Consider the following 127,447-nt stretch of genomic DNA (forward strand, 5'->3'; position numbering starts at 1 on the left):
CAGCTGTTTAGGAAGTTGTATTCCCTCTTAAATTGCCTCTTCTCATAAGAAAAACGGGGTCTCTCTTACTCAGAGCTGTGCCCGCAGAAGGGGCCTGAGAGAGCAGCTCATCCTGAGAAGGGGAAGCCTTTCCCGCTGCCGGTGTCTCACATAAGCACTGAAATCTCTTGCCTCCGCTCTTCATAAGCGATGGTAACGAGGCAGATTATTTCTCCTTTAGGCAAACAATAGCCGGAGAGAAGGCTTATGACCGGTGGTTTACTTAGCAGGGAGAGAGTGTTTCCCCTAATCGGTGATTTAATCCCGCTCTAGCCTCTGCTGCTGTCCTTGATAACTTGGAAGAGGGCAGCAAGGTAGGGGCTGATTCTTGGCTAATTCACCCCCCCCCCCAGAAACCAAATATACTCTATCCTTTGTTTTGTTTAAGGAATAAGAGAAGGAAGGAGACAAGCCCCCCCCCTCCTTATAAGGTTATTTGATTTATGAAAAGATTTTTATAACCACACAACCCACCATCTCTATTCTCTTTTTGTTAGAGAGGAAAAGTGAGTGCTGTTTTATAGCAGGGATGGCTGGTAAGAATATAATTCTATCCCTGCCGTCCTTTATTTAATTGGTTTTGATATGGAAATTGAATTCCAGTTTGAGCTATGTCCTGGCACCAAGGACATGCCCTGCAAAACCGTGGCCGATTTTCTCAGCTGGACTTTCTCAGAGTTCCTTGATGCACACGCCGGGAGCGGGCGGAGCTCTAGCTGGCAAGAAGGGAGTAGGTACCACCTTCTGTAGCGGGACAGATATGCAAATTATGTTGCATTGCTTCTTCCTCTATAATTGGACGGGATTCGTTGAGTCCATACCGTCCGCTCAATGCTGCGGCCAATCATGAGGCCTGCCTAGAACTGGGGCCTTCAGTTCCAAATTTGGGCCTTCTTGGAGCTCCTCTTGAAGCAGCGAAGCTGTCGCTCAAGGTATGGCCGACCGAGAAGCCGCCGGCACCAGTGTTGCCAGATGGCAAATGTTGAATTATCGTACCAGAGGGTCAAAATTATCGTTTTTGGAGTGAAATTATCCCCCCCCCCCTCGCTTCCCAGCGCGGCGCGCCTATGACTGCGGCTGCCACAGGCTACTTTTTGGACTTGGCATGATTTTTCAACACTGTGATCTCAGCCTGCGTTGCAACGACAAAAATCTTTAGAGTCACACCCTGCAACAGCTTTGAGCCAGCCAGTGAATAAAGTGTCACTTTCCCATTCAGTCAGGGTACATTTGTTTTCTGTGCTTACTTTTTGGCTGTCCAGGCGGCTCCCCTCCCGGCTCTCCCCTGTCGTCACGTTCCTCCTGGTCGGCACTAGGGGTGTCACAATATATCGTCCCACGAAATTTCGCGATAGTAAAACGTCACGATATGTATCGTTGAGATGAAATCTCATATCGTGATTTTTTTTTTTTTTTTTTTTTTTTTTTTTCAAAAATAGACAAAGAAACGTCTTTGTTTGTTGAAGTTCAATGTGTGGAAAGTAGTTCAGTTGAACAAGTCTCTGAAGAGACACATGAGAAGTTATACAGGAGAGAAACCATTCAATTGAGTTTCTGGCAAAACTGTTTACTTGACAGGAAAAACTGAAGATGCATAAAAAATAGACTAAGAAAAGTCTTGTTGTTTGAGTTTGAAGAAAAACTGAAGATGCATAATGAGAATTTATACTGCTGAGAAACCTTTTAGTTCAAAGTAAATCTAAGTGACGGTGTAACTCATTCTATTTCAAGATAAACCTTATCTCCAATCTCATGTTTTTTCTAGTTGTTATTGTAATAACAATTTCCCACAACAGCATGTTTTGTATTTGTGCATTTCAAATAAAATACTACTTTTCCAGTCATATATTGTCATTATTCAAGTTTAAAAAAATATTGTTAAAATCGTATCGTATCGTTATCGTGAACCCAGTATCGTGATACGTATCGTATCGTGAACTGAGTGTATCGTGACACCCCTAGTCGGCACCACTCATTTTCTTTGTTTTATTTGATAGTTTCCAAGACTCGCCCCGTATCTTCCCGCATTCTGCTCTGTGACGCGCACCTACTGTCTGTGTTTATGGTTTTCAGGTTGTGCCGGGTTCTATTGCCTTCTCCCTCCCAACCAATCATGACTCACGTTCACATCACGTGCCTCACGTTCAAGCACGTATTGGCTGCAAAGACGTTGTGTGAAGAGATGTATAAACAGATAGAGCGATAGACGTAGGATTCGACTGAGTGTGACAAAATGATGAAATTATCGTACATTTGGGGGATTTTGGGATTATTGATCTTACAAATACGATAATTATCGTACGTCTGGCAACGCTGGCTGGCACGGGCTTCGACGGGTTAAGTGTAAGCCTTTTGACTGTGTCCTGGAAGTCTCTTTGAGCGCACTTTTTGTGACACTATTAATGGCGCGAGCCTCTTGTATAGTTTTATTCTAAATAAAACTTGTGAAATCCGCGGGAAACCTATTTTTCAAGAGATGAGGTATATATAGTGTAGAAACAAACAGATTCTTCTATTTGCAATTCCCCTCAGGAAAGAGGGTTTTTGTAAATTGCAGAGAAAAAGATGATATACGGTAATCTTTCTACTGATGCCGTCAAGTTTTATACACTATCTCAGCAAAACATATTCATACTTTATCCCCAGTATCCTAGTATAGGAGGGAGAGGGGTAAAAATACATGTTTGTTTCTTTTTCTTTCTTTTATCGTTTTTTATTTACCTCAGTCCGGGGTGGGTACAGCACAAACAAGTTTCGGCACTAGGCCTTCATCAGTGTAGTCACTACACTGATGAAGGCCTAGTGCTGAAACTTGTTTGTGCTGTACCCACCCCGGACTGAGGTAAATAAAAAACGATAAAAGAAAGGACATCTCGTGTGCTGGCTTGTTCTACGTTTTGACATTGTGCTCGTGCCTTGCACCGGACCCTTATGTTTGACTCTCTGAGTGTGCTCGTTTTTCCACTTTTTTGTTTCTTTTTCTGACACAAAACGGAAGATATTGCCTTTTTAATATCCATTCCTTTGTTTGTTTCAACAAAACGTGTGGGTTCTGTTAGTGCAGAAGTAGGCTAGTTGTCCTACAGCGAAAACCCCCAGGATTTTCGCCCCCCCTTTGGTTAAAGCCTGTACACTATACCAAGCACTTTTTGTTGATGTTATGTCAGGGACGTGAGCCTCCCTTATAGCTTTATTTATTAATAAAAAAGCTACGGTCCTGTGGAAAAACGTTTTATTGAACGTTTCCAGGGAAGAGGCTTTAATAGTGTAGAAGACAAGCTGGTTTTCTGAACGGTATAACCCTGGTAGAGTGGGTTCTCTCTTGACGCCAAAAACCCTTTGGAAAATGTTTTTTTCTGTTTGACGGCGAAATCTCTCTAGTCAAGTCAAGTCAAGTCAAGTTTATTTGTATAGCACATTTCATACACAGAGGCAATTCAAAGTGCTTCACATAAAATGGTTGACAGGAAAAGAAAAGAAAAGAAGAGGGTAAAACGGACATTTAAAAGCATCACAACAAAACTTTAAAAAAAAGAGTATAAAAAGTGCATTAAGTAACTTCATTAAGCACACAGGAAAATAAACGAAAAGAAGAAATAAAATGGACATTTAAAAGCATCACAACAAAACTTAAAAAAAAAAAAAAAAAGTATAAAAAGTGCAATAAGCAACAGGTGCGGCAGTTGCAGAAAGAGCTAAAACTTATAGAGGACTCATTGGGTTTGCATAGTAGCTGTCAGCAGTTAAAAGCGACGGTAAACATAAAAGGCTTTAGTCTATTTTTAAAAGTAAGTAAGGTTGGGGCAGATCTGAGGTCTTCAGGCAATTTGTTCCAGCTAGCAGAAGCATAGTGGGTAAATGCAGCCTTCCCGTGATTTGATTTGATCCTAGGGACAGTTAATAAGCTGGACCCTGTTGACCTAAGAGTTCTAGACGGTTCGTAGCGTGGGAGCAATTCAGCTATGTATTTTGGGCCTAGGCCATTAAGTGATTTATAGACTAATAACAGTATTTTAAAATCTATTCTCTGACACACTCTAGAAGAGGATTCTTTATGACTGCAAACTCCTTCAGGAAAATGGATTTTCGTGCCACACCGTTAAAGCTTGTACACTATTTAGAAAACGCATATTACTCTATCCCCAATATTTTAATGTAAAGAGGGGTAAAGGCATGTGTTTTGTCTTTTTTATTTATCAAGCAAGTGATAATTTTAGGCCTTTAAATCAAACCTCACTGATTTATCCCCACCTCCACGCGGCTCAGCCGGTGGTTAAAACCGGGAAGGGGGAAGGAGGGGAACAAAGGAACACTTGGCTGTTTTAACCATTCTATGTAAAAGGTATACAGCTGAGAGGCGTTTTGTGCAATAGGACCACACTCTGTGTTTCTTTACCTACACAAAACCGGGGGTCTTTGAACCTGGGCATTTGTTAGGGCACCTGTTTAGACTAGTAAAGAGTAGACAACCCCCGGGCACTAACTGGTGTTTCTTAAATCACTAATAAATTGGCCGGTATGTCTTAAATCACCACATCCTTTAGTTTTGGGCAGAATAACCCGACTGGGGAGATAGGGCCGTCAAACAGAGTTTTACGCACGTTAGGTGGGATGTGTGAGTTGTGCAGCCAGATGTTTCGTTGTATCTGTGTCTGCCAGGCTAGGATTCGGGAGGAGTTGATGGTGGATGCCTGGGCCAGCTGGAGAATTGCCGTCATATATTTCCCCACCTTGATAGCCATTCCGGGGGAAACGCCGCTCTTGTTATCCAAGAGGAGAGCGGAGACGACTGAGGCCAAAAGCACCACATTGTTCTGTGCCGCCATGCTCTGGGCAGCGCACCGATGAGTCTTGTTTGACAGCTGGGAGTAGGTGACATGTCTATCGGCGGAGGGCGTTGTACGGTGCCCAAAGAGCGCTGACCTGGGATGAAGGATGGCCACCATGCTGGTCTCCAGCAGTGTGACGGTGGGAAAGCCGGAGTCTGTTTCGCCAGCTACCCTCGTAATGTCCGCCCACCTTGTTGCTGGAGCTTTTTCTTTGCTTGGCTCAGCAAAGGCACACTCTTTCAGGTGTTTCAGCTCTGGAATGCTGGGCCAGATGAGAAGGCGGGCTTTGGCGGCGGGCTCGGTGTAGACATCTCCTGAGAGCAGGCTGCGGTCAGGGACCGGGGCTGCTGGGGGAAGATCAATCCCCTTTATGATAGCCGCTTTGGCAATCATGTCCGAAAGGTCGGTAAGGAGAGCCGTAGTGCTTGAGATTGTTGTTTCTGGAGCAACAGAGGGAGCTGGAGAGAGGGAAGGCAACAGACTTGAAAGCCTCTTCTCCAGCATACATTACCACAGACCCCAAGCTGCCGATGGGGAAGGGGGGTAATGGGAAGAGAGTGAGCCCCCAGAGGAGGCATCCTCATCGTCCTCTGCTGCTGCCGTAGCGGGAGAAAGAGCTTGTGGTGTAGCATCAATTCGCGGGATTGCCACGGTGGCGACTGCTGCTTCAGCCTCGTCCATGTCGATTGAGGTGAAATACTCCACGCGCCAGTGGAGCTCCTTGTATGGCAGCTCTCTGCAGTAGGGACACGCAGCCTGAAGGGGATGGAGGGCATGTTCCGCGTGGAGCGGTCCCAGACACACAAAGTATTTATGGCGCATGTCATCTGCATTGATATAGCCGGTCAGACATTCTGAACAGGGACGCCAGGAAGAAGACGGCCGTGGGTCAGCTTAGGACGGGGTTCATTTGGGGGAGCTCCGCTGCCTGCTGGACCGCGGCGCTCATCTCGCTGGTTGTCGCCACTCATCTTGCTTGAAGCTTCTTCGAGTCGTGTTCGAGTTGTTGTGAAGGAGAAGGGAGGTGAACAATAGTCACGCCGTAGGTTATACCTGCCTTGCGGACCTGAATGAGCAAGGACAGCAAGGGGGTGTGACAGTGGTTGGCAACACCAAGTATAAAAAATCTTCAGTCCGTACACTGTCACGTGGGGATATATCCAGTAGGCACAACCTAAAAAGGGCGAAGCTAATAGAATTAACAATAAACAATTCAAACAGCCAAAAAAAAGAAACAATAGAGAGCCAAAGTGAAACGTAATTTCCTGCTTTCTCCCTGTACCAGCGCTGCAAAAAATATGAATGACGGAGAATAAGGTTACTTTATCACAGCGTTTGAATTTATTTTGTCAATTTAACTCATTGAGTGCCAGCCACTTTTGGAGAACGGACGCTCCCAGTGCCAGAGTTTCAGAGCGTTTTCAGTGATTTCTCGAGGCCCACAGAATATTGTGTGATATTACTATGTAAACACTGAACACGCACAAAGAACGATGAGACTCTATTCTATCATCTGCAAAAAAAAGTTTATTGATCCCATTTTCCGTTCTTTAGTTATGAGCCGGAGAAGATAGCTTGATTCATCCAAAAACAGCAATTTTTTTCTAGAAGCTGAGATAATGGGCCTTTTGTGAAATTAAACATTTCAAGCACATCACTGACTCTGAAGCTAATCTTTTCTAATGTAGTCACACCTCAAAAATAATTTCCTTCAATAAAAGAGTGAAGGCCAGGGAATTTTGTTTGGCAGAATAATATTTTTTAGCTACAACCAGCAGCGCTGGCCCCTGCGTGCGCTGCTGGTTGCAGCTTCTTGCTGGTCTACATTTGCTGCTGGTGGGCATCGGATATTCTGGCTTGCGTTTGTCAATCCTGTCCTGCTGCCTGGGTCTGTCTGGGGGTTGTGTGCTGCTCTGCGTGCCGCCCCCCCCCCCCCCCCCCCCCCCCCCCCGCCCCGCCCCGCCCCGCCTCACCTCAACTGCACACTCCTCCTCCTGTCTGTGGTGGCTCTCTGCTGAGTTTGCTGTGCGCACAGTGAAGGGTGCGCGACATCAAGCTTTTTTACAGCGTTCCGCGTGTGTTTGTCACCGGCAACCATGCTTCCAGTTGAGAATAATAACAACTCCACGGCTGATCATGCCGATGTGCTGTCGCAACCGACACGGAGCGGCTCAATTGTGGGAGCAGATTGGCTGCTGCAGGCACAGCTGCAGTAACGTTATGCTTCCTGCATATCGATGCATACGGATGCGATGCGATTTCCGTTTCCATAACGACTTCTTCTTTGTTTTTTCCTTGCCTTTCTGTTATGTGGAGAGCACTGTCGCCACCTAAGGGTTCTGTAAAATAGGTTAGACACATTCAATAGCAACCATATTGTAAGAGGCGATGTAAGAGGCTTAGATCGACACTCCCCCGTCAAAAAACGCAATTGACGAACATGTCCGTCCTTGGCACTCTACGTTACTATTTGAAATGACGAACATGTTCGTCCATGGCACTCAATGAGTTAAAACATAACTTTGCATGTCAATAAATTCACAGTTTGCCGTCAAACTGAAACGTAGGGGTTAGTTTCGTATAAAAACTACATAGCTTGTGGAAGCTCGTGTCATGTCGCTGGTCTTCAGCTTTGCCGGTAGAGAAAGTGACGTCACTTAGGCGCAGTGCTGTAATATAATTAAGTAAAAGTACTGTACTTCAGTATTTTTTCTGAGTATCTGTACTTTACTTGAGTATTTATAGTTCTGTCAACTTTCACTTTTACTCCACTACATTTCCCAAATAAAATGGATACTTTTACTCCACTACATTTCCCCCAAGTATCTTAGTTACAAAGTAAAATCAGAAGAAATTGCGTAGCCTGCAAGCAATCAGGTTTGGCAAATCAGTGCTCCTAGTTTGCAAGTTACGTTAATCACGATCCACACGCCATTCCATTTGGTGGCTGTAATGCAACATAACGTTGTTTGCCACCGGCTATAAAAGTCAAGAAGAAGAAATAGACTTCCACTCAAGCCCAGGCATGTCTTTTGCTTGAGTTTTTTTAACAGCATTTCCTTGTACTTTTTACTTTCAATACTTAAAGGCCGGCTTTACCGTGGGGAATATGAATATATATTAAATCTTAAAAAATCTTAAATTTCGAATCCGTTGAAATTTTTGAAATTGCTTGTTCACAGCCAGAGAAAAAAAAAAAAAAAAAAAAAAAAATTGGGCCAGGTGACGCGTTTCGCGTCATCTGGGCCAAGTCCGCCTTGCAATTTGGAGGCATTTTTTTTTTTTTTTTTTTTTTTTTATCTCTGGCTGTGAACAAGCAATTTCAAAAATTTCAACGGATTCGAAATTTAAGATTTTTTAAGATTTAATATATATTCATATTCCCCACGGTAAAGCCGGCCTTTAAGTACATTTTATATCAGAAAATTACTTTTGATACTTAAGTACAGAAAATATCAAGTACTTTAAGACTTTTACTCAAGTAATATTCTAATGAGTGACTTTGACTTTTACCAAAGTCTTTTTCTGGGAAGATATCTTTACTTTTACTTAAGTATGGTTTTCGAGTACTTTATACACCACTTAGGCGACAGTGTATGTAGTCTTTCTGATTTATAACTTATAGTGCAACAAACTGTGACTTTCTTGATATGCAAAGTTATGTTTTAAATTGACAAAATTAGCGTGGGCACCCCGTGGCACAATTCAAACGGAATCAAAAAAGTAACCTTATTCTCCGTCCACCGCCATTAATATTTTTCGCAGCGCTGGTACAGGGAGAAAGCAGGAAGTAACGTTTCACTTTGGCTCTCTATTTAACTACGTAGCCTAGTTGCCCATGGTAGAACCACACAAATCAAGGAAAAATGACCAAATCTATTTTTTCAATCTCCCCCCGCCCCCCCAAAAACTCTTTTGTGTGTCCCCCTCCCCCCTCCCATTTTAATTTAAATATAGGTGCAAGGTTCACTGTTTTCTTCTCTCTTTTTTTATGACTTGGCTCTCTCAGACACCCTCTTTGACATGTTTCTCACAGTGAAAGCCAAGTTGTGAGGTGGCGTAAGTGTCCCACGCAAGACCAACGCCCTCTCAAAACACCCCAATCCAAAACTGAATTATTTCTCTATTTTACAATTATGAAATAATTTAGGTTACTACAATAATTAGGCCTACTCTTGATTTTGATAGGTAGGCCTACTTTTGATCAATTTCAGCAAGATTATGGGAAATTCTGCAATATTCCATCTTTTACAGGTTATTCCATTTTATTACCAAATTCCGTGATTCCGTCCGTTTTTTACGTTTTGCTGAAATCATATGGCTCTACAAATCAATAAAATGGGTATTAACTCATTCTCTGCCAAAGACGTACCCGGACGTACTTTTAACAATGGCGTTCTGTGCCAAAGACGTACTCGGACGTACTTTCATGTTTTGGCTGTTTACATTACATCAGACACTTTCCCAGCCTGTGACATTGTTTCAGGTCAAACTGATAAAAGGAACCCGCTAGTTTAGTATTTATGGGTGGAGCCTGTGGTCGAAACAGAGTCCGACCCAGAGTTCTCGGATGTCGATGATGGCGAGGAAGACGCCGGCGTTTTTGTTGTTGCTCCACGACGGAGCGCCATGGCGACGAAGGCTCCCCTTCACAGCGTTCTGATCCGTCTGACACAGATGAATCGGAGGAGGAGAAATGGGTGCCACTTGGAGAGAGCGATGACGATGGTAAAAAGTAGCCTATTTTTTGTATCGCGTTTGAGATGAAATGATCACACACACAACATTCGAGTATAATTGTCACGCATTGTTTATAACTTATGCCGCCGGCATGACTCGCTTCACGTTTCCGATTTCCAGCTCTCCCTCTCAAGGGAGAGCTCTGTCACACTCAAGGGAGGGGGAATCACATGAATACGTCAAACGCGTCAAACCGCGTCACACACCCGTCCCCAGCAACCAAGGTGAAACATGTGTCACATAAACATTTCAAAGTTTACAGCACTAACGTAGCTATTGTGTGATCTTCTGTGCTAACGTTAGTTATGAGAGGTAACGTGACAGCAGGTAATGTTACAGCACTCGTTATTCCTGTGTGTGTGTGTGTGTGTGTGTGTGTGTGTGTGTGAGAGAGAGAGAGAGTGTGTGAGTGTGACCACATAAGGGTTCGTTCCATTTGTTTATGCTTTTATCAAGCTATGCTAAAAATCCACATGGCAACTGTAAAAGTAAATTATTTATTTGATTTTGTGCACATATTTATCATACTTTGATAAATACTGCAGCCAAGCCTCATCTGTCAAGAAACCCCAGGGGCCAGACTCTCTCTCTCTCTCTCTCTCTCTCTCTGTAGCCGCTCACTGGGCGGGATGGACCGACACAGCTCCCTCAAATACATTCTCTTATTTTTTATTTTTTATTTATTTATTTGGGAAAACAAATACTGTATAATGTGTCTGATGTGTCACTGAGGCAAAAAATAAAAGGCTCAAAAGAGAGTTCTGCTTGAAACGGTGTCCTTCACTAAAAACCTCTTTTTCTGCTATTTCTGTTCCAAGGAGGGCATTTTTAGTGAAAACAAGCTAACTTCCACTGCTTGTAACTAAACAAGGAAACATGGTAGAGTTTCAGTTTTTTACAAGGGGTAAGAAGAGAGTCTCTGCTTTATTGTGAGATATGTTGTGTAATTTTATTCCTAGCACAGAATATTCTGTGGGTCCTGGAAGATCAGGAAATATGCGCAAAATCCTGGCACTGGGAGCACACAGACCGAAATGACCCTGGCAGAGAATGAGTTAAGGTAAATATTTATGGGAAATATTCTGTTAAATAGTAAATATGGGGTCAGTGCAGATGGAAGACATGGTTGTATGGATTGATGTAGGCATTTAAATGTTTGGCCACATTTACTAAAATGTTTCAAGCCCCAGACACAGCAGGCTGACAGTCAGCTGCTTGGCCATTGGTGAGCGTCTGTGGCACTAGTTTTTGTGGTGTGTCCCACGCGTTGGCTCTCATCGGCCTTGCCAGCGGCTTTTCTGGACGATTCTACATGTTGGATCGGCGTTGTGCCGTCACTGAGAGAAATCACTCTGATTGGCTGGTGGTCAGCTTAAAGGGATACTTTTTGGGAGTTTTGCCCATTTGCCATATCGCCCATACATAACGAAGATACACAATGCCTTTACCGTCACTCTCTGTACAGTATACAGTGAGCTACAGTCGGCCAGTTAGTTAGTATCGCCAATGAATTGGAGGAAACGGTACAGCCGTTCAAAGTCACCAAAACGCACAGTTCTAACAGTGCCAAAAAGCTCTATGTACATGTTGTGACTTGGATACAAAACAAAATGCATTGACCAACCACGGACCTCCTTATTTGTGTGACACAACTCGTGGGCGGTACATTTTGAATGATGCACCAATGCACGCAGAGAGCCGGACTTGCGCCATGATAGGCCTACTATTGGACCCAAAACCCAGAAATTCTGACTTGTGATTCAGACCCTCCGTCGTTGAAAGTGTGCTGACATAAGACGTTGGGTCTGACCATGTGAGACAGTGACTACATGATGGGCCACTAAAGATCCAGTTTCCATGAAGTAAAAGTAATGAGATTTTGATATAAAAATACAATCAACTTCAAATATATAATTTTTTAAATTTAATTGTGACTTCATTCCATCCCATGGTTTATGGGTAATGAAGTCCTACATAGTTTTAAAAATTCAGTTACGCTCACTGCCACATGGGGCCGCCAAAGTGCAAAGTATTTGTTGTGTGTGCAATGTGTATATAATTTCTATCACTGTCCTCTCTGTCAATCTATGTGTATATTAGGGCTGGGTGATAAATCAATAACAATATATATCGGTGATGGACAATTCATCAATACAATAAGAAAATAGTTCAATATATATCGACATGTCCCTTGATAATAGAACGTGTTATAATGACACTCAAACAGCCAATCAAACTGTTCCCAGCCGAGCATAATTAATACACAGCTGCAACGCTCAATTTGTGTTTTTAATTGTTGTGTTAATATTTAAATGTTTACCTGTGTGCTTTGATAAATAAGCTGGTTCAAAATAAAGTGGTTAAATTCATAATTTTTTTCTCGTCTTCATTAAAAATAGGTAATTGAAAATTATCAATAATTATCGATATCGACTGATATTAAATATTTTATATCGATACATTTTTTGGCTATAGACCTTATTCGATTGACGTCACTCACGTACTGGCACGCCCACCGCCGCCATATTGTCGACATAGTGCTGCAGCTCTCAATTGACAGCCTATGTGGAGCAGCATTTATAGGAAGCTAGCCGCTGTTAGCGTTACCTGTATCGTTCCAATTGTGTTTGGATGGTGACCTGCGTTAGGCATGGCTGTAGTAATGACAGCAATAAAGTCCCCGTGGTTTGTTTCTATCTCTACCGTCCTCCGACATGAAGGGAGTGAGACTGGGGATACGTCAGCAGCACAGGAGAGGTGTGTGGATAGTTAGGAGAGACAGGTGAAACTTTCTGACAGCTCCTCACAGCAAAGTCTGTTCACCTCGTTCTTTTGTTTATTACAGGCATTAACGGCAGCATACAAATAACAACTGTGGGGTTTTTATTGCTGTCATTACCATCGCTATTTTGTAATGGAACAGAAACGACAATAAGGCTGTTACTAGTTGTCAGCTGCAGGACGGTATGTCAACAATATGGTGTGTCCAGGGTTAGCGAATAAGGTCTATATCGCTCAGCCCTAGTGTATAGTGTAATCTGTCATGAACGCAGGGGTGTGCTTGGTCCAGGGCCTCGTGGTGTGTCTGACCTCAGGTATCGCTCCAACGACTCCACGGCTGTCTGGGTTCCGGGCACCGGGCTGCAGGCGGCTGTGTCCTTCCTGTACGAGCTGTCCCTGGAGAATGGCACGTGGGTGCGTAGCAGCAGGCTGAGCCAGCCGGTGCTCAGGCTGCCGGGTCTGAAGGACGGGGCCACCTACGTGCTGGACGTATGGGAGGAGTGTGACGGGGTGTGGCAGTCGGACCCTGCGCTGCTGTGTTTCCATGGGGTTCATGTGCCGCTCCAGGACCCGGTGCCGCTGGCCGGACCTGATGACCACGACCACGACGACCTGGGTCAGTCGAACTTCAAATTCAACTGTATTATTATCCTGGTTTGCAGCAGGCATCAGAAACGCATCAGGACAATAAGACATTGAGAATAACGAGCATCGTAATACAGAACACAGTGATTGCGGGAGTAGTCAGCTCAAGTAAAACAACGAGAACATTGCTACCACACTGAACCAACAACCTCAGAAATGGCAAACAATACGAGATCCTGACAAATACTGTGCAGGAGCAATATGTTAAAAACAAATCACACTAGGTGTGCGTGCGTCCGTGCATGTGTCCATCCGTGCAGGGGCATCATGCAAGCCAAAAATTTAAATTGGCAACACTGCCGAAAAATTTGGGCCGTTTGAAGAAGCGATTTAGAGGAATATCTAATTTTAAATTAGCATTAGGATTAGACTGTTGTGATGTCATTATTCAATTTTAACCATCAATAATGCTTCCTTTTCTCATTAGAGTAAATACTGTATATTTATCTAGAGATTTTTGTCAATTATTTGTGCTGTTATGGTTATTAGCTTAGTCACTCACTTCTACACTAGCTTCTACACTGCTCCCACTTTTCTTGAAAAATAGCTAAATCTTGCTTTACCTAAAATGTTATTCACATAAAAAGACTATCCACAATGCTAATTATTTTTAGAGAACTGCATCCTGACCTGGAGACATCAAATGGAATTCAGTGTTTTGCTAACTACAGTATAACCTTTGATAGTGGTGGCATGGCCGTAACTAGCTATGAGGACGGGGAGGTCCGGACCTCCCCTAATATTTCAGCCTGCAAAAAAAATAAAAAAATAAATAAAATAAATATATATATATATTTTTTTTTTGCAGGCCAGGCCAGGCCAGGCCACTCACTGAACAGCAGGCCAGGCGCCGCCTACTGGTTTACTAGTGGTTTTATTACTTTATTCAGGTTTAAAGTGGGTGCATCTCATTGTAATCATGCATGATGCCAATTGCCAAGCTCCCGAAGTCAGGTATGCAGGTGGCTATATGCATGGTTTCAGTTTCATGACCCAATAAGTAACAAAAAGAGGTGGTGTAAAGTTAAAAACAACATAATATATTTTATTTTATTTTTCAATCGTTCCTATCAGGAATAAATAAATGTCCCTCTGTATGTTTTTTTTATTATCGATGATGACTTTGTGTGTTGTGTACGGCTTGGGTTGTGTACCTGTGTTTGTAGGTGTCATTTTGATATGAATTTGGCTAAAACAGTTTGTGTTTGTTAGTTACAATTATGTTGACAGGAGAGCTGAGCAGGTGGTGACATGAAAGAGAATATACTGAATAATGACATCACAACAGTATAATCCTAATGTTGATTTAAAATGATATATTACTCTAAATATGGCTAAAAAAGGGGGGGGGGAAAACTCAAATTTTTTTCATCCGCCTCCCCTTGCTGGACCTCCCCTATTTCGGAACCCTGGTTACGGCCCTGAGTGGTGGTAAAAACTAACAGCTCAATGCCATAACCGCTCTACATGACATGTAGCTCTACATAAACATGATTGAGGGATGGCTAACATTACAATGCCAACTTTTGCTGCCTGGCACAAGTAGCCAACTAAACTATAATATGCCAAACTATGCCTATAATAACTAACAGCATTTAATTTTATGTTTGAAAAGGAGATTGATGCTCTACTACTAATGACCGCCATGCCATGAATTTTGCACACACACCAAAAAAAATCTCAATGGGCATGACGCTTCTGCATGCACACGTCTGTCCATGTGTACGTGGCCTGTGTGTGTGCCTTCTGTCTCCAAGTAAAACATTGACAGACACAGGAGTGATACCCTGCTGTTCTCTGTAAATAAGGTTAGCCTCACTCGTGCCGTTAGCTTGTCACTATGTCCAACTGGACTACTGATGATACTTGTTAGTTACCTGTTTGATATTAACACTCCATACCAGAGGACACTGCAATTCGGCAACCATTGGGACACACTACATGCATAAGATTAAGCTCATAATTAGTCAAATCAAGCCACATAATTTTAAGACCATTTGTTTAAAGCAGATCAAAAGGATCCAGCTAAATTATTTCACACCATTTATTTAGGGGATAAAGCACAACACACTATAGGCTTTAGGATATTATTTTGGGTAAAGTTAGCACCTTGGGGGGCCCACGGGCAGTAAGGGCTATAATGTTATTACAGTGCACTCTTATAGTGATCACCTTGGGGCGGGTCAAATTTATCACTATAAGCGGATGATCATTATAACAGATTTTTTTCTTTTTATTTCTCATGGAGATTACCAACTAATTGACATTTGTATATTTATTACATGAATACAGTACATACAGTATGAATGAGGCCATTTACACCTGGCGTTAACATGCGTTTTCTGCCATCAGATTGCAATCAGATTGTATTTTATCACTTCAGCCTGATTCCATTTACACCTGGCGTTAACATGCATTTTCTGCAATCTGATTGCAATATGATTGCAGAAATGGTTGTCCTCTCAATCCGCATACAGTTGCTGTATCCAGATTGAGAGGACACATTGCATTTACACTTGTGTTCAATGTGTACACAATGCATCCCTGACCACCTCCGGAGGTGGTTTGGCCGATCAGATTGCAATCCTTCTTCAATGCGTTTTGGATACTTTCAAGTGATAAAACACAATCTGATTGCAATCTGATCACAGAAAACGCATGTTAAAGCCAGGTGTAAATGGCCACTATTGACTTTAAAAATACAGTGAGTTAGGCCTCCAGCTGTTTCAAACACAGCAAGAGACAGAGACCTCTACCACCGGTCATCTCTAGACAGACAGACGGAGATGCCGTGATCTCTCCATATACAGACAGACATGCTCCAGTGGGGGGGCGGCTGTGGCTCAGGAGGTAGAGCGTGTCATCCTCCAACCAGAAGGTCGGTGGTTCGATCCCCGGCTCCTCCAAATCCACATGTCGAAGTGTCCTTGGGCAAGACACTGAACCCCAAATTGCTCCCGATGGCTGTGGCAGCTGGCCACCCTCGATGTGTGAATGGGTGAATGTAGGCACATTGTAAACGCTATATAAATGCAGTCCATTTACCATCCATGCTCCTAGTATCACTGCTGTATCTCATTGGCTCATTTTTTGTAAGTAAAAAATAATACAATGTATATAGTTTTAAACATTTCTTCCACTGTTCTCAGGTGTGACAAGGCCCAAAATGATCACTGTAAGCGGAGTATTGATCAGTAAATCAAATTATTTAAACGGCATGTGTATAGGAATGATTCGGGACCAAGCTTTTTGATCAATATAAGCGCTTGATCACTATAACCGTGATCACTATTCACCTTATTCACCACGCCCACTTTTTCTCTCTTCCGCGTTCAACGCAAACGTATTTGTTCTTCCGGTTCAGCGCTAGTTGCCTTCTGTGGCTAATATTAGCCACTAGTTAGTTATGTTATATGGCAGTAAAATGCCACTGAATGACCAAATTGATATAACTTTTAACCATTTCGAGTAACACTGTTTCCATACGGATCACCAGCGTTAGTTTGTTGTTTATAACGTGGCTATATTCATAACGTTTCTATCTCGGATGCGTTATTTCGAATCGCACATAGGTTACGCCAAACCACACATAGGTTACGCTAAAACGCACATAGGTTACGCCTCGAATCGCACGCAACCTATGTGGGTTTCAGGACGCGACAGCCTCGACTCCACTAACGTCATCTTTAGAGCACAATATTCCTGGAATGCAAGTTTAACTAAACAGTTACAGTACATGTCCTCTGCATTCTACATAAAATTAAGATATTACGGGTTGTTTTATTTTGTATGTTACATACGTATTGGCCAAGATATGTTAGTTTATGGGGGAGTAATTTTGCCACTTTAGGAGCGTAGTGTGCGTGGCCATTTTGCCTGCAGGGTTTTTGGCAAGTCAAAACGGAAATACTATTACGAAATGACGTAATGCGGAAGCGTCCATGTGTGGGCAAAGAATAAGGTGAATAGGACGAATCAGCGTGACGTCACTTGCCACCCAGAAATGCGGAACCCCGCGGCAGTTAATAGTATGAGTTGTGCCAAACAAACGTTAATATCTCAAAAACTATACATCACATCGCTCATATTTTGACATTTTGAGTGACAGCAGAATTAGCTCAACAGTTTGATGTATAATATATGCATGTTGTGTTAAAGTTGTGTGAACTGTCGCAGTTTTTAAAATGTAAACAGAATTAGCCGGGCTAGAGTCAGACACAAGCCTCGCGCCACTTGGGCTCCATAGGGTTCCATTGCCGTTGCCACCCAGTGACGCGGTTTGTTCACCAAAATGCTGCTCGGCTGATCCCTCGTATTAGCGGATTCCACTATATAATTATTACAGAAAATAGGGGCCACAACTACAGACAGGACAAAACATGAAAGAAATGAAAAGAGTAAAAATTCCCATTTGGCCGGCGCTGTACTGGCCCAAATTGGAATAAAACACTAAAATTAGTCCCGTACTCCGGCCTCTTCTTGGTGCCTAATAGGGGGATGAATTTAGGCTGTTAAGTCTCTCCAATGCCTCCAGCACTGCTTACCGGCCCCAGAGGCAGAGCTGTTGCGCTGCTTGTGCAAACGGCCGACAGTTTTACTCAAGGAGAAGGTTGATAGCCCACAGCGATAAGCCTCCGTCCCAGTCCAGCCAGTTGAGTGCGTGCGGGCGCTGCCTCGGTCTCTGCCGGCCCAGCAGTGTTGCCAGATGGCAAATGTTGAATTATCGTACCGGAGGGTCAAAATTATCGTTTTTGGAGTGAAATTATCGTACGCCCCCTCCCCCCCTTCGGCGCGCCTCTGTCGGGGGGGCTGCGGCTGATCACAGGCTACTTTTTGGACTTGGCATGATTTTTCAACACTGTGACAGCCTGCGTTGCAACAACAACAAAACACCCTGCACGTATTGGCTGCAAATATGTTGTTTGAAGAGATTATTGTATAAACAGATAGAGTGATAGACGTAGGATTCGTCTAAGTGTCACAAAATGATGAAATTATCGTACATTTGGGGGATTTTGGGATTATTGATCGTACATCGTACAGAGGTCGAAATTATCGTACAAATACGATAATTATCGTACGTCTGGCAACGCTGCAGCCCAGGGGGTTTGGACTTGGAGGAGGCGGGGTCAATGCGTCCTGGTGAAGTGCCGTTGGTTTCTCCGGTTCCAGCTATGAGGGAACACAGAGCATCGGGGGATGATAACTCGAGTTTACTATGAAGACAATTAACCTTAAAGTCGAGCTGAACCCAAAGATGATTTTTTTCCATTTTAGTTTAAATACGTGGGTATTCAATGCACTTATTTACTAATGTGTGCAAAAAAATATCACAAAAATCAAATTTCTTTAGTTTTTCCACACTTTTTCACATCAAAAGTTCATTTTTCAAGATTTCATTCATAACAGTAATCTACAGTTTGCTGACATCACATTGCACTATCAAATTTCTACCCCATTTCAACCAATCATATCACGACCGGCAGCTGTCAATCAATCTTTATTTCAGGAGAATTTTCTCCTCCAAATGAAGGAGAAAATGACGCCTAGTGTCTGTAACCTTGCAGAATTTCTAGCCCATAAACTAACTAATAACTTGGCCAATTGTATGTAACATACAAAGTAAAGCAAACGGTAATGTCTAAGAATGCAAAGAAATGTAACTGGCTCGTTAAAATCGCATTCCAGGATAAGTTAGTTAAGTAGTTAAGGCCGAATTCAGACCCTGGCCCCTCGGAGATTCCAGGCTGACAGGCTGCACTCTCCACTCTGCTCCATACAAAGGCAGCTGGCTGCCTCGCGTAGCGCCACAACATGCTGTATCCCACTCGATTTGGGGGCGGAACACACCAGGATTGGCCAAAGCCAAATCCAGTCCCCAGAATTGTCAAATCAAATCATCGACATGCTACTATGGCCTGCCTCTCAACCTGTCATCTCAGACAAGTTTTGTTTTTCAGTCTGACGCTGCAGCCACACTTGCGCGACATTTCACGCACGTCGCTGCTGCCCATTCACGATCCCGTAGCCAGGTATCCCACCATGCTTTGCAAGGCGATGAGCAACGTGACCAATACAAAGTGAATGGGGAGCAGCGACAGCCTGCGTCAAACGTCGCGCAAGTGTGTGTTGCACCATGAAATGTAACTCTGACCCACGCACCACTTGGGCTCCGTTGGATTCATCTCATCTTTAAGCCTTTGTTCACACCGCACTTAACATAAGCAGAACTGAAGTTGAGCTCACGCTGAAGTTGAGCTCACGTTTAACCGCTCAAACTAGAAGGCCTCTTTTCCTCCGTGCCTCGCTCGGTGCGCCTTGAACGCGCCCACAACTTGAATTGAATTCACGCCTGGCACGGCTGGCAGCTTCACCCTTCACGCTTGGAAAATAGGACTGAATCCTGAACGATCGTTTGAGCGTGGTGTGAGCGCGCCTTGAGCAAGGCACGCACGCGGCTGGTGTAAATGGCTTTGCCTGTTAACAAGGACGCCGAAATGAATCTTGTGGGTTCAGCGTAGGTTGAGCGCTGCTTCGCCGTGTAGTGTGAACGTGCATGTCATGCATGTAGTGTAAATACATATACGAGGGATCAGCCGAGCAGCATTTTGGTAAACAAACCGCGTCACTGGGTGGCAAGTAACGGCAATGGAACCCTATGGAGCCTGAGCTTTGGGAGGCTTGAGTGTCTGACTCTAACTGGCTGACCCCGTTTACATTTTAAAAACTGCGACAGTTCACACAACTTTAACACGACATGTATATTATACATCAAACTCTTGAGCTAATTCTGCTCTCGCTCAGATTGTCAAAATATAAGCGATGTGATGAGATATTAACATTTGTTTGGCACAACTCATAGTAGTTAACTGCCGCGGGGTTCCGCATTTCTGGGTGGCAAATGACGTCATGCTGATTCGTCCTATATCACTTTATATTGATAACTTTGTGGACAAATTGAGTCAAAACTACTGAGTGTTGAGTGTGTTACTGAATGATAAAAGTATTCTCATTGTGTCACTGAACACACAGCTGTACAAAAAAATTATATGGCGATATATCACGATATTCTTCTGAAATATAGATACAGTATTGCGGGGCGAAATATCGCGATATATTGCCAATTAATTTTATTGCATAGCCCTACTTTTTAGACTTCAAAATGACAATCATTTGATACAAAATATTGATTTCAAATTATTTTATTACAAGGTAAAGAAACAAGCTTCCACCAATATCAGTCCGTAATATTTAGAAGTTACAAACCTGAACAAATGTATGCAGGATCTAAGGACTACAGAGATGTTTTAAACAAAAGCATACCAGTTTAGCCTAGCTTTCCGTAATTTATTTTATTTTTTATTTCATCTTACAATTTAGTTTATTTTTATTAAAAATGTTAATGGTCTGATTTTATTTGAGATACGTTGTCTTATTTTATTTTTATTTGATTTGATTTCATTTACTTTCCTTTGTCCATTTTTATCTGCATTATGAAGTGCTTTGAGCTGCATAAATGAGGATTGATTGATTGATGGATTGATTAATTGATTTATTGATTCACTGAATGTCTTTCTGCCATTGTGTTGCTGCTATAGAACTGCAGTTTGACTTCGCCAGCCCGACTCTAGCGATTGTGGTGCCGTGGTCGTTAGACAGGCCGTCGCAGACCGACGTGTTGGAGCCTCGAGCCGACATGGAGAAGAATATCAAAAATAAAGTGAGGGAGAAGACTCATTTTATTCCCTTGCCTAATGATAACTGACCGCCTTACCTTCAACATAGCTGTTTATAATTATGGTCATTTGCCTTCATGACTTAACCTTACTGACTGACCTTAATGACTAGAAGACACAGTTTACCCACGATTTTATTTAAAACGGCTAGCTCACTACTAATAAGCCTGAATGTGGACTATAATTCAATTTAATGAAAATTGCACACACTCCTTGGCCAAAGTCTTTTTACACAACCTGCTGGAGAATGATAACATTGTCATAGGATTTGATCCCCTAGGGCAGTGGTTCACAAACTGGGGCCTGTTGACCTCCATGGGTCCTTGAGGGACTTTGATAGTTGATCTTTCTCTCTCCCTTCATAGTTGAGCTTTCTCTGTGTCCTTTAGCTGGAGGAGATGTTGCACGGGTTCACTCCAACGCCTCACATTGTGCTGCTTGACATGGAACCTTCAAATGAAGAAGGAAAACAAGGCACACAAGTTCTCTTCACGTCGTTTGAGGCCTCCATGACGGACAACGATGTGCCGCTGCCTGAGGAGGACCAGCTGGATTACATTGAGTCCAAGAATCTGCCTCACATAAAGGTCACAGCGGGGAAAATCTACTGGGACGGTACGAGACTGGAAACATGGTTTCAAGTTGTTTAAGATAGTAATGCTTTTAGCGGCCTAGCAGGCCAAACAGTCCTGCTTCTTAAAACAAATTATCCCCTATTATGGGATATATAACCCTAACCCATATATATATATATATATATATATATATATATATATATATATATATATATATATATATATATATAGTATATATATATGCACACACACACACACACACACACACACACACACACACACACACACACACACGCGTTTTATTTATTTATTTGTTTTGACAGATCCAGATGAGTGTGCTTCCAACCAAACTTTGTGTCCCTCCAATTCTGTGTGCATCAACACTCTGGGCTCCTACACCTGTGTCTGTCAGGATGGCTACTATGATGTTGGCTCTCTCATCGTGCCTCCAGTGACTTCACAGCCACTCTGCCACGGTATGTCACATCCACTCTGCCACGACATGTCACATCCACTCTGCCATGGTATGTCCAGGGCGCGAAATTAACTTTTTGACTCACCGGCCAGGTGAAGGGTAGATGGAAAAAAACAATGCAGCTAAAAGTAATAACTGCGCAGCTAAAAGTAATAACTGCGACAGTGTCAGTGCAGACAGCGCACAACTTGAATCTCCAGCAATAGGCTACGCACCTTAATCTCCCCCACTCCACACCTGGCACCTGCGTCAGCTCTCCTGCACTCGCTCTCGACTCCCATTTGGGTTTATTTGTGGTAAGCATTTTGATTAATCTCCTAATATCATATGAGCGTCGGCAACAAGCGCGAGCGATTGATTCATTGATTGATTCGCAGACGTAGGCTGTCAAGAGGTAAAAAGCCGCTTTTTACCTCCGCTAAATTGACAGGGATAAATTGACGGCTCAGTTGACCGCAGTGCCCATGTGGTGGTGAGGCTCTCTTCCAGGGGCGTTTCTAGGTCCTCAAGACATTGGGGACTTAGCCCGTTAAGCCGACGGGGAGGGGGGGGTCAGACATTTTTTGGTTTTTCCAATCCGTAAATGCCCATGTTGTGAATCATTTGAGATGAAGAAGAACAAGATTAGTGGGTCTCAAAGTGAGGTCCAGGGACCACCAGAGGTCGTTGATAGGGTTCTGGCGGGAGTCCACTTAGCAAATTCATGAATTGATAAATGTCAGCATTGGCCTATTTCACTTAGAAGAAGTTAACACAATTAGAGAATGTAGAAGAATTATTATATTTATATAGTTTCACTGTCCACTTCACCCCCAGCACCCAACACCCACTGCCCAGAGACAGCGCACCTTTTTCAGCGTGACTCCATACTACAGTGCACTGCCTCGGGTCTCTGGCTCTCTCTGGCTCATCTTGAAAATATGGGGTTCGGCTTGCAAAAGTTCCAGTTTCAGAGCCGCATTTAAATGAGAAATAAATACACAATTTAACTTTGAAACAACAGTATTTATTGTGTTTATTGCGTATTTTCGGGGATACGGATGTTTCTGATGCGCTATGGCGCAGGAGGCTATGCCTCATGTTTTCCTGGCACAATGCCACGATAAGAAAGTTTTCCCTAGCAATTTGCAACATTTATACAGAGGCTAGAGAAGCATGTCGGCCACGTAGTGATATAACACTTATTTTGCTTTCTTTTTTCTTCGCCCATTATGCTTGCGAAGTAGGCTGTGGGAAGTAGCCTGTTGCAGAGGAAAGCGAAATTAAACAATTTATTTGAATGGCTTTACAGAACTTGTGCATGTCTGTGGGTTATATAGGCAGAGGCGATTTGTGCTGCGTGAATGTTGCAAATATTGATCTCTCTCTCTCTCTCTCTGTCTCTCTCTCTCTCTCTCTGAAAAATGTAATATTATGGATAGCATGTTGCTGCTCCTGCTGCTGAATGTGTGCATATATCTGAGCCTATAGACTCGAGCTTTCCCTCATGCAGTCTGTCAATGAAGTCTCACAACCTCGAGATATTGTGGTTTGCACTCGCCGACTTTACGCATACGAGCGGGGAACATAGGACCCTTTTTCCGGAGCGGGGAACATAGGACCCGGGAAACATAGGACCCTTTTTCGGGAGCGGGGAACATAGGACCCGGGGAACATAGAACCCTTTTTAGCAGGAGCGGGGAACATAGAACCCGGGGAACATAGAACCCGGGGAACATAGGCATGACCCCCCTGGTAGATAGATCTTACAAAAGCAAAGTTAGCAAACTACAACAACTATAGTTACATTTGCCAAATGTAGTGTTAATTGCAGTTCATTTTTCTCACGTATGAAAAGGGGATTGCTGTAACGTTACTAACCACTTGTTGAGGACCAGTCGCCGTCACCACCACTCGTGTAGACTGTAGAGCAGGGCTATTCAACTGGCGGCCCGCCAATCAAGTCCGACCAGCCCGCAAATGAGTAAAAAAAAAAAAAAAAATTACAATTAAACCTCATTTACTTATTGCACTCGACTGGTTGTTTTTCAGATGTGATGTGAATCTAAAGTGAACTAAACAAGTCAGATCCACTATAAATATTTTTCAGTAGATGCTGTGATGTAGCCACAAGAAAGGTGCATGTTTGAGGGATGACCTCAGTTAAAAGATGCTGGTTGAGGCGGCTGATTATGAACATAGATTCCGATAAGAGAATCAGGCACTGGAGAGATTTTCTTTGTTTACTCTGTTTATTTTCTTTATGGAACTTGGATGAACTGTGTTCACTTATTTATAGGTCTTTGTGTGTTTGTGTGTGGTATGTCGTCATCAACGCACACAATGCAGAAAAGTATGAAAAAGACCACAATAAAATGACACAGCAGCTGAGCAGTGCTTCTCCCGCGGGTCTTGCCTTTGATGACAAGCCAGGCATGCAGCTAGGCCTTTTATAGGCTCAAGTACTGACTCACACCAGCAGAGGGCGCTGTTAGGGCTTTCTCACAGTGCAATATTAATGTTTTTCAGGAGATGGCGATGTGATGTAGCTAATCAAGAAAGATGCATTATAAATGGTGTTTCAGGAGATGTGTGATGTTGCTAGCTATAGGTTCTAAACAAGAAATATGGTTCAAATGTTTACAGTAGTTTTCCTTTCTTGCTGCACTACAATGTTACAATGCTGTGAGACGGAGCTAAACACAAAAGATGCAATAGTAATAGTTTTTCATGAGATACTCAGTATTTAATACTAATACTAATAATAATAATATAAAAGGAGAAGATACTGAATAATGACATCACAACAGTATAATCCTAATGTTAATTTAAAATTAAATATTCTTCTAAATATGGATAAAAGTCCAAAAAACATAAAATTTTCTTCAACGCTGCCCGCAGCATCGAGATTCCATTCCTTACAGCACCCCCTACTTAATAATAGTTCCAGCGCGGCTGCGAAAATGTGGTGGCGCATTGTGTCAAGTGTACATATAATGGCTCGGGGAACGGTTCGGCCCCCGGTCCCGTAGGTTTCTGACAATGTGGCCCCCTGAACAATTTAGTTGAATAGCCCTGCTGTAGAGTGAGCTGCTAGTACTCCCACACAGCGGCAGCGCAGCATCACCATGAAATAAACCAACTCGGTGGGGAAAGAGGGGGGGTTCGTTGCTAGCACTCTGACTGAGTTGGTTTCTTCCATGATGCGTCGTCATGGGGAAAACCAACTTGACGGGGGAAAGAGGGGGGTTTCGCTGCTAGCACTGACTGAGAGGCTGTTGCAGGGAGGCAGTCAAACAAAAATGAATTGGGACATTTCGTAACCTCCGGGGCTAGGAAAAAAACATCCGGGGCTCTAGCCCCGGAAGCCCAGGGGTGACGACGCCACTGCTCTCTTCCACAGACAGCTCAAGCGGTTGAGGATGAGTGGAGATCGACAACTCCACTTCTGCTCATTAAATACCAACCCGTACATCATTTCCTGAGCCAACCCCTTTATCTCAATGACAGTCATCAAAATAAGAATAGATATATAATACATTTAAATCGACTGACGATATGTTTTCGTCACAAAAACTTTGGAGAAAGCAAGTAAACACAAGGCAAAGCAGCATCATCCACACCTCATGATGCATGCAGCAGCTGTAACACAGTGATGCAGCAGTAACGGATTCCCTCACATGAGGTGAAGCAGCTTGAGGAGGATGCTAGCCTCGCTGGCCTGATTCTGAGCCTTGCTTTCCAACAGAGAAAGGCCTTTTCAGCCAGTGTCTGGACAAGCTGCTGGCTGGCGGGATAGCCAAAGCCTACCTGCTCTCTCTGTTCGGGGGAAAGGTGGAGGTGCGGCTGAACGACGGGCAGTGCGGCGTGGACGAGGACGAGACTTTCTTCTTCTTCCACACTCCGCGGAAAGGCTCTACGTGTGGGACCACGAGGCTGGTGAGCGGCCGTGTCATGAAAAATTGTCCCATACATGCAGTGTAGTGGGCCGATTTTCAATAACATCTAATATTGCGATATTTGCCACCATATACGCTACTATTCATACTCCCCAATCATAATATGTAATGTATGTACCTGAAACATAAAATATAATAATGGAAGCATGGATCAAGTAAAGTTTGTTTATTTAGTCAATTACCAGTATATTATTGCACTTTTAACAAACAGGATTGTCCAAAAGTGCAATTACAAGTACACCAGAAACCTTCTCTTCCTTGTCCAATGTGTGTGTCTGGGTGTCTTCTTCTTGTCATTTTTAATCAAAGCCACCTATGTCCACCACTCTGTCTCTTCCTGACCATTTGTTTTTATTTCTGCTTTTTCTATTCTTTTGGTAAATAGATATTCTGCTAAAGCTGCAATAGGCTTAAGGCCACGCTGATCTGTCGGAAAATGACCAGAATTATTGACAGATATATTCCTCTCCTTTGGGCTGGTTTTGGAACATCGTTTGTCAATTAAAAACAAACGGTAGGAATGTTTCCTATTTGCTAAACGGACCATGATGAATCTGCCCGTCTAGAGAAAAAGTTCAACCGGGCTGACCGTTCTGTCTGTCAAAATGGATGGAAATCTGCCGGAGATGGCTGCGTCATGAGGGCAGCCTGGACAAAAGGACAGCTGTCATGAAAAATGCATTGAAATGAAAAGAGATCGGCAGACACAATGGATGAGTGTCCCCACGGCCTAAGAATGCAGTCAAGATTCACCCGTCTTATCCACCTCAATCACAAATTAAGCCTGCAAAACAAATGAAGGTCCCATTATCTGTAATTGAGTTGCCATAGAATTTTCCAGATAATCATTTTACGTGAATGTGATGAAGTGAAACCTAATGCAAAACTTTATCATGGGAAAGCTTGAGGATGGTTGAACTTCCTGTGAAAATGTGTGGAATGTGTTTTTTTCCACCACCAGCAGTCACAAAGAAGAAGAGATATAGAAAAAGACGAAAGGAAATACCGGGAACTAACTTTGATCACAACGGGCCGTTTACATTAACATGATTTCTGGGTAATGAAGTCTGCCAAACTGTTATCTCCAGCTGCCACTTGGGGCTGCCAAAGTGCAAAGTCACCCTCTGCAGCTTTAAAACCCTGTGTTTTCTCCTCTTTGTGTTGCAGTGTATCTATAACTCTGTGTGTGTGTGTGTGTGTGTGTGTGTGTGTGCATGTGCGTGTGTGCGTGCCCATCCGTCCATCCGTCCCCAGGTGAACAAAACACACATTGAGTTCCAAAACACTGTGAGAGTGACGCTGAGCAGAGAGCACACCATCACTCGCCGGGATCTGCAGGTGGTCTGGAAGTGCGTCTACCCTCGAACCTACGTCCGCAACGCTCAAGTCAGCGTGGATCCAGAGTGGTGAGACGAGACCAATCACACCATTTCCTGTACTACGTTACCATGTTTACTATACCCCTTTCACACCAAGGCTCCAACCAGGGTTATTACCAGGTTGATTTTGGGTATGAAAGGGTTAACCCGGGTTAGACAAATACGTTAGCAACCACTTACTACTACTAGTACAACACCTACAGTACTACTACACTGATTGATGCTCTACACCAGGGGTGGCCAAACTACTTTTTCCGTTTTTCTGTTTTAAAGTTTAAAACGGAAAATGAAAACAAAAAAACCAAAAAACAAAAAATTTCATTTTCTTTTTTTTTTTTCTTTTTTTTTTTTTTCAATTTAGAACCATTGAAATGGGTTATACTTGAGTACCCTGACCTGGTCTATTCATTTTTTTTTTACATTTTTAATACTGAATGAATGTTTAATACTAATGTTATGTTAACTTATCTCTGTCTTAAAGCTAATTTATACTAACTGTGTCCGGTTTTCGCGGAGCGGAGGCTCTGTGCGGCGAGCGCGGCGCTCCGCACAGGCTCTGCGGAGGGACTGCACGGAGCTCCGCGCTCCTCTCAAAAAATGTAACTCCGCGGAGCCCGCCGCGAGCTCGTGCAGTCAATTCCGAGGCTATGATTGGCTAATGTTTGCTATGGTTTGTATAGGGAAGAAGCCTCCACAAACTGACCAAGTGACCGGCGAAATCAGTGCAAAATGAACGGGTTTGAGCATCGCCACATGAGTGAGGGAGCAACATGATCCTTTTCTCACAGTCATGAGGGAGCCCATTTTAGAGTGAATAGCCTACAATTTACTACGTCAATAAAAACGATTTGAGATCGAATTTTTTTTATGCAAAGCACAAAAACAAGAAGACAACAAACTTACTTGCTAAAAACAAACTGAAAATAGCCTACAATTGCACTAGGATTGATTATTCGCCGATATAAATCAGGATCACACACGGAAGAACTGATGTGACATTTGCATCCTCGCTAAAAACACAACGAGAGCCTGAAGGGGGATTCTCCGCTCTCTGCAGACACTGCACTCCTACCGTATTTACCATAAAAGATTGTGCCTCTGCGGAGAGAACGGTCTTGCCGTGAACACCGCGGACACCAGACACTCCGCAGTCAGTATAAATTTGCTTTTAACCTGTTGGCACAGGAAAAGAAAATTTGAAAACCTACAGAAATACCCATTGTAATAGGTGAGCACATCAATAAACTATGTGTCATATTTATTTAGGTAGAAATTAAAATTTTGATGGCACAAGGGTTTTCTGGTCCAATCTTTTTGCCGTGAAAACTGCCGCGCTTAATATTGTTTGACCCGCGACTCCTTATATATTTCTGTATGCGGCCCACAACCAAAAAGGTTTGGCCACCCCTGCTCTACACTCACATTGTCTTTTTCTAGTTTCCTCACTGTGGTAGAAAGGAAAAGGAAGCCTTGTCCGTAAATTAAAAGCAGAATTCCCTTGGGTTCTCATGAAGACAGTATCTAAAGCCACTGTCCCTCTCGCTGTAGGATCACCTCTCTCTCTCCCTGCCTCTCACTGTAGGATCACTTCTCTCTCCCTGCCCCTCTCTGTAAGATCATCTCTCTCTCCCTCTTTCTGTAAGATCATCTCTCTCCCTCTTTCTGTAAGATCATCTCTCTCCCTCTTTCTGTAGGATCACCTCTCTCTCTCCCTGCCTCTCACTGTAGGATCACCTCTCTCTCGCTGTAGGATCACCTCTCTCTCTCTCGCTGTAGGATCACCTCTCTCTCGCTGTAGGATCACCTCTCTCTCTCCCTCTCTCTGTAGGATCACCTCTCTCTCTCCCTCTCTGTAGGATCACCTCTCTCTCTCCCTCTCTCTGTAGGATCACCTCTCTCTCTCTCCCTCTTGCCGTAGGATCAGCTCTCTCTCCCACTCGCTGTAGGATCACCTCTCTCTCTCTCTCTCTCGCTGTAGGATTACCTCTCTCTCCCTGGTGGAGTTCAACTCATCCCTGGAGCTGGGCCTGTCCTTGGCCTTGTACAGCGATGAGGCGTACTCCTACAGCTACCGGGACATCGTGTCTTTTGGGCTGGAGGACACCCTGTTCTTCCAGGTGGCCCTCCAGACCAACGCCTCCTTTGCGCCAGACGTCCTGCTGCAGGTGGAGTCGTGCTGGGCCACAGAGAGCCGCGACCCGCAGGATCAAGTCCAGGGCCTTTTCCTTCAGGACGGGTGGGTGATCGTGTCATTCTATTGGTTCCTGTAGGGCAGCTCTCTGTGCACTTTAGAGGGAGGACAGAGGTCAGCTAGGGCAGTGGTCCCCAACCACCGGGCCGCGGACCGATAACGGGCAGCAACGCATTTGGTACGGGGCCGCGCGCCCGGTCCACAAAAATATATATACCGTAATTCTGCCAATAAGAGCCCGGGCGCTTATTATGCTAAAGCAATTTGGACCAGGCGGTAAAAGGAAGACCAGGCGGCAATTAGAGTCAGGCGGTTATTTCCATTTGGGCATAATTGAGCCAGGCCTTTATTATTTTTTTAACATAAATGCTTGCTCAGTACAAAATAAAGTGTCATTTTTAGACATTCAAAATGCTTTGACAGTGAGGCTATGCTATACACGCAGTAAAAACTGCGGTAGCAGAATAAAGTGTCATTTTTAGACATTCAAAATGCTGTAGGTAGTGAGGCTAGGGTATGCTGCGGTAGTAGTGCAACATACTTAGTGCAACAACAACAAAAAACAACAAATAAAAATAAAATACCTACAGTACCCTACCATCTGAAAATAAAAATACTGTACAATAAAAACTACCGTACAATCACACAACAATAAAAGTACTGGTAAAACAAATACAAAACCTCACAACTACACCAAACACACAAAAGTAAATGGCTCAACTACCCTCCTAACTCCTCCTCCTCCCCATCACCATCATCCTCAATCACCAGTTCATTGTTAAACTGTTCATCTTCATTGCTCTCTCCCTCTACCTCCTCCTCATCTACATTCTGGACAATTGCTTTTTCTCGAGCCCTGCCCAGCTCCAGTCGCCCGGCCGAGCACGGCTCCCCTGCCTTCAAGCAGTGAATCATGTGGTCCTCACTGCCGTCGCTGGGAACTCCCTGCCCACACACCTTGAGGATGAAACAAGCAGCAAATTGGGGCTGGGGGTTTTCACATACCGTAAACAGAAACACGCACACACGCACACACACACACACACACACACACACACACACACACACGTACGTACGTCTTACCTTGAACGACCTTCTGATTGTCTCGGGGTCCAGCTGCTCCCACGCCGTCTTCACCCACCCGACCAAGAGGCGGCGTGAGGGGGCCCTCATGTTTCCTCCCTTGGTGTATTCCTTGTCTTGGTCCCCCGCCAGCCAATCATCCCAGGCCGCTCTCAGGTGCGCCTTGAACGGGCCGTTCCAGACTACGTCGGGCGCCTGGACATACTTCGTACACCCACCGGGTATGACAGCGGGCGTGAGGTTGTATCCACGCTTCAGCTCCGCCTTGGTGGCCACGCTCAGGTGACACCTGGAAGGAGAATTTCCAACACCTTCTGGAGCCACTGCTTGGTCAAGTCATCATTGAGCCATCCATTTTTAGATGACACGATCACAATGCCAGGGATGATTTTGCATGGCTTTTTATGTCCCTGACGGCGGCTTTGAAAACAATGAAGGGCTTCAGTTTAGTCCCGTCCGCTTTTGCTGCGAGCACAACAGTGATGTGGCATTTCTCATGCCCGGTGGATTTGAGTGACACCGTGCGTGCCCCTCTCTCATTCACGGTGGTGGATCCCACCATGTCAAACCACACTGCAGTCTCATCCATAGCGATGATATTCTTTGTTACAATCCTCTTCGTCTCGATCATGCGACTTGTAAAGACAAAAGAATTGACTAGCTTCTCCGTGCTAACACTTGCATCTTTCTGGGCAATGGTGGTGCGTTTCCTCACACTATAGTTATTCCTCCTCAAGAATTTGTCTAGCCAACCGTTGCTGGCAAGGAAGACGTCTCCCTCTTTTTTGTCGGTCACCGAGGCGAACAACTCTGTGACTCTCACTTTGATCATGTTACGAGAAACTCGCAGGTCACGAGCCCTCATCGACTGGATCCAATGGCAGAGGCAGACCTCAAGCTCTTCGCTCTTCTTCTTTCTCCCGGCCCCGCTCAGGCGTGCTCTCTTGCCGTCAGCAGTGCCCTGGGCGACAAGTTCTTTTTTCTGCTTTCGCCACTCACGGATTCGTTTGGCGTCGACCCCAAATTGGCGAGCCGCTGCTTCACCAGAATGCTCCTCTGCATACTTCACCGCCCTCAACTTGAAGGTAATGTCATATTTCTTTAGTTGCTTCCCTGTTTTTCGTGCATCTGCTCTGTCCGCCATTTCGTCTCTCTATTCGTTCACTGTCCCCTCCCACTTTTTCTTGCTCTCTCGTGCTTCGGGTGTGTTCGGTAGCTCGCGGCTTGGTTCGTGACGACAAAAACAACAATAACAACAGTAACCAAAAAAATATTCCATTTCCGGCCCCAGCGGGAAAATGAGTCGGGCGCTTATTATGCTAAATCAATTTGGACCCGGCGGTAAAATGAAGACCCGGCGGCAATTAGAGTAGGCCTACAGGCGCTTATTGGAAGAATTACGGTATATATTTTTTTTTATAAACATAGGCTATAATATTATAGGCTATGTGTGTGGTAATTGCATTGAACTTGTATGTCTCTGTATGTACTTGTCGCTGACCTTTCATGAGCGCAACCAATCAGAGGAGGAAAAGAAGATAGCCGGTGCTCGCGCTGTTGCTGCTCGCCTCTTGTCTTGAAGATTTGCGCTCCGCTCTACCTCCCGTTGAGAAAAGTGCACAACGCTAGGAAGCTCCAGGAAGGCAGCGCGAGGCGGAGCTCCGCAAACCTGGAGCGCACTCCGCACTTGGGCCAAGGTGTTCATACTCAGAGCGCTGCTAAGAGAGAGAATGAAGAGAGGGAGAGACTATTTGTGCACAATTGGCATGCAGCCTGTCTGTGCGTACTGCAGAGCAGCATTGCAGCGCCTGTGTCGGCGCATCTTTGTGCAGCGAGCTTGAGAAACGAGAGAGCGAGAGAGAAAGAAAAAGAAAGAAAGAGAAAGAAAAGCTTTCAACTTGGCATAAACGCTTGCAGATGACGGTGGGCTGAAAAGTAGGCTATGTTCATGCAAGGAAAATACGTGCTGTGTGTCTAATATCACAAACCCCCCCCCCACCCCACAAACATAACACCCTCTGGTGGCCATATTGAAAGTCCTCAGCAGGTCCAGTTGCACAAAACACCTTGAGATAAGATTTTCCTTAAAGGGATACACCACTTTTTTGGAAGTTTAGCTCATTTGCCACATCCCACACGATGAAATGTTAATCCAAAATGCACATAATCTGTCTTTTTGGAAGGAAAAGAGGTCGGCGGTCGTGTTTGGAAAGTAGTGCCGGCTACCTCTTTTCCTTCCAAAAAGTCCAATTATGTGCATTTTGGATTAACATATCATCGTGTGGTGAGTACCCGAAGCACAACGTGTATTTTGGCGCCATGAGATGTGTGTTTTGGCAGATTTTTAACCGCTGTACCATTAGGCCTTGGCCACACTGATCCGTCAGAAAATGGACAGAATTATTGAACGGACAGATGTCTGTCCGATACATGAGAACTGAGTCTACGTCAAACCCCTCGCCGAAAGCACCGGGGCTGCTCCGCGGCCGGCGAGCCTGCCTGCGCAGCCTGCGTGCAGCTCCTTGGAAATGTGACTCGATGCAAATGACATGAACAGCGCGAGTATAATATAATGTAGATCATGTGCAGATAACCGGAGAGAAGTATATGCACTACATTCTCCCCTTGGACTAACTTCTAGTCACTAAAATCCTAGTGAAATCACAGTGACTATCCGACCATCCGATACGTCCATCCAGAAAAAGTTCATCCCTCTTCAACTTTCTGTCCATCAAAACGTATGCAAATTTTCTGGATATGTATGCTTCTGAGTGATCCACGGACAGTCGGACAGCTGTCATTGAAAATGAATGGAAGTGAACAGAGAAATGAACGCACACGGACAGACACCACGGATCAGTGTGGCCAAGGCCTTAGCCTCCATTCTATTGCGATAATTACTAACTTCACGACTGTAGCTCACTGTAAACTGAGCGGACAGTGCCGGTAAGGCATGGTGTATCTTCATTATGTGGAGGGGATGTGGCAAATGAGCTAAACTTCCAAAAAAGTGGTGTATCCCTTTAAAGTCTGATTTTTTTTAAAGATTTCCATAAAATAAAATCGGTTGCACAACACATGCAAGGCCGGACTAAAGTAGCCATGGGCCCCGGGACTACGACTTTTTCAAATGCCCACCCTGATGACTCCTTCGATGGAGAAAAAAAGCTCTGTAACAATAGGATTGTTACTTCCTATAGTGCATGTTGTTCCGGGGGACAATAACAGTGAGACACCAGTCGGATATTCTCATCATGATCACAGCAGCTAGATTAGAGCGAATGTTACGTTATATGTATGTTGATAATAAAAGTTTTAAAGTAAGCAAGAGTCTGCTTTAACCATAGGGTCATGGAGACAAGACGGAGCAAAATTAAACAAACTCCTCCGCTGTCCTCACAGTCCAGATGTAATAATGTTAGCTTGGATGTTCAGTCACAACACTGGCTGCCTCACAACTCATGGCTGCATCTGACTCGAGACAACTTTTCAGACGCCCGTGGAGACAATCTTTCTCAAAGGAAACTAACGTTAGCGACATATCTGGAGACTTTTTCTGACATGGGATTTAACATTACCAGCAAGCAGCAGTAAGGCTGAAGGCTGAAGGCTGGGTAAGTCCTCCCTCCCGCTAGCAATGATGCTAAGTTAGCATAGACTTTTCGCTGTGGTAAAAAAAAAGCACATTTCCAGAGATGGCCCGCAGTGACAACAGAATGCACACACAGGCTTAGCTAAGGGTCTTACCTACATGTGTATGAAGAGGGCATAATTTGTGTTCATAAGATGTATAGTGTTAACTAATGTTAGTTGCTGGTCTAACCAGAACAGTGGAGCCACACACTGCAGCCCAGAGGGAGCGCTTGTAATTTACCCCGGCGCACACTGAAACTTTTTTTTAAAGTTTTCCTTTCATTTATTCCTCCATAAAAACAAAGGTGTTACCGGTGGGCATGTTATGTAATCGGTGTATCCCCCACTACCGTATAACACCGACTACCGCGGCAAGCCTAGCACACACACACACACACACACACGCAACGAGGCATATCTTTTCCCCTGATTTTGTTCCCCCTCTGAGCCTTGGGCCCCGCATGTCCTGGGCCCTGGAGCTTAGCCCCTGTAAGCCCCTGCATTAAACCAGGGCTGCCCTTATTTATTTTTATTTAGCCTTTATTTAAACAGGTAAAATCACATTAGGCTCTTTCACACACAGATCGCGGCAAAAAAGCAGTTTAGGAGTCCCGCAAAGCCCGCAGCCTCGCCACAGAAATTGCTTTCACACAGAGCCAAGCAGCATGGCCACATTCCCGTGCTGCAGTGTACTTTCAGGTGAAATCCCCTGCTCCCGGATTGAAAGGCGAGCACCACTCGCATGGTGGGCGGACTCGCCTTAATATCAAAACGCATGCATCTGCTCCTCAGACCAACTCGCCACAGACAGCTATAGCCCTCTGAAGCTTATTATTATATCCGTTAATTTTACCTACTAATGTCAACATCGTTTGAGCATAAAGCCTAACCGCACGGAGCATTCCTCCTGGCGTCCCTGCAGTCATGATTGTATAGGCTACTTTTTTTACTTTCACTCGTGCACTTTCTTGCTACATGAGGTGATTTCCCCTGTAATTTTTTTATGAATGAGCTGACCATTCGCACCTTTTCTGGCTTGCTGCGACAACGCTTTCAAATGGAGGCGGGTTGCCAGGTAACCCGGCGCTGTTACTACCTACCGTGGCGGGACAAAAGGTGTAAAACAATTATCCACCAACGCGCGTTCACGACTTTCACATCGGAGGCGCGAATCCTATTTAGCTTTCTATTAGCTTTGCCAATAGAAAGAGGGAAATTTGAGTCTATGCCTGGCCTTTTTGCCTTTTCGGTATGTATGGAACTGCATACAGTAGGTATCTGAGAAGAGATGAGGAATTACTCAGATTTACAGTAAATGTCAGGAGTTTGACACAGCTAATTTCCAATATATATACCGTATATAGAATTTCAGCAGAAAAAAAGTGGAAAAAAGAAGGCGAAGATCGTCACCTCTTGTCTCACTATACTCTTTGGCTGTGCTCAGACAGGATTTATTTTTACCGGAAAGCGACGCCATGACAGTTTGCCCACCGAATCAAGAAAAACCTTATATGAGCTACAAAATCTTTATAAATATCAACAACTAGCCAACGCTGGTGACCTGTATGGAAACAGCATTGCTCAAAATGGTTGAAAGTTATATCAATTTGGTCATTCAGTGGCAAACTACTTTATTGCCATTGACTCCCATGTAACTAAGTTAAAAGAGCCTGGTGACGTGAGCCTGGTTATCGCCGGCCGCAGCACAGCACAATAGTCAGGACAAACCCCCCGCTCTGAACACGCTCTAATGTAATCACAATGGGAGATTTCTGCATTGAGGTAAACACGTTAACTTGTCCAACTTGTCCTCTAGAACGCTATGAAGTTAGTTTTTAATTTTCGTATGGGATTTGTTCGTGATTCTTGTCCAAAGGTGCAGTGCACCTCTGCTTTTTCCTCAAGAGTGCGAGAAAAGAGCGCAGCTGCAGCTGGGCCGCAGAGTAGTACAAACACAACATTCTCCCCCCTCCCTCCTCCTCAGGGCTGGCGGCTCACCCTACAGGTGAAACAGCCTCCTGCCTGGGGTGCCAGTTCGGCTAGGGTGCTCTGTAGCCCTCACAAAACAACAACAAACAAACAAACACAAACAAAAATCGCTGGTGTGCACCCAGGCGCCCTCTCCTTTTCTGCACAATCAGTGCCTGAAATTGGGCGCAGGATTGCGGGAATCCCGCATCTGTTTGCGCGAACCGCTGCATACAACTGGACAAGCCGCTTGTCACAGACAGGGGCAGAGCGTCAGTGCAGCTGCAGCAGCTGAGTAGCCTACGTCGGAGGTGAGTGTCACTTCACCTGCCTTCTCCTCCCCGTCAAAAGTGAACCAGGAAAATACATTTTAAAAGGCTGTTGGCTGCTTTAGTTTAGTTTCCCTCTTTTTTTGTTTTGTTTATGTTTGACATCTGTTAGTGTGACCGGTGGACTTCTGCGTTGTGTTGTGTTTTAATGATCGGACCCAACAACCGGGATATCTTGTCAGACAGAGGCTGTTTATTCTGACAGAAACGAAATGAAAACAATTATTCTCCACTCTGCAATTCCTTTCCCCACAATCCTCTTCCACCAGGAAATATAGTAAGAGCGCGCGGACATTGAATTCAAACAGCATTACATGTGCAAAACTTAATGTGAAACAAAACACAGTAAACATACCTGACAGAAACGAAATGAAAACAATTATTCTCCACTCTGCAATTCCTTTCCCCACCACAATCCTGCACATGAAAACAGGGACATACCCGGACATTCAGTGAGTGGGATTCTCTCGTCAAATTACTCACACACAGTGGTCAAAACATGGAAATATATGAACTAACAGGTGCATCCATACTTCACAAAGGTAAGACTAACAAAAATATAAACAGGAATGATCAGAAATTATAGGATGGAATGTGATCTATTACAGAGGATAACAACACCCACCTCTTCCACCAGGAAATATAGTAAGAGGAAGAGGTGAGGGTATCAGGAAGTTTAGAGGCACTGGGAAGGAGGAGCAACACTACAAGAGGCGAGGTGGGACAATTACATGACAACAGAGGTGGAGATAGACGAAACTGACAGGTATATTACTTGAAACAACAAATAAATAACATATATAGTGTAATTATATAATGGGCAAATCACATCTGTTACATTAGCTCATTGAGTGCCAATGATGACTATAGTCGTCAATTCAAATAGTAACGTAGAGTGCCAATGACGACTAAAGTCGTCAATTGCGTTTTTTGACGGTGGGACGTGGATCAAAGCCTGATACATCTCCTGTAAAAATATGGGAGCTATTGAAGGTGTATAACCTATTTTACGGACCCATTAGGTGGCGACAGTGCTCTCCAGATTAGAGAAAGTTGAGGAAAAACAGCAGAAAAATCCGTGATGAAAGAGAAACCGATGCATGAGCCAGAGCGGCACAGATTGCTCTGGCTGGAGCTAACGTTAGCTGCGAACAGCAGCCAATCCGCTCCCACAACTGAGCCCCTCTGTCTCTGCTGCATAGTTTCTCCACACGATTAGCCGCCAGAAAAGAAAACCAAAGCCAAACCATTCTCATGGGAATGGTTTGGCTTTTCGGTGTCGCGCTGGGAGCCGGCGCACAAGGCGGAGCGCTCCGAAAATAGACTCTGGGTGCAGGCACTTTGAAACGCGCAGCAGAAAGCCTAGAATCGGACGCAGCTTCATCCCAGCTCACAACCGAAACCCCAGAAACGCAGACGAACTCAGCGAGCCCGATCCAGACTCCCCCGACGAGCGGCCGCCATCCGAACGTGGATCCGCAGGCAGCAGAGCCTGCCATAGCAGGCAGCAGAGACTCGCCTGACACACGCAGCAGAGCGAGCAGAGCCACCAGAGACACTCCCACGGAGGAGGAGTTTGGAGTTGAGGGGGGTGGGGGTGCTGTTTATTGAAGGAAATTACTGTTCAGATGTTTCAGGTCAGAAAATATTAGCTTCAGAGTCAGTGATTTGCTTGAAATGCTTCATTTCACAAAAGGCTCATTATCTCAGCTTCTAGATGGAAACGTCTGTTTTTGGTGAAATCAACCTATCTTCTCCGGCTGATAACTAAAGAACGGAAAATGATATCAATAAACTTTTTTTTGCTGATGATAGAAGCGAGTCTCATCGTTCTTTGGGCGTGTTCGGTGTTTACATAGTAATATCACACAATATTCTGTGGGCCTCGAGAAATCACTGAAAACGCTCTGAAACTCTGGCACTGGGAGCATCCGTTTTCCAAAAGTGGCTGGCACTCAATGAGCTAATTAGACTAGCGTTTAATCCTGGTCGCTTTCAGTAGTCTAGAGCCATTTTGAAACATTTCTGCTGATTCATATAAGGCGAACTCATTGACAAAGCACCCCGGACAATTTTTATTGTTAAGAACCTACAGATACAGCTGTGATTATTGACAGAGAGAGAGGGAGAGAGGGGGAGGGGGGGACGTGAGTGAAACAGCAGAGCAGATTGTGGGAGAAACCAACATGCAAGTAACGATCTGCTGCTGCCTGCTGCTATCCAGAGACATGGAGGGCCACAGGTGCATAAGTGAAAAAGGGGCACAGAAGAGTCCTCTCTATTCTCTCGGCACATTCGAAGTGGTTGAGTGGTTCTCAATGTGGGGTCCGGGGACCACCAGTGGTCCTTGAGAGGATTCCAGGATTCTCTGTTATCTCTCAACCTAATATATATGGAATTCTGGACAAAAAAATAAATTATTTGCATCTGAGAGACCAAATCTCATCATATGGGGGTCCATTGCCCCAATGTGAACTAAATTAGGGCTCCTCAGTATGAAAAAGGTTGGGAATGATTTACAGCAACACAATCCAATTTCCTTCCTTTTATTTATATTTATGATTATAGTGGCTTTTATTGATAGTATTGTGTTACATCACCACATGGCCACCTTGGTAGGAAAATAACAGGCGATTGTAATCAATTAACAGGTGAAGTGACACAAACAGCCAATGAGCTGTGTGTATTGTAGCGCCATATTGGTAGGAAAATGCTTGTGACATCATGGTAATAGGCTTGGAGTTGTGAGGAGCCGGGAAAGGGTACAGGGGGAGTAGGGAAGTTACTATCTTGAAATACCATAGTCTTTGGTTCATCGTGACGTCAGGTTGGACCACATTTTGTGCATTTTAGGGCAAAAAAAAGCAGGGTTGAACCCATAGAGGGCACTTATGCAGCTGAAAATTATACAAATGGTACAATGGTAACAGTTGGTCTCAAATGTGGAAATTTTGACCAGAATTCTTCACACACCACCCCAAAAGTCATATAATATTGGTTAAAAACTGAAAAAAAAAGTTTGGGGGGGTTAGTTACACTTTAAGGGTGTTTTGAGCAGCCACCAGTCAATTTCATTTTATTGAAGCCTTAACTTGCACTTTAAGGAAAATCTTAAAGACCCCCTATCATGTTTCAAGATGTATATAAAATACTCTACTTTGAATAATAAGCTGTGTCTGATGGTTTTCCCCCACAAAAAAGATTAAATTATCTTGGATTGGATAAAAATTGGCGGCGACCTCAAACTATCCAATCAGAGAAAAGTTGACATTTTCTGGGAAACAGAAGGTCAGATCGCGATGCCTATAAAGGACTATGTATTGTTTCACCCCGAATCCAACGCCGCCATCCGTGAGTCTCTACGAGTTACTGTTGCAGAGGACAGCTGGGGGTGGGGAGTTTCAAGTCACTGACCAAACACACTATTTCAGGGATTACTGTCAGAATATAAAGCCATTTAACACTTATTTGAACACAAAAACATTGCTGAATGCAGCTTTAATATGAATTACCCTCCTGACTTCCCCTGCCTCATTAAAAAAATCAAAAACAACCAATCAGGTTGATCTAGAACGTAACTAGCCAGCCCGATCTCCCAAAAAATTGTAAAATAGCGTGTTTGGACCAACGTTGCTATGTTACAATTTTGGCTCAGAAATTGTAAAATGGTAACGTACATTTATACAGAGATTTTAGGTTTTCTAACCTCTCCCAGACCCTAACCCTAAACCTAACCTCTCCCCAGACGCTAAACCTAACCTCTCTCCAGACCCTAACCATAAACTTAAAATCTCTGGAAACCTCGCCCACCCCTGTATGAACGTTACTATTTTACCATTTTTGAGCCAAAATTGTAACATAGCAACGTTGGTCCAAAACGTTGCTATTTTACAATTGTCTGTGAGACTGTTTTAAACTAGCCAATCACAGTATTCAACACGGTCTTTCAACACATTCTCACTCCCAACTCGTGACAAAGTGACGCCAAGAAGGGTTCCTTCTGAATACTGGACAATGATTGACGAATCTTGCTTGTTGAAAATCGTCTTTTCAGTGAGCTCAGAGAAACGTTCCACTTTCAGCAGACGATTGTGAAAACAGCCTTCTAGTGTCAAACTCGGCACAGACATCATTCTGCACAATACTTTACTTTACTTTATTCCATTTAGCAGACGCTTTTGTCCAAAGCGATCATATATCAAAAACACATTTGGTACAAGAAAATACAAAGAATGAACAGTCAACGCATAAATCATAATCAACCATAAGAGTTAAAAACGAAGACTAATACATAGCAACATACAAAACCGAGTCAAGAGTTAAAATACCAGGCGAGAAATTAACTGCACTTGTCTTTAAGAAGTTATGTAATTTCCAGGGAAGTCCAGGTGCAGTCCAAAAAGGTGAGTTTTGAGTCTCCTGCGAAAGATTGGCAGCGACTCGGCCAATCTAACCGAGGGAGGAAGCTCATTCCACCACCGGGGAGCTAGGGAGGAGAATAGTCTAGAACGGGACACGCGACCCCCAGGGCCACGTAATGATGGAGGGGCGAGTCGGGGTGCACAGGTGGAGGAGCGGAGGGGACGGAGAGATGTTTGGGAGCTGACCAGAGATTGCAAATAGAGTGGGGCTGAACGATGAACTGCCCGGTAGGCCAGTACCAAGGTCTTGAATTTGATCCGGGCCGAGATGGGGAGCCAGTGGAGCTCACGGAAAAGGGGAGTGACATGGGAAAATTTCGGTAGGTTGAAAACCAGACGGGCAGCTGCATTTTGGATGAGTTGAAGGGGTTGAATGGCCGAGGCAAGTAGCCCCGCCAGCAGAACATTACAGTAGTCCAGGCGTGAGAGGACCAGTGCCTGTACAATGATTTGAGCCGCCTCCCTAGTGAGGGAGTCAGGACCCCAAGGTTCCTGACTGTTTCTGACGGACGTACGGTAATGCTGTCAATAGTGATGGAGAGGTCAGTGAGGGGGCAGTCTTTCCCAGGGAGGAAAAGTAGCTCAGTTTTTGCCAGATTTAATTTAAGGTGATGGTCTGTCATCCATGTTATAATATCCTTGAGGCACGCGGCCAGACGTGTCTCAATTTGAGTGGCAGAGGGGGGAAAGGAGAGGAAAAGCTGAGTGTCATCGGCATAACTATGGTAGGAGAACCCGTGAGAAGAGATTATGTGACCAAGGGCCCTAACATAAAGAAGAAAAAGGAAAGGGCCAAGGACAGAACCCTGAGGGACACCAGTGTTCAGAGTGCATGTTTTAGAGAGGGACCCATGCCAGAGAACCTGAAAAGAGCGGTTGGAGAGATAGGAGGTGAACCAGGAGAGTGCAGAACCAGAAATACCGAGGTCAGTGAGAGTGGAGAGAAGGATGTGGTGATTCACCGTGTCAAATGCAGCAGAGAGATCAAGGAGAACCAGGATTGAGGAGAGGGAGGAGGCTTTAGCAGTCTGAAGGGCATGGGTGACAATGAAGCGCAAACAAACATCCAACTGAAGGAACAAGAAGAAAAACTCATTTTTGACTTTAACTCAAGGTGTTTTGTGCAACCGGCCCCTGGAGCAACAGTGGCTGAGAACATCTGTTTCTAAACACACCTTGTCCGTCTCAACAGAATTCAAAACATTTCGTTGATTTCTAAAATGTGAAGAAAAAATTGCTCTAACTTGTGCGCATCAGCTCAGAATACACCAGGGAAATTGAAGGGTTTAGGTCATTTTTACTGCTCTGATTTGCACTTGAAAATATAGGCTATTTTAATGGGTTAAATTGCATTGAAGCATTGCACTCTCTCCTAGGTGCCCTGTTGATGAGACTTTCCAGTGGCTCTCGGCTAACGGCTTGGCACAGAAAAGCAGATTTTCCATCCGGATGTTCACCATGCCCAAAGACTTGGACATCTACTTCCACTGCCTGGCCCAGGTCTGTGGGCATGACGAAGACTGCACCACGGTAAACTGAGGGGCCAATCCTAAGGCTCCCACACACCTGGCAACATTTTGGGGCAGCATATCGGTCAACAAATATTTAAGCGTGACGTATATGGTAAATTATAAAACGGCTCTCTCAAATCAAGCAATCTGATTGGTTCACAGCCATTGTATAAATCCAATAACCCACTCCAATAACCCATGGCCATGGGTTATTGGTTGCCATGGCAACTCTCTTACTAAAAGCCTTTGGTTACCTAAAAAAAAACAAATGGCGGAGACAGCTGTCAGATCCTTGTGAATCGATCTTCGCTTATAACTTTACTAATACTTCGCAGAAAATTATGTTTTGTACAAGAATAAATGCGGGCTAATGTCTTCTTTGCAAAAAAAAGGCTGTTAACCCCGCATTTAACCCCGCATTTAACCCCGTAACGTTAGTTGGTGTCGGGCTTTGCAGAAAGCACTCAGCTTCTCAGCAAGCGCTGAGAATGCAGCGCTGCGCTCGAGCTGCCTGTCGGCTTTCCAGAAAGCTCTCAGCTTCTCAGCAAGCGCCAGGATTGGCCAATGTCAACTTCAGTCTCCAGAACGATCCAATCAAATCACCCGCACGTTCTTGCGGTCCCGCCTTACAGTAGTGTTTCAACTGACTCTATCAGAATACCATGCCAGTCGGACTTATAGTATTATTATTATTATATTATTATACTTGGAAACCGTTTTATAAAAGCAATATAGCACTCGAGCTGCGTGGTGTTGTGGCATATATCCCGCTGATAAGCTGTTATCAGCGGGATATATTCGCCACAACACACTTGCTCTCATGCTATATTGCTTAAATATACAATCGACTTTGATTGAGCGCTCGATCACTTCCAGTACAGGCAAAATAAATAATGATCTCAGTAGTAATCGTAACAATTAAAAAAAAGTACTGCTTACTGCCATTTTTTTTGTTTTTTGTCGACATCAAAATAGAGTATAATGCTGTAAGTATGAGTTTCTGCAGATGTTGTAAACCCAAAGTAACGGAAGTAACTTGTTTAATATCACAGTAAGCAAGGCATCTGAATCAGGTTTCCCATAATCAGAGTATGATTCAACTGTGTTATTCTAAACAGAGTTATTACATTTTACATGCACCAACACAAAACTGGGTTCCATGAATAACTGCATGTGAACGAAGCTAATGTTGCTCAACCACGTTGCCCATAAATGCTCCTGGTGTAACACCTCCTGCATCAATGCTCACCATGCAACACTGAACTGTGTGTGATGTGGATGACGCTACTCGGTGTTTTAATATGACAGCATATTACAAATACCCAAAATAAAAAAATAAAAGTTTGCCATGTGGGTGTGAAGAATCAGTAACGGATGACTGTTCAACTTGTAGAACTGCACCGCCCAGCAGCGCACCAAGAGGTCTGTCAGCAAGAGGGACGTAAACGCCAGGCGAGTCGCTGTGGTGTCCGCTGGACCGCTGCTGGTCAGTGTAAAGTCAGGAGTCCGGCCCCCTAACTGTGAGTTGATGTGTTGGGTTTGTCCACAGGTTTATTCATTTCATTTTTCTTGGATTGAGGGGGTGAAACTGAATAAAACAGCGGGGGAAAGAAAGAGGCGTTTGAAAGATAGAGTGGCGGAAAATACAAATATGCTAAAAGAACAAACAATGATTATTCTTATATGGCATGCCATTTCTATAATTTCCATAATGGCAACGACAGCCTGCTAGGTCTTGACTTTGTGGAGCAGTCTTATTAGAGGTGGTGATCATCTCAGTACATTATTACAAAGACTTACTGGGTTTTCAAAATCAATGATTGTGTGTACCCTGGTCTCAATGAAGAAGAATGAAGATAGATTTAAGATCTTTTCTGTAATTAGTTACTTACAATTTAAGTTACTACCTGTTGTCATTTTGTAGTCTGTAGTCCACCTGGCCGCTAATTGTCTATATAGGAAATCACTGCATCCCACTCGTGATGTACTCTCTTCCCTATCATGCCCTGACAAAGATCCTGCCGCACTTTTAAAGACTTTGATATACCCTAAAAAATGAACTGCAGCAAGCCAAATTGAGGCTTTCCGTCTGCTTCAAGTTTATATAACTACAACACCTGGAAACGTTAGGGTTGTACTACAACCCAGGTTTTACGAGTGAGAACGAGAACTCTCACTCTAGTGCCTAGTTCGCTGCACACGCAGCCCAATGGAAGATTGTCATTTTGCTCCGAAAAATTACTTTACATTAAAACCGTCCACCCACCCGTAGGTGGCGTGGTGCCCCCTGGGGCTGACGTGGTTCCACGTGACTAAGTCACGCCCTGTCAGCCCAGTGATAGCCACTCATTTCTTCCAGCCAGCTGAGATCCGACGCAATCAACGACGCATCGACGCAGCAAGGCTGGGTAGTGAGAGCTCTCGTTCTCACTCGTAAAACCTGGGTTGTAGTACAACCCTAACGTTTTACTTTGTTTCGAACTCAAGCTCTCACTCTAGTGCCAAATTCAACCGCCCTTGCTGCCGGGAGCACCCCACAGGGCGACCCGAAAGGCATCGGTGAACCACGGCCGTATGGCAACGTTCATGCCTGACCGTCTGACATATTAGAGTGGCAACCATACTACTTCCTTGCCACCGACAGTACCGCATGCGCGAACCGCGAACCGGACACGTCGAGACTGTAGTACCTGACAAACGTGTGATGAGAGGACCATGAGGCCGCGGCACACATGTCCTCCACCGAAACACCACGCAACAACGCAGAGGATGTCGCAACACCTCGCGTAGAATGCGCCTTGATACCCTCCGGGGGTATCCACCCATGGCAGAGTATGCCAACGCGATCGCCTCCACTATCCAGTGTGATAAGCGATCCTTGGAAAGGGGCCCACCCTGGGCCTTCTGCCCAAAGCAGACCAACAACTGGTCTGTAGTGCGTAATGAACACGTCCTGGCCACATAGGCCGAGAGCGCCCTTACGGGACACAGCATGTGCAAGCGTCTCTCCTCACCCGAACTGAACGGCGGGGGACAGAATGCTGATAAGTCTATGACCATAGACCTATAGCCGGCATTAATACTCTTGGGTTGGTAAGCCGGGTTAAGTCGCAACGTAACCCTGCGCCCATCATCCCCAAAAACCATACAGGCCTGCTGCACCGAGAGGGCAATCAGGTCACCAACTCTCTTTCCTGACGACAAGGCCAGCAGCAGCGCGGTCTTTAAGGACAGAACCTTTAAATCGGCGGAGTCCAAGGGCTCAAATGGATGACCCGTTAGCCCGTCCAGCACTGTAACCAGGTCCCATTTGGGAAAAACGCCCCACGATGGCGGCCGCCGTTTACGCGCCCCCTTCACGAAGCGCGAGACCAAAGGGCACGCCCCCACGGGGCTCCCTTCAATTCCCATGTGGCACGCAGAAATCGCGGCTACGTACACCTTAAGCGACTGCGGGGACTGACCCACGTCAAGCAAGCTCTGAAGGAAACAGAGAACTGGTCGCACACTGCAGTTCACTGGATCCACACCCTTACTTGTGCACCAACGCGAAAAGACCCGCCACTTGTACGTGTACTGAGTGCGGGTTGAAGCAGCCCTAGCACTCTGAATAGTGCATACCACATTATCGGGCAAGCCCTGGGCTAGCAACTGGTCCCGTTCAGGAGCCAGACTGCTAGCTTCCACCTGCCTGGGGAGGGGTGGAACACCTCCCCCTCCGCCTGGGATAGGAGATCGGCCCGCACCGGCAACGCTCAGGGTGGGCCTTGCGTCAGGGAGACCAGGTCCGCAAACCATGTCTGCCTGGGCCAGAACGGGGCCCCTAGAACAAGCCGAAGGCGTTGTTCCTTCACCCTGTCCAACACCTGACGGATCAGGGGGATCGGTGGAAACGCATAGAGCCCCTCCCGTGGCCACACGTTCGCTAGTGCGTCGTGTCCCAATGGGGGGCTGTCCTCCTGGATCGAGAACCACAATGGGCAGTGCGTCGCGCGCCGCGATGCGAAGAGATCGACGCGGGCACGACCAAACCTGGCCCAAATTTGTTCCACCACCTGGGGGTGGAGGCACCACTCCGTATGACGGGGATAGCCTCGAGACAGCAGGTCGGCCGTAATTCAGCCGTCCCGTCAGATAAACTGCCGAGACTGACAGGAGACGGGGATACGCCCACAGGTGAATCCTCTCGAGAGGTAACGGGGGTCCGCCCATATGGCCAGCGCCTGCCGGGCCTGACCTGTCAGAGGAACCCTGCGATGACGGTCCCCGGCCGGGTCCAGGCGAAGCCTGAGGAACCAGATTTGGACTACGGGCGCATGTGTAGCCCCCCAGTGGGAGCACATGCAGTGCTGAGGCCATCAGGCCCAACATCACTGTGCACTGATGCACTGACACCAAGGGCACAGACCTAACGTCCTTGTCCCGTCGAACGTGGGTGGGGGCCTGGCAACTGTAGAGGGTATCCCTTCTGGAGGGCGCGCCGTTTAATGGGGACGGGGAACATAGATGCTCCCAGGCATCGAGCCTGTTGGCTTACAAGATGGTCTCTTGTGGCCAAGGAGCGGAACCCGTCCTGAGTATATTGTTGGGCACCAGGACCTGATCCGGAACCCTGATGGGGGGGCAGGACGTGAGAGGCTACGCCCCCCTGCCGCATGGTCAGTTCCGTAGAAGCTGTGCATGCTGGGGGAGAATTTCTTACGCAAGCTCCGCCTACTGGCGCGCCCCGTGGGTGTGTTGTATCGAAGTAACCCCCCCGCCATGCGACTTTCGCAGGCTGGGGGGGGGGGGACTGCGGAGGTAACGTTCTCTTTCGAGTCCGGCAGTGCGGTCCCCAGGAGAGCTCCCGACCAGCAATGGGCCCACGGCGCCATTGATGGTGGGCTTGTCCTAGGAGCCTCTAGCCGAGGCCAGGTCGTAGCCATGGACCAACGGCGAGCCTTGATGACGGGTATGAGACCCTGGGGGAGCTCCTGACCGAACTCGGGCCTTCGGCACCGAGGACGGTGGGCCTAAAGCTACAAGCCACAGGCTGGAACTGAGCCCAGCCTTGGTGAGCCAACCGGTGAGCTTGAACTGAGCGCTGCCAACCGAGGCCAGGCCGTGGCCATGGACCAAGGTGCGCTGTGCCCCCTGTCAGGCTCCCTGCACTTGCAGGGGATGCCCCAACAAGGGGAATGCGACCCATGGAGAGCTCCCAACCACCCCGGGCCCTGGGCACCAAGGGCGGTGGGCTTGTCCTTAGAGCTACAAGCCAAAGGCTGGCACTGAGCCCAGACCTTGGCGAGCTGTAACCCCTGCTGGACGCGTAGCGCCAGCAAGGGGCGGTACGTCTATTGTAGCGGAGGTAGCTCGCGCCCAATGTACTTAGCACACAGATACTAACTGCACGGGTGCACGCCAGCTATCTGCAACAATACTATCGTTCTGTGCTAAACAGTACTAATGCTATCTGCACGTATGCCAGCTAGCTTTCACACTCTTTTGAGAGCGGACCTTGGTCCGCTCTCAAGAGCTTTAGCTGCGGCCCTGGGCATCGCCCCACGAACTGTTCCCTTGGAGGGCTCGCTCGTGAAGATAGCCCAGCAGCTGCAAGACTGAGGGTTCAAGCGCCTGTGCAGCGTGCTCATGCCCAAGGCAGAACACGCACTTATCGTGCCGGTTCATACTCGGCCAATGTAGTTTTACACATGGCCCATCCCCTCGCTGACTTTCCCTGCTCAGTAGCAAGAGAAAGCAGGAAGCTAATCACTAAATAGCAAGCTCCCGCAGGCCGCACCCTGTTAGCGGGAGTACCGTTTAAGCAAGCTAGCAAACTAGCAAGAAGCACAGGCTAGACAGTAAGCAACCCGGAGGCTAGCGAACGTGCGCGTGCAACGGTAACGTAAGCGGCAATAGCCCAGCCCGAAGGGAAGGCAACAATACCCACAACCTGTTAACCCGAGAGAACAGGCGTGAACAAGCCACTAGCTAAGCTAGCGTAAGCACTGAGAGACAAGCGTGCGCTAACACAAGCCTGCGCACAAGCCGATGCAGCGAGTCTCTACCCTGAGTAACACGGGGAAGCGAGCGTGACCGCAAGCTGAAGCCAGCGGCCCGCGAAGCTAGTCAATCTCAGAAGAAAACTCCTCAGAGGGAGTTACAATCTAGTAGATGCTATTTGCACGAGGCAAGCAACATTTAGCAGACAAGCAAGCTGGCTAAGATGGCGTAAGTACTGAGAGAAGCGGCCAACACACTCGTGTGGAGCGAGCTCACCTAGCTAGCGTATTCGCTCAGCTAATATCTCAGAGCGCCCCCTTCGGGGACGGCGCCATTAATAGCTACACTACAAGCAGTATGTAGGTCCCAGCAACGCCTGTGCAGCGTGCTCATGCCCTAGGCAGTTGCACACATTAATTTAATTGTGCCGGTCGTAACCGGCCCGCGTAGCCTCACAGCTAACACAGCACCTAGCTGTCCCCCCTCTCTCTGCTAACAGGAATTAACGGGGGTTATACCGTGTAAGCTCACGAACAGTAGTGCAACGGTAAGATAGCTGGAGTGCTACACAACGCCAGAAGCTGGCTTCATTGCGCGAGTTCAGGGAAGCTAACTCGCAACAAACCCTGCCGACCGTACCAGGAAATAGCGGGAGTTATACCGTGTAAGCTAACTTTTAGCAGTAGCTTGCAACGGTGAAGATAGCTGGAGTGCTACAAGCTAGATGCTAGCTGCACTGAGCAACTAGCTAACTATCTATCTAACGTTACTCCAGCCGGAGTAAGGCACTTAAAGTACCTAGCACATGGACGCTAACCGCACGGGTGCACGCTAGCTTATCTGCAACAAACTGGGCTAAATAGCCTATTGTTCTTGTGCTATACAGTACCAAGCTTAAACAGTTTTGAGCGCGGACCTTAGTCAGCCCTCAAGCCGATAAACGCTACCCCAGCCGGGGAACGTTTCACATGCGCTACACGGCGTAGCTATAAAACAGGTGTTAACTGTAAGAAGACACTCTTAGCTTTTAGATGACTTGATCCGCCGCCGCTGGTGAAGAGAACAGATCCGGGTCCCCGGAGCCTGCTTTACCTCGTCCACGTAAACCCCTCAAGGTAGGCAGTTAAGACAGAACGAGCCTTATTACTAGAGCTATGTCAGAGCGCTAACTTTGAGCTAACACCGGAGCTTTAGACAACACAACCTCTCACTGGCTGGAAGAAGCGAAGAGTGGCTATCCCTGGGCTGACAGGGCGTGACATAGTCACGTGGAACCACGTCAGCCCCAGGGGGCACCACGCCACCTACGGGTGGGTGGACGGTTTTAATGTAAAGTAATTTTTCGGAGCAAAATGACAATCTTCCATTGGGCTGCGTGCGCAGCGAACTAGGCACTAGAGTGAGAGCTTGAGTTCGAAACGAAGTAAAACTACTATTATAATAACTACTATACTAACTACTATACTATACTAAACTAATTCTGAATTTAGTAGGTAATGGTATAGGGAAACCTCCCCTCAAAATCGTACCCTGGTTCTAAGTCTGAACTTAAACAAGCAAATAGTATACATGTTGTCCCCCAGTGATGTAGATCTAGCCTGGGTAAACCCAGCCTCCACGTGACGTCTATGTGAAACTTACGGTACAAGCATAGCCTGTGACGCCACGTTGAAGGCTGGGTTTACCCAGGCTAATATAGATCCACCCTTAATTGGGTCAGTCCCATTCATTGTCAATGCCGCCCCCTAGCGGCACAAAGTCAACATTACAGTGTGACGTACGGACAGAGACCGATCCATAGTCCACCCTTTGGGACAATTAGAGAGTGTGTATGGTCTGAGTGCAAGACTAACTGAGTGTCTGCTTGCAGGGATGGAACACATGACAATGATCTTCATTGTGGCTGGATCTATAGGCCTGCTGGGGATAACGGTGCTTGGTGTGAGCGCAACAAAAGCCATCATGAATTACTATGAACGACTACGACTGCAATAAAATGCTTGAAACAACATCTGTGTTTAACACTTTATTAACAACATATGTGTTTAACACTTTATTAGTGGATGGTAAAAAGACATTGTATTAGAATACAACTTACATATACAAATACAATCATACAGCTGATTGCAGAAAGTATTTTTCAATAAAAAAGCTCATATTGTGGAGAATTAAAATCCTCGGTATACAGGCTACACTGCTATAACAGTAATCACCTTTTTAGCTCACCACCTGGGCATGTTACAATGAACGAAACTGCAAAATTGGTAATTTTCACACTCGTGCAATAGTGATTAGATTCAATGTAATTTTATCATCCCTGCGTTTGCCAGTAGTAATACCATACATACAAGAAAAACAGGATATAAAGAAAAATACAGAATTTGCCATATTAACAAGGAGTTTGAGATTTCTTAAAGGAACACGCCAACATTTTTAGGAGATTTGCCTATTTGCCATATTCTCGATAGTAAGATGAGAAGATCGATGCCCTTCTCTTCTCTATGCGTACAGAAAGTGATGTCCCCATCCTGCTAGTTAGTGTAGCACAATGACTAGTCAAGGAAATGGCTAGCAGGGGTGGACAAACTTTTTTGCTTGTGGGCCGCATACAGAAAAATATAAGTCGCGGGCCAAACAATATTTAGCACAGCTTTCAACCTGTTTACACTGAAAGCGGGAAAAAAATTAGACCAGAAAACCCTTGTGCCATCAAAAATGTAATTTCTACCTAAATAAATATGACAGTTTATTGATGTGCTCACCTATTACAATGGGTATTTCTGTATGTTTCAAATTTTCTTTTCCTGTGCCAACAGGTTAAGACAGAGATAATTTCACCAACATTCAGTATTAAAAACAGACAAAAAAATAAATAGACCAGGTCAGGGTACTAAAGTATAACCCATTTTCAATTGTTTTAAATGGAAAAAAATGAAATGGGGGGGGGGGGGGGTCTGGTTTTGGGTTTTGGGTTTTCCGTTTAAATTTTTTTGTTTTTCAGTTTTTTCGTTTTCGTTTTCTCGTTTTTCCGTTTTAAACTTTAAAACGGAAAAATGTTTTTAGCAATTATTTTTGTGTGTGCTAAATTCATGGTGGGCCACTTAAAAATGGGCAGCGGGCCGCAGTTGGCCCACGGGCCGTAGTTTGGCCGCCCCTGGCTAGCCTATACCCCTGTTAAGTCACCAAATACACATTCCAATAACCCTAACCCTTATGTACATGTTGTACCTCGTGCATTCACCACATTATGAAATAATAATGCTAAATTACAAGACATTGTAATTTTCTAAGCAAATATAGCCTACTTTGCTGACAATACCGGAAGTTCCAGCTATGCATTTTGTGTCAAAAATTACAATGTCTAGTAATTTCACATGATTATTTTATAATGTGGTGAATGTGCAAGTCACAACATGTACATAAGAGTGTTTTGGCACAGCTGGAATGTGTATTTGGTGACTTAACGGGGGTAGGCAATCCATTCCCTTGACTTTACAATGTACTAAGCTAACTAGCAGGAGGGGCGCTACAATACTTTCTACTGCACGCACAGAGAAGAGATGTCTTACTATCGGGAATATGGCAAAAGGGGGAAGTGGTATATATAGTCCAACCTGCTGCTAAAAATAGCCTGAAGTAAGCAGCACCACACAGACGATGGGATGATGGAGCTATCGAGAGAGTGGAGTGACAGCAGCATGATTGTTTAAATTAAACCATGAAACGACAGCTAACATTGGACAATTTGTGGGCAAACAAGTAAGTAGACAACGAGCACAAATACCTGAAAGCAGTGGTTCTTAAAGTGGGGTCCGGGGACCCCCAGGGGTCCTTGAGGGGGTTGCAGGGGGTCCCCAGCAAAAGGGGGATCATTTATTTTCACTGTAATTCCATCCAACACAATGAAAGAATGTATGGCTATTTTGCTCATGGGTTTCATACACTGTAATAAAACATCTCAAAGTAAAAACCGTATCAGGTGGGGACCCTGGGACAAAGTCAGTAGCGGAGCGTACGCCGGGGCAGAGGGTGCGGCCGCCACGGGCCCACTCGTCAGGGGGGCCCATCAATTTTTTTTTTTTTTTTTTTTTTTTGCAGGCCAGGCCACCTGGCTGGCAACCTGTGTTTTTATTTTTCTTCTTCAGAACAAGCTTGTCTGTAAAGTGGCTTCACTGTAGTCTTTCTTGGACATAATATTACTTGGCTCAATGAGTGACAAATTGTGTTTTCGGATATAGGGGCTATCAGCTATTTTACAGTTGTGACTTAAAATGACTTTATTTAATAAAGTCAGTGGTGTGAGTCTGAGAGGAATTCAATCAATAGACAATAACATTGGTGTGTTTAAAATGAGATATTCCACTAAATATGGCTAAAACCGATTCAAACATGCAAAAAAGGCACATTTTTCTTCGCGGCCTGGCAGGCCCGGTTCTACGGGGGTGCAAAAGCATGCATTGTACCCTTATTTGTCTGCATGCTCAGTTGAAAAGTAAAAAAAAAAAAAAAAAATTTTTTTTTTATAAATGCTACAGCTGCACACTTACTGTTTAAACTTGAATTATAGTTGTTGTTTTTCTTTGTTCTTTGATGTGATTTTATGGCTTTTTGGCACCTATATGTAACCTTTTAAGGTTGAGATAATTGTATTATCATTATATGGTCCAAATATTTCAGTAAAGCACTTGAAACACTTGAAATATTCTTGCTTGGGTGGTATCATTCTACTTGAAATGATGGTCAAATGCATTATTTTTAGTAAAATAACATGTCAAATTTTGACAGATGCCCGGCCTTCGGCCGGGCATCTGCACCCCTTCCTATCTAGGATGCACCCCTAGTCATCTTGTTCTGGAACCGGCCCTGTGGCCTGGCCTTGTCTTCAAAAAAAAAAAATTTTTTTTTTTTTTTTTTTGATGGGGCCCCCCTAAGAGCTTCGCCCCCTCTGGGCTGATAGGGTCGCTCCGCCCCTGGACAAAGTCTTATCAAATGGGGGTCCGTGGTATAATTTGTGTCAGTTTAGGGGTCCTTGATGTGAAATAGTTTGAGAACCACTGCCTTAAAGACCACGGCGCAGTGGTGTAGCCATTCACCCTTATGGCACTTTAGGCAATGTTGTGGGGGTACCTCTTATGTTACCTCTTATGGGTCTTACCCATAACCCTACCCCCCCCCCCCCACACACACACACACACACACACACACAGACACATCCCCCTAGCTACTCCCCCCACTCCCCCCTCAAATCCCTTTTGCTGAGGGCCGGGGGCCGAACGGGGCCGGCGCGATAAAATGTGGGGCATTTGAAGCCAGGTTTAGAGGAATAACTAATTTTAAATTGACAGTTGTGATGTCATTATTCAGTCTTAACCACCAATATTTGATCCTTTTCTCACTCACTCCTATGTCACCACCTGCTCTCCCTTCAGGGCTTGAAATTAACTTTTTTGACCACCTGCCAATTAGAGAGCTGCAAACCCGAAGGTACCCTCGCGGGGCCCTCGGGCCTGCCAATACGGGCCGAGGCCGGGCTTGTTTTTTATTTTTATTTTTTATTAACTCATTCTCTGCCAGGGTCATTTCGGTCTGTGTGCTCCCAGTGCCAGGATTTTGAGCATATTTCCTGATCTTCCAGGACCCACAGAATATTCTGTGCTAGGAATAAAATTACACAACATATCTCACAATAAAGCAGAGACTCTCTTCTTACCCCTTGTAAAAAACTGAAACTCGACCATGTTTCCTTGTTTAGTTACAAGCAGTGGAAGTTAGCTTGTTTTCACTGAAAATGCCCTCCTTTCGTAACAGAAATAGGAGAAAAAGAGGTTTTTAGTGAACGACACCGTTTCAAGCAGAACTCTCTTTTGAGCCTTTTATTTTTTGCCTCAGTGACACATCAGACATATACAGTATTTGTTTTCCCAAAAAAATAAAAATAAAAATAAAAAAAAGTTTTTACTGACTTTTACTTCCTGGAACTTATTTACCAGATAGTCCAAGACTGGACGGACCAAATGAACCCTTATGCTCGCTCGCTCTCTCTCTCTCTCTCTCTCTCTCTCGCTCTCGCTCTCGCTCTCTCTCTCTCTCTCTCTCTCTCTCTCTCTCTCTCTCGTCTCACGCACACACACACAGGAATCACAGGCAGCTGCTCAATGGCCGCAAATGCTGCTCAATGCACAAATGGCCGCTCATGATCGTCACTCACTAACGGACTCTGTTTACTGCTAAATGGGTGACTATACTATAAATACTAAACGTGATTTAGCGGGTTCCTTTCATCAGTTTGACTTGAAACAATGTCACAGGCTGGGAAAGGGTCTGATCTAATGTAAACAAGCAAAACATGAAAGTACGTCCGAGTACGTCCTTGGCACAGAACGCCATTGTAAAAAGTACGTCCGAGTACGTCTTTGGCAGAGAATGAGTTAATAGGTCCGGGGTTGGGCCGTTTCAGTAATTAAATTAAATAATGTTGGATTACTCGCTTGATTTTACACAGCAGACCACAGTCAAAGAGAAGGAGTGCACAGACACTCCCCAGCCACACAGTCACACACAGACCCTCACGTGACGTTAGTCTGCCAGTCATACTCATGTCATGACATGTAACTTTCCGCTCAGTCAGCGACAGACAGCGTGCTGTGTCAGAAACAAGCCGTGTGTGCCGTGTCCGTCTGTGTACAGCAGACTGCTGCCCAACAGAGAGACTGCTGCCCAACAGAGAGAGAGAGAGAGAGAAACAAGCCGTGTGTGCCATGTCCGTCGGTGTACAGCGGACTGCTGCCGAACAGAGAGAGAGAGAGAAACGAGCCGTGTGTGCCGTGTCCGTCCGTGTACGGCAGCGGACTGCTGAGAGAGAGAGAGGCTGCAGGAGTATGGCCGCAGCAGCTGAGGAACAGAGAGAGAGAGGGAGAGATGTGTCATTATATCGTAATATTGGCTTCGGGCCTCGCAACGGGCTCGGGCCAATTCATTTCATAACTCATCCAGGCCTCATGTCACGGGCCGGGGAGGGCTCGGGCCGATTACAGGCCAGCGCAGCTCTCTACTGCCAGTATGGCTGCTAGATTTTAAAGTTACCAGCCAATTAGAATTTCAACTAGCCAAAATGTTTTTCTTGAAATAAACCAGAATATGAGTGGGTTAATTTAAGCATACAGTAAGTATCAGTAAGTGGCCTGGGATTCTCAAAGCCTGTCTTGAGGGTCACACAAGAACAAAAATGCACTCTTGAAGCTAAATAAATCCAAAACACTCTTCTACTTCAATGTAGAACAGTCATTTCTTACACATGAGATTACTTTTAGTCATAAAGATTATTAAAATATATTCCATATTCCGGACTGAAATGTTATAACAGAAGTGGAGTATTGGCCAGAATGACATGAACATTTGGACACTTATTCAGCGGGTATCTTGCATGTTGCGTTCAGGTGCACTGTAAAAAAAAATGCAATTCCAGTGCCGGCCAGTTGCCCATCCCTGCTCTACAACCTTCCTACCCCCCTTTGTAGCCCTGTACCTTTTCCCTAGCCCCGCCCACCACCACTCACATCCCCCCAGCCACTCCTCCTACCTACTCCTCAAACCCAGGCCCAATTCCAATCCGCCCCCTAAACACTCAAGCCCTGAACCCTCAGTCCCTCTAATGGCCCCCATCTGAAAGTGGTTGAGTCATCAAGTGTGGAAGGGATCCACATTGGCTAAATAAGAGGATTGGGACAGCAGAGCCCTTTGCACCTGACAAGATGATGTTGACTCTGGCAGGTTTTGGGCTCGCTATATATTGTTTATTGTCAAGACGCTTTGAGGAATAGACTCCCTGATGAGTCTGTTCTCATCCAGGCTCTGGCTCCGAGTGGACAACAGGTAATTTAAAAATAAATGTAGCCTACTGCAAAATCTGCAATCTGCAACATGTGTAATTATAATTAAAATAAGCATAATAATGACATGTCACCCAACATTATACACAATGTCAATACTGTACAATACAGATTCGGTAAAACTATTTCTCATTCATCAAAGAAGTTGTGGATTGCAATTGTAGACCTAATAGAAATGATCGATGATTATTCTAGGATTGTGTAAAATAACTACTTGCATTCCTCTGATATAATATTTTTGTCTAATCTGAAATCCCTATTAATGTAATGTTTCATTGTCAATTAAGGCATTCCAGCGCACTCGCAAACACCGCGTTCGTTTCGTGCGTGTTGTTTTATTTTTTTGACAGATATTTGCAGCCTTCCCCGTTTTATACATCACAATGCTATGCATTGTGGGCAATTCCCTTTCCGTAAGTGGCCATAGCTGCTCCCTTACGGTAAGGGGGCAGAAAGGGCTCACTCCGAGCCCTCATTCACTTTGCGATTTCACTGTGGGACATCCCTAAACCCTCACTCCCTTCACGTGAACGCGCCTCTAAGGGCTTGAGGCAGTAAGGGGGCGGATTGGAATTGGGCCCCAGACTCTCTATGACCTGCCTATCCCTAGCTATGGCCCCTTTTCCCTATCCCCGCATGTTTCCTGACCACACCCCCTCCCACCACCCACATACAGCTTCCCCCTACCCACCCCTCGAACCCTGACTCTCTATGACCTACTTATCCCTAGATACGTCCCCTATTCCCTAGCCATTACATTACATTACATTACATTTCGTCATTTGGCAGACGCTTTTATCCAAAGCGACTTACAATAACACAGCCCCGCCCCCTTCACTAAACATCCATGAGTGAGACCCTGTGCAGACCTGTCATTTAAACCGCCCAGTTCTGATCTTTGGCGCTCTGATCTCAGTAAAGTACAGGTCTGAACGCACCCAATGCGCATTGAGATCTGATTGCCTCAAGCCACCTTCAGAGGTGGCCTGGGCCACATGTGGCTGGATTCCCGTGTGTGTGTCTGAACAGCAATGTGACCTAGGAGGCATTAAGGACCACATACTACTCTACTGACCTCCTCTGCATAACAAAGGGAATCCTGGCTCAGTTAATGACATCATTATGCAACTCTCTCCTAACAATGATTAATTATGAGCTCAAATTAAATGGTAATCAGCTCTGGGAGACCTTACTTTTGTAATACACTATACTATAGAATAAAACATGAAAACATGCTTTGCTTTTTTTATTATATTTTTTATTTCAATAGATTTACTTGAATGAAACATCTTATTTCAAAAGAAAGTGAAATATTATTAAAGTGAAATATTATTGCAAAAGCAGTTTAGGCTATATAAGATGTATTCTGCTGGTTTACAAACTGTATTATAATTTCCCCTTTAAATGGTAACATTTTAAATTATTGCAATTAAGAAAATAGATTTTGTTACATGGTCCAACATGATGAGCCCAGCTAAATAAATTTACTCTGTGGTAGAGACAGGAACCGACAGGAAAATTTCCGCAATGTGGCAAGCCTGATACCCATCGAATAAGTCAGTAATAATTGCAGCTGTGATGTTTTAATTGCCAAACAAAAAGCCAAAGCAGCCAGCACTGTATTTTTACTCGCAGCATTACTAGTGTTTATTTGCATATGGGGCGGGGAAGTGAGGTCTGATCACAAGAAGCATTCATGGAGACGCATTCTAATTCAAGGTGTGAACAGACGTACTTAGAGCGGGCCACTTGTGATCAGATCACCCAAGATGCATGTTAACTCATTGAGTGCCAGCCACTTTTGGAGAACGGACGCTCCCAGTGCCAGAGTTTCAGAGCGTTTTCAGTGATTTCTCGAGGCCCACAGAATATTATGTGATATTACTATGTAAACACCGAACACGCACAAAGAACGAGGAGACTCTATTGTATCAGCAAAAAAAAGTTTATTGATACCATTTTCCGTTCTTTAGTTATGAGCCGGAGAAGATAGGTTGTTTTGAGCAAAAACAGGCGTTTCAAATTAGAAGCTGAGATATTCAGCCTTTTGTGAACTGAAGCATTTCAAGCACATTCACTGACTCTGAAGGTAATATTTTCTGATGTAGTGATGTGGTGTAGTTGTTTGGTGCCCTGCGTGCCCCACCCCCCTCTCCCCCCCCTCAGCTGCACACTCCTCCCCACACTAACACACAGCCTCACGCACCCAGCGTCTATTTTCGGAGTGCTCCGTTTTTGTGCGCCGGCTCCCAGCGCGACACGGAAAAGCCAAACCGGACTGCTGAGAATGGTTTGGCCCTTCGGCGTAGGGTGCTGCTTTTCTGGCGGCTAATCGTGTGGAGAAACTATGCAGACAGACAGAGGCAGAGGGGCTCAGTTGTGGGCGCGGATTGACTGCTGTTCGCAGCTAACGTTACCTCCAGCCAGAGCCATCTATATGGCTCTGGCTGCAGCATGAGCGGTTTCTCTTTCATCACGGGGCTTTTTCCTGCTGTTTTCCTGACCTTTCTCTAATCTGGAGAGCACTGTCGCCACCTAATGAGTCCGTAAAATAGGTTATACACCTTCAATAGCTACAATATTTGTACAGGAGATGCCTGAGGCTTTGATCCACGTCCCCCCGTTAAAAAACGCAATTGACGACTTTAGTCGTCTTTGGCACTCTACGTTAGTATTTGAATTGACGAACATACTCATCCTTGGCACTCAATGAGTTAATACCAGGTCTGACAGGGCCTGAGTGAGTGAACTGACTAAAGCATCTTCTGCTCACCGGCCTGCTGCCAGCGCTGTAGGGAAGAGCTACAGTGTGTGTGCTGTGCGAAGCTATGCAGAAATGAAATAAGATCAAAGCCATGAGCGTTTCAATCCAGCAACATATACAGTAGCCTGTTGGCTGACACACACGGAGCAGGTTCGAGCTTCATTTGGAAAAACTGAAACTGCATGATGTTTTTTTCACTCTCTCATTCACATCGACTATTTATATAATAATAATCTGTCACGCTGGCTTTCTGTCTCTCTCATCCCACTCACTGAGCTGGCTACTTCACGGAGCTCTGGAGGGGAGGGGACCAATCTGCCCCTGATATAGGGTAGAAGCTTGTCTCAGAGCCGGAGAGTAGGAGGGTCGCGGGAGCGCGCATAGTTCACCAAAATATGTTCATACATACACCACCACCCGGATCCCCTCTAGATAACTCCCGAGTTCCAAGGCATGTCTGAAAGCGGCTTATGTGACCTACATTTATATAGCCATTTATATAACTACAACTCTTCTTTGATTGAGATTAGATAGGTGTTGGTTGGCTAGGGTTCCATGTCATTTTCTGTGTGCTGAAGGTATCTATCTAGCAAAAGTGAGATGATTTTAACAGATTGAAGATGATATACTGTTGTGTCAGCACAGCAGAGCAGCAGCAACAGGATGCCAAAACAAAAGGATATACAGTAGTGTGTGCGTGACTTTTTTTTATCGGTTGACGTATTCAAAAACGCAGCGAACAATTCGGACTCAGTGTGCAAGGTATCTGTGCGTGACGTTTTTTTTTCGGATGACGGATTAAAAAAACGCAGCGGACAATTCGGACTCTGTGTGCAAGGACCTTTAGAGGGCATCCCGGTGGCTCACCTGGTAGAACGCATACCATTAAGGGTTTGTCCTTCACGCACCTGACCCGGGTTCCAATTCGACTTGTGGTAATTTGCTGCATGTCCTCTCTGCCTTCCTGTTGCTGTCTAGCACATACTATCCTATCAAATAAACTCAAAATGGCCCAAAAAAATCTATTAAAAAAAGGTAGTGTTAGAGAATAAGAGCACTATGACATTCAAAAAGTCAAGTAGTGATGTTTTGTTTCTTTGGCAAGTGACCATGATACAGTATATGCGGGTTAATTAATGCACTTCGAGGTGTCCATTATCAGAAATTAATTGATTTAGCGGACGGTTCATGCCTCCGCATCGTCCATTACTTTCTGATAATGGACATCTCTAAGTGCATTACCCCTTACTTCTTGTAACATTAACTCTTACTTAGTGCATTAACCCACTTATTATGACTGGCTGATAGAGCACCGCAGGAATGAGTCTGGAAGTATACTTCCGGGTCCGTAAGAGGAAAAGTGAATGGGGTTTTAGAATGGGGATTTCACTTAAATGCATAAAATATGCTATGTGGTTAGCAAAAGTTTACAGGAATGCTGTCAGGTTCAGAATCCACTTTCTATGTCCCAAGAAGGCGGCCAAAGAGTTTGTAAGACTCCCGGTCTACAGACCCAGCCTGGCTGGGAGAAAACTGAAACCAATAAATGACACCAACAACTAAAGCTGCAAAGATTCTGTAGTTTAATTCAGAGAGCTCTGCAGTTACAATAGAAATCAGGCTTTTATAGCCAACTGGCATTACACAACACAGGAAGCACATGGGTAGAGGTATTCTCGTACCCTTATTGGTTGAGCTGTGAAAACAGGCAGTCCGATCACATGGTACAACATACAGAGTAATAGCAAAAGTAATCAGAGTAACGAGTAAATGTCAGAGTAAATGTTCAAAGTACGCAATCAGCATTTTCCTATAAGCGTAAACAGTTCACCTCCTTTCATCTATTTTCTGAGAAAGGTTCATTGTGGCTTTATCGAAAGCACGTAAATGTCCTCTGACATTTACGTCAAAGTGTACACATGTAGCCACATCTCTTGGTGTCTTGTATGTCTGGTAGTTATCAACAGGAAGTCTCCTCTGGCTGCGAAGCTCACCACCTCAAGTGATTTGTAGACCTCGTGGTCGACACAGGAAGTTCTCTGACTTTATGTCAGGGTGAAGAATTCTTCTCTCAGTGGAAAGTTCCATTGAAATAACAAATTCATCTTCAAACATGCTTAAGACAAGTCTGAATTTGTTTGTTTTATGTAATAAAAAAACCATTCAACATTAGAATGGCTATAACAGTTACCTGAAAAATAATGTATGTGTAAATATGTGGTGATGAATGATTAGTCTAATCTGTGTGATTGACAGGAGATATGATCAGAGGGGCGGAGTTTCTACCACCATGATTAAGACCGGGACCGAAGAATGGGTAGAGTTTCTCAGTGAAGGTGCAGGCAGTATAGGAGTAGATAAGAGCTGCAGCATCAACGTCATAAAAGGAGACCAGACCCTCCTCATAATCCACAAACACCCCCACCTTCTGAGGCTTCCTTTTCAGAGAGAGGGGGACAAGAGGGCCAGCAAGAGCTGCATAATCATCTCCATTCCTCAACCATATAGTCCAGTAGCCATACTGAGGACTTGGTGTGATTTCTCCCTTCCTGTTGATCGACCCTCTGGCCACTCCTAAACTCCAATCAGTCTTCTCTTCAACCTGGACCTCGTAGTAAAACCTTCCTGACGAGAAGCTCTGCTTACCTAAGACACCAGGACAATAAGAAAATCTCTCTGGGTTGTCTGGAAGTTTCTTCCCTACATCACCTACTTTTACTTGTTTCCCATCATCAGACAGGATGAGATAGGCTTGTGCTGTATCAGGATCCAGAGTCACATCCACTGCAGACTGCTGGACCCTCTTCAGCTCAGCCTCAGCAAGCAGCTTCTCCATCTCTTTACTGAGAGTCTCCTCCAGCTTAGCTACAGCTGTCCTCAGAGTCCCCACATATGATGAGTGGACATTGACCTCTGTCCAGTCCTTATGTGGAGGAATGTTCAGGGATGGGAAGCTTTGGAGGAGGTGGAGGTGGTCTTCAGTGTGTGAGAGCTGCTCCACCTCAGTGGTTCTCTTCATCAGCTCAGAGATCTCCTGTTCAAGCTCTTTGATGAAGCCTGCAGCCCGTTTCTCTGTTGTTTTCTGCTTCTCTTCGATCGTCTCAATGAGCTCAGCCTGTTCTCTCTCCACAGACTGCATCAGAGCAGTGAAGACCCACACACTGTCTGCTATCTGTCTGTCTGCATCTTCCTTGCTGAGCTCTACTGACTGTTTGATCTCCTGAATCTTCAGTCGTCTCTCCTGGATCTTCTGCTGAATTCCAGCCTCTATCTTCCCCAGCTCAACCTTCTTTCCTTCAAATTCTTCTTTCAGAGGAACAATGTTATGTGACCTGTGGTCTAAAACAGTGCAGAGCAAACACACACACATCTGGTCAGTCTTGCAGAACAGCTCCAGTGGTTTATCATGCTCTTCACACATCCTGCCTTCCAGGTTCTCCACAGGATTGATCAGCTTGTGTTTTCTCAGGCTTTTGATTCTCTGATGAGGCTCCAGGTGAGTCTCACAGTAGGAGGCCAGACACACCAGGCAGGACTTCAGGGCCTTCAGTTTGGGCGCAGTGCAGTCATCACAGGGAATTTCTCCTGATTTGGCACATGGTTGGTCTGGGCAGCTGCTGGCTTTCATCTGAGCTGACCTTCTGAACTCATCACACATCCCAGATATGAAAGTATTGACATGCAGCTCAGGCCTTCTGTCGAAAAGCTTATTACACATGGGACACTGGCATGGGGCATTAACATCCCAGTGATGTGTGATACAGTTTTTGCAGAAGTTGTGTCCACATGGTGTGGAGACTGGATCGGTGAACACATCCAGACAGATGGAGCACATAAACTGTTCTTCAGATAGGAGACAGCTGGCAGCAGCCATATCTAGACCCTGAGACCAAAAGTGAAAGTGTGAAATAACAATATGTCAAAACACTATTCTTGAATATTCACATCAAAGAAATATCAAAGTTATATTATGAATACGTTGTTTTGAGTTAGTTAAATTGCACTTCACTAAAAACTTCATTTGTATCAGTGCAAACTGAGAACAGGGAAACATCCAGTCTGGATACAGGTCAATGTGTTGCTACTCTCTCTTTAAATAGAGTAAATATTAAACAGTAAACAATATTATCTGCTGTACTCACCTCTGTACTTCTGCTGTATTGTTGAGAAAGGCCTGATGAACTTATGTTTATTTGTTCTTTAGAGAGAAAGAGAGAAACCTCTTGACTGCGGCAGTGGAGGAAGCTCAGGCATTTCCGGAATGTGACGTTGAAGCACTCCTCTCCCTCTCTCCAGTGTTGCTCCGCCTCTTACTGCAGTTAAATGTTAATGTGTTGAACGGCCTTGCAGACTAGAGCTATTATGAGAAACTGTCTGTTTAAGATTGACTATGGTTTTACCAACTACACTACTACAGTACATACAGTAGGCCTGCTGGGTGCTCATATTAGGATGTAGCCTAAATATGTCATTGATAGAATACAACATAGGCCTACTAAACAATAGGTCAGAACCTATTGTATAGTGGCACTGGTTCCCAACCTTTTTTGTCTTATGTACCCCTTGAGCTGTTGCTGCGGTGGATCTGCAGACATACAAGTACATACATAATATGTTTGTCACTGAACTGCCGGTGTTTGGGCTTGGCCTCTTTTTTCCTTCGGTCACCGGGCTCCCCTAAACCTGAATCTGGAGTGACACCAACTGGACATTTGAGCTATCCGTGTTTGCTATCTAGTTTGATGGCATGAAGTTTTGACATGTGTGAACAATCCGAGGTGGGTGGAAGTAGGCTACATTTACTCAGTTACATGTACTGTACTCAAATATTATTTTAATATCAATTGTACTTCTAAGAGTTTTGTTTTGCAGAATACCCCTTACAGAAAAACCACATGAACTTCACATGTGCAAAATCACATGTGATCGCATGTGATCACACGTGATTTTGTACATGTGCAGTTTCACATGTGATCATGTGAAAACATGTTAAATCTCACACGTGAAAACATGTGGAATGTGCTTTGCCCATGGGAAGTGTGTGGTTTTGGATCACCTTATGTTCAGACCTTACAGTGGGCCAAATTCTTCCGGGTCCGTCTAACACTTCCGGCGGTCACGGCGCCAAATATGAAAGAACGTCATGAAGAAGAGAGTCGTTTTTGTAGTGGACAGCGCAGGGTGTAAAATAAAGAACGTAGCCTACTACTTTGAGCTCGGTACACAGCAAGCAAGCGGAGTATCCACTGTTAGCCAGGTCAGATAACGTTATCGTCGACAATGACGAGCACTTTCTTGTAAAACATACCTGGACTCCAACAAAGAAAGTTTCGGATGGTTTTCTCTCCTCCGAGGCAGCGCGAGCCATTAACGTTAATAAAGACCCGCAGACGTTAACGTAATTCCCTGGAATGCGAGACTTAACGAGCCAGTTACATGGCGTTGCATTCTTAGACATTGCTGTTTGCTTTTATTTGGTATGTTACATACAATTGGCTAGATTATTAGTTAATTCAGAGTTAAATGATATTGGAGCAGCGCAGCCATTTTTTTTTTTTTTTAATTATTATTTTTAGCCGGAAGTCGTAGGACGGCCACAGAACCGGGTCAAATGGGCGTGGCTACATAAGGTGAATACAACATGTGGCAAAACATGTTATCACATGTGATCACATGTGATAACATGTGATAACATGTTTTCCACATGTGAAAATATTCCAAAACCACACGCTTCCCATGGATTTCACATGTTTTTCACATGTTTTCACAAGTGAAATTTAACATGTGTTCACATGTTCACCACTTGTGGACACGTGGTGAAACGTGGACAGATGTGAACCTCGTGTTATTTCTGTAAGGGACTTTTTACTCTTACTCAAGTAGGCTACATTTGCAATAAAATGTGTGGTGTCGTGCAGAAACTTTCACATGGTGGGAATTTGACATTATTATTCTTTTCATAAATTATAAACTCCTATATATAGCTTTTGCAATGACTGCAATAGCTCTCTCAGATCAAAAGTTATGAGTATTTTATGTGTAGGAAAACATGAGAAAAATGGCTTTAAACAGTCCACACCATCCTTTTTCTATAGTGACATTCCACCAAAACCATTACTGTATGTATATATATGTATGTATATATATATATATATATATATATATATATATATATATATATATATACATTTTGTTTTATGAAAATATTTTTTCGCCATGATGTACTATGGAGATTAAAGTAACCAAATCATATTTAAAAAAAATTGCAAAATCCCTGCAAGACTCATTTTCAACCTTCTTTGGCTGATTGCCAACAATGTCTAGCAGCGACATGTGAAGGGTTCTCCCAGGCCGCCACACAAAGCCTATGAACTTTTACTCAGTTAAAGGGGCTTTACATTTGGTAGTAGCGAGAAGTGTGTAGCTACACACCCGCTAGTCTCGCAGTAGCCGACGTGAGACTACACGTACACACCCTCCACTCTGCAACTTGAATGAGTCGATTTGAAAGACAATGGGGCAGTCCTGACACCTCTCCACAGCTGCCCACCTCACCACAGAGCCCCTATCCTTCCTTTGACTGTCCCTTGTTGTAAAAAGCCCTTGCCACATCTATCCCGGCATTGCCATGGCATGTGGAAAAGGCACAAGATGGAAATGTTTCTGAATTCACAAATGCGCTACCCATGTGTCAATGTGAAAATCACGGCTGCTCCCTGATATGTTATTCCAGTAATTTACTTGGAATTATAGCCCTTTTTATATTGGCCCCAAAATCCAGTAATATCCACAAACTACCGCCTTTTTCTTGCATTTGGTCTAAAAGTTACAAAACCGTGGCAGCCGATTAGATGGACCTCCAAACGACATGGCTATTTATCGGATCAGCTGTGAACAGCACCAATAGCACACCAGCTGGAAACTGTATTTTTTTGCCCTTTGATAACTACGTCAGTGCTTCCCAAAGGCTGAAATCCGAATTTCTTAACAGTTTACTTTAAATTGTCTTTACATTGTCTCCAATGACGGAATAGCCTATGCACACACAAAAAATCAGCAGAAAAAAAGAGTCTCTCCTAGGATGAGACAAGTTTCCAGCATTTACTGAACGAATGTCAAGTCAGCCAGAATGTAAAAGTAGATCTTCTAATTTAGGGCTTTCAAAATAAGATGCTTTTACAGCCACAGTTTCACTCTGAAGCGTCCCCCCCCCCTCAACGTCCTTTGTTAGACAGCTATTATGATCGCAGAATGTAGAAGCATAACTGTCAACACTTTACATGGGAGTCTCCTGATTTTTAAGCCTATCTCCCGCTGTGCTCCCGATTCGTAATTTCTCCCGCTAATCTCCCGATTTGTAGGATACTAGGCATCTCGTGCGCTACACGCGCTCGATTCCTATAGGCTCACCCTGCAGCTTGCTGGGCTGGCCCTGCAGCTTGCATACGCAGCTCGGCCACTTCGCGGCCTCACCCGCCCTGCAGCTCGACACTCACTGCACTCGCGCAAGCTCTCGGTGGAGGATTGCAGTCAAACACGTCCCCAAGAAGAAGAGATGCCCTGCCAAATTTCAGTGCGAGACCTTCCCGTTTCTAACCGCTAGCCACATTAGCGAATACCATGCGTTTTGCAAGCTATGTTTTGCAAGCTATGCGTTTTGCAAGCTATGTTCGGCAATGCCGTTTTGCAAGCATGTATGTTCCCCACCGTAGAATGCGGTTGGGAAAATTAATGTTAGCAAACATGCTAAATATTGATGCCAAACACAAACAAGCCGTGGAACCACAGAGGGGCACTTCTACCGTATTCCATATTCACTGAAACTCTAAATGTTTGCACTTGATAATTTTTGTGATGTAAATTTTAGATGCTCACTTTTGATCACATTTTGTCCATGTATGTTTATTTTATTTTATCTTATCATTATCAGTATTTATTTTACTGTGAGTTATGTGAATTTAAGACTTAAAAAGTAATTTACTCTAGCCTACTTCTATTTATTCTATTAATTTGTGGTGTAGGGTTATATGGGTGTGTGGGGGTGGGGGTAGTGATAATCCATCTTTTTCACAGCCCATATGTTGGCAGGTATGTAGAAGACAGTCTGGCTTGAGAGACTATTTGTTTGTTGACATGGCTCTGCTGTTTGACATCATCATCTGACACATTATCAGCATTTTGTTTGGTGTTGAGAGTTTTGCAACTGCTGCGGGCTGCAGCTGAGTTTCTGGCATGTTTCAATCAATTGCATTGCAGAGGGCTTAACGCCATGTAATTCATTTGCAACTCGAAGCCGAGAACGCAACAACAGTTTGCCGTTTTATGAACATGGCCTTGGTGTCATCTATAGTTAAGTGAAACCAAGTTGAAAGTTTCACCATGTCAGCCTTACACTATGCACATCAATTACAACTAGGTTTCACCTAAATTTCAACCAAATAACTTTATGTGAAAGTTAATAAAGAGCAGTCAAAGTGTCTGCACTGCGAAGGGAATCACAATGCTGGATCAGCACAGTGTCCAAGAAGGAAGAAGTGAATGGGAATCAGATGCTGAAGCAAAAGGAGATAAATGTTGATGTGGGGGCAGTGGAAAAGGAACCTGAGCATGAGAAGAATGGAGCAGAACAAAGTAACCTATCAGTGTGGACCAGAAAGGCTTTTTGGCATTCATGGCCAATGTGCCATGGATATCAACTGTGCTCCGGAGACACAAGGCAAATCTGAAAATAAAGATGTTGAATCCTGCCAGGACATTCTTGAGCATTGTGGACACTTTTGGAAAGGACCTGAATGACACACTGAGGGAGGGGTTTGGAACAATTCAGACAATTGCAACGAAGAAGAAATGTGAGGAGGAAACTCTGATAGTGGCTAAGAATGATTTTGTACCGTTTATGGCAGACATTTTCAAATGCTCGGCACAGACCAAAAGCCGAAATGAAAGGATCAAAATAATTGTTAAATCAGCTGAGAGGTACCTGCGAAAGGGCTGCACTGGGAAACTTGTTATTCTGAATGAAGATACTCAATCATCTCAGGCATGTGGTGGATCCTAATTGTGTTAGCCTTGCTTCAGTGGAATACAAGAAGCTTAATTGCAAATGGCAAAGATTTTAAGAATTATATTGATAATTTGGGAGAAAAGCCAGATGTACTCTGTATACATGAGGCATGGTTGAAAACACAATTGGATTTTATTATAAAGGGATACACTGCAATTAGAAGGGACAGATAATCCAGTAGAGGAGGAGGGGTTGTGACTTTCATACAGAATGGAATGAGTTATAATAAGGTTATATGTGTAAGCCCAAATCATGAATCAATTGTGATTAAAGTATGGACAGACAAAGGTAGGATAGATATTAACTATTATAATCCGTGTGAGAGACTCAAGCTATACTAGAAGATGTTGGCGGTAGAGGGTCTGTGCAAGAGAGTGTAATATGGTGTGGGGACTTCAATTCCCATAATTCATTATGGGGGAGCAATAACACAGACACAAATGGTATAGTTGTTGAAGAATATATTGATGATCACTGTTCGGTGTGTATTAATAATGGAGAAGGAAGTCGATATAATAGCGCACAAAATACAGAAGCAGCACTCGACCTGACATTTGTGTATGATAGCAGGTGTAAGCACATGGAGTGTGTTAAAACATAGTACAGTAGGTAGTGATCACTATCCAGTACTGACTACGGTTGGTACGAACATTTGTTATGATAAGGGTAAGAAAATTCCTGGGTGGAAATTGGGAAAGGCTGATTGGAGTGCTTTCCGAGAGATTAGCGGGAATAGGTGCATTATGAAGTTTATACAGGAGAATCAGATGGATGTAAACATTTTTAATGATGAACTGGTTAATGAAATTATTCAATCAGCTGAGGAAACAATCCGTAAGAGTAAAGGAGCTAGACGTGTTAAGAATGTACCCTGGTGGAATAGTGAGTGTAGTGAAGCCATAAAAGCCAGGAATAAATCATTTAGACAGCTCAAGAAACATCATTCTCATGATGCTTTGATACAGTATAAAAGGGCTCAGGCAATAGTTAGGAGGACAATAAGAACACAAAAACGCACATTTTGGAACCAGTATTGGAAGAGAGGTACAGCTGTCAGATGTCTGGAGCATGATTAGAAGGATGGGGGGGTAAGAAGAAATTATGAGTTACCAGTGCTAAACAGTGGGGACAAAGTGGCTGTCAATAATTTAGAAAAGGCTGAACTTTTGACACAAACATTTAGGAAAGTTCACAGTTCAGATAATCTTGCAGTGTAGGCCAGGCAGTGCAGAAATAGACTTAATGGAGAATCCTGATCCTGAAGTAGGCTATTAGAAAGAATGTAGGTGTCATGAGATCCACTAGACCAGTTTTTCAGTATGTTTGAGCTAATTGTGCCTGTCCTAAAACCAGGGAAAGACCCTTCAGATCCCTGTAGCTATTTGATGCGGAAAAGGCTTATGACATGCTATGGAAGGAAGGACTGTTAATTATGTTAAAATCATTGGGAATTGGCGGTAGAGCATATAATTGGGTTCTAAGCTTCTTATTGGACAGGAGAATACAAGTAAGAGTGGGGGCAGAGTATTCCAGTATGTATATGGTGGAGAATGGAACACCACAAAAAACGGAGGCCGCCAGGCTCTTTCTCGCCGAGAAGAGCCTGGTGACGCGAGGTTAGTTAAAGTGTGAAGCTGTTACAATACAGTAGGTGGCGGTAATGCACAAATACGTTTGCCAACCGCCATAAAACACTAGAAGAAGAAGAAGTTTCCAGTCGTGTCGTCATTCAACAATGGCGTCCTCCACAACAGAAGACGGCGTGAGTGAAGCACAAACTGGGAAGAAATCAAAAAAGACTAAAAGCCAAGGTGAATTCTGGATGTTGTCGGGTTAGAAACGGTAAAAGTCGTCTGTTTATTCTGAAGCTGAGCCTGATTTAAAAGCTAAAACTGAACTGTCGTCACTGCTACCTACAAGCAGCACTGGAAAGCATGCATTGCATAGCATTAGCTCGTGTGTGCTGCCTTGTGAAGTTGTGGCAAAATGTGTTTCTGCTCAAAATAGTTCCACGTTCCCTCATAATGGATCATAATAATAGCAGTAATAATAATATAGGCTAGTAACTTTATTCAAGTGTAAGTTAAATGCCTTACCAAAAAATAAACAATTGCAAGGAAATACGAATGTGTCTAGTACAAAATATATACACAAACATAAAAGAAGGCTATATAAAGACTGAGATATCATGAAATATATCACGTTGTCTCAGGCTATAGACGGTTTTCACGGAATGGTCAGTCCTACACTTGAATGTTTTTTTTTCTTTTATGTCCATAGCAAACACTGCAACAGGAATTGAGCGGGGGTTCAATTTAGAATGTTTTTGTTGTCAAGTTAAAACCGTCTATAACAATGATTCAATTTCTCATGGACCCCTAATTTAGTCCACATTAGAGCCACAGAGCCTCATTTGACGAGACCCCCCCCCCCCCTCAGACTAAAATGTGAGAATATGCTTATTGTATAAGATTTTGTCCAGAATCCCATGCCTCTCAGTATTCATGTAGGCAACTTTGTTCAAATTGGTCATTCTTGTAAATTAAACTATGGTGAATTTAACAATTTGTCAATTTGCTGGGGACCTCCTGGAACCCCACATTGAGGGTGTTTTCATGCACACAATAAACAGATAACTGAGAATAATCTGATATCCGTGTTTACATGCACTTAGTAAGCGGGAACTCACCTCAAAGTGTGTGAATGGACATTGACTGCAATGAATAAACATGATGATTTAGCAGAAACAGCCTTTATCTGGTAAAGGATCCTGTTTACATGACACTTGAATAATCAGGTAACTCTAGAAATCCGATAATAAACAGTTTATTAGTGTGCATGTAAACGCACTCATTGAGAACCTCAGTCAGGTCTACTCTATACAAGTTGTATACAAGTATCCCTGTCATTTATTAAAGACAGTTCCTCCATGATAATTTTCCTGAGAATGGCAAAATGACAAAACAACCAGGGGAAGATGAGGACACACCAGCAGGGAAATGCATTGTAGAGGAAGCACATTTTTCACACATGGTGTGTATGTGTGTGTGTGGCAGGGGACGAGAGCGAGTTGCTGACGGTGCCTGATGGCTGGAAGGAGCCGTCCTTCAGCAGGGAGGATAACCCCCGCGGCCTGCTGGAGGAGAGCAGCTTCGCCACGCTCTTCCCCAAATACAGAGAGGCCTACCTGAAGGAGTGCTGGCCCCTGGTGCAGAAAGCCTTAGGAGAGGCCGTGAGTTTCAGCTGTGTGTGTGTGTATGTATGTGTGTACTGGCCTGGTAAAGCTATGGTATTGTCCTATCATGCATGGCTGCTACTGTTAGGGCTGGGCAATACGGTTGAAATAGACTCACTCCACTTTACAGGTCCATTACAATGTAACTACATATTAACTCATTGAGTGCCAGCCACTTTTGGAGAACGGAAGCTCCCAGTGCCAGAGTTTCAGAGCGTTTTCAGTGATTTCTCGAAGCCCACAGAATATTGTGTGATATTACTATGTAAACACCGAACACGCACAAAGAACGAGGAGACTCTCTTCTATCATCTGCAAAAAAAAGTTTATTGATACCATTTTCCTTTCTTTAGTTATGAGCCGGAGAAGATAGGCTGTTTTGAGCAAAAAGACAGGTTTCAAATTATAAGCTGAGATATTCAGCCTTTTGTGAAATGAAGCATTTCAAGCACATTCACTGACTCTAGCTAATATTTTCTGATGTAGTGACGTGGTGTAGTTCTGTGGAGCCTGCGTGCCCCACCCCCCTCTCCCCCCCTCGGCTGCAAACTCCTCCCCACACGCACCCAGTCTATTTTCGGAGCCTCCGTTTTTGCGCCGGGCGGCTCCCAGCGCGACAAGGAAATGCCAAACGGGACTGCAGGGAAAGGTTTGGCCCTTCGGCGTCGGGTGTTGCCTTTCTGGCGGGTAATCGTGTGGAGAAACTATATGCAGACAGACAGACAGAGGCAGAGGAGCTCAGTTGTGGGCGCGGATTGACTGATGTTCGCAGCCAACTTCAGCTGCAGACAGAGCAATCTATATGGCTCTGGCTGCAGCATGCATCGGTTTCTCTTTGATCACGGCTTTTTCCTGCAGTTTTCCGGACCTTTCTGTAATCTGGAGAGCACTGTCGCCACCTAATGAGTCCGTAAAATAGGTTTTACTTCGTTTCGAACTCAAGCTCTCACTAGTGCCTACAACGCTGCGACGCAGCCCTATGGAAGACTGTCATTTTGCTCCAAAATTACTTTTCATTAAAACCGACCAGCCACCCGTAGGTGGCGTGGTACCCCCTGGGGCTGACACGGATCCACGTGACTACGTCACGTCCTGTCAGCCCAGGGATAATCACTTACGCTTTCTTCCAGCCGCTGAGAAGACGTGTTTTCTAAAGCTCCGCGGTTAACTCTGAGTTAGCTCTCTTACATAGCTTTAGGTACTAGGCTCGTTCCGGCTGATTTGCCCACCTCAAGAGGTTTGCGTGGACGGGATAAAGCAGGCTTCGGGGACCCGACCCTGTACCCTCCACCAGCGGCGTCGGAACAAGTCATCTAAAAGCTAAGAGTATCTTCCTTAGTTAACTGTTTATTGCTACCACCGTGTAGTTCTGCTGCTACCGCCGTGTAGTGGTTATTGCTGCCGCTGTGTAGCTTTGCTTCGCTCCCCTGGCTGGGGCAGCGTTTTCGTTTGAGGGCCGAATTAGGTCTGCGCTCAAAACTGTTAAGCTAGGTTGCATACGTGCTGTTAGCTTACAGTGTAGCACTAGAGCAATAGGCTAGCCAGCCTGGTTTTTGCTGATAAGCTAGCGTGCACCCGTGTCGTTAGCGTCCGTTTGCTTGTTTTAGGCGCCGGCTATATTGTCAGAGCGCGCACGTTACTCCAGGAGTAACGTTAAATAGATAGTTAGCGAGTTGCTCAGTGCAGCTAGCTTGGACTAGCTTGTAGCACTCCAGCTACCTGGCTGCGTCCCCAGACAGGGTAACGACTACCTCTGTGTAGGGCGCGCGGTAAGCGAGAGTAGTAGCTAGAAGCCATGCTCTTCAGTTAGCTAGATAGCTAGCTTGCTACCCGTGCAGCCAGTATCTAGTGCTTCTTACCGTCGCAGGCTATTGCTTACACGGTAACCCCGTTATTCCTGTTAGCAGAGAGAGGGGGGAACAGCTAGGTGCTGTGTTAGCTGTGAGGCTACGCTGGCCGGTTACGACCGGCACAATGAAAATGATGTGTGCACTGCCTAAGGGCATGAGCACGCTGCACAGGCGTTGCTGGGACCTACATACGGCTTGTAGTGTAGATTTTACTGGCGCCGGCCCCTAAGGGGGCACTCTGAGATTTAGCTGAGCGAGTACGCTAGCTAAAAGTTGTTTTGACTTCTCTCAGTTCTTACCCTTCTTAGCCAGCTTGCTTGTCTGCTAAGTGTTGCGTGCAAATAGCATCTACTAGATTGTAACTCCCTCTGAGGAGTTTCTTCTATGATTGACTAGCTTCGCGGGCCGCTGGCCTCTGCCTGCGGTCACGCTTTCTTCCCCGTGTTACTCAGGGTAGAGACTCGCTGCACCGGCTTGTACGCAGGCTTGTGTTAGCGCACGCTTGTCTCTCAGTGCTTACGCTAGCTTAGCTAGAGGCTGGTTCACACCTGTTCTCGCGGGTTAACAGGTTGTGGGTATTGTTGCCCCCCCGTCGGGCTGGGTTATTGCCGCTTACGTTACCGTTGCACGCGCACGTTCGCTAGCCTCCGGGTTGCTTACTGTCTAGCCTGTGCTTCTTGTTAGCCTGCTAGCCTGCTTAAACGGTACTCCCGCTAACAGGGTGCGGCCCGCGGGAGCTTGCTATTAGTGATTAGCTTCCGGCTTTCTCTTGCTACTAGCAGGGAAAGTCAGCGAGGGGATGGGCTGTGTGTGTATCACTGCATTGGCCGAGTATGAACCGGCACGTTAAGTGCGTGTTCTGCCTTGAGCATGAGCACGCTGCACAGGCGCCTTGAACCCGCGGTCTTGCAGCTGCTGGGCTAGCCCAGGGCCGCAGCTAAGCTCTTGAGAGCTGACCAAGGTCTGCTCTCAAAAGAGTGTGAAAGCTAGCTTGCATACATGCAGATAGCATTAGTACTGTTTAGCACAGAACTATAGTATGGTTGCAGATAGCTGGCGTGCACCTGTGCAGTTAGTATCTGTGTGCTAAGTACATTGGGCGCGAGCTACCTCCGCTACAATAGACGTACCGCCCCGTGCTGGCGCTACGCGTCCAGCAGGGGTTACAGCTCGCCAAGGTCTGGGCTCAGTGCCAGCCTTTGGCTGGTAGCTCTAAGGACAAGCCCACCGCCCTTGGTGCCCAAGGCCCGGGGTGGTTGGGAGCTCTCCATGGGTCGCACTCCCTTGTTGGGGCGCCCCCTGCAAGTGCAGGTAGCCTGGCAGGGGGCACAGCGCACCTTGGTCCATCGCCACGGCCTGGCCTCGGTTGGCAGCGCCCAGGTCAAGCCCACCGGTTGGCTCACCAAGGCTGGGCTCAGTTCCAGCCTGCGGCTTGTAGCTTTAGACCCACCGTCCTCGGTGCCCAAGGCCCGAGTTTGGTCGGGAGCTCGCCCAGGGTCTCATACCCATCATCAAGGCTCGCCTTGGTCCATGGCTACGGCCTGGCCTCGGCTAGAGGCTCCTAGGACAGCCCACCATCAATGGCGCCGACGGCCCATTGCTGGCCGGGAGCTCGCCTGGGGGCCGCACTGTCGGACAAGTCCACGTGCGGCCGGTCTCGAGAAAGAACGTTACCTCCGCAGTCCCCCCAGCCTGTGAAAGTCCCCATTACGGCGCACCCTCCAGAAGGGATACGCTCTACAGTTTGCCCCGCACCCACGTTCGACGGGACCCCCGATCCGGCCGTGGAGGGGGAGGCCATGGACATACTCCACAAGGAGGTTATTCATTCCTCGCCAGAGGGGCGATTCGCTCGGTTCCCAAGGCAGATGTGCGCTTGGGTTTTCTACCACAGGTACTTATCGTACCCAAGAAGGACGGCTCCATGCGTCCAAAATTGGACCTTCGGCATCTCAACAAGACGCTGAGGAAGTCCCGTTCCGAATGCTCTCTTTCCCCGCCTGTTCAACGAGTTGAGACAGGGGGATTTCTTACTTCCGGGGATCTGAAAGGTGCGTTCTTCCATGTCCACGTGGTCAGGAGACACAGGAAATACCTGAGGTTATCCTTCCTGGGGAAGGCTTACGAGTTCTGTGTCTTGCCATTCGGCATGTCTTGAGCCCGCGAACCCTCACGGTGTGCGTGGAGACAGCCTTGGCTCCCCTCCGCGCGAGGGGGATCCGCGTCTTCCTATATCTCGACGACGTTCGCTTAGCGGCCGACTCGAGGGTCCGTGCCACGGAACATACCAAGGTGGTGACCGATCACCGGCAAACCTTAGGGTGTTTGGTGAACTGGCAGAAGAGTGGCCTCGTCCCAGCGCAGGCGGCAACCTTCCTGGGGCTCGAGCTAGACTTCCTGCGAGCCTTTCGCCAGAGCGACAGGCTCGCACGGTTCGGACAGCAAGCCAAGGACGTTAGGTCTGTGCCCTCGGTGTCAGTGCATCAGTGCACAGTGATGTTGGGCCTGATGGCCTCAGCACTGCATGTGCTCCCGCTGGGGAGGCTACACATGCTCCCGTGGTCCAAATATGGGCCCTGGCCATATGGGCGGACCCCCGTTACCTCTCTAGAGGTACTCGGTGGGGCCCTGTCCCGCTCAGGATGGTGATTCGCACAGACGCCTCCCTCTGGGGAGGGGGTACGATTTGCAGGCATTTTTCGGCGAACGGCCGGTGGGAGGCTCAGGAGCTTCGCCACATAAACGTGCTAGAGCTGAAGGCGATTCGCCGGGCTCTGCTTCAGGACAAGCCCACCATCAATGGCGCCGTGGGCCATTGTTGGTTGGGAGCTCTCTTGGGGACCGCACTGCCGGACAAGTCCGCGTGCGGCCAGACTCGAAAGAGAACGTTGCCTCCGCAGTCCCCCCAGCCTGCGGAGGTAACACTTCCAGCGGCTCACACATGGGCACCATGTGCTGATTCGCTCGGACAATATGGCAGCGATCGCCCACCTGAACAAACAGGGCGGTGTGCGGTCGGGGGCGCTGAACCATAGCGGGGATTCACCTGTGGGTGTATCCCCTCCCCAGGCAGGTGGAAGCTAGCGGTCTGGCTCCTGAACGGGACCAGTTGCTAGCACAGGGCTTGCCCGACAATGTGGTGTGCACTATTCAGAGTGCTAGGGCTGCTAAAAATCGACCCGCACTCAGTACGCGTACAAGTGGCGGGTTTTTTCGCGATGGTAAGTAAGGGTGTGGATCCAGTGAACTGCAGCGTGCGCCCAGTTCTCTGTTTCCTTCAAAGCTTGCTTGACGCTGGCCAGTCCCCGCAGTCGCTTAAGGTGTACGTAACCGCGATTTCGGCTTGCCACATGGGGATTGAAGGGACCCCCGTGGGGGTGTGCCCTTTGGTCTCGCACTTCATGAAGGGGGCGCGTAAACTGCGCCCGCCGCTGCGGTGCGTTTTTCCCAAATGGGACCTGGTTACGGTGCTGGACGGGCTAACGGGTCATCCGTTTGAGCCCTTGGACTCCGCCGATTTAAAGGTTCTGTCCTTAAAGACCGTGCTGCTGCTGGCCTTATCGTCAGGGAAGAGAGTCGGTGACCTGATTGCACTCTCGGTGCAGCAGGCCTGTATGGTTTTTGGGGACGATGGGCGCAGGGTTATGTTGCGACCTAACCCGGCGTACCAGCCCAAGAATATTAATGCCAGCTATAGGTCTATGGTTATAGACTTATCAGCATTCTGTCCCCCGCCGTTCAGTTCGGGTGAGGAGAGACGTTTGCACATGCTGTGCCCCGTAAGGGCGCTCTCGGCCTATGTGGCCAGGACGCGTTCATTACGCATTACAGATCAGCTGTTGGTTTGCTTTGGGCAAAGGGCCCAGGGCGGACCCCTTTCCAAGGATCGCTTATCGCACTGGATAGTGGAGGCGATCGCGTTGGCATACTCTGCCGTGGGCAAGGTTCCCCCGGAGGGTATCAAGGCGAATTCGACGCGAGGTGTTGCGACATCCTCTGCGTTGTTGCGTGGTGTGTCGGTGGAGGACATGTGTGCCGCGGCCTCATGGTCCTCTCATCACACTTTTGTCAGGTACTACAGTCTCGACGTGTCCGGTTCGCAGTTCGCGCACGCGGTGCTGTCGGTGGCAAGAAAGTAGTATCATTGCCACTCTAATATGTCATTCGGTTAGGCATAAACGTTGCCATATGGCCGTGGTTCACCGGTGCCTTTCGGGTCGCCCTGTGGGTGCTCTCGGCAGCAAGGTCGGTTGAATTGAGGCACTAGTGAGAGCTTGAGTTCGAAACGAAGTAAAACGTTAGGGTTGTGCTACAACCCAGGTTTTACGAGTGAGAACGAGAGCTCTCACTACCCAGCCTTGCTGTGTCGATGCGTCACGGGGTGCGTCGGATCTCAGCGGGCTGGAAGAAATTAGAGTGATTATCCCTGGGCTGACAGGATGTGACGTAGTCACGTGGACCCATGTCAGACCCAGGGGGTACCACGCCACCTACGGGTGGCTGGTCGGTTTTAATGAAAAGTAATTTTGGAGCAAAATGACAGTCTTCCATAGGGCTGCGTCGCAGCGTTGTAGGCACTAGTGAGAGCTCTCGTTCTCACTCGTAAAACCTGGGTTGTAGCACAACCCTAACGTTATACACCTTCAATAGCTCCCATATTTGTACAGGAGATGCCTGATGCTTTGATCCACGTCCCACCGTCAAAAAACGCAATTGACGAACATACTCGTCCTTGGCACTCTACGTTACTAAACGAAATGACGAACATACTCGTCCATGGCACTCAATGAGTTAACTTTTATAACTATTGGTAATAATTACTGTGTAATTACATTTGGTGTTCTTCTTTTGTGTTCTGTAATTACAAATAGTACATATGTAACTAGGGTAACTGTAAAATAAAGGGTTACCAAAATGTTTTTATGGGCTCCTCAGCTGTCCTCACAGTCCAGTCAGTCAGCCCATCCCGACTGCTGTTTAACGTTAGCTGGCTGCCTCACAATACGCACTCATGGCTGCATCCGACTCGAGACAACTTTTCAGACGCCCCTGGAGACAATCTTTCTCAAAAGAAACGAACATTAGCGACACATCTGGAGACTTTTTCTGACATGGGATTAACATTACCAGCAGTAAGCAGGCAATGACGATAGGTCCCGCTAGCTTTGATGCTAAGTTAGCATCAACTTGAGATGATGAACAGAGTGGAGCCACACTGCAGCCCAGAGGGAGCGCTTGTAATTTACCTCGGCACATGCTGAAAGCGGGCAGAGTTTTTTTCTTTAATTTCTTCCTCCATAAAAATGAACGGTGTTACCGGTGGGCATGTTATGTAATAGGTGTATGCCCCACCACCGTGTAACACCGGTAACACCAACTGCCTAATTAGGAGTGGACAATAGAAGTTGTTGGAAAAAAAGACACTGTGAGGCTATGGAGAGGGGTGGGGTCCTCTTAATACAACAAATACACATATTTTATGTTATTAGAATACACACACACCCCACAAAGTTATTATGTATTAAAGGATGGCTTTATCGGTAATCAACCCACTTTGTAGCATTGATCATCTCAGTAATATATGCACATGGGCAGTGTTTTAGCTTCTCTCTCTGTTTACCTCATTACAATTAGTACCTGTGTGCCTTGAAAATAAAGTGGTTAAATGCAAACCTCCTTTTCTTCTCATGTTTTTTTATTAATAAAAATGGGTCATTAATTAAAAATTATCAATAATTATCGATATCGACTGATATGAAATATTTTATATCGATATACCTTTTAGCTATTTTTTATTAATAAAAATTTATCATTAATTAAAAATTATCAATAATTATCGATATCGACTGATATGCGCGCCGCGTCGGTTTAGGTTTTGTTTCGGTGGGTCCCTCCAGGCCTGAAAAACATTCTAGGGGGAACACTCAATTGCTTTCCTTACCGCACACTAATAAAAAAACATTTATTTGCCAGTGATTATCTTAACTGCCCATTACTCTAGTTTAAACAATCTGTCAGCAATCCTTTTGAATTTGAGGTTCAGTTCAAAAAAAGAATTGTTAGATTAATCAAGAAGAAAATAATCGTTTGGGACAGCCCTAGCTGACAGTCAGTGTACTACATACAGTAGAATGCCGCCGGCATTTTTTTTTTTACATTTTTGCTCGTGACACTGTTCACACTCAGCAGACAGCTCTACTTGCCTGACGCTGCCTGTCTCCATCTCTCCAGACTGAGACCACGCCGGCTGCATTCTACTGCATACAGTATATAGTACACTGTCTGTCGGCAAGCACCTCCTAAAAAAAATCCGAACTATCCCTTTAAATAATCAAATTAACATTCATTGTAGTGAACAGAATGGTGACATTTTCTAATATTCCTTTAAATGTTTCGTACCTCATTTTGTGAGTTTTTAAATATATTTTGCTTGTTATCAACACACACACACACACAGTTTGGTGTGTGTGTGTGTGTGTGTGTGTGTGTGTGTGTGTGTGTGTGTGTGTGTGTGTGTGTGTGTGTGTGTGCAACTTGCCGCCGGTATGTTAACTATACCCCCACCACCACCAGAGTTGAATATGTGTATAACGAGTACTTCTGCCTGGCCCCACAGCACATCAAAGCCACCCTGGACCTGATTGAGGGCAGCGTGACCGTTTGCACCACCAAGAAAACGTTCGACCCATACGCCATCGTGAGAGCCAGGGACCTCATCAAGCTACTGGCCAGGAGTGTCCCGTTTGAACAGGTGATCAGCAGGAGTGTAACGGCATGGGCATCAATAATCGATAATTGATCGTTAAGGAATCAAATCGATCATGTGGAATTTAGATCGATTTTTAAAAATCAAATGGATGTGCTGAGCCATAGAAATCCGCGTTCACTGAATGGAGCGTTTCGTGGAGAGGAAACATTACTGGGGGTCACTCCAGCGTGTTTACAAGCCGTACATCGCTTCCATGCTACTTCACAAAACCACAACAATATCGAAGCGTCCAGCTGCTCCCCCTTTACCGTCATCAAAAAAACAAGTGCAGAGCAGTATCCTAATGACTTTTATGACTCAGGCGATAAGCTGTTTTGCGAATTCTGTCAACATCAAGCCAACGAGGTAAGCTTGCTAATGTAACGTTATGTAACACTGACAAAGCTGTTAACTTGTAAACAAGCAACTTACATCGCGTAAGATGACAAGCAAGATGCGGTGAGGAAGAGGGGATGACTCCTTGTCATGTTCCAATAATCCATTATGATGACCGAATGAACGTAATCCTTATGGTAAACAAAACTCGCCTGCACTCCAGTAACGTTACTTACTTGGGAAAGTGAAACCCACCCTGGGTGGGAGTGTTAATCCACATGCACTCTGTTTACAAACTTGTGTACAATAAAGATTTAAAGTGGGTGGAAATGCTTTTGCCCTGTCAAACAGCTAGAATACAGACACCTGAGAGGGATCCGCGATACTTTCCTGCCGCCGGCAGGAAAGTATCGCGGGACTTGACGAGACTTGGTGACCGAGATCACGAATGAGGTAATTTGATCCCTGGGAGACTCCAGGGAACAGCCCGGGAGGAAATATCAGTCTGGTGGTTGTTGCGGGATGAGATTATGACGATATGTGGCGAAAACGGGAATAAAACTGGCTATTTAGATGCAGGAAAGACAGGCTGCCACTTGGCCCCCTCGGAGCTCCATTTTACGACTGGCTTGGACGCTATTGATCTCAAAACAACGCTAGGACGGCCAGAAACGCCGCGGAGATCACTGGGTGAGTCGTCAGATCATGATTAATGTGAGGAGAGGGATCCAGGTTAAAAAAAAACGAAATTCTCCTTTAATATCGATAATTGATTGTTAATTTTCCAGAGTTTCGATTATGGAAATTTATTCAAATGCCCATCCCTAGTTCCGTTTGAACAGGTGCTCAGTAGGAGTGTCCCGTTTGAACAGCTGATCAGCAGCGGACTCGATCACAGCTGCAGGAAGGAGCTTTCATGGATATTCAATTCAATTCTACTTTCTTGTCCACAATGTGGGAATGAAAATGCTGATAAATGGACGGCCGACTTCTCAAAATCATACTTAACATAGTTGAGGGTTTTAGCATCAATAAACAAAATATATATATTCTTTGGGTGATTTAGGTCGGGTTCACACCAGAAAGTCCGGGTCCTTGGTTCGGGCCAGAGAAGAGGATGATACATTGTTTCGTTTTTCAGCTGGTTCGTTTGTGTTCACAAGACCAAAATCCACTAGTCCTACCCACACGAACCAAAGTCACGTGGGCAGAAATCTCGTTCTGTTATCCACCTTATTTTTGTGAGGCTCCGCTGTAAAATAATTCTGGGAGCAATATCCGGACTAGAACGTGAGCAGCTGTGTGTTTACGCTTGTTGGCTTGACGCTGCCTGGATAGTACTCTGCACTGTATGAGCGAGAAGCGCCTGGCTAGAGGGGTAATCTGCACTGCAGCGCGTGCCTCCCGGTGCCTCCTCGCATCGCATTTCCTTGTTGAACTCCGACGTTAAAAGTTTGCTCGTTACAAAATAACACTAGTTTTGGGAATGTAGCCTAATGATGTTATCTATCACATCCGCTAACCTGTTGCTCGTTGAACAAGTCGGCATTTATAAGCTCAGCTGCACCGTTTACAGACGGGTACATTAGACGGGCTGTGTTGTGTCAAGCTAGACGTAACGGGGGAAGAGGACAGCAGAAGGAAGCATCATATGGCCGCCAGAAATTACGTGGATTGGCCATACAATTTGTCGGGGCAAAAGTAAACAAACCATGCCACTAGTCATTTTTGTCTGTTTGTGATGTTGCTGGTAACGAGACGAGATAAACTAGCTAACTGCTACAGCTAGCAAGCAGCTTCTTCTTCAGCGGGAGCTTCCAAAACAGGAAATAACCAAAAAAATCAACACAAAAAACCACATGCTTCCTCTGACTAGTCCGGGTGGGGTTCACACCAGAAATGGGCCGCTCCAGAGTTCGCTTGAGAGCGGACCGAGACCACCTTTCACAGGCGAACCAGAGCACGGTTTTTAGTCCGCACCAGAGTTCGAGTAGGAGCGTTCACACCGACCCTATGGACCCTACTAAAGGGGAAAGGTCCGATAGACCGGACTAAACAAGGCTGGTGTGAACCCGCCCTAAGTTTATTCTCTGTGGTTCTTTGCCTCCAGGCGGTGCGGATATTGCAGGATGACATGGCGTGTGACATCATCAAGGTCGGGACCCTGGTGAGGAACAGAGAGCGCTTTGTGAAGCGGAGACAGAGGCTGATCGGCCCCAAGGGCTCCACCCTTAAAGTGAGTCCCCCCACGGGAGGCTTTGGCCCTAACCACACACACCTGAACCTGCTTTGACTGAATTGAGGTGTCCGAAATCCAGTCAAGTCAACTATTTGTCTTTCTTTTCATTCTTGTCTCGTCCTCTGTTCTAATACTGCTGTCTAGCCAGAAGTACCAAAATTGTAACAGGTGAATGACAAAAAAAATATTATTTCAACGTGCAGTATGTAATTTTCAGCCATTTGGGGTCACTCTCCTGAAACCCCTCTCAAAACAATGACAAAGGCCATGTGTTGATGACTCCACAGCCGCAAGGAATTGTGGGATGGCAGCATTAAAAAGAAAAAGCATCTTCCTTTCTTCAGCAACCAAGCAACGGATTTTCATCACTTATTTTATTGAAAGGTGTGACTTGTAAGTGCTAACAAATTAATGTTTTGGTCACCAGTGACCCCAGAGAAGCTTAATTTAGCCTACGTGGGGAAAAGAAAAGCGAGGTCCTGAGCACGAGCTGTGCACTGGTGTTTTGTGTCCCCGCTCCTCCTTCAGTCTTGGAACGTTTCTCCTTGGTTCCTTTTATCAGTGTTTTTGCGAAAGAGGCAATGACGTCATCTACATGCGATCATGTGAAATGCTCCCATGTCTTTGAATATAATTGAGGATTTCTCTGGGTTGGAACATTGTTGGAAACATTTAAGATAATGTAAGTAGACAAGAAAAAGTGTATGACATAGGTCTACTTATTTTTAGATAATTTAATGTAATAATCTTACAGAAGTTAACACATTGCATCTTTCAATGGCAGTGTTGACAAATTATATTTGTCATTAAGTCCTATGTGCTCAGGATCATATTTTCCACCACATATCCAAGAATTGGGAAAAAAGAAGAAGAATGCGACTCCATGCAGCGTTTTGTTGTTCACATTGATTAGAAAACATCACATCTTTGTCACATGTGAAGGAGAAAAAAAATTGATTTGGGAAGATCATAAGAGTGTTTCTGTAGTGTAGTCTTTATGGTGCAATTTGGGCTGAACATCACTAGGTGGTGACGTTGCTCCTATTACAACGTGTGACTGAAGCTGGAGCAATACAACAACACAGATTGATTATTATCAGGGTTGCCACGGGTCTGGAAAGTGCTTGAATTCTAAAAAATAAAAAAGATTTATAAAGAGCTCCTTGAAAGTGCTTGAATTGAGCCTACATGAATCTCTTTGAGTTTGAGCCTTGTGCGCTCTGTCATCTCAAAATTGCTGGATACACTTTCTTCCTATCTGCAGTGTCTCCGCTGGTCAACATTGCTTTGAGTTTATGTTAAGTATTAATGATTAAGTCCCATGTCAGAATCAGAATCAGCTTTATTGGCCAAGTATGTGCACAAGGAAATGGGCTCGGGTTCACTTAGCTCTCAATGTACTCACAGACAAAATGTGGAAACTAATTTGCATTAGAGGACTTAGGAGACTTGTATATGTGAACATCTCTGTGAATTATTTGTCCTTGCTTGATATCTATTACAAAAAGAGTGGCAACCCTTTATTATATAATATAAGCTGTGAGTTATCTTTGCTCTCCCCTCTCTTCTCTCCAGGTGTTGGAGTTGTTGACCAGTTGCTTGTCTTTGCTCTCTCTTCTCTCCAGGTGTTGGAGTTGTTGACCAGTTGCTTGTCTTTGCTCTCCCCTCTCTTCTCTCCAGGTATTGGGAGTTGTTGACCAGCTTGTCTTTGCTCTCCCCTCTCTTCTCTCCAGGCGTTGGAGTTGTTGACCAGCTGCTACGTTATGGTTCAGGGAAACACCGTGTCAGCACTCGGCCCGCACAACGGCCTGAAGGAGGTGAGAGCCTCACGAGTGCACTGCACAGCTTATAGTCAGGGAGGTGGGGGGACAATCAGGTCGCTGATAATCATCAGGCTTTACAACCAGCAATATAAACAAAAATATCTTTGTTTTTATGCCTCCGCTGGCGATAGCCAGGCCGGAGGCATTATGGATTCGGGTTGTATGTCCGTCCGTCCGATGTCCGTTAACGCGTTATCTGAGGAACGCCTTGACGGAATTTAATCAAATTTGCCTCTAATGTCGACTTGGACTCATGGATGAACTGATTAGATTTTGGTGGTCAAAGGTCAAAGTTCAAGGTCACTGTGAGCTCAAGAATACTATTCCCAAGTTCGTTAACGCGATATCTCAGGAACGCCTTGACGGAATATCTTCCAATTTGGCTCAGACATCGACTTGCATGCAACCATGAACTGATTACATTTTGGTGGTCAAAGGTCAACGTCACTGTGACCTCTCGAATACCATTTTCACGCTCGGTAACACCATAACATCTCACCATATTTCTTCACATTTGGCTCAAACGTCAAAGTCTGGACAGACATGGATGTCAACTGCTCACTTGTTGGCGGAGGCATATATCCGCAGTGCGGTCGTTCTAGTTTTTCTTAAATTTGTTTTCTGTAATCTGTGACTCCCATTTTTCAACGTAGTCTCCATCTTTGTTACTAAGCACTCATCACTGTGGTGTCTCTGCACTGCACTTGACAGAGATCACCTGTCAGTCAGTTTGTGGGCGGAGCTTGGGTTTTCTGTTGATACAGTTTGAGTTTCTCTTTTCTTCGTCTGTTCAGCCATGGTGGCTATCACTGCTCATGCTAACTAGCCATGGTGGCTATCGCTGCTCATGCTAACTAGCCATGGTGGCTATCACTGCTCATGCTAACTAGCCATGGTGGCTATCACTGCTCATGCTAATTAGCCAGTTCTTCTTCTTCTTCTGTTTATTCCAAACAAAGTGGAATGATGCGTGAGACAAATTCCCTCAGGTCTACAGTAATTAAGATCTTGTTGAGCAGAGAGAGAAATTAGATGAAACTTTAATCATCCCTGCTGGAAGATTGCGGCGTAGCAGCAGCAAATGGTAACAGTGTTTAAAAGCTGCCCATCTGTTATTCAGGTGCGGAAAGTGGTGATGGACACTATGAAGAACATCCACCCTATCTACAACATCAAGGTACGCTTACATCTGCATGTCAAATAGTTTGTGCAGAATCACATCTGTCCCCCGTGGACAGGAAGTGTGAAAACACAGGATGTGGCTTTGCTTTGTGTGTCACCAACTCGCACCAAAAAAAGCAGTAACAAAATGTGTCGACAGCAGACTGTCGTTTAGACTTGCCTGCAGCATCTGAAGCTGCAGCATGGACGGCCCCCCGGCTCAAACTGTATTTACTACCATTACCTTTATCGTTTGTTTTAAACCACTTGAATACCAGGCGGGTGGGGTTTTGCCACGTAGAACTGTTGACAGAAAATGTAGACAACCACAGGAACAAGAATTTCAGAGTCAGTTTAGTGTACTTTTCTTTGCCTAACTATATGAATTGTCCTGATTTGCTAAACGAATATAAACCAGTCCTAAGTGATATGCAGATAGTCGGCTGGTTACTGATGGCTTTATAAAGGCCTCGTCAGGCTGCCGTCATGCCCCATGAAGATGAATTCCATCCTTGTTCTGGATCTCCTGACTGAAGCAGACCTCTCTGGGCTTGTATGCCGAGGTCGGCACAACCTGGAGCTGAGGGCATGAAGCAAAACAAGCTAAAAGAGTTCATTTAGTTTACAAAAACATTTGTAAAAGCCCATAAATCATAGATTTACTGCATTATTTCATCTCAATGTGAAGAATTTGGCTGATACCGATAACCGATATTAACATTGCAACATCGGACCGATACCGATATGTTAAAAAATGACTAACATCGGCCGATACCGATATGATTGCCGATATATCGTGCATCCCTACTTGAAATGTTGTTTGGTCTGTCCGCCTCACCAAGCACTGTCACACTGTAGTTTGAATCCAAAACTGTAATTATCAGTGTGTCCTTTACACCAGCCTCCTATATACAGAACCTGCATGTATTAGTGCTTGGTTTTCAAAAAATCTTAAAAATGTAAAATGCAGCATTCCGTTTACACTGACAGAAACCACATTTCAGCTTGCAGAACACATTTGGTCAAAGTATCAAATCTTTCGAAATGTTTTGTTTTTCTCAACAGTTTAAGTAATTTAAATTTCAAGTGGTATTGAGATTTCGGTTAAGACAACGCTGTATCATATTTTAATTTAATTCGAAGTATCACATTCTCACGGTTTCCAAATTCTCTTGTATCATCCATTCCAAACGGTCTGACCCCGGGCCCCACCAGACGCTGATGATCAAGCGGGAGCTGGCCAAAGACCCCGACCTGCGGATGCAGAGCTGGGAACGCTTCCTGCCCAACTTCCGCCACAAGAACCTGGCCAAGCGCAAGGAACCGAAGAAGAAGAGTGTGAAGAAGGAGTACACGCCCTTCCCTCCGCAACAGCCAGAGAGCAAGGTCAGACTCAGATGGCTGTTCAGTCAGTTTCAGGGTCTCAGCAGTTTGGGCTTCTTCAGTAATATCAGAACTTCTGTATAGTCTTGTGGTGTTTTGTAGTTTCAGGGATGCAAACTAGTCACCTTTAGGTGATAGTCACCTTTTTCATCCCAAAATAGGGCAATTAAGTGAATGATTTTGTGTCTGCCCTGGTTAGGGTTGGCACGATGGACGATGGCATCAACCATCGTCGATGGGCCGACCCCCATCAACCTCTGAGCGTTTTACATCGGACCATCGTGATTAATTATCTGTTTGAATAAAAAATGTGCAGTTTTAAACTTTTAATAATAAAAAAGGCCAAGTCCACTCAACCGCAATACCCGGGGGACAGGCGGGCACCATTAACTCATTCATGGCCAGTTTAGGACTGCCAATATTTAGCACAGGCCAAAGATTTTCATAATTGTTGGTCATCTTTCAAGACCCACAGTAAATTATCTATTAGCACCAAAGTGATTTGCAATACCTCAAAATGAAGATGTACGTCTCTGGGTTCACCAGGGAAAAAAAAGTGAGCTTTTAGCATGTTCTGTACTCTACTTATAGCCATTTATATACACCCTGTTTTCACCCAAAAGGTCTCTCTGAGAAGAGAAATTGCAGAAAATGGCATTTTTGTAAATCACACAATCTCAGGCAGAACTCGCTCTCAATTCTTTTATTTTGAACTGTATTGACATCAGACATGTAAATATTATTCGTTATGACACAAATGACAAAAAAAAAAATATATATATATATATACTGTATATATATACATGAAGTGCTTTTTTTACATTCAACAATACAGTTTACTCAGTGTGAGTGAGTGTGATCATAGAATAGAATGCAGAGATCAGTGTAGTCTCTCTCACACACTCACACACACACACACACACACTCCTTACCGCGAGATCATCCGGGTCCTGTCGCATTGGAATCCAGTCTTCCTCGCCCTCGACAGGAAAGTGGCCGTGCTGCTTGGCTCTATGTGAAAGCCATTTCTGTGGCGAGGCTGCTGTTCTCCTCCTCCTCACACAGTTGTGACTCCGTCTCGTCTCTTTCGGGCTGGGACACAGGGACGGGGTCCAGGGACCAGGATCGATCATGTTGGTCACGGGTTTGACAACTGATCGATGTCCGCTGCCCTGCAGCAAGCCGATCAGCTCGTGCAGCGCGCCGAGGGGTGTTTCAATGGCGTTTCTCCTCTGCACAAGGAAGCGCGTTTCTCTGTTTTCTGTTTTTGCTCCTGCTCATTTCAAAACAACAGCTGCGGTATGTGTTTGATAACGTGTTGTCGGCTTGACTTTGAGGCTAGGGACCTGATAACATGTCACAGGCTGGGGAAGTCTTTGAACTACGCGCTGCACTAATAAAAACAAAAACACGTCAAACACGTCTTTAGCGTGGATGGCTATTCCTGATAACACGTCAAAGACGTCTTTGGCGGTGAATGAGTTAAACAAGCGCACCCAATTCAGAGGAGCGGTAGAACGGAGAGGATGAGGGTGAGGGGAAGATAAGCAGAAGTCAGTTGTGTTGTGAAAATGTTAAGACAAAGAAGAATCTTTACGTTCTTTCCTGTTTTCAACCCAATGTGAGTAATGTTACAAGTCTTTAACTGTGAATTAAACTCGCCTGTTTCCATGAAGTCGCTCCATTACATACTGTAGGCTGCTCCTATGTTTCTATTTCTCCTTAATGTAATGTTATGTTCAAAACTGAGCCCACGCGAGTCTAACGTTATACCCACCAGTAATTCTGTCAGTTTTCTGCCAGCTAGTTAAATTTAACACACACACACGTTGTTGGTCAGGATCTGTAACATTAACGTTATTTGTTTTGCGGCATTCAATATTGCTGGTAGTGACAGCCACTGCTTCAGTCGCCTGGCTCTGTGCTGTAGTAGTAGCCTATCCAAGCCCGCTGGTCTCATGTAGAGCTCAGTTGTTCTGTTGTAAATGTGATCGTGCGGTGCAGCCAAATGGCATTACGGCAAATCATAATTAATCCCCCCCACCAAACCCCCCCTGTTCTGTTTGGTCCAGTAGAATCACAAGATCAAAACAGATCTTTGTCTTGTAAAAATGAAGAGTTTTTAAAATGTTACTGTGGTAATGGTTTCACACATCATGCTGTACTTTCTGCAGACTGATAAGGAGCTGGCCACAGGAGAGTTCTTCCTTCGAGAGAGCGTGAAAAAGAGAAAGAAGATGGAAGAGATCAAGGTGAGCACGCTTCATTTACCCACAATGCAACACGGTGCATATCCAAACAAGGGGCCCGTTCCAATACCCATACTTCCATACTATTTAGTAGGCAAAAAAATAATTGGTATGTCCCAATACATAGTATGTCAGATGCAGTATGCCAAGAGTACCAGGATGTTGTACTACATCAGCTCCTATTTCGGAGTATGGATCGATGCATGCTGCGCCAGCCAATCTTCCCCACAATCCTTTGCGCAGCGGAAGTTACGTCTTCTTCTTCTTCTTCTAATGTTTTATGGCGGTTGGCAAACAACTTTTTGTGCATTACCGCCACCTACTGGAGTTAGGTCGCACTGACTGAGCTGCGTGTATAATCCACGCCCACCTCCATGACGCCGTGAACACGTCAATAACTATGATAAAAACACTGACAGAAATATGCACGTTATTATACTGTTAAGAATGAGACTGCATGTAAGTATCATCACATCAGTTTATTAGAAACAACAACATACATTACAATATAACAGCAATTTGTTTATTTGATTGTCTGTTCCAATTTTGTAAATGCTTAGTCTGAATTGTTTGTATAATGTACTGTTTGTTATTGCCAGACTTTGTTTATTAAAAAAAAAAAAAAATCAAATGTGGCGCTGCGGACGTCGGCGGAAGTGAGCAAGAGGTCGGAGTTCAGGAAGCTCACGTGACGACAGATGTAGTGTGTCCCAATAGTATGCATTTTGCATGCATGCTACTCACTACAATCCATACTTTGTGAGGGCAGCGGCAGTACATACTACAAGAAAGAAGTACAAGTATGGGTATTGGAACGCAGTCCAGGTTTCTGTATATGCAGCATGCAGGGTTTTTTAAAAAGCCTGGAAAAGTCTTAGGTCATCTGAATTCAAGGGCTTAAAACGGATTAAAATGGCTTACATTTTTTATTTGTACCACCCTTGTATTGACAAGTTTCTTTGCTCTGCATTTCCTCTCTTGGAGTAATACATAAGAGGGTTTTGAATTATGCAACATGTTTTTTATTCTATCAATCTACTTTTACTGAACACATTTGGGCTTCATGTCCCGTAACAATTAACTTCCCCATGTCGTCCTACTGCTCATTTGTAGTTTCAGAGCTTTGAATAGCTTTCTTAAGTCAGAAAGTTGATCTTACATTCAGTTCCAGGTGGCAGTAAAAAGGACTTTTAAGATGTTGCTTAAAGGAGAATTTCGTTTTTTTTTTACCTGCGGCCCTCTCCTCACATTACCGTAAATTCCGGACTATAAGCCGCACCGGTGTATAAGCCGCACCTTCAAAGTTGACTATTTTTTTCTTATATAAGCCGCACCGGACTATAAGCTGCGGGTGTTTTAATGGTATTTTTTTTTTTTTTTTTTTTTTTTTTGTGTTTTAATGTTTAATTACCATATGTAAGGGTTCATGCACAGAGGGGATTGTAGAGGAAGCTCCCATTTATTAACATTTCAACAAAACAACATAACACAACACCACCTGTGTTGTTTTTTACAGTGCACACAGTGTCATACAGTGTCATACAGTGTGGTGAAAAGAGGGCAAGAGAGGAAATTAAAACTTATTATAGCTATATAGGATTTATAGTTAGAAAGAGTGCTAAAAAAGAGAGATTTTTTTTTTTTTTTTTTTTTTTTTCTTCTTTTTTTTTAATCCATAGATAAGCCGCACCGTTATATAAGCCGCAGGGGCCAAAAAACCCCAAAAAACGGGAAAAAAGGTGCGGCTTATAGTCCGGAATTTACGGTAATTATGATCTGACGACTCACCCAGTGCTCTCCGCAGCGGGACTTTCCAGACGAGAGTTGTGTCTCTCACTGACCCGACAGGCAAAAATGGGCTGCCTGTAACTAGTGAAAAGAGCGAGGGGGAGAAATGCAGTCTGAGCGTTCCTTAGGGAACAGTTTATGACGATATGCGTCGAAAACGGGGAATAAAACTGTCTATTTAAATGGAGGAAAAGCATGCTGCCACTTGGCCCTCACGGAGCTCCATTCTAGGAGTGGCTTGGACGCTATTGATCTCAAAACAACGCCTAGGACGACAAAAACGCTGCGGAGAGCACTGGGTGAGTCGTCAGATCATAATTACCGGTAATGTGAGGGCTGCAGGTAAAAAAAAAACGAAATTCTCCTTTAAAGTTATAATCCATAAGATTTCAGTTTTGTTCTCTTGGGTGACACCTATGGCGATGAGTGGTAATTGCAGGTGAGATCCAAACAGTGTTGCATGTAGTCTCACATGGTCAGCCCACTGAGCTATATTAAATATGGAGGGAAGATATCCATTTGATCCCAGTATCAGCTATTGAAGCCAATATCATCTGATTTGTCACCATTGTTGGGAAACCGATTCTGCACAGTAGCTCCGTTGAGTTAGAACCTCTGTGAGGTCCCCGCTAGTGCTGCACGATTAATCGAATCGCAATCGCGGTGTCAGCACGTGCGATTACATAACCGCAAAAGTGTGCGATTATTATTATTTTTTCACGTCTTTTTGAGTGTGTGTGTGTGTGTGTGTGTGTGTGTGTGTGAGAGCCTCCTCTAAACTAACGTTACACGCGACGCAGCAAACACACGTTTCTTTGCCATCACACTGGGCATCAACACTAGCGGGAGACTTCTCCCTCCCATGCACTCCCGCAAATAAGTAATGTTATGTGCAGCAAGGTTACATATTATCTTACCGAGAGGGAGAGAGAGAACATCCATGATCACTAACAGCGAGCTATGCTAATAACTAGCTAGCCGTTCAGAAACGCATGTAAACAGCCGTGTGATTAGTGAGAACGTCAGTAAAATAAGGAGAGAGCTGCAGGTGCTTATGCAGAACTGGTGCACGATTAAGTGCACAGTGGGGATGACCCGCTGTTATGAAGAATATGGCGAGATTAACCAGGTTGATAGCAGCAAAACACTGTTGCAGCTGCCAGTACTGGCAGCAGCACCTCCAGGCTAACTAGCCTGTTACATGACGCCTTCATGGTCCCTCGATAAAGTCTGCAGATGCACGTTACCTCACCTCTCTCTCAAGAAGCGTCACGTGAGTGTGGCGTTTAAGGCCATCTGTCGCTACAAAATAAATAAACGGGGTGTATCATTGGTATTACTGGACAGACATGTAACTAACTTTGCTGAGCCATCTTCTGTGCTGTAACACAGTGCAGTTTGTATTTGTCTCGTCTTTCTTTTTTACATGTTTGGGACAGGCAAATGTCTCAAAATGTTTTATTTTTTTGTAAAGATAATTTTATTTCAAATTGTTTTATTTTTTTAGTTTTAATATATTTTAAATTGTAACATATTTCATGTATTTTAGTCTGTGATACGTGAAACCGTGGTATTTTTGTCCATTACGGTTATCATACCGTCAAAAACTCATGCCGGCACATCCCTAGATACCATTTGTTTATTATATCGCAATCGCAAATCGCAATATTGTCCACCATAATCGCTAATCGCGCCTTTCCCCCAAATCGTGCAGCACTAGTCCCCGCCCCTCTAAACTTTCTTATGTAGAGCTACTGTTTCTAGATTTGCGCAGTGCGTTGTGTAGTCAATCCTCTCTAGCTCTGTAAATATGGCCCTTTAAGTTGTAATAATTTTTGTCTTGCCAAAAGTGCCCATGTAGATTCCCACTATGAGATCAGTTTATCAAAATGACGCCTGTACGGAAATCTGATTTTCTTTGTCAGAGATGGCTCCTAGCAGCCAGATGAGCCAGACCTCCTGGCTGTTCTGGGCAACTTATCATCATACGGGGGAAATTAATTATCTGATTAACTGATCTTTGCAGCTTTGTGATTGATTAGCTAATGTCTCCGTGGCATTTTGATTAACGTTATTTATTTGAAACAAATGTTGGTTTAACAGATGATATCTAACCTTGAAGCTTTAGGCTGCTATACATTGTTTACTGGGTAGGGCAGCCGAGCCAAGTGCTGCCTCTGAGTTTGGGGATAACTAACGTTAGCCAGGCTGCCTGGTCTCTTCTCTGTATATCCTTACAACAGCTAAGAGGGGAGGAGCTTGTGAAAAACATCCTCACAGTCAAGCACTTCCCTGAGATATCCATATAAAAACACTCATGCTTTAACACATTCACTGCCAACAGTTTTTTTTTTTACTGTAGGTAGCTTCTGCCAAGGTTTTTTTTGAGGATTCTGGCTCATCTTTCAAGAGCCGAGGATTATTTTCTGCTAGGAATTTGTGAACACAAAATATCTCAAAAGAACTAATAGAATGTGTGCTTTCTCTGTCTAAAAGAGTTAGTTTGTAGAGTTAGTAGTTATGTAGGCATTAGCAGTTGAATACAGCATGGTTTCAGCGTCTGAGAAGAAAAGCTGAGAAAAATGCATTTTTGTGAAATTCGATAGAACAGTCACTTTAACTATTTATTTTTGGCATCAGTGAGACATCAGACATCTAAACAATAGTTCTTTGAACAGTAATTTCCTCCATAACAGCACCCTCACCCCCCTCTCCTCCAAACCCCTCCCTCCGTGGGTGTGTCTCTGGTGGCTTTGCAGCGTTTGTCACAAGCGAATCTCTCCTGCCTGTCTGTGCTGCCTGGCTGCTGGCGGCCGCTCTTTGGGCGAGTCTGGATGGGGCTCGTTTTTCGGTTGTGAGCTCAGCTGGAATGAAGCTGCGTGCGATTCTGGGCTTTCTGCCGGTGTTTCAAAGTGTGTTTCACCCGTAATCTATTATGCAAATTTGCAATCCCCCACCGCCAGCTCCCTGCGCGAAAGCGAAAGCGTTTTCGCCAATCCATTTTCATGAGAATGGCTTCCTCACGCTGCTGTTTTTGCTTGGCTTCGTCTAGTGTGGAGAGCACTGTCGCCACTTAGTGGGTCGGTAAAATAGATTATACACATTCAATACCGCCCATATTTTTATAGGAGATGTAAAAGGGTTTGATCGACGTCCCACCGTCAAATTTTTTTTTTTTTTTTTTGACGAGATACTGTATCTTGTAAACGGCAGTCAACCGTTGGTTTCTGCTTGACGAGATATCTCGTCCACGGCAGTGAACGTGTTAATAAATACCCAAAATAAAACATCCAGTGTCTGTCTGTGACAGACTAAGCTCACCCATTAGCTGGTTGTGTAAACTTGTGTAGGCCCCATCTTATCCCCGGCAGTTGTAACGTACATGAAACACATTTCCTGGCATATGCAGGCAGTTGCCGACAACCTGGTAAGTTCTGAAAATATGTATTCCAGCTAACGTTATCAGTCGTAACGTTATCTGAGTTTAGGGCTAATGAACGTTAGCCAGGCTGCCTGATCTCTACTAACCCGTTATCTAATGGCTAGTTGTGTGTGCTAAAACTTTTGTGGGCCTCATCTTATCCCTGGGAGTTGTAACGTACATGAAACACATTTCCTGACAGTTGGACAACCTGATGAGTTCTGAAAATATGTGTATTTAGTTATTCCAGCTAACGTTATCGGTTCTTAGTAACGTTATGCTGACAAAGAAATGCTAGCACTACAAGCTTAGCTAACAGCCCCCTAACACAAGGGTTATCTGGCTAGCTTGCAATACCCATTATAACCATGGATGTATTAAAAGAACCGATAACGTTAGCCGGAGGAATAAAACACATATTTTCTGAACTTACCACTTCAGTCCCTAACCAACGTCACTTCCGTGCGCACCTTTCTCAAAACAATGTCCTTTTTATTGCGGTCCATATATACAGGAAAAGACTAAAGACACACCTTTTCAGGCTCCATCTGGGCCCTTCTTGAACTAACTTAAAGGGGGACTTACCCCCCAGATATGTAACAAAACGGCATGCTGCTTGATTTGAAAAAACCTATGGGAAAAACCAAGAACTGACGTATCCTCTTGTCTATACTATACTCTTTGGCTGTGCTGAGCGCAGGAATTTTTCTCCGGAAATCGACGCCATTACAGTTTGCCCACCACCTCGAAAATAATTTATATGAGAGCTGCAATATCTTTATAAATATCAACAACTAGCCAACGCTGGTGGCCTGTATGGAAACAGCGTTGCTCAAAATGGTTGAAAGTTATATCAATTTGGCCATTCAGTGGCGAACTAGAAATTGAATTATTTTTCTCCCATGTGTGTGTGTGGCTTGTCTAAACTTACGTTAAAAGAGACTAGTGACGCGAGGCTGGTTACCGCAGCACACCGCACAATAGGACAAACCCCCCGCTCTGGGGTAACACAATGCGAGATTTCTCCACGTTATGCCCTTGTCCAACTTGCCATATAGACCGCCATGAAGTCCCTTTTTAATTTTCGTTTCTCCCTTTTCCATGATTCTTGTCAAAAGTTTGCACCTCTGCTTTTCCTCTCGAGCGCAGAGCTGCACCGGAGTACTGGAACATTCTCCTCCTCCCTCCTCCTCAGCCCGGGTGGCGGCTGCTCATAGAGGCGAAACAGCCTCCTCCCTTTGTAGCCCTCACAAAACAAACACAAACAAAAATCGCTGGTGTGCGATTTTTCTGCACAATCAGTATCTGAAATTGGATACAGGATTGTGGGAATCCCGCATCTGTTTGCGTGAACCGCTGCATACGACTGGGCAAGCAGCTGGTCACAGACAGGCGGGCAGAGCGTCAATGCAGCAGCAGCTCCGTGTCCCCAGCGAAAAGGGTCACAGAAGACCACCAGTGGTCCTTGAGAGGATTCCAGCATTCTATGTTGTCTCTCAACCTAATATATATGGAATTCTGGACAAAATCATATCTAGGCTACATAAAAAAAAAATAAAAAAAAAATGATTTGCATCTGAGAGACCAAATCTCATCATAGGGCTCCTTAGTATGAAAAAGGTTGGGAATGATTTACAGCAAGACAATGCCATTTCCTTCCTTTTATGATTATAGTGGCATTTATTGATAGTATTGTGTTACATAGGAGTTGGTAGGAAAATAACAGGCGATTGTAATCTATTAACAGGTCAAGTGACACAAACAGCCAATGAGCTGTGTGTATTGTAGCACCATATTGGTAGGGAAATGCTTGTGACATCATGGGAATAGGCTTGGAGTTGTGAGGAGCCGGAAAAGGGTACAGGGGGAGTAGGGGAGTAACTATCTTGAAATCCCATAGTCTTTGGGGACAACGTGACGTCAGGTTGTACCAAATCTCCCATTCATTTGAGGGCAAAAAAAAAAGCAGTGTTCCACCCATAGAGGGCACTTATGCCAGTTATGCTGCTGAAAAATGATATAAATGGTAGAATGGCAACAGTTTGGTCTCAAATGTGGAAATTTTGACCAGAATTCTTCACACACCACCCCCAAAGTCATATATATTGGTTAAAAGATGAAAAAAAAGTGTTTTGGGGGTAAGTTACACTTTAACTTTACCACTATTCCTTCAGAAGTTCTAGTTGTCATAGACTGTATTGCATAGTTGATTGCTCTATTGCTCACAAAAATGTGTTAGTGTAAGTCGCTTTGGATAAAAGCATCTGCCAAATGACGTAATGTCATGTAATGTATACAGTCTGGTAGATAACAGATCAAGCAGTGACTGGTCTATGTAACCTATGTCTACAACACGTACAGCCTGTCTGAGCCTGTCCAGCCAATGACGGCTTGAGACTGGCTGCCACAGCTGTCTGCACAGAACAGTCACCTGTAAGTCACATGTGGGAATTTACAAATAGGCCAACCTCATGAGACAAGATTTGAAAAAAGCTTTTCTTACCAGTAAGCGCCTCCCATTTCCATCAGATGCCTCGGCCTGGCATTACTTTCACTCTGCAAATAAGTTGAACAACAAGAGAAGCTAACCTCTACTCGCACACAGAGTCAACCACAACCACCCTACACACCCTCATATCTAATAGTGTAGGATATAAAGCATCTTTGATTAAGTGAACACAGGCTAGCATTAGCTTTAACTAGCTAACACAACATGCTAGACTTGATTGTGGTTTAGGCAAATGCCTTATATTTTCAATTATTGTGTCATCGGCGTCGCTGTCACAGTTGGATTTGCTGTATTGGGTGTTTTGAGCCTCTTTCTTGCTGAAACTGCTCTGCTTGACATCTCTATTTAGTTTACAACATTGAAAAAGAAACATTTAGCTTTGCAGTTGTCATGAACTCTGTCTAGTTTGGTCTCCTCATTTCCTTGTGTGCTGCTTCCCTCCACACCTTCAATCAATTTGGCCTTGTTAGCCCTGCCCAAATAGTAAAAGCTCTACTTGATCACTACTTAAAATATGCGTAGTGTTGTCTTTGTCTTTATTTAAGATCCCCATTAGCTACAGCAGAGCTGCAACTATTCTTCCTGGGGTCAAACAACTTGCATAGTTTCAAGATATCAAACAACTTGCATAGTTTCAAGATATTACATACAAAATTTACATTCTGTATAAAAATACATTCTGTACAAACGGTACAATTTTGAATATTACATACATACATCCTGTTGTGACTACATATTCACTATACAAGCAAGTAGTAAAACCTCTACATGATTACTATTTAAATGCCTGTGTAGTGTTGCTGTAGTGTTGTGACTACATATTCACTATACAAGGAAGTAGTAGAACCTCTACATGATTGCTACTTAAAATATGTGTAGTGTTGCTGTAGTGTTGTGACTACATATTCACTATACACGCGAGTAGTAGAACCTCTACTTGATTACTACTTAAAATATGTGTAGTGTTGCTGTAGTGTTGTGACTACATATTCACTATACAAGCAAGTAGTAGAACCTCTACATGATTACTATTTAAATGTCTGTGTAGTGAAGCAGTAGTGTTTAACAGCTTTTTCACTACTAACACCAAGTAGCAAAATTCTCTGCTTGATTACTACTGAAAACACTTTTGCTACAGAACTCTACTGGTGTGTCGTGACCACCCATAATGCTAGCAGAGACTGGAAAAAAGTAGATTGTTATCCTACTTCACACAAGAGTTGTTGGGAACCTACAGTAACATACAGAGTGAGTCTATTGTGTTAGCTCCGCCCACTCTGTGTCACCACAGAAACCATTCCAAGTTCATAAATGCTGCAATATTGAAAATGCAGACTTCCATCAATGAGCCATAGGCTCAATCACCATTATGTATATAACTATATAACTCACTATCAGATATAGTGACTTAACAGATATTTATTACAGTATTTAGATGAAAATATTTGAGATTATAACTTCAAGATTATTTGTATATATCGCTCACGCTGTATAGCACAAAGAAGCATTGGATCCTGAGGAGTGGCAAATGTTTGACTAACACTGTTCTTTTTCTCGCTCAGGTCAAACAAGCAGAGGCGCTGACCAAGAAGCAGCAGGAGCGCAATAAAGCTTTCATTCCACCGAAGGAGAAGCCTTTAATGAAGAAGACCAGTAAAGGTAGAAATAAAGTCACACACTTTCTCCTGAGAACAAACAGATCGCTATGATCAGAATGATGTCGGCCCAAGCCTATTCTTCCCGTTTTCGATATCGTATCAAGTGTATTTGAGTTTATATATATGTGTGTGTGTGTGTGTGTGTGTGTGTGTGTGTGTGTGTGTGTGTGTGTGTGTGTGTGTGTGTGTGTGTGTGTGCAGATGACCATCTAATTGACATTTGTATATGTATTACATGAATACAGTACATATAAAGTAAAGGAATGTTATTGACTTTAAAAATCCATACAGTAAGTTAGGCCTCCAGATGTTTCAAACACAACGGTCTCGCATAGACAGAGACGCCGCCATCTCTCTACAGGCATAGATGCTGCAATCTCTCCATACATGCACCGAGTATCGCTGCTGTATCTCGTTGGCTCATTTTTTGTAAGTTTCTAAGTCCATAGTTTGTAAGTACAAAATAATAAAATTACTGTAGTTTTAAACATTTTTTCCATTGTTCTCAGGGGGGACAAGGCCCAACATGATCATTGTAAGCGGAGTATTGATTACTATAAGCGAATTATTTAAGCAGCATGTGTATAGGAATGATTTGGGACCAAGCTTTTTGATCACTATAAGCGGTTGATCACTATAACTGTGATCACTATAAGCGGATTCCACTGTATGTATACATACATATATATATACAGGGTATCCGCGGGGTCTTGAAAAGTATTAAAAGTTGATAAATCAATCAATTTAGGGAAAATTAAGACCCTTAAAAAGTCTTAATCGCCATTTGAGAGGTATTACATTTTGTCGCTAATGTGCTGATGGTGTTAAATGAGCATAATTGTGTCCGTTATGACTTTGTCATAATGGAAATTCTTGTATCGTCGTCCAAAGAATCTATATAATATTGTATCGTGGTTAAACTTGAGATTTACACGTCTAATGTTGATGTGAGGAAAGTGGTATTGAGGTCTTGAAAAAGTCTTAAAAAAGGTCTTAAAAGGCACAATTGAATTTTATAAGTGTGTCGAGGACACTCTTACACCGCTTCTAATGTTGCTGTTTAATGATATAATAACTAATCAATCCATGCCACCAACCATGCGCCAAGCAACTATTTCACTAATTCCAAAACCAGGCAAGGATCATTTGCAAATGAGTAACTATAGGCCCTTTGAGTATTTTAAATAATGACTACCGGTACAAGTTGTTTGCAAAGATCCTTGCCAGACGAATGGAGGGGGTTATAGGCTGAGGCTCCCTGGTGCATGTTGACCAAGCAGGCTTTATACAAGGTCGCTTGGCCTCAAATAATATGAGGAGGCTGCTGCACGTCCAGCGATAGCAGTATCGCTGGATGCAGAGAAAGCCTTTGTTCGAGTGGAGTGGAAATATTTGTTCTATGCGGTTTTTATGAAATGGATAAAGGTACTCTACCAGGAACCAGTAGCGGCAGTTAGAACCAATGGTATGAGGTCCAGTCTGTTCCATCTTTATCGGTCTACGGCTACGCACCAAGGGTGTCCGGCATCACCATCAATTTTTATTCTTGCACTCGAACCACTTGCCTGCGCCATACGGGTCCAAAAAGATATAACTGGTATTCCTATTGGTGACTATGAATTCAAGGCCAGCCTGTTCGCCGATTACATATTACTAACATCATCAAATCGAAGACACTCTATCCCTCAAGTACTAAAGCTTATTGATAAATTTGGACACTTTTCTGGCTATAAAGTAAATTACAGTAAGAGTGAGGCCACCCCACTTAACCATCTAACTTTTCAATCACACTTGGGCACCACCCCATTTAATTGGATGCCAAATGTCATGAAATACTTGGGAATCAAAATTCGGTCATCCATTGAAAAAATGGTAGAGTTAAATGCTCCTGATCTCCTTAAGACGATTAGGGAAGACATCAAAAGATGGACAGTCCTAACTCTTAGATGGACAGTCCTACCTCTATCCCTGTGGAGCAGAGCTGAAGTAATTAAAATGAATATGTTACCAAGGCTGGCTTTTCTTATGTCATCTATACCACTTCAGTTTCCCCCCAGTTGGTTCAAGGAAATAAACAGATTATTCTCTGGTTTCCTATGGAGAGACAAAAAACTGAGGATCAGCTATAAAAAACGAATACAGTCGCGAAGCAGTGGAGGAATAGGACTACCAGATATCCACCAGTACTACATAGCATATAACTCAAGATACCCCTTGCATTGGGCTTATAATATTGTGAGACAGATTGGTGGTTGGGAATGGCTTGAGGAGCAAATTCTAGAAGAACATAACAAGGTCTTAACCTTATCAATTTTATTGTACAATCCAAAGATCACTCCCAGAATGAATAACCCACTGTTTGAATCCTCATGTGAAATGGTGAAAATATTACAGAAACTTTTGACTTTCAGTGGAAATTCTCTACAATCATGTCCATTATGGAATAACCCTATATTCACTGCGGGTGGTGAAACCCTTAAAGAAAATCGTGTATGGCAACAACACAACATCAAACATGTGGGGCAAGTGGTGAGTAATGGAAATGTGGTCCCTTTTAATTAATTGAAATCTGAATTTGGGCTGAAAGTAGGGATGTAACGATAACCGGTTTTAATGATAACCGTGATAAAATTCCTTATGATAACCATACCGTTTCAAATTTTCATTATCATTAAAACCATGATTACCGTGTTACCATGATTACAGTGCTTTGAAAAACATCGTAAATACTGTCCATCATCAACCAAAGTTGGCAACAGTCTCCCAGATGCAAACGCGCAGCCTTGGAGAAATGATTTCAGTGAGTGTATCAATCGTTTTTGGGTCTGAGTTTACAATATAAAACGTTGTAAAATGATTTCAGTGAGTCTTTCAGTACTTTTTGAACATTGTCAGCAATTTTTTACGAATACCGTGATAATACGATAACCGTGACAATTTTGGTCATGATAATCGTGATGTGAAGCTGCTGTCGGGAAGGGCACAGTCTCAGCAGTATATAGGCTGCTGTGTTGTGCCATCCCTGACCGCAATCTTTAAACTAAAACTCAATGGGAGCGTGACATGGGCTTACCCATAAGTACAACACAATGGGATGCAGCACTCAAAAATAGTACTAAAATATCAAACTGTGTTGATTTAAGATCTTACAAATGAAGATGAGGCCTATAGGGCCTATATTACACAGGCCTATAGGACCTATATTACATATTACACCCTGTACATTGAAGAAAATTTATCATACACTATCTAAACTGTGCTGGCATGGATGTGGAGTAGAGGGTATGCTCATGCACTTGTTGTGGAATTGCCCTCTTGTCAAACAGTTCTGGTCTGACATTGCTGAAAACGTGTCTTGTCTCCTTGGTATTGATATTAAACTTTGTCCGGTAACCTGCATATTGGGTGTGAAATTGGCCATTGTGCAACCAAAAATTGTACATAATGTTATAGCATCGGCCTTCCTAGCAGCTAAACGGACCTGAAACATCGTAAGCCAAACTGTTTCAGCATGGAGACCTGGCATAAAGACTTCATGGACATGCTGTCAATGGAACAGGCAGCTCTATTCCTCCAAGAAGACAGGACTGAGGATCTTTATGGTCCCTGGAACTTTATTAGAACCCACCTTGGAAACTCTTAAACAGACTTTGTATAGTTGAATCTTTGTTTATATTCTGTACACCTGTTTTGTCTTTGTCATGCCCTGTTTGTATTATGAAAGAAAACAAAAAAACGGGTCTTAAAAGGTATTGGATTTAACTTCTGCATCCCTGCATATACCATGATATAAAAGTAGAAATAATAGATTGTTTTCACATTTAAATGTCTGGAAGAGCTCGTCAGCTAAAAAGAAGCAGCTGGCAACTACACATGTGTCGGAGGAAACATGGTGCTAGTCTGCGGCTCTCCCCAGATCGGCAGAGGCGGTGGAGCAGCGACCGGCGCAGCAGGGGGAAATAGGCCAAGTAAAATTCGGGAGAAAATGGGAGGGAAATCAGAAAAAATAAAAAAATAAAAGTCTGGAAGACCTCAGAAATAAAATTGTCAAAACATATTTTAGTTGCTTTTTGTGTTGATATAAATCTGATTGTGTTAAATGGACAGGGCATATGATATCATCTCATATCGATCACAGCCCCCTGAATTGAGTTGAATCTAATCGAAATCGTATCATCTTGGTGATATCGGCAAATATTGTATCGTTGTCCAAATATTTGATATAGTATCATATCGTGATGAAGCTTGTGATTCCCACCCCTAGCCGTTTCATCTCCCTTTTCATTTCCTCTTTGTGGACCTCCTCTCTCTGTCTGCAGCTCCTTCAGAAGGCAAGCTGGACATCGAGGCCATCAAAGAAAAAGTGAAGAAAGCCAAAACTAAGAAGCTGGGCGCTCCGCCTGTGAGCCCGGCCCCGCCCAGCAGCACCAACGACAAGAAGAAGAAGAAAAAAGCAAAGGCTAATAAACTACAGACTGATCATAATAACTACTGACGGGACCGTGTGACACGGGATCCATCACACTCACACAGAATAAAGACTGCAGAGGCACAGGACGTCTGACTTTGGGACCGCGTGCTTCCATCGAGACAGTTACACTCTATTGTGATGTGGGAAAATGATACTGAAATACATCACCTGCTGGGAGGGATCGCCTGTTCATATTGTCCTAGATAATCATCCTGTATTTGGACTAGGGCTGGGCAATATGTTGATATATCGATATTGTGATATGAGACTAGATATCGTCTTCGATTTTGGATATACTGTATCGTGATATGGTGTAAGTGTTGTCTTTTCCTGGTTTTAAAGGCTGCATTACAGTAAAAGTCATGTCATTTTTTGAATTTACCAGACTGTTTAAACTGTTAGCTGTTATATTATTTGCCTTTACCCACTTAGTCATTATATTCCCATTACTGATGATTACTTATCAAAAAATCTCATTGTGTAAATATTTTATGAAACCACCAATAGTCATCCCTACATATTGTTGCAATGTCGATATTAAGGTGGTCTAAAAAAAAAATCCATATCGCCCAGCCCAAATCTGGAGGCCAATTGTAAAGTATATTCATTGTTGATTCTATAGAAATCAACAAACAGGCCACTTATCCTTGATGCTGTTGTCAAGGTTTTCTACAGTCAGTATTTATATCTTTTGATAAATTTATATTTCTCCTTTTCGAAGACAAGACAGTTCGGGAGCAAGCAGATTTGATCCAGAATCAGTTCTGGTCTACAAGCTCTGGTGTTGTCAGAAATTTGATTTTTGCTCTTTGTTATTCAGAGGATGATGAGAGGATAACCTTTTTATAATGCATCAAATCACAGAGTTTTTCACATGTGATTTGTCTGTGTAGTGGGGAGAAAAGTAAAAAAAAAATCTCTCTTTTTTTGTACTTTTCCACTGGCCAGTTGCTGTCATTTACTGTGTAGGATGGTGGTTTTTCAGTAATGTTTTTACTTGAGTTTTATGTAGGCCACATATCTATTGTGCACAGACTGAAAATATTGAACTGTCTTTTTAAACCTGATGACATCTCATCACTCAGTAGCTTCTGAAGCCATCTCCATAATAATAATTTTTATTTGTATTGCACTTTTCATTTGCAATAAATCTCAGTGTTCTACAGAAGTGTAAAAGACAACATAAAAGATCAAACCATAGCGGCATAAATGATTAGTTAAAAGCAAAAAATAATTAAAAGTCACATTAAAAAGGCCTTGAGACATGGCCTAGTTAAGCCTAAAAACGATAAAACAGCAAAGTTATGAAAAGGCTCCGTTAAAAGGTTTTTAATCCTTTTTTAATCCAGTGTTAATTTCCTAGACGAAAACTTTTATTTATTTATTTATTTATTTCAGGTTTATTTAACAGGGACAATGCACATTTTAACATAAAATGTAAATGCGCCAGAGTTAACCAGAAGGCTATTTTACATCTGCTGTCCCTGGACTGGTCTTAAGAGGTCACCCTGAAAAAATAAAAAAATGGTAAAGCTATAGAGAGAAACATCAAAACATGCAGTATAAAAAGAACAGTCTAGGAATGTAGCATAAGAGCTATTATAAAAAAGGTTAATTGACATAAAATGAGGACAGTATTGCAGTTAAACGAGACAGCAGTCAGCAACAAAAGGATTTAGCCTAGCTAAACAATTAGCAATCTATCACATGACAGACAAATTACAAATAGCACAGATGTTAATAGACATAGCAGGAAGACACTATGATGAGAAATGTTCAACTACCTATTTTCACTATTAAAAACAAAATATGGATAAAATGTGACTAAAACTAATAAACATATTAGTCTAAGACAAACTAAATATAAAATAGCTGCCTAAATTAACACTGATGGGAGTCTCGGCTAGAGCTCTCAAACTGGTAAGGAATCCGGATATTACACAAGTAAAACTTAAGAGTTAAATATTGCTTTACGAATTTCAGCAGTTCATACAACCTGTCAACCTTGATTCCAATTTCCAATGCCTGTATTGGCCTAATTGAATTAGTTTAAAGACAAAACGTTTTGACTCAAAGTTGACTAAAATTAATGACTTTTCGTCAACTAAAACTGGACTAAAACATTTTGCGTTGTCGTCGACTAAAACTATCAAGGATAGAAATTACTAAAATGTGACTAAAACTAATAAGCATTTTCATCCAAAGACTAAGACAGCTGCCAAAATTAACACTGGCATCTACAGTCTCTGGTGTCCTAAGGTGGTCAGGAAGAGAGTTCCACAGACAGGGTGCAGCCGAGCAGAAGGCCCGATCCCCCATGTTGCAGAGCTTGGTCCTGGGGGGATGGAGAAGGTGGTTCTTGAGGTGGTAGAAAGAGGTCTTGCACAGGTGTTTGATATGGGTCTTAAACGTCAGGTGGGGGTCGAACCTAACGCCCAGGTTAATGAATTTTGTGGAGAGATGTTTGACAGTCTACTGATAGCAGAAGATGTCTGAACCCATGTCCATGTTTGACAGTCTACTCTAGCAGTAGCAAAAGATGTCTGGGTAAAAGTAGCGGGCACAGTAGCCCGCGAGGAAGGTGGCGATCAGGGCCAGCGGCCGGAGGACCAGGACGGCCACACAGGACGGACCACAGGTGGTCGGGATCGGTGCCGGGTCCCAGTCTGCCCAGTCTGGGCTCCAGCTGTACCCTAAAAACAGACAGGACAGTCAGACCGGACTAGCTAGCATATTGGCACTGGCAGGGTTCCCACTGCTGCTTGAAATCCTTGAGAGTTTGTGAATTTGAGGGGGGCGTCAAGGCCTTGAAAGTTTAAAATTGAAATAGAGGGCCACGCCCACTTCCAGGTTAAGCATAGGCTACAAACCAAGGGATTTCATCCGCCATTTTATCTTCAGTCTACATTTAATAAAATGCTTATAAAAATAGCTTACTTGGTAAAACCAAGCGATTCAGCTATATTTAGAATCAGGAGAGCCTGTCGGTGTATTGACTCAGACCAAAACTAAACAACCCTAATTTTGGTAATCCACTTTTTTTCCAAGTGAAATGTTCTATGGTCTTTCCTGATTCTAAATATAGCTGATTTGCTTGACCGAGTAAAACCTTTTATAAGATTTTATTAAAATAAATGGCAGATTAAATCCCTTGGTTTTCCTTTGTCTGAATTAAGTCAGAGGAAAAACACAAAACTATTCACACAATCTATTCTAGACATCTCGCATTTAAAGATGCATTAAAGAAGCTTTGCTTTCTCAAAACGCGAACTGACCACAACTTATTTATGGGATGTAGATAGGGTTATTGATCAATCCCAGTTAGGTATGGGGCAATAAATTATTGCCCCATACCTAACTGGCATTAAATATCAAAATTCAACATATGATACAAATTTGTATCATGGGGAAGAAAAATGAATCGCAATATGATCTCCATGTTATTCTGCTGTAGTAGTCACAAATGAGACGCTGCACAATTGCAATTTCACAAACTCTCCAAATTATAACTTTTTTTTAAATTGTTTGCATTCCAGCAGCCGAGTGAAAGATTTGTGGTTCAGAAATAAACAATTCTAACTTGTGTTTATTACATTGTATATTGGTTGTATCAAATCATTGCCTGTATTGTGTATAGTATCATGAGATTAGCATATCGTCCCATCTTTAGTACCAATGTCTGGCTTATAAAAATTCACTTTCGTTATTTAGACAGACATGACAGCTGTTTGTTTTGTTTTTTACATAAACATCTTGCCTAGTAAAAGCATGTGCTGTTTTTACCATGGCGATGGACCAGCGGTCCCGCCGGGGTCATGGGATTGAAAAGTCAGGACAGTCAGTGAGTTTAGTGGGGAAATGGCCGTAGCTCGGGATAGGAAGGTGGTAGAGAGTCAGGATTCAAAGGGTGGGTAATAGTGGCTAGGGCAGTGGTTCCCAAACTTGTCTGACTCATGGGCCACTTGAAATTCTCAAAAATGTTTGCGGCTGTCCATCAGCACCACACTGAAATCAGCAACTAAAAGTGAGGGTCTGTCTACAATGGGCTAATTAACAAATATTAAACAAAATTTATTACAAATAAAAAATAACTATCATTCAACAATGTAGAAATGCATTCATACTAATTAAATGTTTTTCACTAAGATCACAATGTTTTGGAGGAAGGTAGGAGATAGGTAGGAAGGTGGTAGAGAGTCCGGATTTGAGGGGTGGGTAGGAATAGTTGCTAGGGGGATATGTGTGGTGTTTGGGGGGGTGTAGGGATACGAAGGTGCTAGTCAGACTCGAGTGGTGGGTAGGATTAGTGGCTAGGGATATGGGTCTTGTTTGGGGGGAAATATGGATAGGAAGGTGCTAGAGAGGCAGGATTCAATGGGTGGGTATATTCGTGGCTAGGGGGATATGGGTGGTGTGTGTGTGTGGGGGGGGGCATAGGGATAGGAAGGTGCTAGAGAGTCGTGATTCGAGGGGTGGGTAGGATTAGTGGCTAGGGCAGGGGTTCCCAATAGGCTTGGGCGGTATTACGGTATACCAGGGTATTTAGAAATACTGACGGTATGATTTTCAATACCGTCAAAACCGTTTCTATCTTTTTTGTTCAGCCAAAATAGGCGCAAGTGTCCTTGCCTGTGTTGGGCTTAGCCTAAATTATTTTTGTTGATTTATTTTTATTCGCCATTTGTTCGCCACACAACTAATATCGTCATATACTGTATACCAGGTTTAATGTCAGGCAGGTATGAAAGTATGAACAATTAAATACCGCCCAAGCCTAGTTCCCAACCTTTTTTGGCTCGTGACCCTACTTTGATGTCACAAAAATCTAGGGAGCCAAGACATTCAAATTCTGGTACACCATCGCTAATATCATCAGTGACATCGTTAGTGATGTCACATAGTATGCTTCTTTCCCCCCGCAGAATTCTGACTTTAATCTGAGAATTCTGACTTTAATCTCACAACTTTTTTCTCAAAATTCTGACAGTAACTCAGAATTCTGACTTTAATCTCAGAATTCTGACTTTATTCTCAGAATCCTGATTTAAAGTTATAATCTCAAAGATTTTCATGTAAACAAATAAGAGTCACTCACAATGTTGATTGAGGCTATGGTCCATTGATGGGAGCCTTTGTAGTATAGTGACATTATGTGACATTAGTAATGTGACATTACTAATGTCACATAATGCAACACTGTTTGGATCTCACCTGCAATTACCACTCATCGCCATAGGTGTCACCCAAGAGAACAAATCTGAAATCTTAGAGATGATCACTAACTCAGAACTAAAAAATAAAAATCTAATCAAATAAAAATCGCAAGTGAACCTAATCATCTTCGGTAGTATTAAATTGTGTGTGGTGTAATTATTATTTTTTTAAATCAGGTGACACTATTTGAATTCTAGGCGACCCCACTTAGGGTCGCAACCCTAAGGTTGGGAACCACTGGGCTAGGGGGATATGGGTGGTGTTTGGGGGCAGCATAGAGATAGGAAAGGGTAGGTAGGATTAGTGGCTAGGGGGATATGGGTGGTGTTTGGGGGTGGCGAGTCGTGATCCGAGGGGTGGGTACTGTAGGTTTAGTGGCTAGGGATTAGTGGTGTTTGGGGGCGGCATAGGGATAGGAAAGTGCTAGAGAGTTGTGAGTCGAGGGATGGGTAGGATTAGTGGCTAGGGGGATATGAGTGGGAGTGCCGTGGTCTAAAAGGTTTGTGCTTGTTCACCAACACGCTGCTTCACACCTGGAAGCTGCTCGCTACCATTTTTATTTTATTTCACCTGTCTGATTTGAAAGAAACAATGTGGCTTCAGCACCATCACACTTACTTCTCTGGGCGTCTCGCTCTTGGCTGCCTGTAAGGAGATTTCAACACATTGAAATGGATTGGAGACATCAGGTAGCTATGTTTCCTCACCAGACACTTTGCATGATTTGGCATTTTGTGGGGAAAGGTCCCATATATGTAACAGGGTTTCTTCCTCAGTCTCTGCTTTCGTAACTTGGTAGTATAAATCTGAACTTTATGCCCTTCCCAAATATTCAGCATGAACATTCCAATAGGTCAGTGATTCTCAAACCTTCTCACATCAAGGACCCCGGATTTAGTCCACATTAGAGCCACAGACCCCCATTATCTCTGACCCAAATCTGTTTTCTTTTTGTCAGATATGATTTTGTCCAGAATCCATCACTATCTGTATTGTAGGTAGAGATATAGAGACACTGCATGAAATAGGCCACGCCCATCACGGGGGAAAAGCTCCGTTCACTTCCACACACCAGCATCATATTCCTTGAATTAAACATAGCTAAAAGCTGTTGTGTTGTGGGCTGCGCAGACAACAAATGTAAAAAATCGCCAGTTAAAGTTTTTTTTGTACTCCCGAGGAAAACAAGGAAGCCATTGAGAATTGCCGAGAAGAAAAATGTGGATGTTGCTGTCAATGAAGTAAGTTGGAGTGTTCATCTTCCGTATATATGATCTTTGTGCGCAACACCCGACCATGCACGCGACATAGGAGAGCACCAGGATTGGACGGGAGTTTGTGTTTTCCCCCGTTTTGGGCGTGGTTTCTGAATGATGACGCGCTCCACAGTGTCTCTATAGCAGTGAAACTATGATCAAAACAGTAATTCTTCTACATTTTCTAACTGTTAACTTCTTGTAAATTAAATAATGCTGAGGTTTAACAATTCATCAATTTGCTGGAGACCACTCGCCTCTGGTTGTCCCCAGACCCCATGTTGAGAACCACTGCCATAGGTAACAAAAACTGAGAAATACAAGGCTATGTGATCAGGGTTAGATTAGGCAAAATTATGATTTACAGATCTCTACAATCATCTGTCGAGCAAGTTGCCACATGGGAATCACCACATGAAAAATTTCATGATCTTTTCACTAATCCAAACTACAAGCCTGTTAGATTTGAAGATCATCGTCATTTATAGATGTGATTTGAGGACTTGGGGTGTTTTAAATCACACAAAGGATTGTGAATACTCACGGCAGAGTCTGTCCCTGCAGTCACTTTCACATCCGCTGCAGAGCTCTCCTCCAGTCTCATATGGTCGCTCTTCAAACATACCACTGAGGAAACAAACATCTACCAAGTTACAGAGCACTCTCCCATTTTGTTTCATTCTCACATAACAATTGGTATAAAGGAGAGGGAAAATAGACTGTGTGCAGGAGAGGTCAGATGGGCTTTAAAAGGACTAAGACTAATGGTGATGGCATTAGAACACATCACAACTTGAGCCCTGCATTCTGGCCTGACGATTTTCCCATCACTAGCTAGGGCCCGGACCGGGCCGGGCTCGGTCTGCCTGTTTTTGTGTTTGTTTGTTTTTCTTTACAGCATGCAACATGATACAAATATCATAGGCATACCAAACAAATACCATGAACTACTAATTTAAGACTTATTTAATTTAAGGGCTTAATCACCTCGGGCTCGGGCCCGGCCCAGGGCTGTAATCACAACAACATAACCAGCATCATGAAAATATGTATGAGCGCAAACACATATAATAACCAAATAAGTAAAAGTAAGTGTGATTAAGTGTGATTTGTGCCACTCCCGATACCAGGCTCTATTTTCTTCCTGAAACATTGACTTTTCCACATCATCTTTTGTGCTTGTAGTATTTTGCTTGTTTTGAAGATGCACCACTTGATATTATAAGCTTTGTGGTTTTGTGTAAATACTCCTTTGCACTGATTGAGGATGCCTCTTGTTTGTGTTTGCCTCCACTTGCTACCCATCCTAAAATGTAATGTAATGTTTTCTGTCCCAAATCCTTTTTATACATGTGCATGAAAGACTAATTAAGACTGCCCATTGTTGGCCTCTACTGAGAGGATCAGAGAGGAGTGGCAGGGGGAACTTGGTATTGATTTATCTGACATTATATAGAAAAGGAGTTTGTCTGTGATACTACTCTGCTCAGTTAATAGCAGACACCAGCTGATTCAATTTAAAGTCGCTCACCGTCTTCACTACTCCTACTACAAGCATAAATTAAACAAGATCTTCCCTTCTGTCTCGCCACTGTGCGACGGCATGCTAACGGCATTCTGGGCCAAAATATTTGATTGGTACTCTAAGGCGTACAAAATAACCCTTCAGCCGGAGGCAGAACTGGCCATCTTCGGCTGCTCCGAGTCCTCTCTGAACTTCCCTACAGCTGTGCAACAGTCTCTGACGCAGGGGACAACTGTTGCCAAAAAACTCATTCTGCAGGAATGGAAATCCCCCTCTTGTTTGTTTTGTTTGTGTATTGTTAAAAAAAATCTGAAAAAAAAATATTGAAAAAAGACAAAAATGACTGCCCATTGATATTTAGAGACATCTTCAACTCACGCTGTGGCATAGTTGCATACAAAAATGACGCCCTCTTCATCAGCCAAGTATTTGACTCCCTTTGGGCAGAGCTGGACCGCACAGCCCACCTTGTAGCTGCTCGCCAACACAACCTGGAGACCAAAAGACAGAAGTTCTTGATTGAGTAATGGAGACCAAGCATGGAGTAAATTATCAGTTTCCCTTTTCTCAGATTTCAACATGAAGATGACAAATGAGCCAGAGGTGGGAAGTAACCAAGTAAAAAAATGACTTCACTGTAGCTACCTAACATTTTCAAGTATATTGGTCCATTGAATCCATTTGTATTGGGAACTAGGAATATCGTCACTCCCCGAGGTCACCACATTCCAGTAAACAGTTGGGGATCCAGCCAGGGTTAGCTCTAGCCATGCTAGCCATTGTGAGCAATAACAGATGATAATGCATTATGCTGTATTTTGCGCATGCATACAAACACTATGTCCACAGCTAGAAAACAATAGGCTACTGTGTATATGACCTTTGAACCGGGAGATTCCTAGTTCAATTGGAAATGGAATGGGGCATAACTCCAGTTTTAAGACTAGACTATCAATCATGGCATATCAGGGTGTCGTGATGTCACACGTTCATCCTATTGGCCTCATTCCTCCTCTGATTACAACAATGTAAATATTATGCTATGGTAAAGTTGCCATTTTCTACCTTGATTTTTAAATAAAGCTGATTAAATATGCTGTGTGAAATGCTTAATAAATTAGCTATGGGATAAAAATACACAAAGTATATGTAACTTGTAGGCTAGTAGGGCCTACTTATAACCTAATGCAGTGGTTCTCAAACTTTTTCACGTCAAGGATCCCTAACCTGACACAAATTAGACCACGGACCCGCATTTGATCAGATGTTGTCCCAGCATCCCGCATCTGATAAGATTTTTGCTTTTAGATGTTAAGAAAGTGTATGAAACCCATGACTAAAATAGTCATACATTCGGTCAATGTGTTAGATGGATGGAATTATAGTGAAAATAAATTAATTATAGTGAAAATAAATGACCCCCCTTGAGACCCTCTGTAACTCCCTCAAGGACCCCTGGGGGTCCGCAGACCTCACTTTGAGAATCACAGACTAAATGATAATCTGGTTACCCAGTAATGCTTGTGTGCTTGTGTATGTTTATATTGACCTTTAGCTTCCTTTTTGTGGTAATGATAACTGTTGAGAACAGTTATCAACAAATAGTTGAGTTTAGAACTGGTCCAAACTGTCTGCAAAAAAAGAACTGGTTCAAACTGGCAATACAGTAAGACACATGAGAGTGCATCTGCAAAACCACAACAGGAAACAGGTCGAGGTCTGAGTTCAGTTCGCTTCAGAGGGTCGGATCTGTGATATTAATGTTTGTTTGGCACAACTCATGCTAGTCAACTGCTGCGGGGTTCCGCATTTCCGGGGGTTTGTGATGTCACGCTGATTTGTCCTATAGAATACTTTCCTAGTAGCTAACCAACTAACATAGCAACCATTAGCCTTTGTTCACACCTGGCGAACAGAAGCAGAGCTGAAGTTGAGCTCACACTTAAACCGGTCACACAAGAAGCACTCTTTTCCGCAGCGCCTTGCTTGGCGCACCTTGACCCCGCCCACAACTTCCATTGACTTCATGCCTGGCAGCTTCACGCTTGGAAAATAGTACTGAATCCTGAACGATCGCTTGAACGCGGCTTGAGCGTGCCTTGAGTGTGGCTTGAGCAAGGCACGCGTGCGGCTGGTGTGAACGGCTTCGCCTGTTAACAAGGACGCCAAAATGAAACTTGTGGGTTCAGCGTAGGTTGAGCTTAGGTTGAGCATTGCTTTGGCATATGGTGTGAACGTGCCCTTAGCTAATCATCCTCAGGACTGACCGCGGCACTTGTGGAGGCCTCCGCGGATTTTCATTTTTTGAAAAGGCACGCAGAGCTCGGTGCGGATCCTCTGCAGACCCCCTGCGGAGCTCCACACTCACCGTACAGACCCACCGCACCACAAACACCAGACACACCTCAGTTAATTAACCTTAAAGAGATAGTTCACATGAGCATGACCCCATTGGCAAGTAACAGCATGGATTGTGCTGAGAAAGAACTCTACCAATCAACATCATCATTGGTAAGTGCATAGCAAATAGAGCTAGACTTTAAAAAATGTGAACTATCCCTTTTAAGGTGCTCTTATACTCGAGCAAAGCTCCGTGGGGGTGGGGCCCCGCGAGTCTCCGTGAGTCACCGTGTAGACCTCGCGCTGGGGGTGATGCCATTATACTCAGAAAGTGATCAGCATGTATTGTAGCTACAATGGTGAGAACAGCCCGTGAAAAGTCGCAATGAAACGCTGTGCAGTACTGAGTGCGCTTTCACTCTCAAACGACCGCACATCAGCACATGAAGGACTCACCAAACTTGTTTTTACTGAAAGCCGTTTTTACTTCTCAGCCCTGATAGCCTACTCTGTGATGCTTTTAATCTCTCTCAATAATGCTCTCAACACAACACATTTACTTGTGAAATGACTAAAAACGAACAGTTGCAAATCTAAGTTTATAGCCTACCACATGGGTCAAGAAATGTGGCGAAAACACAGCTCATAGTTCAGGGTTCAGTGGCTTGAAAGCGGACATGTTTGGAGAGAAGCTCGCGCTGTTAGAAAAAAAATCAGGCACAACGCGAGCGCCCGACGGAGCTAGCGAATAACCACGCCCAACAAATTTACGTAATTTGACGCGCCCGGCCCTGGCTCCACCCCCGCGCCCTTCACGGCAGGGTGAGCATAATTCAGCCTTTAGGCAAATGTCCACCAGCTCTGTGTGACTCCGGTATGGCAAAAATAGGACAGGTGGGTATTTTTTCTGTACTACATGTATTGCCGATCTATTATGAGAGAGAGTCTGTTCCGGCAGATAGCAGTTTTACCAGAGACGCACAGAGCCGTACCGCATCTGGTGGACATTGGGCATTAGGGTTAGGTTTATTTACAACTTCCATCCAGGAAGCAGCTGATCAAGAGCCAAATGTGATTGGCTGCTTGTTCAGCAAATTGACACCAAAAAGGGGAGAGAGAGAGAGAGAGTGTGTGTGTGTGTGAGAGAGATAGAGAGAGAGAGAGAGAGAGAGAGAGAGAGAGAGAGAGAAGAACAGGAAGAAGCGAGAGAGAGAGAGCGAGAGAGAACAGGAACAAGAGAGCAGCCACAAGATGTGATCTGAGCTGCAGACTCTTCTCATCTGTGATCCAATAGAATAGAATGGCTGCCGCTGCTCTCTGGTTGCTATGGCCAACCCCCACCCCCCTGCAACCCCCCCCCTTCCTTTCCTTTTGTTGTTTGTCTTTGTTTTATGTCTGTCTCTGTTATGTTTTATGTTTGACTCATGTATTCTGTAAAGCGACTTTGAGTTCTTGAAAAGCGCTATATAAAATAAATGTATTATTATTATTATTATTATTATTATTATTATTATTATTAGAACCAACATTAGAAATGACTTTTTCTTTAAATTACTTTTATACTTCAAGTAAATGTAAGCCCATGTAGCCTATAGCCTACTACTTTTATACTTTGACTTGAGTAAAGGATTTGAAATTATACTTCAAACTTTTAAAAGTGTAAGCTATTTTTAGATGAGTATTTGCTCATTTACTTGAGTAAGGATTTTCTTTACTTGTTACTTGTTTTGTTTACGTGACTTATCTCAACGTAAATTTAAAACAAAACAAAAGCATTTTACGTTTCTAAAATGTGGCATTTTACATTTCTGCAAACCTCCAATCTCAATGTAAATTTTAAACAAAATTGTGGTTAATTTGAAAACCTTGCCACCTTTTGAACATTAAACTCAAAATAAAACAACTTTAACAACTTTGGTTATGTTTAGGGCTCTCCAGGGTGAAAGGCGAGTCCACCCCGACGACAAACGCCCGCCCCTTACTGTATATAATTTCAATAGCAGACTTTCATTGATATACACATACTGTATAGTGTGTATAGAGACGTGAGATGCAACGTATTTTGGGTTCAGAAATGTTGATATTCTACGCATCATTGGATTGCAGAAACATACAGTGCCAACATTTTATTCTGGCGACCAGGCTGACACAGAACAGACAAAGTAAATGTGCGATTTACCGCCGTATTTACAAAGTGCAGACACACCTGTGTGTAGTGGCCACAGATGCCAGTGCACGTGTTGCTGTGGTAGTCATAGTCCTTCGTTTCATTGACCCAGGAGGTCATGGCGGCCTGCACGCTGAACTGTGATGGTGGGTAGGTGGACGTCCAGATGTTCTCTCCCACCGAGGAGAAGACAGGATGCACGCGCTCCTCCAGGTTGGGGTTGTGCTGGAAGACACACTTCCTCGCCCACGCCATCGCCGTGACCGCCAAACCCTCGTCCCACGTCTGGAGGGACAGACAGAGATAAACAGAGAAACCTCACAATCAATCACCCCAGCCCCAACCCTCAACTTAATCATCTAACCCTAACCCTAACCCTAACCCTAACCTTAACCCCAACCGTCAACATACTCATCCTAACCCTAACCCTCAACTTAATCATCCTAACCATAACCCCACCCCTCAAATTAATCATCCTAAACCTAACCCTAACTCTCAACTTAATCATCCTAACCCTAACCCCAACCGTCAACATACTCATCCTAACCCTCAACTTAATCATCCTAACCCAAACCCCACCCCTCAACTTAAGTATCCTAACCCTAACCCCAACCCTCAACTTAACCATCCTAACCCAACCCCTCAACTTAATCATCCTAACCCCACCCCTCAACATAATCATCCTAACCCTAACCCCAACCCTCAACTTAATCATCCTAACCCTAACCCTCAACTTAATCATCCTAACCCAACCCCTCAACTTAATCATCCTAACCCCACCCCTCAACTTAATCATCTTAACCCTAACCCCAACCCTCAATTTAACCATCCTAACCCAACCCCTCAACTTAATCATCCTAACCCCACCCCTCAACGTAATCATCCTAACCCTAACCCCAACCCTCAACTTAATCATCCTAACCATAACCCTCAACTTAATCATCCTAAACCTAACCTACTGTTAACTCAACAACTAAGGGGGTTGTTGTGACAGTGAGGGCAGGCCGATTGTTGTTTGAATTGTTTACAGAGTTTTAAACATTAAATAAAACAGTTTAAATGAACATGGAGTCTTAATTTATAAAGAGGAATAGGAAAAGGAAGATGTGCATGTCAGATTATATCAAAGTATGAATTAAATTGTGCAGTAAATGCTTACACTAGCCTAAATCCATAAGGCATCTGTCCCATAATACCAAACATTTTGTCCCAAACGTTACAGAAAAAAGGGATTTTTGGTCAGTTCACACAAAAGAGGATGCCACGCCTCCTTGGAATATAATGTAACCTTCATTCCACCTCAGAAGGTTAGGTAACATCTTGACTATTACAGAAATGTATCATGTGTTGCGCTATTTTTTAAATTCATGGCAAGAAAGCTTCCACAAGGCGAAAAGTCAAAAAGTGTCCCATCCCATAATACCTCTATTCACCCCACTAATTTTACTTTAGGCTACTTAACTACATTTTCACTGAATTATTGTACATTTTTCAATCCCATCCATTAGAACAGATTTTGCGTCTCCATCAGCAACGGAAACTGCACGGACAGTCGTAAATTGACAAACTGTTCACAGTGAGAAAAGGAATCTGACTTGACTTTTGTTTGTGCGCACTATTTTGTCATTTCCATTTTTTCCAATCAAATAATCGAATCGTCTTTTTAGAGTCGCATGGAAAAGATCACAGCTAACAATAGATACTTTTTTTTACTCTTACTCAAGTAGCCTAATTATTTTTATGGGTGCTTTACTTCTACTTAAACATAATATTATAAAGTAGGCCTAACTGTACTTTTACCCTAGCACCGTATTTGTTCCTCTACCCACCGCGCCCCAGTCAGAGTCGACATGTTCTCACGTCTTGCCTACCATGTACAGCATGTTGCTGGCAGGAGGCCGGACAGAAGAGCGCGCCCTGTTGTGCTCCTGCACACACTGCTCAATGAAGTCCCCATCAGTGATTACTGGCAGCGAGTCTGAAGACAGCGATGAGGCCAGGATGATGCCTGCCCACAGCAGTAGCCTGCACTGCAGGGCCGACGCCATGCTTCACACGAAGCCCAATGTTGTGCAGGAGCTGCTGCCAAACGTCCCACAGCTACTTCTGTCCTGTCTCTGTCACAGCAGGGTGTCGAACTGTGACAGAGCAACTATAGCAGCATCCTCTTTTGTATTATACAAAAAAGAGAAGGAAAAAACAGGATGTAGGGGTGAACGCATGTGTTACTTCTATTTATTTGATTAAGCAAGCAGTGGCAGTCACCTTGTTCACCCGGTGCTTAAAGGAATAGTTCACCTAAAATTTTAAATTCTGTCATCATCTACTCTCATGCCAGTTGTTACTATTATTATTAGGGGTCCAAGCACGAAGTGCTAGGATCACTATTGTAATTGTTCAGTTTATTAGGGGTCCAAGCACAAAGTGCTAGGATCCATAGGCAGAGTTTGACTTTTAACTCTGGCCGTTTTACATTTGAAATTTTGCCCGTTTGAAGCCATATTTAGAGGAATATCTCTTTTTAAGGCTCTCTAATTATTGTTTAATAAGTATAAGCATGGAAATATAAGAAATATTAGAATATGAGTAGAATTACAGAACATTAATACTCATTATTATATGTTTAGTAATGTAATGTATATTATATAGTGCTTCACTGTTCACTGTTGCTTTTGACCGCGCTCAAAGACACTTTATAGGATAAAACAACTTTAATAAAGAGAGAAAATATTAAAATAGATGAGAGAGAGGGGGAGAGAGAGATAAATATTATAGGTCAAAAGCAACAGTGAAAAGGGCTTTTTTGGAAAGATGACATAATGAGTATGAAAGACAATGAGTTTTGGCCTGTCAGATGTGACTGGGGAGGGCATTCCAGAGTCAAGTCAAGTCAAGTCAAGTTTATTTATATAGCCCTAATTCACAAGCATGTCTCAGAGGGCTTCACAGAAAGTATGTCTAGCTGATTCTAGCTAACACAACAGTAACAAGAATATACAGAATAAAGATAACATTTGAACAATTGATAATATAGAAAATATAGAAATAAAGAGAGAGCAGAGGAGAGAGCAGGAGAAGGGGGAAGAGCAGGGGGAATGTGAGAGAGTGATGGGGTGGGGAGGGAATGGGAGATGTTGGAGGGTATAGGAGGTGGGGAAGGAGCAAGAGGAGAGAGCAGGAGAGGGGAAGGGGGGGTGTGGGGGAGAAGAGAGCAGGGGGAGGGAGGAGGTGGGGAGAGAATGAGAAATATAGACGCACATCTTGCAAACGGACATATGTCAATTTCTAAGCAACCAAACTATGCCTAATTTAATTGGCTGCAAGCCTTTAGTAGTGAGTCCTTTTGCCAAATAAGCACATGTTCACATATAGAGCTTATGGGTGCCTTTCTTTAGGGAAGAGTGGGTGCCATGCTTTGAATAGTGGCGAAATACTAAGAGCATGGGTGCCATGCTTTAAATAGTGGCGGAATATTGCCATGCTATGCCATGCTTTAAATAGTGGCGGAATATTGGAGGGGATAGAGTGGGTGCCATGCTTTGGAGTAAAATGTGTACTATGCTTTAGAGTAGTGGGGGAAGGGGGGAAGAGGAAGAACACCGGGAAGAGGAGAAAGCAGGAGAGTGGAGGAGGGAGGGAGAGCGGGGGGATGTGAGGGAGGAGAGGGGGGAGGTGGGGAAAAAATAGGAAATGTGGAGGAGGAGAGAACAGAGGAGGAGAGATGAGGGTGCAGGGGAGGGAGAGCCAGGGTAGAGGTAGGGTCTAGGGTTGGGGGAGGGGAGGGAGTAGGATACGGGCCCGGATTAGGGCGAGGGTGGGGAGAAATGGGAAATGTGGAGGAGGAGAGAACAGAGAAGGAGAGGTGGGAGGGTGCAGGGGAGGGAGAGCAGGGGGAATGTGAGAGGGAGGAGAGGACAGAGAGGAGGAGAGAACAGAGAAGGAGAGGTGGGAGGGTGCAGGGGAAGGAGAGCAGGGGGAATGTGAGAGAGGGGAGAGGACAGAGAGGAGGAGAGAACAGAGAAGGAGAGGTGGAAGGGTACAGGGGAGGCAGAGCAGGGGGAATGTGAGAGGGAGGAGGTGGGGAGGAAATGGGAAATGTGGAGGAGGAGGGAACAGAGAAGGAGAGATGGGAGGGTGCAGGGGAGGGAGAGCCAGGGTAGAGGTAGGGTCTAGGGTTGGGGGAGGGGAGGGGGTAGGATATGGGCCCGGATTAGGGCGAGGGTGGGGAGAAAATGGGAAATGTGGAGGAGGAGAGAACAGAGAAGGAGAGGTGGGAGGGTGCAGGGGAAGGAGAGCAGGGGGAATGTGAGAGAGGGGAGAGGGCAGAGAGGAGGAGAGAACAGAGAAGGAGAGGTGGGAGGGTGCAGGGGAAGGAGAGCAGGGGGAATGTAAGAGAGGGGAGAGGACAGAGAGGAGGAGAGAACAGAGAAGGAGAGGTGGGAGGGTGCAGGGGAGGGAGAGCAGGGGGAATGTGAGAGGGAGGAGGTGGGGAGAAAATGGGAAATGTGGAGGAGGAGGGAACAGAGGGTGGGAGGGTGCAGGGGAGGGAGAGCCAGGGTAGAGGTAGGGTCTAGGGTGGAGGGAGGGAGTAGGATACGGGCCCGGATTAGGGCGAGGGTGGGGAGAAAATGGGAAATGTGGAGGAGGAGAGAACAGAGAAGGAGAGGTGGGAGGGTGCAGGGGAAGGAGAGCAGGGGGAATGTGAGAGAGGGGAGAGGACAGAGAGGAGGAGAGAGGCAGAGAAGGAGAGGTGGGAGGGTGCAGGGGAAGGAGAGCAGGGTGAATGTGAGAGAGGTAGAGGTAGGGGTAGAGGTAGGGTCTAGGGTTGGGGGAGGGGAGGGGGTAGGGGTAGGATACGGGCCCGGATTAGGGCGAGGGTGGGGAGAAAATGGGAAATGTGGAGGAGGAGAGAACAGAGAAGGAGAGGTGGGAGGGTGCAGGGGAAGGAGAGCAGGGGGGATGTGAGAGAGGGGAGAGGGCAGAGAGGAGGAGAGAACAGAGAAGGAGAGGTGGGAGGGTGCAGGGGAAGGAGAGCAGGGGGAATGTAAGAGAGGGGAGAGGACAGAGAGGAGGAGAGAACAGAGAAGGAGAGGTGGGAGGGTGCAGGGGAGGGAGAGCAGGGGGAATGTGAGAGGGAGGAGGTGGGGAGAAAATGGGAAATGTGGAGGAGGAGGGAACAGAGAAGGAGAGGTGGGAGGGTGCAGGGGAGGGAGAGCCAGGGTAGAGGTAGGGTCTAGGGTGGAGGGAGGGAGTAGGATACGGGCCCGGATTAGGGCGAGGGTGGGGAGAAAATGGGAAATGTGGAGGAGGAGAGAACAGAGAAGGAGAGGTGGGAGGGTGCAGGGGAAGGAGAGCAGGGGGAATGTGAGAGAGGGGAGAGGACAGAGAGGAGGAGAGAGGCAGAGAAGGAGAGGTGGGAGGGTGCAGGGGAAGGAGAGCAGGGGGAATGTGAGAGAGGGGAGAGCAGGAAGTGGCAGGGATTCAGGAAAATAGGGGAGAAGAGGAGAAGGAGCAGAGGGGGGGAGAAGGAGGAGAGAGCAGGAGAAGGGAGGGGGGGGGGCGGTGGGATGTGGGGGAGGAAAGAGCATGGAAAGAGAGGAGGTGGGGGGGGAGTGGGAAATGTGGGAGAGGGGAGAACAGGAAGGGGGAAGAAGGGAAGAAGCGGGGGAAGGGGGAAAGAGAGAGGGGGGGGGGAGAAGATCAGACAACTGACTACTCTAAGCATTAACCAGAGCTAACTGGGACATAGTATCTAGCTAATCTACAGCCTAATCTGGCCTATCCTACTCTGCTCTAGTCTGAACTTTGCCTGAACACTATAACAGGTCAGCCTTAGGCTGTAGCTAATCTATCGCCTACCTAAGCTGTTCTAAACCAACCGGCAGCCCTCGACCAGTGATGAAGAGCACCGATGCCCCCCGCCCACATAAGGCGTGGGAGGGAAGGCCAGGCCGGGACACAGCGGCGCCCCCTCACCCCCAGTGAACGCAAGAAAACCTTTCCACCATATGGTGGCAATCCACACATGGATCGCCACATGGATTGCCCCAGTGACTTGGCTGAGGAGGAACCTTGTGAGGTCATTGTGCTATAGGGGCCCATTGCTGCGGCCCGGGCGGACCCAGCCCCCACGCGACCCGCCCCCCCAGCCCCCAGCCACCAGCATAGTGACTGAGAACAGGTCTGAGAGCAGGCCACGCAGGGGACGGGCCCACCCAGGCCACAGCAACGGACCCCCATCCGGGGACTCCCCTCCGAGACAGGCCGAGAGATGCCGGGCTAAACCATGCACAGAGTTTCCGATAATGAAACTCTGTGAATGGTTTATTATGGAAATAAAATTTACAAGAGAACAGAAAATTGAAAATGTAAAAAAGAGTCCAACAGAAGGGATATAAAAATGTAGTTTTTAAATGATCCTAAGATCAGGGAAGGGAGTTGAAAATCTAAAAGGTAGAGTCCAAAAAGAAATAGAAAATGTAGTCTTTAAGTGTTCGTAGGTTTAGAGAATACTAGTTGTTAATTAGCTAGGTGAAAAAAGGGGTAACAAGATTGGGAGTTCCATGAGGATGATCTGAGGAATCCATGAGTCAGCGTTGGTGACATGGATTAAGAGGAGGGGAGGGGAGGATAGGAGTCGGAGGTGATGATTAAGAGGAGGGGAGGATAGGAGTTGGAGGTGATGATGAGGCCGGGGGGGGGGGGGGGGCGCCCCCCCCCCCCTTCCCTTAGGCAGGCAGGTGACCAGGATGATGAGGATAGGGGTCGGTGATGGTGATGAGCCCGGGGTGTCAGACAATAGAAGGAGTAGTGGGTAGATGGCCTAGAGTGACGACAGGTGGCTAGGGCGATGACGGCCGGACCTAGGGCTGCAGCGGCGGGGTGTACGTCAGGCCAATGAAGGACACCTGAGGGGGAGAGAGAGAAGAGAGCGGGGGAATCTGCGCAGAGGTGGAACTAACTCTATAGACAACAATAAAATTAGGTAAAATCAAAATTTATTAGGATTATTTAGGATGACTAATACTATACTGCTAATTCAGGTCTAGGTAGTCTAGGTCTAAGTTTAGACTGATACTGCTGGCTTGTGATAGCCCGCTCAGCAGTTCAGGACTAAGTTTATTCACCAGCTATTAGATTTTCTATCTGAGCTACTGGATCGGCTGATGCCATATTATTAAATTAGGTCAAGTCTAAGTTTATACTGATACTGCTGGCTTGAGATAGCCCGCTCAGCAGTTCAGGACTAAGTTTATTCACCAGCTATTTGATTTTATATCCGAGCTACTGGATCGGCTGATGCCATATTATTAAATTAGGTCAAGTCTAAGTTTATACTGATGCTGCTGGCTTGAGATAGCCCGCTCAGCAGTTCAGGACTAAGTTTATTCACCAGCTAATAGATTTTCTGTCTAGGCTACTGGGTCGACTGATGCCATATTATTTAAATTAGGTCAAGTCTAAGTTTATACTGATATTGCTGGCTTGAGACAGCCCGCTCAGCAATTCAGGATTGTATGTACTCAAGAGCTAATAAATATTTCTAGAGAATGACATCATCAAACATAACCATCAAGCACAACCAAATGATTGGGAGAATAAATGGGTTTTGAGTCTAGTTTTGAAGATTTCAATGGAGCAAGCTTCCCTAACTGACAGAGGAAGCTGGTTCCAGAGATGTGGAGCACGGTAAGAAAATGCTCTGCTACCTGCTGATTTTTTCTTAATTTTAGGGACGGTAAGATAATTACCGTCCTGTGAGCGGAGAGTACGCGTGGGAACATAAGGAATGATTAGCTCAGATAAGTACGGAGGTGCGAGCCCGTGCAAAGATTTATAGGTTAACAGAAGCACCTTAAAGTCTGATCTGGCCTGAATTGGGAGCCAGTGGAGGGAGATTAAGACCGGAGTTATATGATCAAACTTCTTAGTTCTAGTTAGAATTCTAGCAGCGGCGTTTTGCACGAGTTGTAATTTATTTGTGCTACAAAGTGGAAGGCCAGAGAATAAGACATTACAGTAGTCGAGTCTAGATGAAACAAAGGCGTGTATTAAGGTTTCGGCATCCGTTGCATTTAGCAAGGGACGGATCTTTGAGATATTGCGAAGATGAAAGAAAGCTATTTTAGTGATATCCTTAATGTGAGCATCGAATGACAGAGTAGGATCAAAGGTAACACCTAGGTTTTTCACCTTTGAGTTTGGAGTAATTATGCAGTTCTCAATGTTCAGACTAAGATCAGTGAGAAATGGAAGTTGGGTTTTTGGGCCAACAACTAGTAGTTCAGTTTTGTTGGCGTTTAGTCGTAAGAAATTATTTGACATCCAATCTGTAACAGCGATTAAGCAGGATTCAAGATTAGCGATCGTCTGGTCTAATTGGTATATAAATTTGGGTATCATCGGCATAACAGTGGAAGTTAATGCCATATCTATGGAAAATTTCGCCAAAGAGGGAGGGGGCAGCTGCAGCAGGGCCCTGTCAGAGGCCCCCCGTCACAGCTTTAGCAAAGAGATACCTGTGATTCTTGTCAAAGTGGATATAAATTGTATGATCATATTCAGCCAGACAGTGAGATGGAGATTTACAATGGTGAGATTTTTTTTTTTCAACGAATGGGGGGGCCAGGCCCCCCTGGCCCCCCCATTAACTCTGCCCATGCTAGGATCCCTATTGTAAGTGTTCCATTTATTATTTTACTTCTCCGCGGAAACAGTATGCACGTCAAAAAATTACCCATATTGGCCAGATGGTAGTCTCTTAAAACAGACTGTCTCATCTACATCTGGCGAATGCAGCTAAACAGTCTGTACGTTACACCCCCAGAACATGCACAAGGAAGTTGTGAAAAAACCTTCAGACTGGAAGGAAGTTTGACGGAATCCGACCAATCACGACACGTGTGTCCACGGAAAAAAATTCTGATTGGACTAATGAGTGGAAGACCCGCCTTAAAAAAATTCTGATTGGACTAATGAGCGGAAGACCCGCCTTTCTGCTTCCCATTCCGGTTGGCGCATGCTTCTCCCCCACGAATTACAGACGGTATGGCGGAAGCATTTGAAAATTGCGGAAGCCAACTCGTCTGTTCTAAGAGACTAGCCAGATGGTGACGCTATAACAGCCGACTGCCCGTATTGGCCCATAACGTCTGAACCGTGAGACCTAGAATCTAAATTCCACTTCTGCTGGATTCCCTGGATCAATAGACCCCTTATACAGCTGTCAACATTGGAGCTGCGCGCGCATCGTGTAGGCAAAAAGCCGTGAGCCCAGCATTGACAGACACAGAGAACTGTGTAAAAGCCCCGCTGTCAGGACTGCTCTGTGCCCATCTGCGACACACAGTTAGATTTTAGTTTTAAAATGCAGTTCTCGGCTTACTACCACAGCTTATCGCCTAGTGATAAGCAATGTTATGTATCGAAATTAATGTTGGTTAATGGGATATACAGACCCATACGCACTGGCGCTGTCAATTGGCCAAGCCTAGTGGCCAGCAATACATATCGTGCATTCCTTTATAACTGGGGATAGCGTAGATAATTATTCTGTAACTTGCAAAGATATATTGTTATGTTGATAATGCACACAACTCAATAATGACATTATGTAACGTTACTTGGTCGTTAACTAACCGAGCGATGTGGCTGAGCAGCCTACAGCTTCAGGCAGCTTACCTGATATGAAATGAGCACTACAAAGTCGGGCATTTTTAATGATGTCCTCGTTCCAATCAGTTCAACTCAATAATGACATTATTTAACATTACTTGGTTGTTAACTAACCGAGCAATGTGGCTGTTACTAGTAGCAGCCTACAGCTACAGCTTACCTGATATGAAATGAGCGAGCACTGCAAAGTCGGGCATTTTTAACGATTTCCTCTTTCGGCTTGCAACCAAAGACACCTACAGATAGCATTAAAAGCAGTATGAGTTGACGGGATTCGGTAAAACTTTAGTCCTTGCTTTGTTGATAGTGTAACAGACTGTTCAGTGTTGTGTTGTGTTCTATTGCGTGTGTGCGAGGCTGTGTATGTTCCCTCGAGTTGCCGTAGAACAGGATATGTGGGGAGAAGCTTGTTATAACGTTGCAGCCTGGCTCTATCGTTTATTATTTTATTAACCAAGTGTGAATAGGCGGACCCGAATACTCTGCTACAATAGCTTTCCGATTCTGGCATCGCACTGCACAACACGAAGACATGTCTTGCTCGAATAGTTTTCCAGCCACTGGAAAACTACTTGACAGGGCTGCGCGGAGTCTGTCTTTCTGCCGCTGCGTGATGTTAGTGTGTGTGACGTAGTCGTAGAAGGGGTCTATACGCATCTATCCATGTAGGCCACACCCATTTCCGTCTGACTAGATTTTCCGCCATCTTGGATTTTCTCAAAAACCTATTTTTGCGAACTCCTCCTAGGCCATTTGCCCGAATGAGCCCAAACTTTTTCTGCATCATCTCTGACTTCCCTGATCTAAAGTTGTAAAAATAATTTGGATACGTGAAACCGTTTTGAAATGATACATTTCTAAACTTTTGCGCGTTTGTTTTTGTTCTTGTCCTCACCTAAAAGTGTGTGGATCTCAGAAATCATAAGCCCCACATCACTCAAACCTTCCACATACGTTCAACATGTCAGCCACTACTCAGGAAAAAATTTACATTAATCCACCAGATGGTGGCGCTATAACAACCAATTCCATGTTTTGTGGTTCATAACATGGAGTCTCCTGGAGGGGAGACATGTCCAAACTCCATGACTTGTACACAGGAGTACCTCAAGGCTTAGTCCTCGGTCCTCCTCTGTTTGCAGTTTACACCATCTTCCTCAGTTCCATCATCCATTCCCATGGTTTCCATTACCACTCCTATGCTGACGACACCCAGCTCTTATATCCTTTCCACCTAACGACCCCACAGCCTCAACACGTATCTCTGCTTGCCTTGCTGACATCTCCGCTTGGATGAGTAAACGCCATCTCCAACTCAACCTCTCTAAGACAGAACTTATCATCATCCCAGCCAATCCCTCCATACACCAGCACCTCAACATCAACCTCGGACCAACTCAACTTGTACCCGTAAACTCTGCCAGAAACCTAGGTGTCATAATTGATGACCAACTCTCCCATAAAACCCATGTCGCCTCAATCGCTCGGTCATGCAGATTCACCCTCTACAATATCAGGAAGATTAGACCCTATTTGTCCGTTCACACCTGTCAACTTCTGGTTCAGGCACTGGTACTTCCCCGTATCGACTACTGTAATGCCCTTCTGGCAGGCCTTCCCGCATGTACTACATTCAAACCCCTCCAGTTGATCCAAAATGCGGCAGCTCGAATTGTTTTCAACCAACCCAAAAGAGCACATATCACACCCCTGCTCATTTCCCTCCACTGGCTCCCCGTGGCTGCCCGTATAAAATTTAAAGCCTTGTCACTCGCTTTCAAAACTGCAACAAATACAGCACCTGCCTACCTGAGCTCACTCATCAGGGGCGTTTCTAGGTCCTGAAGACATTGGGGGCTTTAGCCAGGTACCCCGACAGGGAGGGGGGGTAAGGGGGGAGGGGGCTCCCCCCTCCCCCTGAACCCCCCCAGTAACTCCTGTGAAGGTATTTTATTAAGGTACACGCTTCCTGTAAACCTAAATTCTGATGGTGCCGTTTTTGTATCATATGGTACTTTTATTTTGAAACTTAGAGCGGACGTAGTGATGTTATATCTACGCTACTTGACGTAAGGTGTGCTCACCGGCCGGTCGCAAAACACATGTCGCTCTTCAACCTACGGTTCTATCTAATCAAAAGCGCCTAGCTGGAATTGGGAACAACATATTGTTTGTTGTAATGGTTTAATGAAGCAGTGATGTGTGGTTTTGTTTAATGTAACTGTGAAGTGAAGGCATTGTTATTGTGACAGTCATGCTAACGTTAGCTTCTATAGACATTGGAGTGGATGGCTGTGGCTTCATGCTGATGCTAGCGTTGTAGGTTGTAGGTTGTATGGTTAATAATATTCTGTGTGAAGATATTTTCTGAGATAAATGGGCCTTGAGCATCAAGGCCCATTTATCTCAGAAAATATCTTCACAACT

General features: G+C 44.6%; 3 protein-coding genes across 3 annotated transcripts; 1 reads left to right on the top strand and 2 right to left on the bottom strand.

Annotated features, from left to right (window-relative positions):
• Positions 1-60,548: 60,548 nt before the first annotated feature.
• LOC310772270 (E3 ubiquitin-protein ligase TRIM39-like) lies at positions 60,549-63,154 on the bottom strand. Its single transcript, XM_083632031.1, has 2 exons — positions 63,051-63,154; positions 60,549-62,791 (listed from the first exon to the last, which is right to left on the bottom strand). Exon 2 carries the CDS (start codon positions 62,780-62,782, stop codon positions 61,145-61,147), a length of 1,638 nt encoding a protein of 545 aa, XP_083488157.1. The 5' UTR covers positions 62,783-62,791; positions 63,051-63,154; the 3' UTR covers positions 60,549-61,144.
• A 6,553-nt stretch (positions 63,155-69,707) lies between these two features.
• Positions 69,708-103,933, top strand: krr1 (KRR1 small subunit processome component homolog; the record flags this gene model as incomplete). Its single annotated transcript, XM_083632032.1, has 10 exons — positions 69,708-69,783; positions 71,029-71,204; positions 79,674-79,808; positions 82,252-82,377; positions 84,114-84,197; positions 85,324-85,380; positions 86,580-86,750; positions 88,922-88,999; positions 98,277-98,373; positions 102,692-103,933. The coding sequence occupies 10 exons, from the start codon at positions 69,708-69,710 to the stop codon at positions 102,865-102,867; spliced, it is 1,176 nt and encodes a 391-aa protein (XP_083488158.1). The 3' UTR covers positions 102,868-103,933.
• Positions 103,934-104,108: 175 nt separating this feature from the next.
• glipr1a (GLI pathogenesis-related 1a) lies at positions 104,109-117,440 on the bottom strand. Its single transcript, XM_083632034.1, has 6 exons — positions 117,217-117,440; positions 115,385-115,630; positions 111,217-111,329; positions 109,858-109,940; positions 108,676-108,702; positions 104,109-105,536 (listed from the first exon to the last, which is right to left on the bottom strand). The coding sequence occupies exons 1-6, from the start codon at positions 117,391-117,393 to the stop codon at positions 105,367-105,369; spliced, it is 816 nt and encodes a 271-aa protein (XP_083488160.1). The 5' UTR covers positions 117,394-117,440; the 3' UTR covers positions 104,109-105,366.
• Between the last annotated feature and the right edge of the window lie 10,007 nt (positions 117,441-127,447).

This window comes from Poromitra crassiceps (genome assembly GCF_964638095.1).
Source record: "Poromitra crassiceps genome assembly, chromosome: 2".
Classification (NCBI taxonomy): domain Eukaryota; kingdom Metazoa; phylum Chordata; class Actinopteri; order Beryciformes; family Melamphaidae; genus Poromitra; species Poromitra crassiceps.

Excerpts from the sequence above, each read along its gene's own strand:
- LOC310772270 (XM_083632031.1), bottom strand. The coding sequence starts at position 62,782 with ATGGCTGCTGCCAGCTGTCTCCTATCTGAAGAACAGTTTATGTGCTCC.
- glipr1a (XM_083632034.1), bottom strand. The coding sequence starts at position 117,393 with ATGGCGTCGGCCCTGCAGTGCAGGCTACTGCTGTGGGCAGGCATCATC. Across the intron at positions 115,631-117,216 it reads CCAGCAACATGCTGTACATG|ACGTGGGACGAGGGTTTGGC; the intron begins GTAGGCAAGACG and ends CTGTCCCTCCAG. Across the intron at positions 108,703-109,857 it reads CTGCAGGGACAGACTCTGCC|GCAGCCAAGAGCGAGACGCC; the intron begins GTGAGTATTCAC and ends ATCTCCTTACAG.